General features: G+C 43.6%; 1 long non-coding RNA gene across 4 annotated transcripts; it reads left to right on the top strand.

Moving 5' to 3' along the window:
• The first annotated feature begins 24,426 nt into the window (after nt 1-24,426).
• On the top strand, nt 24,427-96,592 carry LOC142586948 (uncharacterized). 4 transcript variants are annotated; one of them, XR_012829313.1, is made up of 4 exons: nt 24,427-24,591; nt 31,117-31,229; nt 82,599-82,711; nt 96,517-96,592. It is a non-coding gene; the product is annotated as an uncharacterized LOC142586948 (long non-coding RNA). The 4 variants fall into 4 exon arrangements; XR_012829312.1 differs by having other exon boundaries at nt 96,514-96,592; XR_012829310.1 differs by lacking the exons at nt 24,427-24,591; nt 31,117-31,229 and adding an exon at nt 65,050-65,192.
• The last annotated feature ends 47,587 nt before the right edge of the window (nt 96,593-144,179 follow it).

Below are 144,179 nucleotides of genomic sequence, written 5' to 3'. Positions count from 1 at the left end.
TCTCTCATCCCCAAGATGAGGTCTTTGTAGCACTCGAGGAGCATGACGAAAGGCGCAACGAAGTTGAAACCATCGATGTAAATTCGGGTGGTGTATGTTCCTGTTGGTGCGATTTGCTGGTACCGGCACTTCTTATATGGGGCACTGTCCACGGCGCCTTCACTTTCCTAATGCAGTCGAGTAGCTCTTGCGGTATAAGCGAGAAGTCGGCGCCAGTGTTAACACGTGCGGTGACGAGATGTCCATCCACCAGAATGCTAAGATCAGCAGGGGAAAAGTCGTCGGCGTGAGGATTCGTTGTCGTCATGTCGTCTTCGTCGGCGTGAGTATACGTCGTCGTCGTGTTTTCTTTGTTAGGCGTTAGCAGTCGTCGTCGTTATATCGTCTTCGTCGGGGGCGTGCGGGGTATTTTTGAGTCTCGAAACAAGGCAACCTTCCCCCCCCGGAGGTCACTACCATTAGTTTCCCCGGTGTGGACTAGAGGAGCGACCACCACAGGCGACGTCAACGGTGAGAATCTGGCGCTTTGGGGAAGTGGAGCCCAGAGGTGAAGGGGACTGCCAGCGACGATGTGGTGAAGCTGCTTGGCGGGGTTACAGCTGATCACTGTTTGAGGCGCCACGGTCGCCGAAGTGCCGAGACGCGGCAGACGGTGATAGACCGGCTTCAGCATCTGCGTGGGGGCAGTAACGCGCCATGTGTCCTGGTTCACCGCAATGGAAGCAGAGGGGTCGACGATGCGCTGCGCGCCACATGTCGGTACGGTGAACTGGCGGTCATCGCACAGACTCCCGTTGCCACCGCGGCCCGGGTACGGGCCGTGGCTGAATTGGGGTTACTGGCGGGGGAGGGGGAGGACGTCGGACCATGTGGGCATAGGTCGGAGGACGGGTTGCCGGACATGGGGATGGTGAGGAGAAGGCTTGCTAACACTCCTGGCGCATGACTTCGGCAACAGAAACGACCCGCGACGCTCTTTACTGATTTGCATGTTGTTGGACTGGCGGTCGAAGTGGCGGCGACGTTGCTGAAGCGCCCGCTCGATTAGAGTCGCTTTCTTGATGAATTCGTCGACCGTTGTTGGCGGGTTTCGGAGAAGTCCGGCAGACACTGTTCCTTGATTGCCCGCATAAGATGACGCACTTTCTTTGTCTCGGTCATGTCCGCGGCAGCTCGGCGAAACAGACGGGCCATATCTTCCGCATAGAAGGCGACGGTTTCGTTGGGTTTCTGTACTTGAGCCTCAATAGGTTGTTGCGCGTAATCTCGCCGGTACGAGCTCGAGAATTCGTCTATGAGCTGACGACGAAAATTGCCCCACGTTTAGAAGCTCGCTTCCCGGTTAGCGTAACATGTACGAGCATTGTTTTCTAGTGCAAAATTAGCGTGCGGGAGTTTTTGTTGTTAGCCCCAGCCATTTACGAAAGCGACGGGCTCGTACTTGTCAAGGCAGCCCTCGGCATCTTCAAAGGCATCGCCGTAGAATATTTGGGGGACCCGAGGGTGTTCAAGTGTCACCTGGAAAATGCTAGCCGCCGTCTGTGAAGTAGGGAGATAGCCGATGATGTAGTCATGCTGGTGGGAGTCGCAACGGGAGGGAAGTCCGGGCTCAGGCAGAGCAGGCACACGCTGAAACAGCGCACTGGAGTCGTTACGAGAGATGGAGCTTCGAGGCAGGGTGTACGGCTCCGAATAGGGGTTGTACGCATCGGGTTGGGGTTCAAGCACCTCCGCCAGTGTCGCGACGTTAAAATAGGGGTTGTAGAGCAGTCGGCACAACAGCAGGTCTCCATTTTTATTATGAGCTCAACCGCGATTTCTTCATCACTGCCCTTTCACAAATACGGTTATGCGCATTTGTGCTCTCCTCTTATTCAACGGAGTACAGGCGCGGCAATATAAATTGTCGCAGGCGTTTTCTTCGCCCGGTCACAGCAATGAGATGGCCTTGACGCCATGCATGCTCTGCAGTCACCGGTTAAACTGTTAGTTTCACGACAGGTGACTACCTGGAAGACCTGCGTTCTACTTTGGACACCACTGTGACGGAAGATGTGACTGAGGAAGCCGGCGCGCTGTTACGGTTAACGTAAACAGGCCTGATAGATTCATTCAATACATTGCCGAAATATTGAAGGCAGTCTGCTACAGCCCTTTTCAGTGACCATAATACTTTTGAGTGCCTCTCGATGGCACCCTGGTTTGTGATAACCTGTTCTATAAGAAACGCATTATACTCGTCTCAAAGCTGCAAATAAATCAGCTCAGTAAATCACGGTCTATACAATTGTACCGGGAAACATCCGTTGTCACATTCTCGGTTCTGCTGCACCACTAGATAGAGCAATGTTTTCGATGCAGTTGTTTTGTACTGTTTGCTGTCTGTGTACTGTCTAAGTATTGTCTGTGCGACGGGCATTGTTCATCTTTAGAGTACGTGGGCTAGCCTTCTAGTTATCGTCTTTGTTTATTTAAGAAAGTGTAGGGTTTTATGTGCCAAAACCGCTTTCTGAATATGAGGCACGCCATAGTGGGGAACACCGGAAATTTCGACCCCCTGGGGTTCCTTATCGTGCAGCTAAATATAGGGACACGGGTATTTTCGCATTTAGCCCCCATCTAAATGCAGCTGGACTTATTTATTTATTTGAGGCTTATTGCTAAAATGAAAAGATAGAGCCCTGAACACGTTTTGGGTCTGTACTTCGATTTTGCATGTCGTCGATTTAGAACAGAAGCTCAAACGGCTTTGCGAAAACTGAACCGCCTTGTGGAAGCTTTCCTGCGCATATCTGCTTTCAGCAGCCAGCCCTATACCGACTATTATAACCTACTCATACGATATACTTAAATTATGTTTCCCTCGTTATAAATCATTAATTTTTAGGAAGCGAGGTTCATATTTTTTGTTATTATTTGATATTTGTTTTTGTGCATGGCGCCAAACGCTTGGCCATTCCCACCAATGTAAACGACAATAAGAAAGCAACAAGTCGTGAAAGCTGTACAAGTAATAGCTGTGACTGTTTTGAAGCAGGCGTTGTAGCTGGAAAACGGTCTTTTGAAATCAAATGCATAGTTTCGAGAAATTGTAGGCTAGGCAAACCAAGCTGTCTTCGCTACACAGATTTCTATTGAATACCAACAATAATCCCAAACTAGCTAGAACTTTTGACGTGTCTACTTGGTTACTTATTAGTACGCACCATGAGTATGCACACAATGAGAATTCACCTATTACCCTCCTCCTCCCCGAGCTATGACTCGAACTTGCAATTTCGCTCTGTTACCGGTGGCCTGGTTTCGACTTCGACTGGCAAAAATAACGGCAAACTGCGGATTCTAGCAGTTCTCTGGCACTAGCAGTACTGGAGCTATCTAGCGCTGTCTGCACAAAGCTAGCATTCTTCCATCTTCTTTTGTAAGTCTGCGCCGTTGGTCGCGCGGCACTTGCATAAGGTAATCATACTGCTAGCACGCCACGTGAGGCATTAGACAAGCTGCAGCACCTGCTTTAAGCTCAATGCTCTTGAGCATGCTCGGTATAATGCCAGTCATTCATTGGGAAGGTAGTTCAGCACCAAGGAAATACACATCTGCTATTAGAGACGGCAGTACTAAAAGCTCAATGCTACCAGCAAGTCAAGCGTGCATTTCCGCATACCGAAGACTGACTTTTACAGACAAGTTAAAGCATCAGTGCCTTACGGCTCAGGCAACCCTCAATAAACAGCTGTGGTTTGTGAACTAAAATGACACAGAACATGCCTTGCCGACTTGGAAGGAAACAGGGGATTCCAGCTAAAACTCCAAAGCCAGCAGCAACTGCATGACACGCTTCACGTGGCAGCAGGAGCTTCCCTTTTGAAGAATGACATGTAAGCAGCTGCCGTCCACATGCAAAGAATCATGAACTTTCACTATTCGTGACCATCGTCAAATTCCAGGAGGCAAGTTTAAACGCCTGCCAGTGGAACTGTTGTGTACACTGGTTCTAGAGGCATGGAGCATAATTTTTGATTACACTGTCATGAAAACCTTCAGGAGAACTGGCATTTGAAGCTCAACTGATGCCACTGAGCACCGCCTGTTACGGTACGACGCTACTCAAGTAGAGGCAACTGGAGAGCCAATCCGAATTTGGATTACTCAACTAGAAATTCTTATTAAAATGTGTGTTTCCAAGGTTCGAAAATAAGACTGGGCCTATTCTTGTGTGTTACACTTATGTTTGGTTCTTTGGTAGCTGGCTTTTCGCCACAATCGTAGTGTACCGTTCATTAGGCTGAACTACGTGGCGGTGGAAATTCACTGCAAGATTTACCCGGAATATAGGCCCACCCCCCAAATTTGCCTATTATGTGCAAGTATGGTAATTATAGAAGCAAACAAACTGATAACGAAATTTGGCACCATGTTACATTCTTGTAACACAAGAAGGCGAAAGCCTGCTGCAAACATGGTAATGCATTAAGTAACACAATCGGAGGCGTCAAACTTCTTGTAAGGCATAAGGAGCCACACTGCAAAGTAAACGTATAGCACTGTAGGTCCACCCCCTCAACGACACATCTGAGCCCATAATGCACTACCTGAAGCTTCGTTCGTTCTCTTTCCTTGTTTTTTTTATTTGTAGCGCACTTCTATGCTCTGATCAAATTCTTTTGCTTCTCAATTCATATTCACGCATTGCATCTTTCTTTGGTACTTTGGTACTTCATTAAATTTTAATTGCGGTGAAAGACGTGTGCTAATGCTTGTATATATTTACGTTAAGTCATTTGTTTCAACATATTCGGATGTCTTGTGTATGTTCACACGCAAGCAGCTTCAAGTGTGCATGTGTTCAAAATTGGTAAAAAGCGTATGCATTGAGTCGCTTTGCATTCTAGTCATAAATTTAGGTGGCAAGGGAAGACCACAATGATCTTTTTGATTTAATTCATATGTATAGGTTTTTTCAGATGTATTTACACTGTTAAGAGTGCTGTAGGTACTAGCCTATATCAGCAGCTTCGATGTAGTGGTGCCTTATGTACTGTAATAATGTTTTATGGGCACACATCTTTACTGTAAATAAAGGTACTTCAAATTGATCAGTCTCTCCTTTGCTTTTGTTTGTGAAAGTTATGAGCAGGCATCGGGGCATGCAAGTGTGAATAGCAAAGCAATTTCAATATATCAATAAAAATCCACTAGCCCAACGAAATGCCAATGATATTTCAATGGCCACTTCTGAAATCTCAATGCCATCTCAACTGGGCCGCAACGTACTTTTCAGTGCTGTGACAACAATAACTCAACAACAGGTTAACAGAACTACCACAATGTAAGTTTAATGCATTATCAATGTTAACCCAACAGCCATTCAACAAAATGAACACAACGAGCCGTCTAAGTGCCATGGAATTTCAATGGTAACTTAACAGTTATTCAACATTGAGACACCCAATGGTGTTCCAATAAATCTCAGTGGCCAATATTCAAGACCACTCAATAATCAGCCCAACAATTCTCCAAAAAAATTTCCACAATTTTTCAATGAAAAACTCAACATTGACCAATATTATTTCAATGTCTTCTCAATAATTTTTTTTGTACGGGAACTCTACCAGATGCGCCAGTATAGCACACGTAGTCTGGGACGTCTGTCGGTAGCGGTTGTTGTGAATCGCGTCCACACTTCAACCACACGCTAGCTTTCGCGATCTCCGGATTATCGCGACAGTCATTCCGCACTTTGCTTATATGCAATGTGAAGCAGGCGACACATTGTCCGCTCCCGCCAAATATATCGCGAAATGAAAACTCGTATAAAGCTGCACTCAAATGTCGCCTTAGGAAGTTTATTTATTGTTGGTAACGTTTTCACGCTGCTCCTGCGAGCAACCAATTATTGACCCATGCGTGGGGTTAGAAAAAGCGACTCAAAATTTTTACTCGAACATGTGACATGACTGACAATAAAAATTATGCGGATCCCAAGCTCTGTGGGAATGAATGTGCGCTAAGCATTTTGTGCAATAACCATTGACTGTCGATAATTAGTGGTGATGTTGACGGCGAATGTTTAACTTCTTTAGCGTTTAGTGCAACATGACAGCAGAAGCTGATGTTAGACTGTTCGCCTGCGTAGTACCGAGAACAAACAGAGGGAGGCATTTGCTTGGGGTGGTGTTGTGCGCCGTGCTTCTAAACTTCTAAGAAGCTTGAGTATATTCATTGACTAAAAGGACGCATCTCATCGTGACACAAGTAATTATATTTATTTGTTGAGCTGTTCGTGCGCGAGCCACAATCGCATTATGAGGCACGCCGTAGTGGCGGATTCCGTAATAATTTTGACACCGTTGTGCTCTTTCATGTATCTGTAAATGTAAGTTCACGAGCGTTCTTTCATTTGGCCCCTGCAGAAACGCATCTGCCGCTGTTAGGATCAAATCCACGGCCTCGAGCAATGTAATAGCCACAACGCCACCACGTCGGCAACATAAATGTTGACTGGACGTTGGGCCGTTTCCTCAGTGTTGCCTATACACCTTTAATGCTGCTCTGCTTCAGCATGCCCTGCGTAATAGGCTGCATGAAAAATGTGCGTGGTGTCTATTTTTTCAGAAACAGCAGGAACGTACCATACTATACCTTAATTTTTTTGCACCGTTTGCCCGCGACCTTCATCTTGTCTAAATTAGTAACATTATTTTCTTGTATGACCTGTTGTTATGCCCATTACTCGAAAATTTCCATCTGGCGAACTGCCGTTCTTTTGTTTACAGAACTTAACGCTTGCGTAAGAAGAATGCATTACATATGTTCAAATTTAGAAATTGTTTTCAAAATCTGGCAGTAGATCTCCCAAACACTGTCTCCAACGCCAAATAACTTACCATACATAGTCTGGAGAAAAAAATTTCGATGTATTCCTCTGAAATAATTATCAATATCCAGCGCAGGCATTGCACACCGCATTGCATATTCGCATTGCACATCTGACTAATTGTGCGTTTGACTCATGGATATGCCAATTTTTCTCGAAAACGGAGCGCCGCTCCGAATGCCAGCTATCGCTAAAAGCCTTAGCAAAGTCGCAATTTGATCAGAATCAAGTACAAGAAAAGCTCTTTTGCAATATACCCAAAACATCATCATTAAGTACGCGAATAGGCAGGCGTGCTGGTGGCCTATGCTTGCACCATTCTAACGTGTAAATCAGCAGTAGTTTCTTCCGTGTAGGGCACGACGGATTTCTTGTTATGCCATTTCACGTACGTAGCGGCCATGCCCGTCTGGAAGAGGGCCGAGCGAGACAAGCTAAATGCTATGATAAGGAGGGGGATCAAGAGCGCGCTCGGACTACCAAACTACACACGCACCGACCGACTCCTGCAGTTGGGTATTCATAATACCCTGGAAGAAATTGCAGAAGCACAAGAAAGGGCACAGATTCTCAGGCTCTCCGGCACCAGGGCAGGCAGACGACTCCTAACAGAGATGGGCGTCCCCCCGGCCACTGTCGAATACGCCTATCAGGACCTTCCGAAAGAGCAGAAAGAAAGCATCCTCATATCGCCTGCCCCACGCAATATGCATCCCCAGTGCAACGTAGAAAGAAGGAAGGCCAGGGCGGTGGTACTCCTACGCCGCGCGACAGAACTCCCTGGCGACAGCTGCTTCGTTGACGTGGTCCAGTATGGCAACAGCAACAATTTCACGGTAGTGTTGATCAACCATAGGGGTTCGACCGTTAACGCCGCTTCGGCACGAAGCACGTCGTCGCGTGCGGCCGAGCAAGTGGCCATTGCCTTGGCCCTCTTGGACGACAAAGATGCCCATATCTTCAGCGACTCCAGGGCAACCATCCGCGCCTTTAGCGTTGGCGCTGTGTGTAAGGAAGCCTGTAGCATCCTCGACGGCAAAAGCATCGCTACCCACACCCTCACGTGGTTCCCCGCTCACATGGGATCGATCGTGGGAGGCCCCACAAACCTCAACTAGCAGGCCCACTCCAAGGCGCGAGGTCTCGCTTTCCGCGACCATGGAGAACTCCAACGCCGGCCCTCAGTGGTGGAGAACAGAGATCAACCAACCACATACAATGAAACTGCGCAGCACTTTTATCTGGCCAGGAGAGACTTTCCCCTTCCACACAAGAAGTTAAATAGAGCGCAGGCATTGACCCTGAGATTATTGCAAACGTACTCGTATCCCAGCCCAGCTTTATTCCACAAGCTTTATCCCGACATATGCCACTGATTCTTGCAGGCACTGCAATGACATCGCTAGCCTAGACCATATGCTCTGGCGTTGGCCCTCATTACAAGGCAGCGAAGAAATTAATGAGGACAAGTGGCTCTCCGCTATCAAGAGCACCGATGCCGGGGCACAACTATGGGCTGTCCAGAGGGTCCACGATGCGGGGGTCGGGTATGGCCTGACTGTCCCAACGTGGGAGCGGCCCGCAGCGCACTGAGTCGCGTACCTAAGGACCTTCATTAAAGTTTTGCATCCATCCAACCACCCATTTGTTCCGTTCTTTGTGAAATGTATGAGCACCTTCTACAATTTCCTATCGGAAATAATGAAAATAATTTTATTGGTATGTTATAAAGCATGTGACAAATTTTCACATTTTAATTAAAGCACATTGTAACCTAGCAATCTCTAAATTCTTAGTTGTTGGTTTACTCAACAGCGCATAATTGAGGTAAGCATCCACCACACACAATGCAAACACGAGTACTCACGTACTTTTCAGGCTTCTTATCTGTAACAACAGCGCACATGGGTACATTGCACTATGATCACTGCTTTATGAAAATTGGGACACAGTGCCCGAAAAATAATAGCGCAACCTAGTACATAGGCAACATTCAAAAACTCAAAACACAATCGCTACGGCATGTAACGTAACTAAATGCTGTTGCTTTTGTCCATCGGTGCCAACTCGCTGGGCTATCGAACATAAAATAAATACTACAAAATCATAAAAATTGCCCTCCCCCTTTACACCTGCTTCGCCAACTTAGTGCGAGTTGCTTTACTGAAGCCGTCGCATCCTAAGTTTCTTGTACAGTACGTATCTGGGCTCTCACTTTTTTTGCTTGCAGTTTCCATTCTAGCAGCATGTAGTTAATCGGCACAACACAAGAGGGTGCGCAAGCTCAAATTATAGTGTTCACAAACAACATAAATACGCAGTCTCGGTGACACTTGCGAACCGTGATGACAGCGCCTGAACACATGAGTGCACATTGAATTAGCCATCACCAAATGTGCGCGACTACACATCAGACAACAAAAATGGGTGCGCATATGGCTGTTTCTTGAGTCACCTAAGTAATATTCTCCCAGCTCGATCTCGTACTGTAGTAAAGTAACAATTTGGAACTGTGAACGCTAAGAGGAAGACGTTATGTGAAGAAAAACATTAGGAGACTCCTAAGCGTCACCTTTAAGAATAGAACGCGACAGAATTAACGGGCCTCTGGCTGCTTTGCTTGTCGTCGCACATCAATTTCTTTATTACACGCAATTACTAGCTTCTCACTGCAAATACATTGTTAACTTTACACAATTACCTGCATTTCATCTTATCGCTATTTACTTTAGGCGTTTTAATTGGACATTTTACTATTACAATGTTTTTCTCCGATGCATCATTGCCTTGGACATCCTACGCCACTTTACAAAATTCTTTGTTCTATAAATTGTTTCGTTCGACATTCTGCCTCATCTTACTGAAGGCGCGATGTCTCTACACACTACAAAGTCTGTTGTTCGCTTATGTACGCATACAATGAGTCTTCAATCAGATTTATTTCTCGCACATTAACAAACATACTTTGTGGAAACATTTTATGTCACAAGAGCGAGCGAGCGCTCCAGCTGTAGTTAGCGCTGAAGTCTCCACCTCGCTCTGCCCACTACCGAGCGTAGCGATCAACGAGTCAACGCACGCCTCCTTCGAGGACACGTAAAGCTTGGCTCAGCCTTGTTACAGCTGTGCGGCCCTCAGCAGCGATGCCCACGCGGCGGGCTCCACTTTGCACATGGACGAACGATGACGTAAACGATAAGAGCGCCTCTCTTCACCTCCGCAAGAAGTGGAAACTTTCCACTCTTCCAGTTGCGCTAGGGGTAATGTCCGCACTTGGCGACCTTTTCCACGGCCGCTCCGCGACTTTGTACTTTTCGTCAGCTCTGTCTACCGAAGGTGTTAACGTCCTCAGAAAGAACACATATGCGAGTGACAATTCTATTCGAGGGTTTAGGCGTATATGTTATAGTTCTCCTACAATGACATCAAAAAATAGAAAGAAATTTTAGCCAGACATCATCAATCACGAATGATCAATCGATGCTGATCACGAATCAGTAATGACCAATTGAGCATTAGTGACAAATTATTACTGCTTCCATATTCTATACTGAATCACATCACACGATTTTCGGTATTCACAATCGCAATATATCTACCCTAATAAAGCAGCTAAACTCACACATAACCCCTGTAATTACCTTATCACCAAACCTTAATTCACCATATCAGGCAGCCGAACTGCAAGCTTCTCATGGATATATCACACATGCACACGCATCCAGTTCTGCAGGTTCAATGAGGTACCACAAGAATTTACTTCACCCTAATTTCATCATTTATCATAAGAATACGCGCAATTACCATTTATGCGGCTGTGCGTTGTTCTAAGCACGTTACCAAGTCAGAATTTCGGCGGGCGCTTGCGCTACGCATTTAACAGTTTTCTAAGATCCCTGACTGCTTCTGAAGATTCCTGTCAACTGCATCTTATGTGACCGTAATGGCTACCAGTAAGAGCTCGCCGCGAATTCTACTTAAGAAAGCGAGTTTTCTGGCAGACATGTGGCCTCTTTCGTGAGCCACAGATGCGCCGAGCTGAGCGCCATCTGCATGGTGTTGTTGCAAGGAACCGAGTGGGGCACGCCGCTCAATGAATGGTAGAAATGCTGAAAAAGGTGTTTGCGTTGATGTTTCCGCGTAACAGAATTCTGTTTTCTCGTATACTCAAAAAACTATAATTGCTATAATTTCCGTTGTTTGTATGTCGTACTTGACAATTTCGCTGAATCATTTTAATTTGAGAGACTCAATCAGGTCAGTAACACCTCTGCGCTACACGGAGGGCCTGCGTGGCATCCTATGAGTTGTTCTGAATGATTTTGTGCTCATGAGATGATCGGCACCGTATGGCGACGCCAGATTTTCCCTGATACGGAACCCTTAACACTCTTGCATAAAAGTCGAGCAGACGTGTGTCTCTAACGCAATAAAGCGTGATACATTTCCCCTAGGAATGCATAAGGCTCCATAGAAGACGAATGGGGTTGGGGTTGGCCAACCTGAAATTGGGAGTGAATCAACCCAATTTTGGCGCCAATATTCGGGTGCGCCAACCTCAATTTGGGTTTGAGAGGAGAGTGGGGCTGATGTTTGGGGGCAGTTGGGGTAGGCCAACCTGAAATTGTGAGTGTGCCAACTTGATTTTGGTAATAGGTCAACCTAAATTTCGCAGTTATAAGGAGGTTGGGAAGCCTCAATGTGGTTATTATATGAGAGTCCGCCTTCATAAATTTGGGGTGATATGTGTGTGGGCTGACCCAAATTTGGGGGTGGACAAACTATAAATTTTGGGTTCGGCCACAATAAATAAGGGGATCAGCCAACTTGATTTTTGGAGTGCGTCTATGAAAGTTTCGGAGTGAATTGGCGGCAGGCCATATTGAATTTGGGGATGATAGGGGGTGGGCCAATCTGCATGTGCGTTGGGAAAACCGCTAAACAAAAGCACGAACTAGACTCAACACAAGGAAAGAAAAGTATGAGGACTTTCCGCAGAGTGCCGTGGACCATGCAATGCATACTGTTCGTGTGTGCTCGAAAGCATGACTTAAGCCCTTTATTGAGCGGGCCGATTGCGGCAGCGGCCTTTGGCTTCAGGCGCGAGGCCGCCCGGGCTCGTGCTTCCCTAAACACATCATCATATACATTCACTAAACACGTGAAACACCTCTTTTCCAGCGCAAGCTGGCATATCGGTGGCTCAACAGCCACACATTTTCACGGCAACGTCATCGCACACTTCCGTGCGTGTTGGCTTCTTGCTCAACCGACAAATTGTGGACGAAAATGCCAGCGTGCGGTTAGCGTATCTTTTCACGGCATACAATATTGCCCACAATCTCGGAGACCATGGAGTTTTGTTTGGTTTTCTATTCCTCGCATAAAGGCGCCACCATGACTATGCAGAAGGCTAGGTGACTATTTATTTCCTGCTCAATTAAAAGGCTGGTCTATAAATTATCACCATCATCTTCAGCTTGCAACTCTTTGTCCATTGGATACTAGCCTTTAGTACGTGTTAGAATGTCGTCCGGCAACGTTCCAGAGCGTAAGATAATTGAAATGAGATGAACATGCAATCGAACGACACAAAAATGCTGGACCTGCACTGTACATTTTCTTTCTGCCTAGCTTCTCTGCACCCATTGTGTTTCTTCTTGCGCAACCAGAACAATAATTGCTCTGAATTCTAACTAACCCATCTCTCCGCCATAATTGCTGATGCAGCCAGGATACCTACAGCGCAACAAACGCATTTTGGCTTTGCATCATCGAGGATATCTGACGTAGCTCTAAACCCGAAAGATTACCTCCAGAATCGGCCAGTAGCGTGCCCAGCCCTATGTCGAGGGGTCATGAGGTCATTTAAGATGTTCCCAAATGTACCACCGGTGATACCGTGCTTTTTTGAATGAACTTTATGGATCAAAGAACGGGAACAAAACCCCTTCATGAAAGGCACCTGCTGCTTTGCCCTCTTCATTAACACCATCAAATGCATTCTTTAAGTATGACTAAGTAGTTCAGACAAAGTTAATACTTAATGATAGCAATTCACGCCGATTCGTTTTGCAATACTACTAGGCATTAATTTTCGCGCTAGCGTTTTCCGTCCATCGCCAAGTTGTACTACACAGGTGACCTAGAAGCTTCCCAGCTCCCTCACCTTGTGACGCCACACTTCAACGTGCGTTTGGCTTGTGCTGAACCAGCTAAATTGAACTGTGTGCAACAATACCATTTCTTGCGACCATAGCAAAATTGATAGATCATCGCGCATGTATGCTGAAGTACCCATGTTCGAAGCAAAATGTTGGACACAGTTCCGTAATGTGATAAGCATATTTTGGATGCTTTCCGCAATTTCTGGTATCCTTCTAAGTGTCGGCCTTGGTCTCAATCATTTCTCCCAGCTACCCAGCTAAGGTTGCTGGGTAGCCATAGGCTTATTGCTATATCATTGGGTTCCTGTGAAGAGGAAACCTGGCTCAAATCCAGCAATAGGACGGGCTTCGATGCCCCGTGTATATGACATTGGCTACGTGTCATACTTCAAAAAACTTCCTTGTCTCTCTTTTGGATCTTCGATACGTAGGGTGGGCTTGTGCCGCTCTTCAATGTACCTGCTTTACGCCTACGTGTCTCAATAGCTAGGTGCAATAATGTAACGGGTGTTCTCCAATAACCATATTTCATACCAAACTGGGTCACTGTGTATGTAGCACGGGATACTTTCCCCATACGGGTCACGTCTTGGCTCGGTTGTGGCACAACTAGATGGCACATTTTGGCCACAGCGAAAGGTGAAAGTGAAACAGGGCTGCATATATATCTCGTACATAACGCGTCGCTGTGGTAGCAATGCGGGGTAGTTATATATTGCATCAATTCTATTTGATTTATTGCCTAAATTTACCGTCAGTTGGAATCTGATGATTTTTTTTTCAGAGTGCGAAGGCCTCTAATCGGCTCGAACTTGGACAACGGCGGACCAACCGATACCGCCGAAACGGCACCGTCGTAGAAAAAGAAAGTTTTGCTGTAAAATGTTAATTCCTGACCAGGTTTACTAAGACAAAACGGCTCTCAAAGTGTAACTGAAGCACTTGGGAGGCATGATCTCATGTGTGGAGCCGCCTCATTATAATATATTAGGTTGTGAATAGAGTGCGCATGCCACAAATACAGTGTGAAGAACTTCTTAATGTGCGCGGGCCTCTTCAGCACGGCATCCACTGACCTAATGCCACTAATGGCACTTGTATTGAAAAGCGAATATTCGCGCAATTTGCAGGCTATGATGCATAGTTGCCAGTCAAGAGGCGCGAGTCTTTCGGAGTGCCCTTTTTTTCGCAACATGCAATTATCTCACCATTAAGATCGTGCGACACTCGAGGACATCGCAGTATTTAACGTAGATTCGCTTGTGCAACCAGCACTCACCCTGACATCAAGCGACGCTGTTTTCATTCTTGTTTATCAGATACCTAAGCCCAAGCGCGTACTTCAGAGCATGTGCTGTGAGTGTACTGTTACCCAGCTTTTTGCGCATATGGACGTCATCTAATAATAAGGCGCAACTACAAAATGGGCTCAACTAGTGAAACCCCTGGTAGATGGCAATGTTTTAAGGCCGCCTGTTTAGGCTGCGTTCTTAGGCATTCGCATTAATTTTTTCTTTCTTCTGTGACTGCACTAATTAAATTCGGTGGTTTTTACGTGAGGAGGCCCGCATTATATCAAGCTTGTCTCTTGTGATTGCTGTACACGTAGCTGAGAAGTTATAGAAGTCCGAGGACCCCCACGGGTTCCATGCACATAGTATGGTCGCAATTTATTAGTGTGAGGGTTGGCAGCCCCTCTGCTTCTTATATAGCTCAAGTGACTATGTGTGCCCGCCTAAAATCTTATGGGTCTGTTAGAAAACAAGCCTTGCGCTCTGTAGATAAAGCACGTCATAAAATATCTCCAATTTTCAGGCGAATCTTCCGAATTTTTCGAAATACAAACCCATAGAATAATGATTTTAGAATAACATTCAAAATCAGACTCAAAATCACAATCAGAATTTATTATTAGAAGTTGCGTCACATTACAAGCATTTAGTAAGAAGCAGGAGGTCCCATAATCACAGACTGTATCGGGACCTTTTGTATAAGAACAAGTATTATAGTTAACATCTCAAAGCAACAATAGCAAAATAGGAAGTATACAAGCAACAATAAAAGAATGGTTACAGAATAAAATAAAGAATTGAATAAAAATAATAACAAGGTTTAGCATATTTCATGGTAGCAGGAATAATTGTGCGGGAAGAAAATAACAGTTTATTTACAACAAACGCAAAAAAACTGAGAAAATAAATAAAGAGAACATTGACCAATTACTGTAATCCTTGTCGTTAATCTGTCAATCATGAATGCATTTTTGTTCTCTTTTAAACTGTGATAAAGATTATGAGTTTTTTATTATGAAAGAAAGAGTGTTCCATATTGATATGGAAGGGAATTCTGCAGTGTATTTACCTTATTTAGTGTGGATTCTTGGTAAAAGAAAATCCTTATTCAACGCAAATATGGCAGTACTATGATTCATAAAGTTAGACGGTGAAAATGTAATTGGTGGTAGCTCATTAATCGCAAATCTGTAGAAAAAAAAGTCCCTGGGTTCCATTCAGTGAGTCTAAAGAAGGTACAGGTGTCATTCACGTGTAGTAGAAAAGCATGGGCTGCAAGTAAATATTCTAATGGCTCAGATCCGAACTGTCTGGAGAGACGCAATATGAGTATTACAGGTGTTTCCCCAACATATTATGCCACAAGTAATGTGCGAGCGGACAAAATAATGGCAAAGTGAGAGCAATGTGATAGGTGTGAAGTTAGGGCGTGTTTTAATGGAGATGTGTATACCATAAGCTATTTTCTTTCTTATACGAGCAATATGATAATAATATTCCAAATTAAAATCAAGTAGAATACCAAGGAAAGATGAAGACGAATTTGGAGGAAGGCGGTGAGGACTAAAATTCATAGGTGGAATGGATGGTATAATTTCCTGATGTGAACAGAATACAAACAATTTAAACTTAGTAGCATTACTAGATAACATGTTAACATTACACCACCTTAGTATGTTATCTAAATCAGCATTTACCTTTTTAACAACAGATCAGATATCTTTATTAAAGGTGAATATAGTGGTGTCATCTGCGCACAGAATGCATTTTGTGGAAGAAAGACAGTTAGGTAAATCATTATTTTAAAATCAATTTTGTAATTGGACCCCGGACCCCGTCAAACTGCTCCAATGCAGCTTTTTGTCGCCGGTCTTTTTCTCTTGGGGAAATAAATGAATATTCAATCTTGATTATTATAAACCAAAGACACAAGTGGCACCAGGATGGTGCCCTAGGGCAAAGCAATGTTAGTAATTTGCTGTCTCGAATCATCATCATCATCATCATCATCATCATCATCAGCCTGGTTACGCCCACTGCAGGGCAAAGGCCTCTCCCATATTTCTCCAACAGCCACGGTCATGTACTAATTGTGGCCATGCCATCCCTGCAAACTTCTTAATTTCATCCGCCCACCTAACTATCTGCCGCCCCCTGCTACGCTTCCCTTCCCTTGGAATCCAGTCCGTAACCCTTAATGACCATCGGTTATCTTCCCTCCTCATTACATGTCCTGCCCATGCCCATTCCTTTTTCTTGATTTCAACTAAGATGTCATTAACTCGCGTTTGTTCCCTCACCCAATCTGCTCTTTTCTTATCCCTTAACGTTACACCTATCATTCTTCTTTCCTTAGCTCGTTGCGTCGTCCTCAATTTGAGTAGAACCCTTTTCGTAAGCCTCCAGGTTTCTGCACCGTAGGTGAGTACTGGTAAGATACAGCTATTATACACTTTTCTCTTGAGGGATAATGGCAACCTGCTGTTCATGATCTGAGAATGCCTGCCAAAGGCAGCCCAGCCCATTCTTATTCTTCTGATTATTTCCGTCTCACGATCCGGATCCGCTGTCACTACCTGCCCTAAGTAGTTGTATTCCCTTACGACTTCCAGTGCCTCTCTGCCTTTTGTAAATTGCTGTTCTCTTCCGAGACTGCTAAACATTAGTTTAGTTTTCTGCAGATTAATTTTTAGACCCACTCTTCTGCTTTGCCTCTCCAGGTCAGTGAGCATGCATTGCAGTTGGTCCCCTGAGTTACTAAGCAAGGCAATATCATCAACGAATCGGAAGTTACTAAGGTATTCTCCATTAACTTTTATCCCCATTTCTTCCCAATCCAGGTCTCTGTGTACCTCCTGTAAACACGCTGTGAATAGCATTGGAGAGATCGTATCTCCCTGCCTGACGCCTTTCTTTATTGGGATTTTGTTGCTTTCTTTATGGAGGACTATGGTGGCTGTGGAGCCGCTATAGATATCTTTCAGTATTTTTACATACGGCTCGTCTACACCCTGATTCGGTAATGCCTCCATGACTGCTGAGGTTTCGACAGAATCAAATGCTTTCTCGTAATCAATGAAAGCTATATATAAGGGTTGGTTATATTCCGCACATTTCTCTATCACCTGATTGGTAGTGTGAATATGATCTATTGTTGAGTAGCCTTTACGGAATCCTGCCTGGTCCTTTGCTTGGCAGAAGTCTAAGGTGTTCCTGATTCTATTTGCGATTACCTTAGTAAATATTTTCTGGCAATGGACAGTAAGCAGATCGGTCTATAATTTTTAATGTCTTTGGCATCCCCTTTGTTATGGATTGGGATTATGTTAGCGTTCTTCCAAGATTCCGGTACGCTCGACGTCATGAGGCATTGCGTATACAGGGTGGCCAGTTTCTCTAGAACAGTCTGACCACCATCCTTCAACAAATCTGCTGTTACCTGATCCTCCCCAGCTGCCTTCCCCCTTTGCATATCTCCCAAGGCTTTCTTTACTTCTTCTGGCGTTACCTGTGGGATTTCGAATTCCTCTAGACTATTTTCTCTTCCATTATCGCCGTGGGTGCCACTGGTACAGTATAAATCCCTATAGAACTCCTCAGCCACTTCAACTATCTCATCCATATTAGTAATGATATTGCCGGCTTTGTCTCTTAACGCATCCATCTGATTCTTGCCAATTCCTGGTTTCTTCATCACTGCTTTTAGGCTTCCTGCGTTCCTGAGAGCATAATCAATTGTATCCATATTATACTTCCTTAAGTCTGCTGTCTTACGCTTGTTGATTAACTTCGAAAGTTCTGCCAGTTCTATTCTAGCTGTAGGGTTAGAGGCTTTCTTACATTGGCGTTTCTTGATCAGATCTTTCGTCTCCTGCGATAGTTTACTGGTATCCTGCCTAACGGAGTTACCACCGACTTACATTGCACACTCCCTAATGATGCCCACAAGATTGTCATTCATTGCTTCAACACTAAGGTCCTCTTCCTGAGTTAAAGCCGAATACCTCTTCTGCAGCTTGATCTGGAATTCCTCTATTTTCCCTCTTACCGCTAACTCATTGATCGGCTTTTTATGTACCAGTTTCTTCCGTTCCCTTCTCAGGTCTAGGCTAATTCGAGTTCTTACTATCCTGTGGTCACTGCAGCGCACCTTGCCGAGCACGTCCACATCTTGTATGATGCCAGGGTTGGCGGAGAGTATGAAGTCTATTTCATTTCTAGTCTCGCCGTTCTGGCTCCTCCACGTCCACTTTCGGCTATCCCGCTTGCGGAAGAAGGTATTCATTATCCTCATATTATTCCGTTCCGCAAACTCTACTAATAACTCTCCCCTGCTATTCCTGGTGCCTATGCCATATTCCCCCACTGCCTTGTCTCCAGCCTGCTTCTTGCCTACCTTGGCAATAAAGTCGCCCATTAGTATAGTGTATTTAGTTTTCACTCTGCCCATCGCCGATTCCACGTCTTCATAGAATCTTTCGACTTCCTGGTCATCATGACTCGACGTAGGGGCGTAGACCTGTACAATCTTCATTTTGTACCTCTTATTAAGTTTCACAACAAGACCTGCGACCATCTCGTTAATGTTATAGAATTCTTGTATGTTACCAGCTATATTCTTGTTAATCAGGAATCCGACTCCTAGTTCTCTTCTATCCGCTAAGCCCCGGTAGCACAGGACGTGCCCGCTATTTAGCACTGTATATGCTTCTTTTGGCCTCCTAACTTCACTGAGCGCTATTAGATCCCATTTACTGCCCTCTAGTTCCTCCAATAGCACTGCTAGACTAGCCTCACTAGATAAGGTTCTAGCGTTAAACGTTGCCAGGTTCATATTCCAATGGCGGCCTGTCCGGAGCCAGGGATTCTTAGCAGCCTCTGCTGCGTCGCAGGCCTGACCGCCGCCGTGGTGTAGTTGCTTCACAGCTGCTGGGGACTGAGGGCCGGGGTTTGATTGTTTTGTTCATATAGGAGGTTGTGGCCAAGTACTGCACCAGGGTGGCCAATCCTGCTCTGGGTGAGGGAGTGCGTTACCGGTTCCGGTCACCGGGATTAGGCCACACTCCAGGCCTGTTTATGCAATTTTATCAACACGCGGACTTTTTTTTAAATCGGGTGGAAAATTGCTGGCACAGGGATTCGAACCACGGACCTCTTGCACGCGAGGCGGGTGTTCTACCTCTACGCCACCGCTACGCACTGGAAATAGAAACACTTAAACTCTGTTATATGGTAGCTTGTTATTAGTGAAACAACACGCCCACAAATGCGAATTAATTCAAGCTTACACAAAAGGATATTATGATTTAGGCTGTGAAATGCTTGCGTTAGATTGATAAAAAGTGAGGTGGTGAGAAATCCTTCGTTGAATAGTTTGTTTTTAGTTGGTAAGTAAGATGAATGAGTGCCAGCTCTGTACAGCATCCATTGGAGAAAACAAACTGGCATGAAGAGCGGATTTTAAATGTGGAAAGTTATTTCGTTAGCCTTTTTTCAATTTCTTTTTCAATAACTTTCCCAAAGAATGGCAGAATGCAAATAGGTATGTAGCTAACTAACAGTGAGCTATCGCCTTATTTTGAACTGGGATGATTTTGCCAAGCTTTAGTTCAGAATGAAATAAACCAGTCTTGAATAATAAACTGACAATGAATGAAAGCATATCTTAAAAAGGTGCACAATTAATTTAATGTTAGAAGGCAGGTAGAGTAGCATAGGTGGTTCAGGAAACTTCACTTACATATATATATTGTAGCAACACTTTTGTCAATATAACGGGCGTGCCTCAAACTTGATCTCCAGCAAAGCCCTTGAAAACCATCACTACAGCTGCTGAGCGGCGTATTCAATGCTTTATTGCTTGAGCATAATGGCAGTAATGGTAATTAACAGCAATGTTAATTTTCACAGCACGCCGCCCCTGGTCGTATCGCTGTTTCATTTTTCTCATGGTCACTCCACGTATTCGCGCTGCTCAGGGAGAGTACTAACTATGCGTTAACTACCCATAGCGGGGCGACAATGGCCGAGAAATCAGTGGCGACACTAGTTCTTTTATGTACAAAGAGCTTGTGACGTCACTGCCCACTTCGTAAGCTGCCTTCGCCGTGAAACGTATGTGCGGAGGGCTACGTACTTTGCATTGTTATCAGGAGCGCCTTTGCATCAATTGTGTGGACCTGATGCTTGTTTTGTACTTGTTTTTTATTGATAGGAATGCTGTTCTGCATGTTGTGTGAGTGATTCCGAAGAATGATACACATTTCGTTGTCACTTGCTGAGCGTTTGAAGCGTGTTTCACCTCTCGCATGGGTCGGTTCGTTTTGCCAATACCTAGGCGATCCGTTCACATCTTTTGCACGGACGATAACACGAAAAATGCTAACTAAGTCTAGCAGCTTTGCTCTAAAATGTCTGCGCGTGGCATTAAAGATATGCGACCGTATTTTCATAGGCACAAAAAACGAAATTCTTCGAAGCGGTCCTGAACCTGCATGGTCGTCAATGCGAGCAGCTATAGAGGCGCTGCTGTATTTTTTCTGCCCTCTGTATCACGGCAAGTCGCATTGGTGCATTGACATTCCTTATTTTCATGGCGCGCTATCACAGATTCTATGAGAGCGCCCACATAGAAGCCATCGCCGGCAACACATATGCCTGGTCACGGGATCGAATCCCGGCCACGGCGGCCGCATTTAGATGGGGGCGAAATGCGAAAACACCCGTGTGCTTACACATAGGTGCATGTTAAAGGACTCCACGTGGTCAAAACTTCCGGAGTCCTCCACTACGGCGTGCCTCATAATCAGAAAGTGATTTTGGCACGTAAAAACCCAAATATTATTATTACAACATATGCCAATGCCTATAATGTCTCACATCGGCGCTCATCGTTTCTTGCGCTGACGCTGCAGACGCGAAAAATTATTTAAGTAGGAACATCGATGCGAAAGCTTTGATATAACACTGAAACTAGGAAGCAGACGTGAAAGAAATGCTAGAAACTTTTTTTAATCAGGATAATGTCATATGAGTAAACATTCGGTTTCAAATATTTTTGCTGTACTAGAACAACAAATATAATTTTTTTCATTTGCAATTTATTACTTCATTCTTCGTGACCCCTATCAACCAGTGATTCTGGCGCAATACTTGGCAGCACTGGACAAATTAGATTTTATTTCATGCGGGATGTCGGTGCTCATTTGAACCCAGCGGCTTCATCCACGTTTCTTTATTGCGCGTTTATTTAAAGTGTAGCGTACGCTTCGCTTTAAATTTAGCGTGACCTAGCGCATGGCACTCATTGGTGAGTGGCATGAGTCCAGGTTTTTTTGTTAACCCGCAAGTTACTGCAGCGGCAACCGACGCGCTCAGTCTCGTTCGTGACGGTAAGTGCGATACGCTTCGCGAGGAAACATGACGCTATGTTCGTTCGCTCTCCGTAAGAAGTGTTTTCTTAATGATAATGGGGGCAAATGTCTTTTCTGATAACTGTTGAATATGGATACATGGTGTCGCACCGAATTGCGAATGATTTTGCAAAAACGACTGTGTGCTGCAGCCATAGTACTCTTCATCTATTGAAACATAGACCTTGTCTGTTAAATTATATTGGTCGCATTATTCTAGACGAATAGAAGTGAAGTTGCGTTTAAAATCTTTGAGGCACTGTCGCTTGTTTCCATCCTATTCGTTTACTTTCCTAAGGAACGTACAGGACAGATTGGCGTCCATAACATCCAAATTAGGTTCACATTAAAAGATACGCGACTCCTGTTGTTTAACGACATGCTGGCGCTTCGGCTGAGGTGAGTCCCAAGCTCGCGTCAGCCTCAAACATAAATAACTGCTGGCGTAGCGGTCGCAATGCCGGACGCTACAGAAATTCAAACATTCGCGCCTAGCAGCATAAAATCTTGACGTCACTGCCATTTACGGTTGTGACGTCACTTTAGATTTATTATTTTTTGTTTGTTGTTATTTGTCCACCCGAAACGTAGATGGGGACGGTTGCAACGAGATGCCATTTTCTTGACATGTAGCGTCTATGGAAGCTTCACTACCAGTTTACGTATACCTTACGCCGCGTTCAAGTTCCATTCTCAAGCTTCCGCTATCATTTTCTTTCTTCTGCGACAGCGTTATCGAATTCGGTGGTGTTTATGCCACTCGGTCCGCGTTATATTAAACTTGTTTTTTGCAACTCATTTACTTGTAGGTCCGTAGTTGTAGAAGATGTACCACATGGTGCTCGCACACTATCTGGTCATACTTTATTAGTGCGAGGATTGGCAGGCCCTCTGCTTCTAATCTAGCTCAAATGACTATGTGTGCACGGTTAGAATCTTAGGGGCTTCCTAGAAAACACTCCTTCGGCTAAGTAGAGAAACTGCATCATAATCAATGTTTGTTCGGTTGATAGGCGAATGGTCGGAATTATCGAAATACAAATCTGTAGTTTACCAGTTTTAGAATATAATAGAATGTTAGAATATGTGGCTCAGGAAACGTGGCTGAAATACACATAGTAAAAAGAATTTACTCGCCATACCGGCCCTGCCAAGTGCATGTCCAGCGAAGCCGGGGAAAACCACCAATATAGCTACTGAGGGGGCTGGGGGGGTGTATTCAATGGTTTATTGCTTTCTCGTAATGGCATTATTGATAATTTAGGGATTTCACAATTTAGTAATTCTAGTAAAGGAAGCTTCATCAAGGATACCTTACGAAAAATCTCGTATCTGTAAAATATCCCGCCGCCCATTTTATTCGCTCGTCATATTCTTTTATTACCAGCGTTTCCTCCTTAAATCCGCATTATTCCTTTTAAGGCTCCGTCGTCGTATTGCTAGCTTATCTTTATTTCAGAAATTCTTCCCCAACACTATGCGCACCACACCTTGTTTCCTACCACCTGCACGCATATCTCACCGCACGAGCCATCAGCTACAATTGCCCGTCCACGCTCACGCAGTGCCACGTTTGCAAATTCGTTTTTTTCTCCTCGCACAGCTGCAGACAGGAACGGCCTTCCTAACGAAATTGTATATAGTATTTATTATTCAGCAGCGCCGATACTCCTTGGAAACTGGAACCAGTGCTGCACTGACGCAACCAGTGCTGTTTGCAGTTCGGGCCAGCGAACTGCAGCGATAGCCAGCGCGTACGCAGCACAAACCAGTGCCGCCCAGCACCAAGACAGGGAAACCAGCGTCTCGCCCAGAGTTACCCAGCTCTTATTCAGCAGTCACTGGTATTTCTTTGACTCCCAGCGAGCGCAATCGTCCCCAGTGCCATCCAGTGTAAAAAAGCCGCTAGATTCACACAGGAAGGCAATGGAAGATGGCGGTTTTGCAGTTTCGATATGTATAAAAGAAATTGAGCATTTGCATCCTCAAGTGATTAGGTCCGGTATATTTATTATAAATGATCCAACCTTTACTAAATAAATGCAATTGTAGCCAAGGAGAAACAATTCGCCATTCCCACGAATTGATGTGGGGAGCTCGCGATCAGAGGGCTCCTTTAGGCGCGATCACTAATGCATTAACTCATTGTTTCTCAGCTAGAAACGTGGGTAACCCTGGCTCCTTGTAACTGACTTTATCGCCATTTTCATGAATTGATGTGGGGAGCTCGCGAGCAGAGGGCTCCTTTAACCACGATCAGTAATGCATTAACTCATTGTTTCTCAGCTAGCAACGTGGGTCCCCCCGGCGCCTTCGAACTGACTTTATGACAGGCTTTTTTCCTTTGTTTGTTCGACTTGCCTGACCTTTCAAAGTGTTAATTGATAGAAATGAAGTTCAATGATCTGGTGCTTTTTTTTATTTCCTTCATACTAACATATGTTTCGGAAAACTAGACCTATAGTCATTGCTACTCTTGACGTCGCGCACAAATGTTAACTTTGCTGACGTATTGAAGAACTAGGTCCTAAAACTTTTGCGGCTTATGAATAAAAGCAATAAGGACATGACACACGTTTCATACTGAGCTAGTTCGTAGCTACAAGCATAATAAATCATTATCTGAGGCATTGTGGCCTTCAATATTCTAATATTTCTGTAGTTTTGAGGCCTTGAGCTCGCATTGACGGCAAGAAAGGTCATTGTATATCAGTACGCATTTCCGATAGGTTAAACGTATGCAATTAAAAGGCTTCAATATGCACTATGAGCATTAAGCATGCACTTGTGGACGTGTGTGCAGCCAGCTGGGTTGGCGTTGGAGATCCTCTTGTTCACTACATGTGAGTGTTGTTTAGAACATACTGATTCTTTAAACGCAACATTTGGTAGATAACATATTTATTGTAATTCATAAGGAGAACTCAAACGGCGGACGATATTTCACAGACAAATCAAAATGCATTTATCCCATAGGTAAGTAAAATGACTTATTATATAGTTAACTATTTCAGGGCGCACATTTCAAGTGTAAATTGTAGCCGGAAGGTTGTTAAAGCATATCCACATGCTACCGCTTCTATGGATCACGCGAGTTTCGATATCATCATCATCACCATCATCAGCCTGGTTACGCCCACTGCAGGGCAAAGGCCTCTCCCATACTTCTCCAACTACCCCAGTCATGTACTAATTGTGGACAAGTTGTCTCTACAAACTTCATAACGTCATCCGCCCACCTAACTTTCTGCCGCCCCCTGCTACGCTTCCCTTCCCTTGGAATCCAGTCCGTAACCCTTAATGACCATCGGCTATCTTCCCTCCTCACTACATGTCTTGCCCAAGCCCTCCATTTCCTTTTCTTGATTTCAACTAAGACGTCATTACCTCGCGTTTGTTCCCTCACGAAATCTGCTCTTTTCTTATCCCTTAACGTTACACCCATCATTCTTTATTCCATAGCTTATTGCATTGTCCTCACTTTAAGTAGAACCCTTTTCGCAAGCCTCCAGGTGTCTGCCCCGTACGTGAGTACTGGTGAGACACAGCTGTTATACACTTTTCTCTTTAGGGATAATGGCAACCTGCTGTTCATGATCTGAGAATGCCTGTCAAAGGCACCCCAGACCATTGTTATTCATCTGATTATTTCAGTCTTATGATCCGGATCCGCAGTCACTACCTGTCCTAAGTACATGTATTCCCTTACCACTTCCAGTGCCTCACTACCTATTGTAAACTGCTGTTCTCTTCTGAGACTGTTAAACAATATTTTCGTTATCTGCAGATTAATTTTTAGGCCCGCCCTTCTGCTTTGCATCTCCAGATCAGTGAGCATGCATTGCAATTGGTCTCCTGAGTTACTAAGCAAGCCAATATCATCAGCGAATCGCAAATTACCAAAGTATTCTCCATCAAATTTTATCCCCAATTCTTCCCACTCCAGGTCTCTGAATATCTCCTGTAAACATACTGTGAATGCATTGGAGAGATCGTATCTCCCTGTCTGACGCCTTTCTTTATTGGGATTTTGTTGCTTTCTTTATGCAGGACTACGGTGGCTGTGGAGCAGCTATAGATATCTTTCAGTATTTTTACATAGGGCTCGGCTACACCCTGATTCCGTAATGCCTCCATGACTGCTGAGGTTTCCACTGAATCGAACGCTTTTTCGTTATCAATGAAAGCTGTATATGTAAAGGTTGATTATATTCCGCGCATTTCTCTATCACCTGATTGATAGTGTGAATATGGTCTATCGTTGAGTAGCTCTTACGGAATCCTGCCTGGTCTTTTGGTTGACGGAAGTCTAAGGTGTTCCTGATTCTATTTGCGATTACGTTAGTAAATACTTTGTAGGCAACGGACAGTAAGCTGATCAGCCTATAATTTTTCAAGTCTTTGGCGTCCCCTTTCTTATGGAGTAGGATTATGCTAGCGTTCTTCCAAGGTTCCGGTACGCTCGAAGTCGTGAAGCATTGCGCATACTGCGTGGCCAGTTTTTCTAGGACAACCTTCCCACCATCCCTCAACAAATCTGCTTTTGCCTGATCATTCCCAGCTCCCTTCTCCCTTTGCATAGCTCCAAAGTCTTTCTTTTTTTCGTCCGGTATTACTTCTGGGAATTGAAATTACTCTAGACTATTCTCTCTTTCATTATCGTCATGGGTGCCACTATTACTGTATAAATATCTATAGAACTCCTCAGCCATTTGAACTATCTCATCCACATTAGTATAGATATTGCCGGCTTTTTCGCTTAACACATACATGTGGTTCTTGCCTATTCCTAGTTTCTTCTTCATTGCTTTTAGGCGTCCGTCATTCATGAGAGCATGTTCAATTCTATCTATATTGTAGTTCCTTATGTCAGCTGCCTTACGCTTGTTGATTAAGTTTGAAATTTCTGCCATTTCTATTCTAGCTGTAGGGTTAGAGGCTTGGATACGTTGTCCTTTCTTGGTCAGATCTTTCGTCTCCTGCGATAGCTTACTGGTATCCTGTCTTACGGAGTTACCACCGACTTCTATTGTACACTCCTTAATGATGATGATAAGATTGTCGTTCATTGTTTCAACACTAAGGTCCTCTTCCTGAATTAAAGCCGAATACCTGTTCTGTAGCTTGATCCGGAATTCATCTAGTTTCTCTCTTACCGCTAATTCATTGATTGGCTTCTTACATGACAGTTCCTTCCATTCTCTCCTCAAGTCTAGGCTAATTCAAGTTCTTACCATCCTATGGTCACTGCAGCGCACCTTGCCGACCACGTCCACATTTTGCATGATGGCAGGGTTAGCGCAGATATAAGTGTCTACGATATATGTGCCATGAAACTTCTGGAAAATTTATTATTATTTCATTTACTGGTTTACCGAAGGCAATATTTATGAATTCTAGTGCAAAAGTAACTGCAGTGCCAATGTATTTCGTCGCACGATTTGGGAAAGAATATATCGAAGCACGCATGGTTCTTGGAAGTCATTTCGCGCTGGTATACTTTGCCAAGCCACCTGCTTCAATTTATAACGGCAATGTGTGGTATAAGGCAAGTAAATGAGCAGTTCTTTTGTAAAATAATTGTTAGTTACATTTGAATATCCTTCAACTTGTCCATCGAGAAATGTCAGACCCTTAAGTATTTTAGCTGAATAACTATCGTCAATGCTATTTTCCGCACACGACTTTGTGAATTCCGATATGATGAAATACGGTATATAACTAGCTTGGCCACATGTAAAGATACGGCATCGAGCAGCAAAGGGCCATGTTATGCGGAAAGGAACACGTACCTCTAACGACGTATATTTCGCTTTGTGAACTATGAAATAGTCATAATGATTTCAAGAACTGTTATCGACATCTTGATCCGGTGAGGACGAATTTCTAGGTATTCTATTTATCAATTTAATTCGCGCCGTGAGAACCTCGTCCAAGAAGCGATAAGGTCGCTCAATGCCTACGGATAAAAATTTGAACTGTTCTCAAAGCAAAGAGTGCAACTTATTCCATAGCTGAGCGGTGCTCCGTCTTGAATGATTGCCTTATGTCTGATGACAGTGCTAATTCCAGTGTTTATTCTGCAGTTAGATTAGTTTTGTATAACGATTATAACGATTATAACGATTTTTCGAGATAAACAACTGATCTGTGAGGCTTATTGCGAGCACAAACAAGCGTGCACAGATCGCGTTCGACCCTCCATCCGCCTCAACGAATCACAAACTGCAGCAATCCTGACTTAAATCTCATCAGTAGGTCTTATAGAGTTTGCCACTTTGAAGGCGCAGTGTCATGCTAAACATGTAGTGCAAGCTTGAGCACACTCATCAACAACAACCACCGAGCGTACACGTAGCATACAACGCGGAGCTCTCGTCCAAGCCAGCCTGCCGACTGTCGCTACGCGGAGCCACTCTACGCCGTGCACTGGCGCCTATGAGAGAAAAATGAAAAGAAAAAGATAAACGCCCGTGCATGACTACAAAATTTACGCCTTGACATCCCCGTCATCACTATCCCTTCAAGAAGTACCCGAGCAGCCACTCCTAAGTCATAACTGATTGACCCAGCCAGACAGGCTATTCTGTCAAAATATCTTGCTTCAATACAGAAAAGTTCGTTTTGTTCCTTTCAGCACTAGAGCGCTTGAGGTGCACTACTGCACTACCTCTGCTGTTCAATAAATACCACAAACTGCTAAAACTTTCTTGGTCACGGTCAGCTAACCTCTAAACCGACCACTCTTCGGCACCCGACGAAGTTCACGTTTTAATGGGAAATGCCTACCTTGATCAAAATTTTATGGCACTGAAACAGCACAGCCACGAACGACCGGAACAAGTGAGTTTAGCACGCAGAGAAAATTAGATGCAAGTACATGAGTATGTCTGTGACCGGATATGCTCACCAAAAAAAAAAAAACATTTCCGACGAGTGAACCTCACTTCTGCCTAATTGAGCAAGTGCTAACGACACATTGCCGGCAAATATGTCAGACCCGTTTGCAGAATTCGTGTGATTCTTACTTTATACAGTACGATTCTTAAAGTGCCACACGAATGCCGTATAGCCTTTTGCGCCTTTAACAGTACTATTAAAATAGCTCACTGCATTATCCTGTTAACCCTTCACTGTGTACATATTGCCAGGTCAATGCTAATTTTTCATCGCTCTGATTTCATTTTGCAGCCATATTTACTGCTTACTAAATCTTTCGGATGTTATATTTTCGAATATAGTTTGCTTTCTTCTTCTTTACTAGCTTTGACAGTTCAGCAACTTTTATCTGATCTCTTGATTTAGACACTTTCATGCATTGTTATTTTTGTATTAGCCATTTCATTACTTGCGAGAGTTTAGTCAAAGGTTGCCTTGGTACCCTACCTTCCACTCAAATTGAAACTTCTGGAACAAAGCTATTTGGGCTTTCTTTTATTACCTCTATGCTATCTTCATCCTCCTGTTTAAAAGCTACGGATCTCTTGCGAGCAGCAATCTGAATTTCTCTGCTGTTTCCCATACTGAGTGTAAGTTGGCCAGTTTCTTCTCATCTTGGTCTTTCGCTCTTAAAATTGATAGCAATCGTAAATGTCACTCACTCCACATTACTCCACTTTACCCTACCTGACAATTCTGCATTCTCAATTATAGAGGAATCAGCAGGGAGTATTAAATCAATTTAATTTCTTGTTTCTCTGTCAGGGTTTTTCCAGGTGTCTGTGCGGGTACTGCGCTTCCTCAAAAAATGTATTGATTTTTGCGTGTCTTTTCCTTACCGCAAATTCTGCCAACATGCCCAATCTAAATCTACTGCAATCGATGTTGTACTAGCCACTTCTTTGTTTCCAAGCCTGCCTTTTCCACTCTTACTGAATACAATTAGCGGATGACAATTCCTTACTGCGTTTGCAACTTTATTGTTGCTAGTTCACCATTTTATTAAACAGTTTCTTTTTCACCATCATGAGAGCCTAGGCCTTTCGGTCCCGACATGGGAGCGGCCGACTTCAGGCTAGAAAAAAGAGTGCCATCTGGACCACTTGAATAAAGTTTTTCATACCATACCATAGCATGACGGCATCTTTGAGCATATACATGCTACTCATACTAATACATTTTTACTAATTAGCCCAAATGTGACGGCTCTACCATCTCATCATTCAGTTTGGTTCATCCACGTTTCCCATTATGTACTTATGGATTACTAGTACTACCCGCAATTCTTCCTTACTTGGAAGACCTCTGAAGCAGGTACGTTAGCCGCTAACCTAGACTCTGCAAGCCTCACCAGTTCCTGTAACCTCATTTAGGGCCAATATTATCCCAGGCTATACGTGACAATTCCTCAAAGAGCCCTGCCAAATCAGGCTCACTCGAGAGTGTTAGCCTGTAATATGTTGCCAGTTACGGTTTCCAGAAGCCCCTCTAGTACACCACAAGTGCCCATTGTTTTAGTGGCGTATATCCACACATATATGCATCAAACGATATACACTTGAAAGTGTGAGCATTGAGGTAAATACAGGTACCTTTTAATTTCCCTGCGTTCAGTCTATTAAAGTCACGCATCTTTAGCCCATGGTGGATTTTTGTGCGTCAACCAGTGTTCCTAAAGTTTAAAGGCAGCAGCCTGTGAAATGCAAAGTGTCTTCATGCGGTCACGCAGCCACGATGAGAACGTGGGAAGGTCTACATTATGAACTTCACATGGAGGACGAAATGATCATAAGTAGCACCTTGTTTGGCATGGACGCAGCCAGTTTCGCAGCAGCCGTGTGGGCCAATAACGTAATTTAAGTTCCACCTAAGCAGCGAATGTGCGTGCAACCGCTTCGGTAATAACAGAACGCCCCTGTATTATAAAGAGAAAGCCGTTACACTCGAAGTTTTGGCATTAAAATGTTTTAGCAATTTGTTTGTTGGACACAATTTCAGCAAAAATTGATTGCCAGTCACAATGCACACTTACGAAACAAAAGATTTGCGAATGCAGCCTGCAAAATAAAGAAGTATAGTATCAACGTATATGTATCAGAACGACTTTCGCGGTCCCGGAAATCGTGGTAATGTTATAACATTACGATAACTCAGATATACAGTGTATGCAAGTTTTTAGGCGAGAAATACCGGATAAGCACCGTTTTTGCCATGTACACTTAGTGGGATGTCACACGGGTTTGCATCAGATATTGAAGCTATGAAGAAATTTCGCGAAGGAAATGACGCACGCAAAACACTAGGAGCACCTAGCAGAACAGACATAGTGGGATGTCGGATTTGTCGTGATTTTGGGGTCATCGAACAAACACACGTTTCACCGAAACGTTGATGCATTCAACATATGTTTGATATAAATTTATCCGCAGAAATTGTCTTTCACCAACCGCGCTGCCAGCAGTACTGCTGTTCTGGGCACTCTGATCATGGAGAGCGGCATTGGTGTAGAAGAACCGCTGAGGGGCTTCACCGCTTGTCTTCGGTAAGAAGGAGCTGTCTTTGTGCATGGTTAATTTTTAGTGCAGCCGCCAGAGGGTAGACGTTAAGCACGACCGCTCGGCGAAAACGCACAATGTGCGGCAGGAGAAATGCCCCAGAAGCGGCAAAGCTTGCTCAACCGTGGACTTAAGTTACATGCCATTGTAGAATAATGGATATCTCTACCTGCTGGTGATTCTTTGTTTGCTAACGATGAAATGAAAGAGTCCCTTCAATACAAAAGAAGCTGACAACTGCCAAATAAAAGATGTTGTCCAAATTGGCAACGCAGAATGAATTTGACAAGCCATCTCTCACTAAACACAATGCATGTCCACCGTATGTGGTGGAATTGGCTTCACCGAGTCGCTTTTGTGCATGAAAGAAGCCAATAATTTTATTTGTGCTCTAAGCAGTCCTTAAAACTGCAACCAATGACTTAACCACGGGATCGCACGTGGTCTCAACGATCATTTCATCTCAACTCAACGATCAGTGCGCTCGCACATTTTCATTTATGTCGCTGTAATTGCCTCTTGCAGGAACCTGTGGCTATCGAATCTTGACGTCCTTTTTTGCTGTATGCCATTCATTTGCTTCACTTGGATTGATACAGAATATTTCAGGCCTTTGTTATGCTGTTCGGCATGCGCGGGAACGGAACTAGAGCAAGTGTCTTCCGTCGCGCCGGTCAGTTGGACAACACTATCTCATGACAATGTCTTTGTAGCGGTGAAATCATCGCCAATGTAAATATACAGGCGGCTCTAAAGTGTTTGAGGACACTGCGCGAAGCGTGTGACTGTTGAAATAGCACAACGTAACGGATCGGTACAACTTCACAATCTATTTTTGATTATAATCAGTAATCACTTTTTTCTGTTGTCCTCCTACCTAAAAGTGAATAAGCATAGCACAACACAGTGCGGACACGTGTGGAGTTACCTGCCGTTCTGTATGGAAACGCCAATCTATCTCGATAATCTTTTACACTTTTCGCGCTGACATTTATTCCGGAAAGACACCCTGGTGTTTGTAATTTCTTATGACTGATTCGTCATGAAGCGTTTTGAAAAATTTATTATTAGCAGACTTTTCACTTTCTGTTTGTGTGTTTTACTGTCTATAATTTTTTCTTGCTGAGGAGATTTAAGTAAGCAAGGCCGTGATAACAGGTGGTGTAAAGTGGGATATTTCTTGGGAACGAAATCAAGGGTTCCGTGGTTCTCTTCTGCACTGCATGTTGTCATCGACACGGCAAGGACCGGATACCGCTGAGGTGCAATAGGTAAACTGTTTTTCTAAAGCCACGGGGACGGGACAATGGCCGCCAGAAACTTGTGTTTATCTGAGCTGAAGGAACGCTCCAAACCACCACAGTCAGGCATTGATAATGAGGGCCGTCGTCACTACATCCAGGCTAACCACTTCGCAAACGTTAGGTTCAAAGGCTTCTGCTGCTTTTGCTCCAACTCCATAATGAAAGGGGGATTGAGCGGAAACTTGTGTTATCTTAATGGGCAGCATTTGCAAGAAAAGGACGAAAGGATTGCCAGAAGGTTATGACACCCAGCGTATATTGAATACTGTAGAGATATGCAGCTCTTGAAAAGAAAACTGAAGATAACCTACAGGTAATGAACGACCCCGTAACTAGGCTGGTTTCAGAAGCAGCCCTGAAGTGGCAGGCAAGGCGTCAAAGCAAACCGTAGGTAAGCTCTCCCTAGTAACAACTTACCTAATAAAGAACAGAAAAAGCATGAAAGTATCCCGCTCAATATATCAGAGAGTATTCAGAAAACTGCGAAAACTGATCAACAAAAAGAAAGGGGATACTCGAAATTACAACGTAGGAAAGATTGAGAAAGTTTGATATCAGTGAGGAAAAAACTTGGCATAAGACAAGGCAACATGTGCGCACTGAAATATAAGCAGGGTAAGGTAATCGGCAATTTCGATCTTATATAGTAAAAACAGGGAAATTATTCCTCAATTACCTTCACAGAACGCAAAGCAGCCAAGCTACCTTCATTCGAAGTAGTAATAAACAGGATACAGAGCCTCCTTCTATACCTCGCGATGAAGTTAGAAAGTCCTTGCAAAGGTGCGACACAGGAAAAAAGCGGCAGAAGAAGATAGAATAACAGTCAGCTTAATAAAAAAATGGAGGAAATATTATGCTTCAAAACTTGCCGCCCTTTATACGCGATGCCTCACCAATTCAAGTGTACCAGAAAACTATAAGAAAGCCAATATTAATCTAATCCCTAAGAACGAAGACCTTAAAGAATTAACTTAAAGAATTAACTTAAAGAACACCCCCTAGCTTAATTTCACTCTTGCATAAAATATATACCCAGATATTTTCAACCAGAGAAGGAGCAACAATTCACTTCAATCAACCAAGAGAAAAAGCTCCATGACTTCAGGAAAAAATAATCTGTGGATCTCATCCTTGTAATCAATGACATAATCGAGAAACCTGCGGAGTGTAATCAGTTTCTCTGTAAGGCTCTCATAGATTATATGCGCGAATTCTAAATTTTCGTATCATCCTAATAACACTATGCTTTCCCACACTTAATCATATAAGTACCTTGGAGTTGTTCTTACAGAGAATCTTTCATGGGCCCCACACATCAGTTTTACATGCACCAAAGCATCACGTTCTCTTGGCCATCTACGACGGAATTTGCGAAATGCCTCGCCAAACATTCGAAAACTCGCTTTCCAAGCATTCATTTTGCCACAGTTAGAATTCGCCTCCCCAATTTGGTCCCCTCATCAAAATTACCTAATAAATATGACGGAAATGACACAAAACAGAGCTGCCCGTTTCATACCCCGTAACTAGAGTATAAACTCGAGCATTACACAAATTAAACTAGACCTACTGTTGCCGCCATTAGATATCCGCCCCAACATCGCGCTTCTGTGCTTATTCCACAAATATAATTACACTAATAAACGAACCCGGTTGCAACTACAAATACCCCACTCTTTTTCACGCAGATTACATAATCAGTTCAGTTTCATGCGCATACACGCTAAAGCAAATGCATTTAATTCATCGGCACTACCACGTGCCATCCGTCTCTGGAATGACCTCACTGATAACATAGCCTCCATATCTAATCCCGACACGTTCCGCTCTCAGTTACTCATGCTTTTCCCATTTAATACCGTTAACGAGTGATGTAGTGTATGTGATAAATAGTGTATGTTATCGTGCATTTTTTCCATGTTGTATATCATTTTCATGAACGGTATTCCTTGCTCTTAACAGTAACAGGTGTTCGTGTGCCTTCATATATTGCTTTGTATTCCTAGTGCCTTTAATATTGTGTAACACGGTAATCTTCTTATAGCACTGTTCCTGTTGGCATTTTTTACTTTTTATACATTTTACTGTTTAATATGCCCACCTTACTTTATGCCCTGCCATAGGGCCTGTAAGGTGCTTTTGAATGAATAAAAAATAATAACGCTTTTCATTCACTAGAGATACCCGCAATCATAGAGGCATTACGTAATCAAGCAGTGCAAAAGGCGTACATAATTATCTTCGAAAATATCTGCATAGATTCTACAGCTCATGCTACAGCTCATGTAGCAGCTCATACGGCTCATGTTCATAAACGCACAGAATTCAATTTCACGAAAAAAGTATGTGCAGCTAAGCACGCCACCATGAGGTACTACAATTTCCTACAAAAAAGGTGACGATAGAATATTATTACCTATTCTAATAACGAAGATGCGATTTTGTAAGTACCTCTCCATTACGTTGAGGATTTTTCCACTGATGTCCCTTTCAGATAAGCCGCGAAATATTTCACAAAATATAAATTATGGGCTTTTGCGTACCATTACCACATTTTTATTATCAGGCACGCCCAGCGGAGCACTCCGGAAATTTTGACGAGCTGGGGTTCATTAACGTGCACCTAAATCTAAGTACAAGGGTCTTTTCGCATTTCGCCCCCATCGAAATGCAGCCGCGGTAGCCGCGATTTGATCGCGCGACCTCGTGCTCAGCAGCCCAACGCCATAGCCATATTTTATACCACCTTGGGGTATCATAAACCTTTTTCACATCCTAAAATATGGAAAGAAAGAACTGTATGGGTATGAAAGCGTCCCGAATGTGTGCTTCAATGCAATCATGGTGATCTACCATCGATCGGCCTTCTCTAAACTGCACTCGCATGGATCGACAAGCTTCTTTGATTCAAGAAAGGGAAAAAGGCTGCCATTTATCTTGTTTTAAGCAGTTTGCATACACAACTTATTAGTGCTACGGGCCGGCTGCTTGTCTGTTAGGAGGGATCTTTAGCTTGTTTGGAGGCGGGGAATATTATCACCTCTTTTTATGTCAATGGGATGCGTCCGGTTGCCCATATAATGTCAGAAAGTGACAACAGTACCACCTGCGTGTCAAGGTGAAGATGTTTCACCATCATTTACATGTAAGTATCAGGTCCTCAAGCAGACTTCTCAGTCTAAGATTTAGCGAGTCTCATGACTAGCGTGGTCTGCTGTTGTGAGGGCTATGGTCTTCGTGAAGGCCTCGCCTCTAGAGGCGAAGCCTTCGAGCCTACGAACCAAGAGGTCGATGGTTCTTTCTTTAGGGATAGCGAATGAGAACTGACTACTTTCACCAAGAGTACTGGTGGCACTTTCATGGTGACACTCTTGGAGGGCCGGATAGATGCCAGAGTCTGGTGTGGTGATGTGCGCTTGCACACCGTATCAGCATACCTTGCGATATGAACATATAATACGCAATTTAGCTCTTCCCTCTTGAAAAAGACAACAGGATATTTCAGTCTGTTGTATTTTGGGACGTTGCTTCTGTTGTTTGTCGTACTCTCCCCTGTAGTGTTACGTCCTGTATGCAAAACTTCTGTAGTTCTTGATCAATATTGACACGTGTACTTATATTTAACGGCTGATCACGTTTCGCCGCCGAACAAATGCTATTGCACAGCGCTTGATGCGCCTGCATGTATCTGAAGTTTCTGAAAAGTTATCGATGCTTCTATCCGCTGTCTGTTCTCGCCGATCCTTGTGTTATCTGATTTCATCGCGTGACTCGAATGGTATAGAACTTTGTGGTAGGCATGTGGGTCCCAACGATTAGTCTCGAACATTCGATGACTGCTGTATAAAAGCCGACGCGCTTGACCCGCTCATCAGTTTTTTGACGATCGCCGACCATGTTCGCCGCTATCGTTATGCTATAAGTGTAGCCTGTTTTTGTGGGCACAAATTCGGCCAATAAAAGTTAGTTTTGTCTTTCCCAGTATTGCTACTGTGTTCTTCAACGTCACCACCACGTGACATCTGTTGGAGGAGCTTTTCGTTCATGTACGGGACGCCCTCAACAAGTCGTGATCCCAGCTCGGACCGCAAAGAGAACACCAACGTAGTCCCAGAACATCGAGCAAGCTGCCGTCTTTAACAGCTGCCCCCGGAGCACGGACTTCTACCTGAGATACGATGAAGATTGTGGCCAAGGCAACCACAATGGCATCCCCAGCATCCCCCGTCATGCTGCAGCAGCCCTGGGAGCCTCCGACGTTCCGCGGTTCAGCATTCGAGAACCCGGAAACCTGGCTTGAGACGTATGAGAGGGTCGCTGCATTTAACAGCTGGAACAGTGACGACAAACAGCGACATGTCTTCTTCGCATTGGAAGACGCTGCCAGAACGTGGTTCGTGAACCGAGAAGCCACCTCAACGACGTGGGACCTGTTCCGAAGCGGCTTCCCGCAGACCTTCAGAAGCGTCGTACGCCGAGAACGAGCCCAAGCACTACTAGAAACCAGAGTGCAGCTGCCTATTAAAACCGCCACGATCTTTACAGAAGAAATGAGCCGCCTATTCCGCCACGCCGACCCGAAAATGTCCGAGGAGAAGAAAGTCCGCTTACTGATGCGTGGTGTAAAGGAGGAAGTTTTCGCCGGAATGGCACGAAGCCCACCGAAGACCGTCGACGAGTTTCTTCGCGAGGCCACTAGCATCGAGAAGACACTGGAAATGCGGAACCGGCAATTCGACCGCCACACGAACTCGACAAACTACCCCCGAGTTGCGTCACTGGCCACCGACGACCTGCGTGAGACTATCCGAGCGGTCGTGCGGGAGGAACTACAGAAGCTGTTCCCTTCATCACAGCCTGAAGTAGCTTCTATTGCCGACGCCGTACGTGTGGAACTTCAGCAACAACTCGGAGTAGGCCCTGAATCGCCGCAGCCTCAGCCGCAAACGTAGACATACGCCGCCGTAGCCCGCCGTCACGTTCCCCTCCGTGCCCGCGGCAGGTCCCAGTGACGACACAGTTCCGTCGTCCCCACCACCTCCGCCGCCAGCACGCCAAGCCGTCGCCTCACGCGGCGTTCCAAGGCGGACTGACTTTGGCGCGCCCTCAACCACCGTCCACTTTGCTATCACTGTGGAGAAGCCGGGCACATCTACCGCCGATGTCCATACAGAGAGATGGGACTCCTATGGTTCGCTGTTAACGCGCCGCGACCACAGATAGGAGAAGGACCTCACGATATTGTCGACTTCCTCGCCGCCACTCAATGAAACCCTCGACGACCGTCCCGTTCACTGTCACCAGGCCTCTACCTGTCGCCGCAGCGCTGACCATACACCGGCCTAGCCCGGGGCCACTCTGCGAGCCCATATCTGGGAAACTAAAACCAACAACCGATGGAGGTGCGGTTGCCGTTCGTCGAACTGACGAAGATCCTACGCCGCCGACGAAGACGACGAAGAGACCATCACGACGACATAATAACGACACGCCGCCGTCCCGACGAAGTCAGGAAGCCAAGACTACACCAACGAAAGACGACGTGACGACGCAATGTTCCAACTTCAGTTCAACACGACGCAGCCGTGATCCGACGCCAAGAGCTAACTGCAACGCCCGACAAAGAACCACCGATCTCGACGTGCTTCTTGACGGCCACGGAGTCGCCGCCTTAGTCGACACAGGCGCCGATTACTCCGTCATGAGTGGACACATTGCCGCCCAGTTGAAGAAGTTAAATCTGCATGAGAAGGCCATGAAATTCGAACCGCTGGAGGACACCTCATTACGCCGACTGGAATCTGCACGGCAAGAATTACCGTTCATGACCGTACTAACCCTGCCGCCTTCGTAATCCTCCAACATTGTTTAGGAGACGTCATTCTCGGCATGGACTTCCTGAACCAACACGGCGCAATCATAGACCTGAGGTGAAAATCGATAACGCTGTCGGAAGATCAAGCGATACCGCCAGAGAGCTCTCGCACTCATTACGGCTTGAGTGTGGTCGAACATCAAGTGAGCATACCGCCGCGCTGCAGCATTATTATTTCCGTCGGCACCGAAACACCCGCTGACGTAGAAGGCATCATCAAGGGCGCCCAACATTTACTGCTCGACCGTCAAATTTGCGTCGCAAGAGGGATCGCTCGACTCCACAGAAGGAAAGCGGGAGTTATGCTAACCTACTTCAGCCAAGAGTTCAAGCACATCAGCAAGGGCACGACAATCGCGTACATCGAGAAATTGTGGAAACCGGTAATGCCTTTGTCCTCTAGGACTCTGCCGCATCTACTCCGATCAGCATAGTCCCCGAACCAGAGTTCGATGTAAATCCAAGTGTTCCAATGAGTAAGCAGCAACAGAGCAGAAGTCTTCTCCGACGATACAAAGACTGCTTTTTGACGTCATCGACGATTCGACAAACACCAGTTGCAGAGCATCGCATAATAACAGAAGAGTGCGCCCGACCACTCCGCCAGAGACCTTACCGAGTTTTGACGCGAGAACGTGAAGCTATTAGGCAACAAGTCGACGAAATGCGGTGCGACGACATCATCCAGCCGTCGAAAAGCCATTAGGAATCTCCTGTAGTCTTGGTGAAGAAAAAGGACGGAACCCTACGTTTCTGCGTCGATTATCATTGTCTGAACAAGATCACGTAGAAGGACGTATACCCCCTGCCCCGAATAGATGACCCATTGGATCGGCTCTGCAACGCTAAATACTTCTCGTCGATGGACCTCAAGTCTTGCTATTGGCAAATAGAAGTCGACGAAAGAGATCGCGAATACACCGCCTTCATCCCCCCAGATGGCCTCCACGAGTTCAAGGTTACGCCAGTCAGACTGTGCTCGGCGCCTGCAGCGTTCCAGCGCGTGATGGACAGGGTTTGAGGAGGATTGAAGTGGCAGACCTGTCTTGTATACTTGGACGACGTCGTCGTCTTCGCCGGGAATTTCGACGATCAACTTAGGTGGCTTGCAACAGTACTAGAGGCCATAAGGTCATTAGCACTTACTCTGAAGCCGGAAAAGTGCCGCTTCGCTTACGAGGAGCTTCTATTTTTAGGCCACGTCATCAGCGAATCTGGAGTCCGCACCGACCCGCAGAAGACAGCTGCCATCGCAAAGTTCCCGCAACCCATCGACAAGAAGGCAGTGCGTGGATTCCTTGGCATGTTTGTCTACTACAGGCGCTTTGTCAAGGACTTTTCACGCGTCGCGGAGCCGCTAACACGTCTAACCAAATATGATGTCGAGTTCAAGTGGGAAACCCCGCAGGCCGATGCATTTCAAGAACTCAAACGACGCATGCAGTCGCCGCCGGTACTTGAACACTTCGACGAGGACGCCGATACCGAAATCCACACTGACGCCAGTAGACTAGGCCTGGCTGCCGTCCAAGTCCAGAGGAAAGACGGACTTGAACGGGTGATATGTTATGCTAGCTGGTCGTTGTCAAAAGCGGAAGGCAATTATTCTACGACTGAAAAGGAATGCCTCTCATCATTTGGGCTACAGCAAAATTCCGCCCTTACCTATATGGGAGGCCATTCAAAGTTGTCAGCGACCATCATGCGTTGTGTTGGCTAGCTAAATTAAAGAACCCTTCAGGACGGCTCGCGCAGTGGAGCCTCAGACTACAAGAATACGAAATCAGTGTAACCTACAAGTCCGGACGAAAACACTCAGATGCCGATTGCCTATTACGCGCCCCCGTCGACCCACCGCCGCAAGATAACGAGGATGACGACACCTTCCTTGGAACAATAATCGCGGAAGACTTCGTTGAGCAGCAACGAGCGGACCCGGAGCTAAAAGGCCTCGTGAATTATTTGGAAGGGCACACCGACGCTGTCCCTAGGACATTTACGCGTGGATTGTCTTCGTTCAGGCTTCAAAACAACCTACTCGTGAAGAAGAACTTCTCACCAGTCCGCGCCAACTACCTTCTTGTTGTTCCGTCGGCGCTGCGTCCAGAAGTACTGCACGCCCTACATGGCGATCCGACAGCTGGGCACCTCGGTTTCTCCCGGACGCTATCGAGGATACAAGAACGGTATTACCGGCCTCGCCTAACTGCCGATGTCGCCCGTTACGTCAAGACATGTCGAGACTGTCAACGACGCAAGACACCAGCAACAAGGCCGGCGGGTTTACTACAGCCGATCAAGCCTCCTTAATGACCTTTTCAGCAGATCGGCATGGACTTGCTGGGACCGTTTCCGACATCAACTTCCGGAAATAAGTGGATCGTCATGGCGACGGACTATCTTACCCGCTTCGCTGAAACTAAAGCTATACCGACAGGCAGCGCAGCTGAAGTGGTAAAATTTTTAGTCCAGAACATCCGGCTGCGACATGGTGCTCCAGAAGTCCTCATCACCGACAGAGGAACTGCTTTTACAGCAGAGCTAAACCAAGCCATTCTGCAATACAGCCAGACAAGTCACAGGAGGAAAACTGCCTACCACCCGCAGACAAATGGTCTCACGGAGCGCCTGAACAAGACCCTCACCGACATGCTATCAATGTACGTCGACGTCGAACACAAGACCTGGGATGCCGTCCTGCCGTACGTAACGTTCGCTTACAACACGGAGGTGCAAGAAACAACACAGATCACGACGTTTAAGCTGGTTTACGGGAGGAAACCGATGACGACACTTGACGCTGTGCTGCCGCACGTCACTGACGAAGAGAATCTTGACATCGCTACCTATCTCAAGCGCGCCGAAGAAGCTCGACAGCTCGCCCGCCTACGGATCCAGAACCCGCTGCCTACCGACAGCCGACACTACTATCTCCGACGACGCTTTGTCGAGTACCAGCCCGGCGACCGTGCTTGGGTGTGGACCCCGATACGCCGACGAGGACTCAGTGAAAAACTACTGCGACGATATTTCGGACCCTACAAAGTCATCCGACATATTGGCGCACTGGACTATGAGGTCGTGCCAGACGGCATTTCGCACTCACAACGGCGCCGCGCACGATCTGAAGTGGTCCACGTGGTGCGCATTAAACCCTTTTATGGACGCTGACGAACTTCCTTATTTTTGTTGTGTTCTTTGCTACGAGTATTTTCTTTCTTAGTTTCGTTTATTTGCGGCATCGGGTCGATGCTTTTTAAGAGGGGGGGTATTGACACATGTACTTGTCTTTATCGGGGTACACGTTTCGCCGCCTAAGAAATGTTATCGCACAGCGCTCGACGCGACTGCATGTATTCGAAGTTTCTGGAAAGTTATCGATGCTTCTATCCGCTGTCTGGTGTCGCCGAACCTTGTGTTCCCTGATTTTATCGCGTGACTCGAACGGTGTAGAACTTTGTGGAAGGCATGCGGGTCCCAACGATTAGTCTCGAACATTCGATGACTGCTGTATAAAAGCCGACGCTCTTGACCCACTGATCAGATTTTCGACGATCGCCGACCGTGTTCGCCGCTATCGTTGTGCTATAAGTGTAGCCTGTTTTTGTGGGCACAGGTTCGCCCAATAAAAGTTAGTTTTGTCTTTCACAGTATTACTACTGTGTTCTTCAAAGTCACCACCATGTGACAATATTTAATTAAAAATTTACAGAGACATCTTTAACGCAATGTAAATTTGTTTAGAAAAAAAATATAAAAGAGAAAACTTCCCCGCTGGGGATTCGAACTTGCACCTGGATCTCGAGACGAGTATCTTACCACTGCACCGCTCCGAACTTGTGTTTCAAAATAGATTTTAGCTATATCAACAGAAAGAATCTCTGTCTGCGTTGACGTTTACAGTCGTTGTTGATGTTTAAGAGTCATGATGCGCTTTCACTCCACGGCGTCAACTGCCGCATCTCTAGAAGTGTAAAAGTGTTGTTGCCATCCACAAGTACATCGTGTAGTGTTAGAACATCAATCTTGCTGTATGGTATCGATAATAAATAAGAAATTCAGAAATAGACAACGGTGACCGGGGACACTGTAAGAATTGATACTGCTAAATTCGACAGTTGTCTCTCCCTCTCTACACATTGACGCCGACGACGACGCCGACGACGACGCGAAACCCAGGAACGGACGCCAAAGAGCTGCGCTCTAAAATAAAACTAAACCACATTAAGAAATGTATCAGTCCTTGGAAGTGTGTTGCTGATGTCCAAAGAAATGCTCCTGCGTCGATTGATTGCCGGAGGCTTTGAAAACGGTATCGGAAGGACACTGCGCCAATCGCACTACTTTGCTTGCATAAATTATGAACGGTCTCTCCATAAAAACTAAACTTGTGTGCTGTGAGTACTTCATCAAAATTAACCGCTGTTCACCTAATAAGTGCTGTAAAATATTATCACACACACTTCATGTTTCGTGAGCGCTGTCAATTTATTGTGGTAATGTGGAAATGTGGAATTCTATTAACTAATTCGTATGCGTTGCAAGTAGTTACGCACAGGCTTTCAAGCAAGGGAACGCCTTGCATAAATCGCAACGTTATATTACCGTATTTACGCGAACACAAAGGGAGATTGTTTTAGAGGTTTGTGAACTCGCAATGGGCCTGGCAGTTTATTGGAATTTATACCACAAATATGCAACGGCTTTCGTTTCATTTGTTTTTTACTGTCGCCTGCTCTCAGTACAATGTGATTATTTGCCGTTGACCTTGCCCAAAGTGCAAATAAAAAAATCGATTGCTTTCGTATCCCCGAATGTAGCTAGCGCCTTTGTTCTATAGTGAGGAGGGTGGACTTACGGCATATTAGAGGAATTGGAAAAATATATATAAATACGACAACAATCAAGCAGGAAGCCCAACAATATTTCCTGCACAATGTAGATTGCACTTCAGATTCTGTGTATACAACGTTTTCCACAGTTTCTACTCTGCTAAAAATGAATCTGCGAGCAACTGTAACGTCGCCAACGTTACACAGAAAAAACTTTATCACAGTCTCATAGTACCTCATACAGTTTTATCTATACGGCAGATTGCGTCTGCCTAACCGTGGTCAATTTTGGCTTGAGGACACAAGTGCCGCCATCGCGGATGTCTCCGGCCCAGCTTTGCTCATTCGAGGATCACGCAGTAGCATCTATTGCAGTCGACAAGAATTCTGCCGATCCTCCTCTGCCATCACAGTCGGCAACATGTACCATCGCCGACTTACAGAAAATGATTACACCCGACATGCCGTCCGAGCACGCTCAGGAGCTCTACCATGTTCTGTGTTCCTACCACGATACTTTTGACTTTAACGATCGTCATTTGGCTCAAACTACAGCTGTTAAACATCGCATTAATACCGACGATGCAACTCCTATTCTTCGCCGCCCGTATCGAGTGTCACCGGGTGAGCGTCAAGTTTTTCACGCAGAAGTTCGCAAAATGCTTGCCAAGGACATTATTGAACCGTCATGTAATCCATTGGCGTCACCCGCTGTACTGGTAAAAAAGAAGGATGGCTCATGGCGCTTTTGCGTGGATTACCGGCACCTTACCAGGGTTACCGAAAAGGACGTGTATCCCCTACCTCGGTTTGATAACGGGCTTGACTGCCTCTACGCTGCTCGCTACTTCTCCTCTATTGACGTTCGATCCAGCTTCTGGCAGATGGCCGTGGACGATCCGGATGACGAGAAGACTGCTTTTGTAACACCCGACGCTCTTTATCAATTCAAAGCGATGCCGTTCGGTCTCTGTAATGCTCTTGCCACTTTTGAACGCATGATGGACTCCCCTCTTCACGGTTTCAAATGGTCCACGTGCCTGTGCTACTTGGACGACGTTACAGTATTCTCCGCAACGTTCGCTACGCACCTCGAGCGCCTCTCAGCAGTCCTGTACGTTTTTCGCCTAGCAGGTCTGCAACTCAATGCATTGAAGTGCCAATTCCGCCGTCGCCAGATTACCGTTCTTGGGCATCTCGTTGACGCGAACGGAGTGCAACCGGACTTAGGAAAGATCCATGCTATTACGCACTTCCCTGTTCCGAAGTGTGTCAAGAATGTGCGAAGCCTTATCGGCCTTTGATCGTTCCTCCGCGCTTTCGGGAAAAATTTCGCGGCCATAGCACGACCGCTAACCGAGCTTTTGAAGAAGACGCCCCTTTCCAGTGGGGCGATAACGAGGCCTCAGCATTTTCGCATCTAATTAACCCTCTCACTACGCCTGCCGTTCTGGCCCATTTCGATCCTTCTGCGCCTACCGAAGTCCGTGCGTATGCTAGCGGTCACTGAATTGGCGCTGTACTGGCACAACGCCAGTGAAGCAAAGACCGTGTTATGGCTTACGTCAGCAGGCTCCTCTCACTCTGGGAGCGCAACTTTTCTATCATTGAGCGTGACTGTCTGGCCCTAGTTTGGGCGATTGCGATGTTCCGCCCATACTTATCTGAGCAACCCTTTTCCTTTGTCACAGACCATCACGCGCTTTGCTGGTTATGCTCACTGAAAGATCCTAAAGGAAGACTTTGGTGGCTGCGCCTTACGCCTGGAAGAATATTCGTATACTGTCACCTACAAATCTGGTTGACTACACATGGACGCTGACTGTCTGTCTAACCGGTAGACGAGCCTGATGACGCCGACAGTAGTACCGCCAACGAAATTTTCTCTGTCTCTGCCTTCGCTAACATCACTAATGAGCAGTACCGAGACCTATCGCTGTGAGCACTCATCGAGCGTCTGTGCTCTACGCCTACCGACGTATCCGTTCGCCGATATGTCCTTCAGGGCGGCATTATGTACCGGAGGAGCTTCCTCCCAGACGGATCTGATCTTCTTCTTGTCGTGACAAAACATCTATGACAGACTGTGCTCTTTGAGATGCATGATGCACCGAGTGCAAGACATCTTGGACTAACCGGCACGTACGACCACGTCCACAACCGCTACTATTGGCCTGGTCTCGCTCGCTTCATCCGACGCTATGTTGCTGCCTGTGATCCCGGCCAGCGTCGGAAAACGCCCCAGGTGCTACTGCCGGTCATTTCCAGCCGATCACCGTCCCTGAGGAACCGTTCTGTCTTGTTGGATTAGACCTTCTCGGTCCCTTCCACACGTCATCCTCTGGGAACAAATGGGTAGCCGTCGCAACTGATTACTCCACCCGATACGCTATCACGTGGGCTCTCCCTACCAGTTGCGCCACTGACGTCACGGACTTTCTTTTGCGTTACCTTATCTCACTTCATGGCGCCCCGCGACGACTGCTTGCTGACCGTGGTAGTAACTTCTTCTCGAAAGTTACCGCCGACATTGTGCGTTCCTGCTCCACTCAACACAAGCTCACTATCTCTTACCATCCTCAAAGCAATGGCCTGACAGAGCGGTTAAACCGTACTCTTACCGATATGCTGCCTAAGTACAATTCCAAGGATCATTATGACTGGCACATCGTCCTTTCTTACGTCACATTTGCGTATGATTATTCCCGGCACGACACCACCAAATTTTCTCCATTTTACCTACTGCACGGTCGCGAACCGACCTTTCCCCTATACACGGCACTTCCTCCTGCTGTGACGTCAACAAGCGAGTATAAGCGCGACGCCATCGCCATTGCCGACCATGCATGCCAGCTTGCCCGTGCTCGACTGACGGCCTCGCAAACTACTCAGCAGCGTCAGTACAGCAGCGTCAGTCAGAAGCTCCTTTCGCGATACACAGGGCCCTACCGTGTGCTGTGCCAGATTACGCCTGTGACGTACGAAATTGCTCCTGTAATTCAACCTCGTCCTCTACTCTGGCATCTAGTGATATCGTACACATCAGTAAACTGAAGGCCTACTACACTGCATCCGAGTCCGGCCTTTAGTCACTGCGGGACGGCGCTTTTGCCGCAGGGGGTAGTGCTACGTAACAGTATTTGCAATGACGAAGAGGCGAGCAGTGAGAACACGATGACGGCGATTGGAGGCTAGCGCGGGCTGTTACCTCTCGGCCAAGTGCGGCGTGTTCCCTTGTAAATATACTTGCATAACAAATTGATTAAAAATATTAAGACGGTTTAGCATATCTCATGTTATTAGGAAATAATGTGCGGGAAGAAAATAACAATTTACTACAACAAGAGGAAAAAAATGAGAGAATAAAAAAGAAAACAAAGACAAAATACTGTAATCCTTAATTGTCGTTAATCTGTCAATCATGAATGCATTTTAGTTCTCTTTTAAACTGTGATGAAGATCTTGAGTTTGTCGTTATGAGAGGAAGAGTGTTCCATATTGATATGGAAGGGAATTCTGCAGTGTGTTTACCATATTTAGTGCGAATTTTTGGTAAAAGAAAGAACTTATTGAACGCTAATGTGGTCGTACTATGAATGATTAGGTTAGTTGGCGAAAATGTGATTGATGGTAGCCGATTATTCGCAAATCTGCAGAAAACAAAAAACCTGGGTTGTATTTAGTGAGTCCAGAAAAGGTACAGGTGTCAGTCTCGTTTAGTAGTGAATTTGCATTAGAAAAGCATGGACTGCAAGTAATTACTCTTATGGCTCGGATCTGAAGTGTCTGCAGAGCTGAAATATGAGTATTACAGGTGCTTCCTCAACATATCGTGCCATAAGTAAAGTGAGAGCAACATGGTACGTGTGAAGTAAGGTCGTTTTTTTAATTAAGATGCATATACCATAAGCTGTCTTCTTTTTTATGTGAGCGATATGATAGCGATATTTCAAATTAGAATCAAGGAAAGATAATAGTAAAGATATATATGGACTTGGAGGAAGGCGGTGAGAACCAAAAGTTATAGTTGGAATGGGGGGTATGTTTCGCTGATGTGAAGGGAATAAAACACATTTGGTCTAAGTTGCATTAATAGCGAACATGTTACCATTACACCACCTTAGAATATTTTGTAAGTCAGCATTTAACTTATTAACGAGAGATAACATATTTTTATGAAAAGTGAATATATTGGTGTCATCTGCGTACAGAATGCATTCTGTGGAAGAAAGTTAGGTACATCGTTAATATAAGCCAAAAACAGAAGTTGCCCCAGGATAGATCACTGGGGCACACCAAGGTTAATAATTCGCTACAGAGAATAAGCATTGGAAATAGAAACAACTTGAACTCTGTTATATAAGTGGCTTTTTAGTAGTGACAGAGCAGGCCCAGAAATGACAATTGCTTCAAGCTTAGAGAAAATGATATTATGATTTATGCTATCAAATGCTTGCGTTAGATTGATAAAAGCTGAAGTGATGAGAAATCCTTCGTCGAATAATTTTTTTAGTAGGCGAGTAAAATGAATGAGTGCCAGCTCTATGGAATATCTATTGCGAAAACCAAACTGGCATTAAGAGCGCATATGAAATGTGGAAAGGTATTTCGTTAGCCTTATTTAAATTAGTTCCTCGGTAACTTTCCCGAAGAACAGTAGAATGCAAATAGGTCTGTAGTTAACTAATAGTGAGCTATCGCCTTTTCTTAGAACTGGGATAATTTGTCCAAGCTTTAGTTCAGAAGGAAATAAACCAGTCTCGAATAATAAATTGAAAGAGGATGAAATCATATCTGAAGAAAGGTGCACAATTAATTGAATTTTAGAAGGCATGTTTACTAGCAAATCTGGTTCAGGATACTTCGCTGAACAACATATAACGTAACAACGCTTTCGTCGATATAACAGGCGTGCAAATCTTTGTGTTCAGCAAAGCTGTTGAAAACCATCACAACAACTGCGGAGGGGGGTATTCAATGCCTTATTGTTTGAGCATAATGACAGTAATGGTAACTTGCAGTAATGTTACTTTTCACAGCACACCGGCCCTCGCCGTAATGCCGTTTCGTTTTTACCTTGGTCACTCCTCGTATTCGCGCTGCTCAGGGGGAGTACTAAATATCCGTTAACTACCCATTGCGGCGCCGCAACTACCGAGAAGTTAGTGGTGACGCTGGTTCTTTTACGGTGAAATTTCTAGTGACGTCACTGCCCACTTTGCAAGCTGCCGTCATCGTGGCAGCTTCCGCAACATTATTTTTTACCGGAAAACTTATATGGGTAGGGTTACGTGCTTCGCATTGTTATCAGGAGCGATTTGCATCAATTGTGTGGATCCGATGCTTGTTTTGTACATGTTATTTATTGATAGAAATGCTGTTCTGTATGTTCTAAGCGTGATTCCAAAGAATGCACACACATTTCGTTATCACTTGTTGAGCGTTTGAAGCGTGTTTCACCTCGGCCACGTGTTGGCCCGTTATTGCCACTACCTACGCAATCCGTGCACATATTTTCCACGGACGATAACACGAAAAATGATGACGAACTAAGGTTAGCAGCTTTGCTCTGAAATGTCTGCACGTGGCATTAAAAATATGCGACCATATTTTCACTCGCACAATAAACAAAATTCTTCGAAGCGGACTTGAACCTGCACGGACGTCAATGCGAGACGCCATAGAGGCGCTGCTATGTTTTCGAATAAACATTTGATTTTGCAACAAATGGTGGCTCTGCCTTTTGTAGCGCTGCATATCGCATTGGGCCATTGACATTTATTGAGTTCATGGCGTGCTTTCACAGAATGTGTGAGAACGCCCACATAGGAGCCATCGGCGACAACACATATGGCAATGTTTATAACGCCTCACATCGGCGCTCATCGCTTCTTGTGCTGACGCCGCAGACGCCAAAAGTGATTTTTCTAGGAACATCGATGCGAAAGCTGCGATATATAACACCGAAGCTAGGAAACAGACGCGAAAAAAAATGCTAGAAACGTTTTAAATCAGAATACTGTCATACGAGTAAACATTCCGCTTCAAATATTTTTGCTGAACAAAAGCAATAGAAACAATTTTTTTTTCATTAGCAATTTATTACTCCATTCTTCGTGATTCCTATCAACCAGTGATTCTGCCGCAATACTTGGCAGGACTGCGCAAAATAGCTATTATGTCGTTCGGGATGGCGGTGCTCAGTTAAGCGCAGTGGCTCCATCCGCGTTTCTTTATTGCGCGTTTCTTCAAAGTGTAGCGTATGCTTCGCTTTAAACTTTGCGTGACTTAGCGCACTGCATTCATTGCTGAATGGCGTCAGTGCAAGTTTTTCGTTAACTCGCAAGTTCATGCTGCGGCATCCGACGTGCTCTTTCTCGTCGTGACAAAAAGTGGGGAAGGCTCCGCGAAGAAACGTCGCGCTATGTTCGTTCACTCTCCGTAACAAAGGTTCCGGGTGTCGGAAGGGCCGCAAAATTTAGAAGTCGAATGTTTTTTTTTTAAATGATAATGCGGGCAAATGTTGTCTTTCCTGACAAATGTTGGATGTGGATACGTGGTGTCGCACCGAATTGCAAATGATTCTGTGAAAAGCTTTCGCATATGTCGCTATACATTACGACTGTGTGCTGCAGCCATAGTACTCCATCTATTGAGACATATGTCTTGTGTGGTCAGTTATATTGGTCGCATCATTCGAGACGAATAAAAGTGAAGTTTATTTCAATATCTCTGCGGCACTGACATTTATATACCACCTGTACACTTCTTTTCCTAAAGAACCTACAGGAGCAATTGTCGTGAATAACAGCCCAATTATGTTCATATTAACAGATACGCCACTCATATAGTTTACTGACATGCTGGTGCTTCGGCTGAGGTGAGTCTCAAGCTCGCATCAGCCTCAAACGAAAAATAACTGCTGGCGTAGCGGTCGCAATGCCGGACGCTACAGAATTTCAAACATTCGCGCCCACCGGTTTTTTCTCCTACGTATTACATGGCCCGCCCAGCTCCATTTATTATATTAAAGTGAATTAGAATATCGGCTATCCCCGTTTGCTCTCTGAGCCTCACCGCTCTCTTCCTAACTCTTGGCGTTACGCCTAACATATTGGTTTACATCGCTATTTGTGCGGTTCTTAACTTGTTTTTCACCTTTTTTGCTAACCTGCTTCTGCTCCATATCTTATTACTGGTTGAATGCTGTAACTGTACATTTTTTTAATATACTGTGCAACTAATCCTTATATAGGCGGAATTTTTTCGTCATTCTGGAGAGAAATGTATGTTCATCGAGCGCCATTCTAGGTACAGTTGGCGCGCGATTACTCATATTTCCTAATCATCATGACTGGAGGTTGCAGCGTAGGTTTGTGCTGCCTTTTTTTATTTCTCCTATGCAGCTGTATTACGACGACTGCTACCCTCTCAATGTTGCTGTAGAATACACGAATGCTTCCCGCTGTCTTTAAGATTTGGAAATCCTAACCGCATTCTCTCTTATCTTTAGGATCTCTGTAGATGAAGACATGGACCTTAGTCTTGTATAACCCTCACCAGCTGTTCTCCCCTCAAAAAGGCCAAAAAGGCCAGGCAATACCTTATAATTCAATAAAGAGCCCGCATTGGCGAGCCTCACTCGAGACGGAGAGCCTGTTAAACGTTGTCAGCTTTAGTTTCCAGCGGCTGCAGTTCCTGTTCCAGGGAGCTTCAGCACCCTTTGCCCCATCCAAGGTCTGGCCACGACCCTTATCAAGTGCTTTTTGGGCAGTAAATAAGCTACAATTCCATCTATACTCGCTATCGGAAGCTCAAAATGCTTCACTTAAAGACGTCTAATCACAGTGGCAGCTTTTCAGGGGCATCTCTCAGCAAGACTTCCACGGTAACCTGGGTCTCACGAACTTCAAACGCTTTTACTGTTTGAGAAATTTCTGACAGGACAGGGGTAGGAGGCCATTGCGAACATTCCGGCTACAGTTGCGCCATATAAAGGTCTCGCGATTCTTCTGAATAATCGCTTTGGAAACGAGACGATCTTAGAGCAGAGATACTTGGTGGGCCTCCAAACGTTAAAGCCAGTAAACTTTTCCACCGATATTCCGTTTTTACGGAATGTCTATGACCCTTTCCACATGAAAGCTGCAGGCCTCAAGGTACTTTCACGTCCCGTACTTCCTTACACGCCAGTGTGCGTAGAAGCATCCAGCATAAATAATTTCGTGCAACATCTTCCTGGAAAATAAGACGCAACCGGGTAAATAAAACAAACGCTATGCAAGCTGGATCTCCACAAACGGAATTACGTGACCTATTCGGTACGTGTGCCTGAAGGCAGATGTCCAAGAAAAATTGGAGGATGCTTAAGCTTCGCCTTCAAGTGTGGAACGCGATAGCGTTATCGCATCCGTTCGCACCGCCCACTCATTCGCTCGGCATGCTCTTGAGTCACACAAAGACAAAACGTGCGCCTGAGCAAGCGGAACGAACCAAAGAACTCGGTGTCTCGTAGGGAGAAACGATTTCGCGAGCCAAACGTCGTGATCGGCATGGACAGCCGGGCCGTGACGCGCCATGAAGGCGGACGCGATCGTGGGGCTGACGCCTCGATGGGATCGTCCTCTATCTCGCTTGGGAGCACCACGAAGACGCATGACTCCTCGTCAGCAGCACCGCACACACCGCAGGGACGGTTTCCCAACAGACGCGCTATGGCGCAGCGATCACGTCGGAGGCGTCCCGCAGCGGGCGCTGCACCTAGGAATCGCGCTGTGAACAGAAAGAGGAGCCGCGTAGCGTGGGCGAGTGGCGCGACACCTTTCGGGGCAGCGGCGTACATTGCAAGGATGGGGTCTTCTGTGTTTGCCGCAAGAGGTCTCTGCGTGCGCGCCAAGCGCAGAAAAAATGCAGCGGAAACACATTTCGCTACGCGTTTACCTGCGACCTCTGTCATTTACAGTCTCATAATTACCGATATACGCCGCAGTATAATTTTCTACGGCACGTTTCTAAGGCAATACCACATTAACTAGAGGGTCTTGAAGCATCGAACTCGTGGCTGTGTGGTAGCGTGTCCGTCTCACACTCCGGATACCCTGGTTCGTTTCCCACCCAGCCCATCTTGCAAAATGTTTTTATTTATGAATTGCCTTCCGCCATTTCTCGCTCATGGCCAACGCCATCGACGACACCGGCTTTTCTGCGACGCGAACTCCTTAACGCTATCGCGTTAAAGTAGTCGCTTCTTGGACACCTACGCTCCATGGCACGCAAGGAGACTTACCAGGTCTGCGGCACAACTCTCTACTTTCCGCCTCGGTCCTTCTTCACAAACTTCACAAAAAAGGTAACTGTGTTTTCACTCCTTACGGTACGCGAATCTGACAAACATTGCCATGCGCTATTAGCGCCACGATAGGAAGAGTCGCCCACTCAAAGCCCGTTCTAAGTGTGCTGTCTTTATGTGACTTGTTTGGCGTGTAATGGCAAATATGTAGCGATTGTTTGCAGCCCAGGATTTATCCTGAAGCAGTAAGTGCTTGCTTACAGTAGTCCCTCAAAGGAGTACTGATTGCGTTAGATAGAGAACAAGAGTCTACTGGAAATTTTCTGCACATGTTTGCTAACGAACAATAAAAAATACGTTAAGAAAAGTGCATTTGCCAACGGCAGCCGCAGAACCGCCCTTGCAGAAGGCATTTCTGAGAAACCGCAATCAAGGAGTGCGCACGCCTGAAATGCACGTCATAATATTTGGCGGGGACCAAAATGTTGGTGACATTGTTATTTTCACGTTGATAAGTTTATTCGAACAATCCAAGCACGATATCAAAGCCATAAAACTTTTTTTCTACTTTCGAAGAGCTGGAAAGCTCGCGGAACATCCACCATAGTAGATGTTGCTGGAAAATTTTTTTGTAAAAGAAAGATCACTTTCGGCATGGTGGTTACTCTTGCATTGAATAAAGGAGTAGCACAACACTTATGTGAATCATATAGTGAACCGGATGTGGAAGTTCTTTCTGTACAATTTTGTCTTGCAGGAGGAAGTTGAAAACTGAGTTGCCACCAATGCAAAGCTTCAATGAACATTCCCAGAATCATTAGCACGTGACGGACACATGTTTCCGCACACTACTATTCAAAACTATTTTCTTCTGATTGCTTTTGTTGCCAAAGAGATGTCTCGCAGTTTGCACCAATTCCGGCACAAGGATAGCGTTGGTATCTGTGATTCACCCACAGATAGTGACTATGAGAACGTACTGATTCAATGATTCCGCCAAGAAATCAAGTACCAGAAAGAGTGGTGTAGAGATGCAATCCTCCCCCCCCCCCCCCCCCTGGAAAAATCTAGCAAGTAGTAGAGTGTTTGCTGTGTAACAATTGCGCTGTATAATACGACACATTTGCCCATATTCTGAGCTGATGTAAGAGGTTGACGACATGGTGGTTAGGCACAGGGAAGCTGATGGACACGCTGAAAAACTCCTATCGAAAGCGATGTTCCAGAGAATTGTCACAATGTGCCACATCATTCCCTAAGAATCTTCTATCCCAAGGCGACTTAGAGCACAATTAGACGCCTAATGACAAGATGCAGCGTCACTGTATGAGCACCTGTAGAAAGGCCTGTAGAAAGGTAAAAATGACTATGAAATTTACGCTATAAATGCTTAGGCTTACAACACATAATGAGAAGGCAATCATACCGACAGACATTAGTGAGGAGCACAGAAACGCATAGGCCTTTTGCCTTTTGAACGTGCATAGACTTCAGGTGAACCTATATAAAAAGGTGCTCCACAATAATAAATAAAAAAATAAGAGTGTATTAGCAGCAGTGTACAAGGTCCAGTTATTGTTGCAAAGAAATGCATATTTGCCATATTGACATGGGTGGGGGGTGTGATGGTCAATAATAGAGTACCAAAACTGTGAACGAAGAAATTCACTAATTATTGGGCGAACATGTGCCCAGAAAAATAGGCTACACTCAAAGCACAGCGATTGCGGTGAACACTCTGCGAACGTTGAAATCTGATAAGGCTGTCTAGAGCGTCGACTTTTATACATGAGTCATTGAAGGTTCCAGAGTAATTACTGCTACCATTGTGTCTTCCAGAAACTTCTACAGAACTCAGGTTGCATATGAAAACAAATTACAGAAGCTTCGGTGACTGCAGACAGCAGACAGAACCAGCGATAATATTCGAGAAACTTCCGATATACGTGGGCACGTCCCGTGCTGAGGGATGCGTCAATATGGCTAGTTTTTTTATGTTAAACAGGATATTCGTTTAATTGTTTTTCTCTTTAATTGTACATGCTGTTTCAGCTAACTTGGGTCAAACCTTAAAAAATCATCACACCCCTCTTGAGCAACTGGTAGTATATCTTTTTCTATGAGCTTATAGGCACGTATTTGAGAATATTTGTTTACAAATTGTAGACCATTGACCTAAACGGAATATCTTCAGTGTAGAGCTAGTAGCGCCTATCCAGAAATATCTATTTAGTTTTCTTCCTATCACAATATCTACTGTGGCTTAACTTTTCCAAGAAGCAAGGAAGGCACGAGAGATATAATGAAGTTTTCATCTTACTATGCACTCATGGCCCTTAAATCGATGCTTTATCATGTTAAATATTATTTCAGAAATTTTCTGTTTCTATCAAAGTTCTATTAGCTGTTTAATTCAGTTGTGTTAATTAAACACTTAGGCTCATAGCAAGCCGGATTTCCTGCTGCTCAAACGGGCAGCGAAAAATGCTAGTTACTTGTATTCTCGTAACTCATTCGATGATGTTGAAAGTTTGTCCATACTTAGCTGAAACACCCTGTATATCAAATACATGTCCTAAAATTCACTTAAGTACGCCTTCAATATTTTACCTTTAAATATCATACCATCATACCAACAGAATTAACATTTCTGTTCTAAATTTAGTGTCATTTGGCTTGTATTTCCAAAAGCTTTACCTTGGCACAAAACTTCGAATTCAATTTAATCTCAAGAACAACGGCTGAAACATGATTTTTAATTTAGTTCAAGGCATAGATTTGAAATTTACCTTTGTTGCTTACTACCATGAGCTAATTTTCTTGGCTTTGCGCACTTTATTTACGGAAACAAATATGGTAATTGGTACGGAGTCGAACGTATACTGTATGGACCCCCGCGTCCTCAACTTTGGACAGGACTCTCTACTTATAGACGCTTGCTTTTCCCTGCTTTGTTCAGACACGATATATGTACGGAAATGGGTATTTTAGGTAGCACATGAACCCGTATAAGCTCGTATATACCTCGTACCTATGCGGAAAGTTTCCTCACTCTAAATTTCAGCTTCCAAGTTTGAATTTTCCAGCCTCCCCTCGGTGGAAAACTATACATCACTGCTGTTGGGAAGTAAACGTTAAGCGCTATTTTGCGCTATTTATCACTGTCACGATTTGCTGAAGCAGTGAATTTAGTGTTTCACGCTAATAAATGCTAAGACAGAGATGTACTTTATGATGAAAAATGGAGAAAGATTGGTGCCAGTCGTTAAAGTCTTGTCTCAAGGTTCGGGAGGAGAATACTCTGAGCGGCTATCTATGTTATGCAGGGTCTTTCAGTGAACAATTTCAACATTTTTTAAAGGTTGCCTGGGGCACATTGCTCAATTCTAGATTTTACAAACAAGTCTACTCGAAGCAGCGGACGCTACTTACAAAAAAAAAATGAAATGCTAAAGCGACTAGTTATCAAGAATTCACCAATTAACTTTCTAGCTACTTATCTTATGGCCCATATTGCAATTTACAAATTCCAGGGGGGGGGGGGGAATGTGCAACGCAGATTCACTTGGAACAAATCTCAGGAAGACCCCAGTTTCGGGACATATATTTCTGAACTTTGCGCAGAAATGCATTGGCGTTCAAGTTACTCGTGTGCTTCCGTGCATGAAAAGTTTTTTTAACAAGTTAACTCAAATCTCAAACTGGTGTCATATTGAAAATTCGTTGCCAGTGGATCCGCCTTGCGAACCCAACGGCTTGAATTGTAAACTTCAACTGAGGCCCTAATATTTTGTGTGAAAAATTTAATTTAATCAGTAAACTGGTATTTATTAGTCAATTTTGCATCTCAAATTTTTATGCAAGTATTGTCCGCAGCATCGAGTGGACCAGCTCATGCACTAGAATTGTGGTACCTGCCACAGGCAACTATTAAAGACTTTTGAAAGTGTTCGCCGAAACACCCTGTATAAATTGCCTCTTTGCGAAATCAAAATACTTCGTCTCCAACGTGGCAAAAAAGTTGCCCTGCGTAAAAGTAATGGCTTGATGCATAAAAGTCGAAGAAATTGTAAATAAATGCGGCACTGGCTCTTCTCAAAAAGTGTGCTTTTTATTTAAAATAAAGCACAAAGTATCACGCTTTATATGCAAGTGCATAAAGGCATTTCTGTTCTACATCCAAATTTCTTCCTGTGGACGCAGTATGGAATACAAGCAAGGCGCAACGATAAAAATAACGGTATTCGCACTCATTGTCTTGGTCTTCTGCAACTAGGTCCAGGTAAGTTTGCCTACAAAAGACTAAACATCCTTTGATATTTACCAAGCGCGTATGTATTAATGTATCAGATTCGCGTGGTGCTTTCCTTTTCATAGCCTTCTGTTCAACACGTTATTGATGCACAAATAGGATGAATATGGCACAGAGAAGTATAATTTGGCCGCGGGAAGTACAGATCTTCAATGAGCAACTGAGATTAAGAAGAAAACCGGTAGTCTGTTGGTGAATTTTGGGCGGCACTACTGGTCTTTGGGACAGAAAAGTAACTTTGTTCAAATAATTCCACCGGCATGGCACTTCCATGAGGTTTGCCTTCACCTATATAAAATTCTGGTAAATTTGTACTCTGGTGTCCCAAAAAATGGCAGTCTTTGGCAGTCCTGCGGAAGGCAAGTTCACGAAAAAAATTCTAGCTTCAACTGAATGGAGAAGCCCGGAGAGCGATAGTGACCTTTAGTCTTAAGCTACAAGTTGGGTCTAAAGACACTCGTAGCGAAATTTTCGCGCGATGCAACACACACAGCAACTGCTTCTGGGCCAAAGTAAATGGTAACACATTGGCCTGGGACCTATCCAAGGTCTCACAACACTGACGCCATCAGAGGAACTTACAGTGGCAATAGATCCGCTTCACCAACATGGCACCAATGTAAACAGTGTGCACACGATGAGACTGACAGGAAACTGTCATTAGTTCGAAGCACCGAAACAAACATGAGACAACACTAGTCTAAAACGTTCCGTCCGTTACACACTGATCATAGGATACACACAGTATCAGAGCAGACACGCTAGTTTTCTAACAGTACCCTTGCGCACAGTGATATCAGCATCCACTGTCCTAATAAGACTACATATTTTTGTAAGCAGCAAAATCCTTTATTTTTACACTTGAGAAAGGTTCTGTCAATTTTCTAAAAGTGGTCGTAGGCTTCTCGCGGCGCAGAACGTTTCTTGGGTGTTCTACGGAGCACAAGCGGAGAACAGAAATACACTTTTGCTATCGCGTTGCAGAATATGTTTACATGGTTATAACTACATGGTTACAACTAACTAATGAAGATGCTCATATCCATGATTTACCTTGCACAGTGGGATACGTTCGCTTTTTCCAAGGGTCTTAGGGTTGGCGAGGAGATAAGTATATGGATATATTAAAAAGAAGGAAGGATTTCATATTTCCCTGATGTAGGACATGAAACATGCCTTTCTGTCGCATACAGACCATAAATATACGCTGCAATCAGTGTGGAAAACATGGGTATAAAATTTAGCTCTCACCTTTCATGGCAATGTAAAGTAAATTACATTACTATCAATGCCAATCGGACGCTTGACTCTACGGAGAAACATTTCCGAAGCACCTTCCCCTCAAAACATGTCATTAACGTGCTTGCTCCTACCTTTTAATAGGCTTAAAGTCGCAGCGCACGTTTCAATCTTTCAGTCTGTGCATGCACAAGAAGTGTATCGTTTATGAAATCAGATTTAGATATTCCACCTCTTTTTTCACGAAGCAGCTATCTAGCTTAGTTGTATTTCATAACATCCATCTCAATTTGCAGAAGAAAAGAACATTATCCAGCTTTAAAGCCAGCAAACATATCGAACAGGTTTGATCACTGAAGCAAAAGCGCTCATATCTCCCATACAAGGTTATATTATGATTGTTTATTTCATTTAATTATGGAGTTATACGCGCCAAAACGTCTTTCTGATTATGCGGCATGCCGAAGGGGGGAATGTGGAAATTTAGAACACCAGGGGTTCTTTATCGTGCAACTAAATCTATGTACGCGGGTGTTTTCGCATTTCTCCCCCATTGAAATGCGGCTGCCGTGGCAAGGACTCGCTCCTGCGTCTTCGTGCATAGCAGCCCAAAACCATGGCCACTAAGCAACCACGGTGGGCCATGATCGTTTTATTACAAACACTTCGAACACGTTTATTCCCCAACTGATCACTGTAATTGCTTTTGAAGCTGTGGTTGTAGGTCAGTTATATTCTTAGCAGGTGCCTTGTTTTGTTCTTGTTCACTATGTACATTGTTCTACACTCGCTTCTGTAATGCTTTCGGGCTTCGAAGGTAATGAACTAAGTAAACAAACATGAAATAAATAAAACGAGAGATATTCCATAACGCACACTATATGCTAATCGACATTGACAAGTGCACCCATTTATCGTTATCATAGGGACTGCAGTTCACCCAACAACAAAGTTATCGCTTAGCTCAAGACGCGTCTGGTTGATTTGGAACTTACTCAAATGTTACAGCTGATTTTGTGTTTTGGTACGCTCTCACCGAAACTAGCATAATCAGATTTTCCGCATGACATCAATTTGGAGGTACTTTCTCGAAGGCATGCGTGAACCACCTAAAACCCTGGAACATTCAACGAGTGGTCTATATATAAAAAGCCGATGCGCTTGAGGCGCAGATCAGATTTTAACAATAACCAACTTTTCTCGCCGCTATTCTTGTGCTTGACCATAACAATTTTTTTTCTTAGCACAGGTTCGCCCAATAAAAGTCAGAGGATTCAGTTTTGCTGCTGTGTTCATCATCACTAAAACGTCACGTCAGCTGGAGGTGCTTTGAGTTCATGTACCAAACGCTCTGGACCTGGAGACATTTAACGATAGAACGTTATCTAGTGAGGCCAGTCTAACTGTGCTCTCGGGGCAATTAGCGGGCATTAAATGATATATAATAGGGGTCAGTGAGGTTATGAGGACAAATGAAGCATATACAGTGCTAAAAAGTGGGCACGTTCTGTGCTACTGGGCTTAGGGGAGAGACAAGAACTAGGAGTCGGATTCCTGATTAAGAAGGATACAGCTGGTAACATACATGAATTCTATAGCACTAACGAGAGGCTGGCCGGTCTTGTTGTGAAATAATAAGAGGTACAAACTGAATGTCGTACAGGTATACGCACCGACATCCAGTCATGATGACCAGCAAGTCGAGAACTTCTATGCAGACGTAGAATCAGCGATGGTTAAAGTCAAAAGAAAATGCACTATACTGTTGAGCGACTTCAATGGCAGGGTATACAAGAAGCAGGATGGAGACAAGTCAGTGGGGGCATATGGCATAGGTTCTAGGAATAGCAGGGAAGAGCTATTAGTAGAAGTTGCAGAATGGAATAATTTGTGAATATTGAATACCTTCTTCCACAAGCGGGATACACGAAAGTAGACGCGGAGGAGCCCGATTGACGAGACTAGAAATTAAATAGACGTCTTACTCCGCGTTAACCTTGGCATTATACAATATGTGGATGTGCTCGGAAAGGTGTGCTGTAGTGACCATAAGATGGTAAGATCTTGAATTGGTGTCTAGGGAATGGGAGAAAATGGTACATAAGATGCCGATAAATGAGTTAGCGGTAAGAGGTCAAACAGAGGAATTCCTGATCAAGCTACAGAACAGGTATCCCGTTATAACTCAGGAAGATGATCTTAGTGTTGAAGCAATGTACGACAATTTTATGGGCATCATTGGGGTTAGTGCAATAGAATTCGGTGGTAACTTCATTAGACAGGGTACCGGTAAGCTATCCCAGGAGACGAAATATCTGATTAACAAACGCTATTGTGTGAAAGCCTCTATCCCTACACCTAAAATAGAACTGGCAGAACTTCCAAGTTAATCAACAAGCGTAAGACAGCTTACATAAGTACGTATATTATGGATACAAATGAGCATGGTCTCAGGAACGGAGGAAGTCTAACAGCAGTGAAGAAGAAACTAGGAATAGGCAAAAATCAGATGTATCCGTTAAGTGACAAAGCCGGCAATATTATTGCTAATATTGATAAGATTGTTCAAGTGGCTGAGGAGTTCTATAGAGATTTATACAGTACCAGTGGCACCCACGACGATAATGGAAAAGGGAATCGTCTAGAGGAACTTGACATCCCACAAGTAACGCCGGAAAAAGTAAAGGAAGCATTGGGAGCTATGCAAAAAGTGAATGCAGCTAGGGAGGATCAGGTAACGGCAGATTTGTTGAGGAAAAGGTACTCTCTGATCATGAAGAGCAGGTTGCCATTATCACTCGAGACAAAAGTGTATAACAGCTGTGTCTTGCCATTGCTCATCTACGGGGCAGAAACATGGAGGCTTACGAAAGGGTTCTAGTTAAAATGAGGACGACGCAACGAGCTATGGAAAGAATGATGTGTGTAACGCTAAGGGGGATAAGAAGACAGCAGATTAGGTGAGGGAACAAACGCGAGTTAATAAAATCTTAGTTGAAATCAAGAAAAAAAATGGGGCATGGACAGGGCTTGCAATGAGGAGGGAAGATAACCGATGGTCATTAAGCGTTACGGACTCGATTCCAAGTATTTATTTTCTTGCTGTCGTAGCGCGACAGATTTCTGAACGCGCTACGACAGATTACGCGACAGATTGCGTGATACATGACGACAGATTACCCGCCGTGGTTGCTCAGTGGCTATGGTGTTGGGCTGCTGAGCACGAGGTCGCGGGATCGAATCCTGGCCACGGCGGCCGCATTTCGATGGGGGCGAAATGCGAAAACACCCGTGTGCTTAGATTTAGGTGCACGTTAAAGAACCCCAGGTGGTCGAAATTTCCGGAGTCCTCCACTACGGCGTGCCTCATAATCAGAAAGTGGTTTTGGCACGTAAAACCCCAAATATTATTATTATTATGACGACAGATTACGCCACGCCGTACGCCATCACTATAGCACTTCCAACAAGCTGCGCCACAGCTGTCGCCGTTTTTCTTTTGCGCGACGTGATTCTGCAGCATGAGGCCCTACAATTTCTCACTGACCGTGGTCGGACATTTCTTTCTAAAGTCGTCACCGACATCCTGCTGTCCTGATCAACCAAGCACAAGTTCCACAGACTAATCGTCTGACGGGGCGTCGGAATTGTACGGTAACATAAATGCTTGCAAAGTATGTCTCGTACGACCGTACTGATTGGGAGCTTGCCCTACCCTATGTCAATTTGCGTATAATTCTTCGCGTCACGGCACTTCCGGTCATTCGCCGTTATTTATGTTGTTCACTCCACGTATCCCTCCAACCCGCCGCAGCTGAGACCAGCGAGTATGCACTTGACGTCATCACCAGGGCAGCCCAAGCACGTGAATTTACCCGCGCTCACTTTCTGATCTCGCTAGAGAAGCTACGGTGCTTGAACGATCTCCAACACAGAGGCATCCACTTTTCGCCTGGACCTCTGGTATTCCTGTGGTCGCCGATGCGTCACGTTGTCCTGTAAGAAAAATCCTGTCTCGGTACACAGGCCCATATCGAGTGCGGCGTGCCATGACTCAAGTTACGTACGAAGTCGCCCCAGTCAGTACCAGTGCCGCATCTTCCCCGAATTACACTGAAGTTGTGCATGTCGCAGGCCTCAAAATATATTACTCTCCTGTTATCACCGATATTTAAACGCACCGGGACAGTGCTTCCGCCGCTGGTGATACTGTAACATGCATTTTGCGTGTTTTCTGTGGCCGATGCACGCAGACACCACGACGAAGACAATGAACGCTCTCTGACTCTCGAGGTGTCGGCTGAACAGGCTAGCGCTGCATTATGTTTTGTAAAAAAGTTTCGTAAATAGCCTCCGGTTCTTATTCCTTCGTTCGCGTAACAATATAGTAAGTGAAGAAGCCCGTGAAACTCGGCAAGTGAAGAAACCCGTGGCCCATTACTTTCTGCTAAAGAAGAAGTAACAATATTGAACTTTCACCATGCGACAACTCGCTGCGCCGCAAGATTGACTTATTTAGATTTGTGGGGCGGGGCCTCCGATATGACAAAACCCGAAGAAAAGAATGTTGCTCACAATCGAGGTCCTTATTTGGGCACCGAATGGGGCTACCGAAGAAATGTCGAAGAAAACATGGGACACCGTACTTGGTCTACAGGAAACCGCACGCATACTCCTCCGTATCATACATCGGCGAGACAAGACTTTCCAGAGAATGTGCGCTCAAGCGAACGCGTTGCCATCCGTCGACTCCTCACAGCGATCGCAACGACCAACCATTGGTTCTTTTTTGTCTGCTAGCCGGAAAGCGACTAAAACTCTGCCTGGCGAAAATCCACTCGGCCAGACAAAAACCAAAGCGCACTAAAGTGCACCGCGCAGTGGTTGGGGCAACACGAAAAGAATGCATGCGCTCTGGCTGGCTGTGGCAGCCCGCGGTTAGCGAGAAGAAGAAAATTCAAGCGACTCAATGTGTTGTCGCGAGTAAAAGTCAATTTAGAAAAATTAAATTAAAACGTAGTTACCTTTGCTGGCTTTAGTGTCTTGACATGGATGCTTTAGCGCAAGTGAAAAAACTGTTGATACACTTTTCTGTGACATGATGGCACAAATGAATCACCACAACGCTTCGACTTGTCGGACCTCGCTGCGGCCTTTGTCAACTTACGTGATAGTGTGTTGACTTGGCTTGTCGCTCGTATGGCCCGTTGTACGACGTTAGAAAAGTCAATGCACCTTTGGCGACCAATGTTTATAACAACGTTAAACCCACAAAGATGCGCAATTTCAAATCTAAAGTACAACTTTGGAAATGTCAATGCACCTTTCGCATCAACAGTTTATGAGAACGTTATACCCCTGAAGTTTCAGAATTCCAATCTTTACGTTCCGTAGATTCGGCGGCCTCCACGAGATGCCGCGAACAACCTTCTGGCCATCAAAACTACCTTCAAACTTTGTGCTTGGATGGGGCTCCTTGCGTTATGTGATTTGTGGTGCATGGGCGTTGAAGCGAAATCCAACCAGAGTTCGCAATGTTCGCGCTGAAAAAGACATTCTAGACAAAATCCAGAATGATTTACGGCGCTGGGGGTTGTTTTGGTCGTTGGCACATTACAGCTCGAAAAAATTTCAGGTGGGGGGGGGGGGTTGGTAGCTGAAGCCCCATAAGCCCCTCGCCCCCTCGCTGCGCCCCTGTCATCATGATATACAAGTCCGGTCGAAATCACTCTGACGCCGAGAACTTCAGCGGCGCTACTATTGACATGAGGCCTAAACACAGCGAGACGACGACTCTTTCATAGGCCCAATAAATGGGGATGACTTCGCCAAACTACAGTGAGATGGCGCTGAGCTATGAAACCTTGTAAACTTCTGGGAGCAGAATACCGACTCTGTGCGAAGGTTAGTTAGGCGAGGATTGCCCTCGTTCTCAAAGCAAAACTGCTCGCACATAAAGAAAAACCACCTCAGTCCATGCCGACTACCTTAATGCTGTGGCTCCACTACTGCGTCCAGAAGTAGCGCATGTCCTTCACGATGACCCTATGGACGGGCACTCGGGTTGTCCTGTATACCAACGAGGTTTGATGAAAAGCATTACTGGCCACGCCTGAACGCCGGCGCAACTCATTACGTCAAGACGTGACCAGGCGTAGTGGCTTAGCGGCAGTGGTTTTGCGGTGCTGAGCCCGAGGTCATAGAATCAAATCACGGCCAGGGTAGTCTCGACGGGGACGATTTGCAAAAACGCTCTTGTTTCTTGCATTGCGGGCACGTTAAAGATATCCTGTTGCCCAAAATTAATCCGGAGATCCCCACTATGGCCTCCGTGAAAATTAAATGACGGTTTTCGCGTGTAAAATCTTAGAATTCGATTGGGTCATGGCGGGACGAGACTGCTTCTGACGCTAGACACCACCGACAAGGCCAGTGGTATTACAGCAGCTGATCAGTCCTCTTTGCAAACCGTTTCAACAGATTTCGATAGATTTGTGGAACTCTTTCCAACGTTATGATTTGGAAACAAGTGCGACATCTTGGCCACCGACTGCCTTACACGCTACGCTGAAACAATAGGCCTGCCCGGGAATAGTGCAGCGGAAGTAGGGACAATCTTCGTCGAAAACAACCTGCTGCGACATCACGCACCTTGAGTCATCATTACTTATAAAAGAAATGTTTTTCCATGTTAACTTAATCCCTTCTATAATACCGGAGGACAACCGCCTACCACCGGCAGTATAATGATGCAATGGAACGCTTGAAAAAGACACTCGGCAACATGTTAGGGATATACGTTGCCGTCAATCACAACAGGTGGAATGCCAGTCTTCCATCCGTAACCTTCACTTACAAAACCGGCAGTAGGAGAAAAATAAAGATCAGGCCTCTCCAGCTGCTTTACAAAAGACACCTGAGGACGGCTTCCGTCGCCATGCTGCCGCCCGCCACCGACGAAGAAAATCTCAACGTCGCCGCCTATGTGCCGCGCAGAAGGAAGCTCGACAACTCACTCGGCTGCGCACAGAGAACCAGCAAAGGACGGACAGTCCACGCTAAAGTCTACGATAATCCAACGTGGAATACCAGTCAGGTAATTGTGTTTGTGTTTGTACTCCAATACGGCAGCGAAGGAATAGTGAGAAACTTTGGAGACGTTACCTTGGCGTCTAGGAAATTATCCGATATCTTGGCGCACATGAATATGAGGACCGGCCAGAAGGCCTTACGCAATGACAGCGGCGTGTCAGGCAAACCGAAGTAGTTCGTATTGTGCGCCTCAAGCGCTTCTGCCAGCGCTAACGAACTCTCGGACTTTGTTTCTTTCATCATTGGTTATTTTTTCTTTTGTGTATGTATTTATTTTCTTGCTCTCGTATTTTTATCATCGCACCGATGGTTTTCAAGAGGGAGAGAGGCGGTTAGCATGCTTCTTATTTACCACTTTCTCGGGGACTGCATTTCACCCACTAGCATAGGTGCGCCAGACGTACCTACATAATTTTGAGCTTAATGACTGGAACGTTATCGTTGATATTATTTGTTGTGTTTGTTCTCTTCTAATATTGTTCAAAGATATTGCATGCCTGACACGAATGATGTAATTGCTTCCGGAAGCTACGCGGCCACCAGCGATTTCCAAGAAACATTCAAGGAGGCGTGTATGAAAGCAGGCGCACTTGAGCAACAACTTTGTGAGCGGGTGAAATGCAGTGCCTCAGAAAACAATAAATATTCGCACATCTCAATTCCCTCGCTTAAAAAGCATCACCCCGATGCTGTAAACACGAGAACATACATAAAAGATGCGACCAACGTTGACATGTGCAGGCGCGCCTCGCGCTGAGTCAGCAGGAAAAATGCAACACCCAAAAATGGTAGATAACTACACGTGTCAGTAAAACAACTACTTGAGCCATCATCTTATAAGCTTTGGGGGCGCTTATAAGGACGACAAGCATGAATATATCCTGGATGTTCCAATTTTTCTTTCCAGCAGGTCTACACCTTCTTCGGAACATTACGGTGACCCGAAGGCACGCACAGCTAGAAATGACAATCACTTTCTTTGTGCCATATACCTATAACCTTTGTGTATCACATACTTTTTATTAGCATCGTAAGCAGAAGGGCAGCACTAGTATTTGCAAGCGCCAACGCCATTAATGCGCATGTAGATTTTTACCATTGAATAAATATGAAGTGCTGACCAACTGTACAACGTCATCATAGTCTCCTAACTAGCCTGATCAAGAACAAGGGTGTTATCTAGATTTTGTAAATCCAGTTATATCATATATATAAAGGGGGACTTCTACTGCGTGCTGGACGCGATGTTTTGTACATTTTTCTGTGATGAAAACCCCTTTATCCTGCAATGGCTGCTTCCTTCCCTGCTCGGTATATCTAGCATGCTTGTGAGCTTCATACTTCTTGTTACCACTGTTAACAGATGGCCAGCGCTGGTCGCCGATTTTAGTGCTTTGCTTGCACTAACATCATTAGCCAGAAGAAATTTTGTTTACAACTCCGTAATACTCAGGCCCACGTGATCTATATAACGTCATCACAATCTGCTCTTGAGCATGGCCAAGAACAAAATGTTTAATTGATATTGAAGTTCGAACACATCAAAGAAAAATGAAGGAATTCTTATTGTATGGCAGATGAACGAATATATATGAATAAAATTCTTCTTCCACCACTGACTGTATTGTGCTTCGATTCCGGATTTTTTACTAATTCTGGGGAAGGGGGAGGGTAAAAGCAGGTGTTAAATACAAAGAGACAAACAGTTGAGAAATCTGCTTATTTGCTGCGCTCAGCACGAAATTCAGAATTTTTCTCGTAAACAGTTGAGAAATCTGCTTATTTGCCGCGCTCAGCACGAAATTCAGAATCTTTCTCGTAAAAGAACGGTTGGGATGCGCAATAGCACCTTTATGACGTTAACGTACTTTAAAAATGCAACATACAAAAACGTATAATGACAAATAGAGCTATACGGAAATCATGTATTGAACAAATTAATAATACTTACCTTCGCAAACACCATTTATACGGTTAAAAAAAACAGATAAGGAGAAAACATCAAATATGGATGTATTGACCAATCCAATTTTTAGTACGTACTATGCACGCCAATTGCCAAAGGAATAAGATGATCTTAGTGCCCACGGAAATTACTCCCATGAGATAATATGTATTTTGTTAGCTATTAGTTTACGGAGTGCGCTATAAAATGCAATTTAAGAATTGCTTTTCTATGCAAGGCCTGTTGGGACGGTCGTTCTTGTTTCATAATGAAGAAAGGGTAAGGCGTGCAGTAACGGACACAAGAGACACGTTTATTGTCCCTTTTACTGTTTCACACCAGACCCTCTTGTAAATAAATATAGTTGTCGCGGTTTTTTATTTACTCATACTGCTGGCCCGTCAACCGTTACAGGGTGGGTCAAAGGCAGTACTTAAGCAAATAGGACAATACATGAATATTCCAATAATACATATACCACCAAAAAAACCAGTCAATAGCAGTATTTCAGCAATTATTACAGTATGAGAATAAAAAACAAATCAGTACCAGTATTTAAGCAATTATTACAGTACATGAATAACGCAGTACATGAATAGGCGAACATAATTGAACAAAAAAAGATACAAAAGCAAAATATTCTGCACATACTCCGATCAAAATCACGACCATAAATTACAGTGTTAACAAGCGACCTCATTCCCAGACACCCCCCACCAAAAAAAAAAGAAAAAAAGAAGCAGCGAGTGCGTATATGTGCGTGCATCCTTCAGTGTAGCTTTAAGTTTCTCTCAAATTCTTCTGCACTGATGCTTTCTTGCGTTAACGCCGGTTATTTATTCCATTCTTTAATGGTTCTTGGGAAGAAGGAAAATGCGTAAGCGTTAATGTGCATCTGAGTTACTTGGTGTTCAACCTTGTCGTGTTAATAAATACTGTTCACTATTGATGTCGAATGTGTTTTCATTGAGTAGAAAAGAGATCTTTAACCTGCGTGATATCATTTAGGCCATTCCGCCAGCCTTCTTCGAATCTACCGAACTTGAGCGAACATCTTCGCAAAGACCCAGCTACCATTAGCAATGTCGGTCAACAACAGGGCTGCCTTCTCTCTCTACTACATAACGGCCACGTACACGTATTCTACGGGCGGGATGGGATGCGATTGGCGATGAGGTCACAGAAAACGAAATAAGGTTTCGAATACTAAACGCCGGCTGGCACAAAATTTATAATATATAGGCTCGTTTTTGTTTAGGTGCTGAACAAACACGAGCCCAGATATTTAGTTTAAATGAAAAATAAATACTAGAATAATGTTATATGTACTGACGCATTGATCACGCAAATTGTGATTGTTCACTGGTTTTCTTACACATGCATTTAATATTGTATACAAAAGAGCTGACTTAGTGTATAAATCTTTTTAACGCCTTTTCAAAGAATGAGAAGGGTTATTGGTGCAAAAATTTACGAGGTTTTCTCAGAAATTAAGGAAGCTAATTGCACGGGAGCCTAAAGAGCACCGCTTTATCAATACGTTAGGCGTCAGAGGCGATATTACCAGTACTGGGAAAGTTCTTTTATGAAACAACTTCCAGCATAATTTCACAGACATCAACATCATCCTTGTACACGTGAAAAGAAATAAATTTGCATAGCGAAACAGCTGTCAAAGAGATGTGCGTTGCACAATAATTGATGGGCTGACGTCTTGCATGTAATGTCTCGTATCATTCCGAGTGCTCATGCATCTTTCCTAGGTACTAGGTAACAAATCATGCTCAGAGTTATGGAAAATTCTACTTTATTCTGGCTTTGAGGGTTCAGGAGGCGAGTCGGATGAAGTTTCTTCTCCGTGTAACCAGTATGGAAAAAAACCTGAGTATGGTTGCCCTGAGGGATATGGGGAACAGCAGGTACAACCAAGGCTATGCAATGTCGGAGAAAAGACCTGCCACTTTCCTGATAACACATATAGGCGAAAGGACAGTAAGTGCGTGCCATTTCAAGAATGCGATGGGCGAAAGAAATATCCTCCAAGGAAAGGGAAGGGATAGTGCATCATAGCAGTATTTATATGCGTGAAAAAAAATGTTTGGGGATATGATTTCATGTTACCGAGCCATGTGTATGTCCTATTACGAGAAGTCGACCATAATGAGAACTAAAGAGTAGATAGAACACCGATTACAGAAATACACAGTTTGACACTGATTACGGGACCCTGATTACGGCACGGTGGTTGGTGATTACCTGTTTTATAAGAAACGTATTATACTCCTCTGAAAGCTGCATATAAATCAGCTCAGTAAATCACGGTCTACGCAATTGTACGGTGAAACATCCGTTGTCCCATTCTCGGTTCTGCTGCACCACTAGATAGAGAGCAATGTTTTCTACGCAGTTGTATTGTACTGTTTGCTGTCTGCGTAATGTCTAAGTAAATTCTGCTACAGGCATTGTTCATATTTAGAGTACGTGGGCTAGCCTTCTAGTTATCGTCTTTGTGTGCGTATTACCTGGACTCATTTTAAAAAATGCAGGGTTTTACCTGCCAAAACCACGTTCTGATTATGAGGCACGCCATAGTGGGGACTCCGGAAATTTCCACCACCTGGCGTTCTTAAACGTGCACCTAAATATAAGGACACGGGTGTTTTAGCATTAAGCCCCCGATCGAAATGCAGCTGGACTTATTTATTTATTTGAGACTTATTGCTCACATGAAAACATAGAGCCCGGAACACGTTTTGGTTCGGTACTTGGATTTTGCATGTCGTCGAATTGGAACAGAAGCTTCAACGGCTTTGCGAAAACTGAACCGCCTTGTGGAAGCTTTCCTGCGCAATCTGCTTTCAGCAGCCAGCCCTATACCGACTATTATAACCTACTCATACAATATAGCTAAATTCGGTTTCCCTCTGAATAAATAATTAATTTTAAGGAAGCGAGCGTCATATTTTTTTTATTTCTTTTTGTGACTGGCGCCAAACGCTCGGCCTTTCCCACCAATGTAAACCACATTAAGAAAGCAACAAGTGGTGAAAGCTCTACAAGTAATAGCTGTGACTGTCTTGAAGCAGGCGTTGTAGCTGGAAAACGGTCTATTGAAATCAAATGCATATTTTCAAGAAAATGTAGGCTAAGCAAACCAAGCTGTCTTCGCTACACAGATTTGTATTGAATACCAGCAATAATCCCAAACTAGCTAGAACTTATGACGTGTCCACTTGGTTACTTAGTAGTACGCACCATGAGTATGCACACAATGAAAATTCACCTATTACCCTCCCCCCCCCCCCCGTGCTATCACTCGAACTTGCAAGTCAGCTCCGCTACCGGTGGCCTGGTTTGGACTTCGACTGACAACAATGATGGCAGACTGCGGATGCTAGCAGTTCTCTGGCACTAGCAGCACTGGAGCTATCTAGCGCTGTCTGCACAAAGCTAGCATTCTTCCGTCTTCTTTTTGTCAGTCTGGGCCGTTGGACGTGCGTCACTTGCATAAGGTAATCATACTGCTAGCACGCCACGTGAAGTGATAGACAAGCTGCAACACCTGCTTTAAGCTAAATGCTCTTAAGCATGCTCTGTATAATGGCAATCATTCATTGGGAAGGCATTTCAGCACCAACGAAATACACATCTGCTATTAGAGACGGCAGCACTAAAAGCTGAATGCTACCAGCAAGACAAGCGTTCATTTCCGCATACCCAAGACTGACTTTTACCCACAAGTTAAAGTATCAGTGCTTTACGGCTCAGAGAACGCTCAATAAACGGCTGTGCTTTGGGAACTGAAAGGACACAGAACATGCCTTGCCGACTCGTAAGGAAACAGGGGATTCCAGCTACAAACTCTAAAGCAAGCAGCAACTGCATGACACGCGTCACGTGGCAGTAGGGGCTTCCCTTTTGAAGAACGACATGTAAGCAGCTGCCGTCCCATGCAAAAAATCATGAACTTTCACTATTAGTGATCATCGTCTAATGCCAGGAGGCAAGTTTAAACACCTGCCAGTGGAACTGTTGTGTGCATTGGTCCTAGAGGCATGGAGCATAATTTTTGATTACACTGTCATCAAAACCTTCAGGAGAACTGGCATTTGAAGCTCAACTGATGCCACTGAGTACCACCTGTTACGGGACGACGCTACTCAAGTAGAGGCAACTGGAGAGCCAATCAGATTTCGGATTACTCAACTAGAAATTCTTATTAAAAAGGTGTGTTTTCAAGGTTCGAAAATAAGACTGGGCCTATTCTTGTGTGTTACACTTTTGTTTGATTCTTTGGTAGCTGGCTTGTCGCCACAATCGTAGTGTACCGTTCATTAGGCGGAACTACGTGGTGGTGGAAATTCACTGAAAGTTTTACTCTGAATTTAAGCCCACCCCCCAAATTTGCCTAATATGTTTAAGTATGTTTAATATAGAAGCAAACAAACTGATAACGAAATTTGGCACCATGTTACATTCTTGTAACACAAGAAGGAGTAAGCCTGCTGCAAACATGGTAATGCATTAAGTTACACAATCGGAGGCATCAAACTTCTTGTAAGGCATAAGGAGCCACATTGCAAAGTAAACGTAAGGCACTGTAGGTACACCCCCTCAACGACACATCTGAGCCCATAATGCACTACCTAAAGCTTTGTTCGTTCTCGTTCCCTGTTTTTTTTTTAATTTGTAGCACACTTCTATGCTCCGATCAAATTCTTTTGCTTCCTAATTCACATTCACGCATTGCATCTTTTCGTGCTTACGCGTGTATAATCCGATCCTGATGATGATATTTTGTCTCACTGGACTAGACACCGCTTTTTATGCGTATGAGCCACTGAAACGAACGACTCAAATCTGGCGCCTTAAGATACATAGTGTGTATGCTAGTTCCACACATTAGTATACGCCATTTGTTATTAACAGCTCTCTTCAGCTGTGATAAGAAAAATAAAACACTAGCACTTATCTCGCACCTCTTAGGCGCCCGTTCTTGCGGCTAGCGTCGGCGGGCTCGGCGTAACCGAGCGAACGAGTACGTCAAAAGACGAAAGCGAACGCGAAGCGCAGCTGTGAGTGAAATACGCAAGTAAAGCAGACAGCAGCGCGAAGCTGAACCACGAGGCGGACGGAGGAGGTGGATATGGCGAAAGGGTGATAAGGAAAACGTAGTGCGGCGACAACTCTACCAGATGCGCCAGAGTAGCACGCGTAGTCTGGGACGTCTGTCGGTAACGGCTGTTGTGAATCGCGTCCACACTTCAACCACGCAATAGCTTTCGCGATCTCCGGATTATCGCGACAGTCATTCCGCACTTTGCCTTGCTTACGCCAAATATATCGCGAAATGAAAACTCGTATAAAGCTGCACTCAAATCTCGCCTTAGGAAGTATCTTTATTGTCGGTAACGTTTTCACGCTGCTTCTGCGAGCAACCAATAATTGACCTATGCGTGGGGTTTGACAAAGCGACTCAAACTTTTTACTCGAACGTGCGACATGACTGACATTAAAAATTATGCGGATCCCAATCTCTGTGGGAATCAATGTAAGCTAAGCATTCTGTGCATTTTCCTTTCATTGTCGATAATTAGCAGTGATGTTGACGGCGAAAGTTTATCTTCTTTAGCGTTTAGTGCACCATGACAGCAGAAGCTGATTTTAAACTGTTCGCCTGCGTAGTAACCAGAACACACACAAGGAGGCATTTGCTTGGGGTGGTGTTGTGCGCCGTGCTTCTAAACTTTTAAGAAGCTTGAGTACATTCATTGACTCAAAGGAAGCATCTCATCGTGACACAAGTAATAACATTTAATTTATTTGTTGAGCTGTTCATGCCCAAGCCACAATCCCATTATGAGGCACGCCGTAGTGGCGGACTCCGTAATAATTTTGACACTGTGGTGCTCTTTAATGTATCTGTAAATGTAAGTTCACGAGCGTTCTTTCATTTGGTCCCTGCAGAAATGCAACTGCCGCTGTTAGGATCAAATCCACGGCCTCGATCAATGTAATAGCCACAAAGCCACCACGTCGGCAACATAAATGTTGACTGGACTTTTGACCGTTTCCTCAGTATCGCCTATGCACCTTTAATGCTGCTCTGCTTCAGTACGCCCTGCGTATTACGCTGCATGAAAAATGTGCGTGGTGTCTATTTTTTTTTCAGAAACAGCAGGAACGTAACATACTATACCTTAATTTTTACACCGTTTTTACACCGTTTTTACACCGTCATCTTGTCTATATTAGTCCTATTAATTTCTTGTATGACCTGTTGTTATGCCCATTACTCTAAAATTTCTATCTGGCGAACTATCGTTGTTTTGTTTAAAGAACTTAACGTTTGCGTAAAAAGAATGCATTACATATGTCCGAATTTAGAAATTATTTTCAAGAGCTTGCAGTAGATCTCCAAAACATTATCTCAACGCCGAATAACTTACCATAGCCTCGAGAAAAATTTTCGACGTTTTCCTCTCAAATAATTATCAATTGCCAGCGCAGGCATTGCACATCGCATTGCATACTGGCATTGCACATTTGAGTAATTGTGCGTTTGACTCATTGTTATCCCAATTTTTCTCGGAAACGGCGCTGCGCTCCGAATGCCAGCTATAGCTAAAAGCCATAGCCAAGTCGCAATTTGATTAGAATCAAGTACAAGAAAAGCTCTTTTGCAATATACCCAAAACATCTTCATTAAGTCCCCGAAATGGCAGGTGTGCTGGTGGCCTATGCTTGCACCACCCTAACGTTGAAACCAGCAGTAGTTTCATCCGTTCTTTGTGAAATGTATGAGCACCTTCTACAATGTCTAATCGGAAATAATGAAAATAATTTAATTGGTATGTTATAAAGCATGTGATAAATTTTCCCATTTCAATTCAAGCAAATTGTAACCTAGCAATCTCTAAATTCTTAGTTGTGGTTTTTCTCAACAGCGCATAATTGAGGTAAGCATCCACCACTCACTGCAAACGCGAGTACTCACGTGCTTACCTGGCTTCTTATTTGTAAGAACAGCGCACATGGGTACATTGCACTATGATCACTGCTTTGCGAAAATTGGGAGACAGTGCCCGAAAAATAATAGCGCAACCTAATACCTAGGCAACAGTCAACTCAAAACGCAATCACTACGTCATGTATCGTAACTAAATGCTGTTGCTTTTGTCCATCAGTGGCAGCTCGCTGGGCTATTGAACATAAAATGAATACTACACATTCTTAATATTTGCCCTGATTACACCTGCTTCGCCAACTTACTGCGGGTTCCCTTACTGCAGACGTCGCATCCTAAGTTCCCTGTACAGTACGTATCTGGGCTCTCACTTTTCTTGCTTGCAGTTTCCATTCTAGCAGCATATAGTTACTCGGCGCAACACAAGAGGGTGCGCAAGCTCAAATTACACAGTTCACAAACAACATGAATGTACAGTGTCGGTGACACTCGTGACCCGTGATGACAGCGCCTGAGCACAGGAGTACACATTGAATTAGCCATCACCACATCTGCGCAACCACACATCAGACAACAAAAATCGGTGCACAAATGGCTGTTGCTTGAGTCACCTAAGTAATATTCTCTCAGCTCGATGTCGTACTATAGCAAAGTAACAATTTGAAACTGCAAAAGCTAAGAGGAAGAAATTATGTGAAGAAAAACATTAGGAGACTCCTAAGCGTCACCTTTAAGAATAGAACGCGACAGAATTAACGGGCCCCTGGCTGCTTTGCTTGTCGTCGGACATCAATTTCTTTATTTCTCGCAATTACTTGCTTCTCACTGCAAATACATTATTAACTTTACACAATTACCTGGATTTCATCTTATCGCTATATACTTTATGCGTTTTAATTGGACATTTTCACTATTACAATGTTTTTCTCCGATGCATCATTGCCTTGGACATCCTACGCCACTTTACAAAATTCTTTGTTCTATACGTTGTTCCGTTCGATATTCTGCCTCATCTTACTGAAGGCGCGATGTCTCTATACACTACAAAGTATGTTGTTCGCTTATGTACGCATACTGTGAGTCTTCAAGCAGAATTATTTTTCGCACATTAACAAAAATACTTTGGGGAAACATTTTATGTCTCAAGAGTGAGCGAGTACTCCAGCTGTAGTTAGCGCTGAAGTCTCCGCGCCGCTCTGCCCACTACCGACTGAAGTAATCAACGAGTCAACGCACGCCTCCTTCGAGGACACGTACAGCTTGGCACAGCCTTGGTACAGCTGCACGGCCCTCAGCAACGATGCTCACGCAGCGGGCTCCACTTTGCTCATAAAGTAACTATGACGTAAACGATAACAGCGCCTCTCGTGACCTCCGCGAGAAGCAGAAACTTTCCACTCCTCCAGTTGCGCTAGGGGTAATGTCCGCACTTGGCGACCTATTGCACGGCCGCTCCGCCGCTTTGTAGTTTTCGTTAGCTCTGTCTACCGAAGGTGTTAACGTCCTCAGAAAGAACACATATGCGAGTGACAAGTGTTTTTGAGGGTTTAGGCTTATATTTTAAAGCTCCCTACAATGACATAAAAAATTGGAAAGCAATTTTAACCAGACATCAGCAATCACGAATGGTTAATCGATGCTGATCACGAATCAGTAATCACCAATTGAACAGTAGTGACAAATTATTACTGCTTTAATAATCTATTCTGACTCACATCAAACGATTTTCTGTATTCACAATCACAATATACCTAGCCTAATAAAGCAGCTAAACTCACACATAACACCTGTAATTACCTAATTACCAAACCATGATTCGCCATATCAGGCAGTCGAACTGCAAGCTTCGCATGGATATATCACTAACACCTAATTCACTTCTAACACTAATTCAATAATATAACACCTAACACTAATAATAACACGAAATAACACCTAACACCAATTCATTAACACCTTATTTTGCACGGACGCATGAATTCAAGTATTCTTTTTTCCCCGAACTATAACAGACTGCAATAACTCGTTGTTGCCTGTTTCAATTGATTGACTCATTGTATTACTGTTGTGATTACCACCTTACTTTATTGAATAATGCATTGTAATATTGTTATGTTTAACCACCCTGCTTGGACCTGTTTTAGGTCTGCAGTATGAAATAAATAAATAAATAAATAAATAAATTAATATGCACACGCATCCAGTCCTCTAGGTTGAATGAGGTACCGCAGGAATTTACTGCACTCTAATTTCGTCATTTATCATAAGCATACGCACAATTACCATTTATGCGGCTGTGCGTTGTTCTAAGTACGTTACCAAGTCAGAGCACAACCTGCTTCTTGGTATGTCACACATAAAAACACGTTAATTTGTTTAGGTATTAGTAACCACCCCGACACTCGCATTCAGTAAAGTCTATTTAGGCCATTCTTAATCTCTTAATCACCGTACACATAAGTACCATGCACTAGACACTACAATTATATAAACATTTTGCTAAGTCACTGGCCACAAGGTATTCATTAGAGGTAGCCCCCTCTAACATGCTTGAAACAACTTGCCTTAGTGACCGTTTCACATTCCGAAGTTCTGAAGGTCCTGCGTTCAATCTCCACGTCAGCCCCAATTTTCCTATAACATAATTTACTTTCCACTGGTTATAGGACCTTCCCTCAGAAATTAGGCGTAAACGCTAACTCTTTTCGACCTGTGAATAAATTCTATTATTCATTTGCATCAATTTGGAGATTTCGCTGACATTCAACGAACGGCCAACGCACAACCAACGCACAATCAACGCACGTCGCCGAATCGTATGCGTATCGGGGCCCATAGTCGATCTCCTTAAACGCACCAGGTGGAATGAAATGGCGTGTATGCCTCCTTTGGTCCTGCGTCAACAGCTCGCGTTTAACCATCGCACTCATTTAAAAAAAATTGTGCCCTCGTAACACCTCATTATTATTCAGCTAAGTTTTCCGTAAGTATCGCGGAGCCTGGTAACGAGCGCTCATGTCGCATGCTCACTAATGCAGACACCTGCATTAGTGAGCATGCAGGTGTCTGCAGGTGCAGGTAGTTCTTCTTCTTAGCTTTCGCAGTTTCAAGTTGTTACTTTGCTATAGTACGAGATCGAGCTGAGAGAATATTACTTACGTGACTCAAGCAACAGCCATATGTGCACCGATTTTTGTTGTCTGATGATGATGATGATGTCTGCACTAATGCAGACATCATCTTCAGCTTGCAACTCTTTGTCCATTAGATACTAGCCATTAGTACATGTTAGAATATCGCCCGGCAATGTTCCAGCGTGTAAGATAATTGAAATGAGATCAACAGGCAATCGAACGACACAAAAACGCTGGACCGGCTCTGCACATTTTCTTTCTGCCTATCTTCTCTGCACCCATTTTGTTTCTTCTTACGCAAGCGGAACATTAATTGCTCTGAATTCTAACTAGCCCATCTCTCCGCCATAATTGCTCATGCAGCCAAGATACCTGCAATGCAAGAAACGCATTTTGGCCTTGCATTATCCAAAATATCTGACGTAGCTCTAAACCGAAAGATTACCTCCAGAATCGCCCAGTAGCGTGCCCAGCCCTATGTCGTGGGGTCATGAGGTCATTTAAGATCTTCCCAAATGTACCACCGGTGATACCGTGCTTTTTTGAATGAACTTTATGGATCGAGGAACGGGAACAAAACCCCTTCATGAAAGGCACCTGCTGCTTAGCCCTCTTCATTAACGCCATCAAATGCATTCGTTAAGCATGACTAACCAGTTCAAACAAAGTTAATACTTAATGATAGCATTTCACGCCGGTTCGTTTTGCCATACTGCTAGGCATTAATTTTCGCGCTAGCGTTTTCCGTCCGTCGCCAAGTTGTACTACACAAGTGACCTAGAAACTTCCGAGCTCCATCACTTCGTGACGCCACACTTTAACGTGCTTTTGCTGAACCTAACGGGCTTTTGCTGAACCAGCTAGATGAAACTGTGTGCAACAATGCCATTTCTTGAGACCATATCCAAGTTGATAGATCATCCCGCATGTATGATGAAGTACCCATGTTCGAAGCAAAATGTTCGACACAGTTCCGTAATGTGATAAATGTTGTGTCGGCAGCGGCAGGCAAATGGGGGCCCCCGGCCAGCGAACGCGCGGCGAGCGCCGACGAAGTGAAGGAGACTCGGAGCTAACTGCTCCTGATGAAAACCGGAACGAAGACTCAGCCGGTTCGCGGCCGTTTATTACTAAATAGGACTTCACACGCCAGATGACACCTCCTGATTGGTCCCAGCTTGTCACATGACAGAAGGGGGGTGCGCCATCTAGCTAAACTACTACAAAACATAAATGTATGATAACACAAAGATCTGGCATGGGACAACACTATACTACAATAAGCATATTTTGGATACTTTCCGCACTTTCTGGTATCCTTCTAAGTGTCGGTCTTGGTAACAATCGTTTCTCCCAGCTACCCAGCTAAGGTTGCTGGGTGGCCATAGGCTTATTGCTCTATCATTGGGTTCCTCTGAAGAGGAAACCCGGCTCGAAACCAGCAATGGGACAGGGACACACTTCGCTGCCCTGTGTATTTGACATTGGCTACGTGTCATACTTCAACAAACCTCGTTGTCTCTATTTTGGGTCTTTGATACGTAGCGTGGGCTTGTGCCGCTCTTCCATGTCTCTCTTTTACGCCTACGTGTGTCACTAGCTAGGTGCCATAAGGTAACGGGCGTTGTCCAATAACAATAATTCATACAAAACTGGGTCACCGTGTATGTGGCACGGGATATCTTCCCCATACGGGTCACGTCTTCGCTCTGCGGTGGCATAATTTGATGGCACATTTTGGCCACAGCGAAATGTGAAATTGAAAAAGGGCTGCACATATATCTCGTAAATGACGCGTAGCTGTGTTAGCAATGCGGGGTAGTCATGGATTACATCAATTCGATTCGATTTATTGCCTACATTCACCGTCAGTTAGGATCTGCTGATTTTTTTTTCAGAGTGCGAAGGCCTCTACTCGTCCCGATCTTGGACCCCGACGGACCAACCGATACCGCCGAAACGCCACCATCGTAGAAAAAGTTTCGCTGTAAAATGTTAATTCCTGACCAAGTTTACTAAGAGAAAACGGCTCTCAAAATGTACCTGAAACACTTGGGAGGCGTGATCTCATGTGTGGAGCCGCCTCGTTATAATTTATTAGGTTTTTACAGCACGGAATCCACTAAGCTAATGCCACTAATGGCACTTGTATTGAAATAAGAATATTCGCGCAATTAGCACGCTATGATGCATAGTTGCCAGTCAAGAGGCGCGAGGCTTGCGGAGTGCCCTTTTTTTCGCAGCATGCACTTATCTCACCATTAAGATTGTGCGCCACTAGAGGACATTGCAGTATTTAACGTAGATTCGCTTGTGCAACCAGCACGTGCCCTGACATCAAGCAACGCTGTTTTCATTCTTGTTTATGAGATACCTAAGCCCAAGCCCGTATTTCAGAGCATGTGCTGTGAGAGTACTGTTACCCAGCTTTTTGCGCATGTGGGCATAACCTAATAATATGGCGTAACTCCAAAATGGACTCAACTAGTGAAACCGCTGGTAGATAGCGTCGCAATTGTTTAAGGCCGCCTGTTTAGGCTGCGTTCTCGGCATTCGCAATAATTTTTTCTTTCTTCTGCGAGTGTATTAGTTGAATTCGGTGGTTTCTACGTCAGGAGGCCCGCATTATATCAAGGTTGTCTCTTGTAATTGCTTTACACGTAGCTGCGTCGTTGTAGAAGTCCGAGGACCCCCACGTGTTCCTTGCACATAGTATAGTCACTATTTATTAGTATCAGGGTTGGCAGCCCCTCTGCTTCTTATATAGCTAAAGTGACTATGTCTGCCCGCCTAAAATACTATGGGTTTGTTAGAAAACAAGCCTTGGGGCTCGGGAGATCAAGCACGTCATGAAATATCTCCAATTGTCAGGCAAATCTTCCGAATGTTTCGAAATACAAACCCACAGATTAATGATTTTGGAATAACATTCAAAACTAGAATCACAATCATAATTTATTATTAGAAGTTGCGTGCCATTATAAGTATTTAGTATGAAGCAGGAGGTCCCATAATCACACACTGTATCGGGACCTTTTGTACAAGAACAAGTATTGTAGTTAACATCTCAAAGCAACAATAGCAAATTAGGAAGTATACAAGCAACAATAGCAAATTAGGAAGTATACAAGCAACAATAAAGGAATGGTTACAGAACAAAACAAAGAATTGAATAAATATACCAACAAGGTTTAGCATATATCATTATAGCAGGAAAAATTGTGCGGGAAGAAAATAACAAAAGTTTAATTACAACAAAAGGAAAAAAATGATAAAATAAAAAGGAAAACAAGGACCAAATACTGTAATCCTTGTCGTTAAGCTGACAGTCATGAATGCATTTTTCTTCTCTTTTAAACTGTGATAAAGATTATGAGTTTTTCATTATGAAAGAAAGAGTGTTTCATATTGATATGGAAGGGAATTCTACAGTGTATTTACCATATTTAGTGTGGATTCTTGGTAAAGGAAAACCCTTATTCAACACAAAAATGGCGGTACTATGATTCATCAAGTTAGATGGTGAAATATATTTGGCGGTAGCTCATTATTTGCAAATCCGTATAAAAAAAATCCCTGGGTTCCATTTAGTGAGTCCAGAAAAGGTACAGGTGCCATTCACGTGTAGTATTGAATTTGCGTTAGAAAAGCATGGACTGCAAGTAATTATTCTTATGGCTCAGATCTGAACTGTCTGGTGAGACGCAATATGGGTATTACAGGTGTTTCCCCAACATATTATGCCATAAGTAATTTGAGAGCGGACAAACGAATGGCAAAGTGAGAGCAATGTGATAGGTGTGAAGTTAGGGCGTGTTTTAATGGAGACGTGTATACCATAAGCTATTTTCTTTCTTATACGAGCAATATGATATTAATATTCCAAATTAAAATCAAGTAGAATATCAGGGAAAGATGAACACGAATTTGGAGGAAGGCTGTGAGGACTAAAATTCATAGGTGGAATGGATGGTATAATTTCCTGATGTGAATAGAGTACAAACAATTTAGACTTAGTACCATTACTAGATAGCATGTTAACATTACACCACCTGAGTATATTATCTAAATCAGCATTTAACTTATTAAGCAGAGATGAGATATCTTTATTAAAGGTAAATATAGTGATGTCATCTGCGCGCAGAATGCATTTTGTGGAAGAAAGACAGTTAGGTAAATCATTATTTCTAAATCAATTTTGTAAATGGACCCCGGACCCCGTCAAGCTGCTCCAAGGCAGCTTTTTGTCGTCGGCCTTTCTTTCTTGCGGAAATAAGTGAATCTTGAATCTTGAATTACTATAAACCAAAGACACAAATGGCACCAGGATGGTGCCCTAGGGCAAAGCAATGTTAGTAATTGGCTGTCTCGAATAAGCATCGGAAATAGAAATACTTGAACTCTGTTATATGGTAGCTTGTTATTAGTGAAACAGCACGCCCACAAATGCCAATTGCTTCAAGCTTACACAAAAGGGTATTACGATTTAGGCTATCAAATGTTTGCGTTAGACTGATAAAAACTGGGGTGGTGAGAAATCCTTCGTTGAATAATTTTTTTTTTAGTTGGTGAGTAAGATGAATGAGTGCCAGCTCTGTGGAGTATCCATTGGGAAAAACAAACTGGCATGAAGAGCGGATTTTAAATGTGGAAAGGCATTTCGTTAGCCTTTTTTCAATTTATTTTTCAATACCTTTCCCAAAGAATGGCCGAATGCAAATAGGTATGTGGTTAATTAACAGTGAGATATCGCCTTATTTTGAACTGGGATGATTTTGCCAAGCTTTAGTTCAGAATGAAATAAAGCAGTCTTGAATGATAAATTGACAATGAATGAAAGCATATCTGAAAAAGGTGCGCAATCAATTTAATGTTAGAAGGCAGGTACATTAGCATAGGTGGTTCAGGAAACTTCACTGACATATAGATATTGTAACAACACTTTTGTCGATACAACGGGCATGCATAACTTGATGTCCAGCATAGCTAAATTAAGTAGTATCAACGTATATGTATCAGAATGACTTTCGTGGTCCCGGTAATCGTGATAATGTTATAACATTACGATCACTCAGATACACAGTGTATGCAAGTTTTTAGGCGAGAAATACCGGATAAGCGCTGTTTTTGCCATGCACACTTAGTGGGAGATCACACGTATATGGATGAGATATTCAAGCTAGAAAGACATTTCGCGAAGCAAATGAAGGGCACAAGACACTAGGAACACCTAGCAGAACAAACATAGTGGGATGTCGCGTTCGTCGTGATTTTGGCGAGATCGAATGAACACATGTTTCACCAAAACGTTGAAGCATTCAACATATGTTTGATATCACTTTCTGTGCATAAATGTTTCCGCAGAAATTGTCTTTCATCAACCGCGCTGCCAGCAGTACTGTTGTTCTGGGTACTCTGACCATGGCGAGCGGCATCGGTGTAGAAGAACCGCTGAGGGGCTTCACCTCTTGTCTCCGGTAAGAAGGAGCTGTCCTTGTGCTTGGTTAACATTTAGTGCAGCCGCCAGAGGGTAGACGTTAAGCACGACCGCTCGCCGAAAACGCACAAGGTGCGGCAGGCGAAATGCCCCAGAAGCGGCATAGCTGGCTCAACAGAGGGCTTAAGTTATATGCCGATGTAGAATAATGGATATCTCTACCTACTGGCCATTCTTTGTTTGCTAACGATGAAGTGAAACAGTGCCTTCAATACAAAAGAAGCTGGCAACTGCCAAATAAATTATGTTGTCCAAATTGGCAACGCAGAATGAATTTGACAAGCCGCCTCTTACTAAACACAATGCATGTCCACCGTATGTGGTGGAATTGACTTCACCGAGTTGCTTTTGTGCATGAAAGAAGCGAATAATTATATTTGTGCTCTAAGCAGTCTTTAAAACTGCAACCAACGACTCAACCACGCTATCGCACGGGGTCTCATCGATCATTTGCAAGTGCGCTCGCATGTTTTCATTTATGTCGCAGTAATTTCATCTTGCAGGAAGTAGTGACACCTGTGGCTATCGAATCTTGATGTCCGTTTTTTTTTTGCTGTATGCCATTCATTTGCTTCACTTGGATTGATGTAGAATAATTCAGGCCTTTGTTATGCTGTTCGGCATGCGCGGGACCGGAACTAGAGCAAGTGTCTTCCGTTGCACCCGTCGAATGCACAACACTATCTCATGACAATGTCTTTGTAGCGGTGAAATCATCGCTAATGTAAATATAGAGGCGGCTCTAAAGTGTTCTAGGACACTACGCGAAGCGTGTGACTGTTGTGATAGCACAACGTAACGGATCGGTACAACTTCACTATCTATATTTGATTATACTCAGTAATCACTTTTTTCTTTTGTCCTCCTACCTAAATGTGAATAAGCATACCACAACAAAGTGCGACACTTGTGGACTTACCTGCCGTTCTGTATGGAAAAGCCCATCTATCTCGATATTTTTTTTACACTTTTCGCGCTGAAATTTGTTCCGGAAAGTCATCGTGGTGTTAGTAATTTCTTATGACTGATTCGTCTTGACGCCTTTTGAAAAATTTAATATTAGCAGTTCTTTCTCTTTCTTTTTATGTGTTTTACGGTCCATTATTTTTTGTTGTTGACGAGATTTCAGTAAGCAAGGCCGTGATAACAGGTGGTGTAAAGTGGGATATTTCTTGGGAACGAAATCAAGGGTTCCGTGGTTCTCTTCTGCACTGCATGTTGTCATCGACACGGCAAGGACAGCATACCGCTAAGGTGCAAGTGGTAAAATGTTTTTCCTAAAGCCACGGGGACGGGACAATGGCCGCCAGAAACTTGTGCTTATTTGAGCTGAAGGAATGCTCCAAACAACCATAGTCAGGCAATGATAAGGAGGACCGTCGTCGCTACATCCAGGCTAGCCACTTGATAAACGTTAGGTTGAAAGGCTTCTGCTGCTTTTGCTCCAACTGCCTAATGAAAGTGCGATATAGCGGAAGCTTGTGTTACTTTAATGGGCAGCATTTGCAAGAAAAGGATGAAAGGATTTCCAGAAGGTTATAGCACTCAGCATATATTGAATAGTGCAGAGATATGCCGCTTTTGAAAAGAAAGCTGAAAATGACCTACAGGTAATGAACGAACCCGTAACTAGGCTGCTTTAAGAAGCAGCCCTGAAGTGGCAGGTAAGGCGCCAAGGCTAACGGTTGGTAAGCTCTCCCTAGTAACAACTTACCTAATAAGTAACAACTTACCTAAGCGACAAAGCATGAAAGTGTTCCACTCAATATATTGGAGAGTATTCAGAAAACTGCGAAAACTGATCAACAAGCTGAAAGGGGATACTCGAAATTACAACGTAGGAAAGATTGAGAAAGCTTGATATCAGTGAGATAAAAACTTGGCATAAGACAAGGCAACACGTGCGCACTAAAGTATAAGCAGGGTAAGGTAATCTGCAATTTCGATCTTATGTAGTATAAACAGGGAAATTATTCCTCACTTACCTTCACAGTACGCAAAGCAGCCAAGCTACCTTCATTCGAAGTAGTAATTAACAGGATATAGAGCCTCCTTCTATACCTCGCGATGAAGTTAGAAAGTCCTTGCAAAGGTGTGACACTGGAAGAAAGGGGCAGGAGAAGATAGAATAACAGTCCGCCTAATAAAAAAAATGGTGGAAATATTATGCTTCAAAACTTGCCGCCCTTTATGCGCGATGCCTCACGAATTCAAGTGTACCAGAGAACTATAAGAAAGCCAACATTAATCTAATCCCTAAGAACGAAGACCTTAAAGAAATAACTTAAAGAACACCCCCTAGCTTAATTTCACTCTTGCATAAAATATTTACCAAGATATTTTCCACTAGAGAAGGAGCAACGATTCACTTCAGTCAACCAAGGGACAAGCTCCACGGCTTCAGGAAGAAACAAGCTCCACGGCTTCATCCTTGTAAGCAATGACATAATCGAGAAACCTGCGGAGTGTAATCAGTTTTCGCTGTAAGGCTCTCATAGATTATAAGAACGCTTTTCATTCACTAGAGATACCCGCAATCATAGAGGCATTACGTAATCAAGGAGTGCAAAAGGCGTACATATTTATCTTCCAAAATATCTGCATAGATTCTACAGCTACCTTGAAAGAAATGTAGAAACTTGCCCATAAAGGGGACGAAATTTATCCAATGATAAGAACTGTAACCTTAGCATAAGTATTCAGTCTATTAGATGGGGGCGGGGGGGGCAAGGCTTGGGAGGGAGGATCAACAGCCAATATATAGTGAGTTTTGGTTTGCAGATGACATTGGCTTGTTCGGCAACACTTGCGATAAATTACAAGTGATTGGGGACCTTAACCGATAAATTGTAAGAGTCGGGTTGAAGATTACATGCAGAAGACGATGATAATGTTCAATAGTCTGGCGAGGAAGTAGCCTCACAGGATCGCCAGTTACTCCATAGAGCCTGTGAAGAAATAATTTGCCTACGTCAAGTAATCACATCTTAAATAGGAAATTTAGAGAGCAATTAAAATGCACTGCGCTGCATTCGGCAAACATCGCGAGGTCCTGACTGGAAGCTTAGCACTATCATCGAAAAGGTGTACAATCAATGAATTCTACCGACGCTAACATATGGTGCAGAAATTTAGTTCCTGACAAATAAGCTCGAGAGCAAGGACCGCGAAAATAGCGATGGAAGGAAGAATGTTAGGCGTAGGAACGTTAAGAGAGAGAAAGAGAGCGATGTGGATGACATAATAAATGGGAGTAGTCAATAGTATAACTGATATTAGGAGAAAGAAAATGATGCTTGGCAGGCGATGTAAGGCGTAGGATGTATAGCCGGAGAGTCAATGAAGCTGCAGAATGGGTGCCACCAAAGGGGAAGCGCTGTTTAGGATTGCACGAAAGTAGGCGTGGTGAAGAAATTACGAAATTTGCAGGTGCAAGTACGGATCAGCTATCGAAAGACAAGGCTAATGACAGATCGTAGCGAGAGGCGAGCATTCTGAAGTGGGCTCAAAAATAGTATTTTATTATTATTATTATTATTATTATTATTATTATTATTATTATTATTATTATTATTATTATTATTATTATTATTATTATTATTATTATTATTATTATTATTATTATTATTATTATTATTATTTGAAGAAAACCGCTCGAAGTACTAAGATTGATGCTTCTGACAGATTGAAGAATATCTATTTTTATAGGCGAGGAATATTGATTTGGTATTTCGTTTTCGGTTTAATATATTGATCATCAGATCAGGTAAAGGTAGTAGCACCTATTCTCACTGTTGCTCTTCCGCTAACGTGGTAAGGCGGAGGCGAGACTGCCAAATGTAAAATCACAGCCGTGTTTTCCGTTGGGCCCTCGGCATCATGTAAGGTATTGCTTGATGTGAATAATGTCCTTGGTTGAAAGACATTAGACACTTCATTTTTACACTGAGTTTTGTATCTTGAGGTAAGACCTCAAGTCACTGACAATACTGTGACGTCAAGGTCAGTAGGAATGGTAGCTTTCGTCATGCATCAATAATTATCTATGGGAATCACGCTCACAGAAAAAAAAAATGTTTGAATTTTTGCATGTAACTGTTCTTCCTGCGCTGACATGCAGCAACCGCGGTTGAAAACCCGAGTGCGCAGTCGTATCGTGAAGCTATAGAGACTACCTCCTGGCTATCGGAAGTATAACTGGTTCGTAAAATATACGTATTAAATAAATAATGCGCAGTCCTGCTGTCACTTGCCGTTATTGTTGTACAGTAGTATCGCTTAATGTTTGCAAAAGAAAAAAAAATCCCTCGACAATAGTACCGTACGTTTTGACAATGTACATACAGAACAGACAGAGTCAACGATAAGATTCGCGTAAATTTTTAATGATGCATGTAAGTGTTGCGCTGGGCAATAACATTCAACATTTGCTGGCTGGTGAGAAAGCGGTCACCAGGAAAAGTTGAACAGCTATACCTGCCATTACATTTGCCTCTGGTTCCATGCGTTCCAGCTCCTTGTCATCTGAAGCATTTGTGACAGAAAGGTGAGCAGTCCCATTCTGAGCAGAGCAAAAGATAACAACGAAGGGCGAAGCAACTGATGCCAGAACAACTTAAGCTTCGTTTCCGTTGGCTTGCGTTTTAGCGCTTGAGCTAAAACAAATATTTCTAAGAGGGAATAACCAATTCCCCTGAATTTCCCTCCGCCAACTAGGAAGATTTCTAGGCGCTTATGTCGTGCCATGCTGCAACCGGGCTAGGGCGTCTCCTTGGCGTGCAAAGCTGGCGCACGCCGGCGTGCTCATTACCACTGCCTCAACAGCAGAAGTACTACTCCTGCCTGCATCTGCAGCGTTTGGACCCACTTTTTCATTATAGAAAGGTTATGCCAACCCAACCGCTGAGGAAATTTGGTAGTCGTTATCGACAAGAAATATGTATAATTTCTCATGTGTGTAGAAAACAATAGAAAATTCGGCACCGTAGAAAAATTATTTGCGTCGAATGTACCACTGCTAATTTTAACAAACTAATTCGTTGTTGCATGTATATTAGTTTTTAAGAGAGACATCCTTATTAAACTAGAAGGAAGATGTGGAAAAAAGAAATTACGTTGGTGACTTGAAAACGAAACCACAAGTGACTGATGTTGTTCCTAGGACTTGTTCAGCAGTGACTAGGAACAAGTGAACTATAGAAATTAGTATGTGCTGTAGCAAACACACTAAGAACTTTGCAGCTTTTTTTAAGCTCTTATGCGAGACACATCTGCCGATCATCCCGGTATTTATTTGGCTTCCTTTTCCTTCTAACCTATCTAGACAACACTTCAGGTGGTTGACCCCAGCCCGCACCAGAAGACGAAAAAGGCGCCACAGATGAGCTTCAGCGTCTACAAACAAACGACAGTGGTCCATTAAACTACAAATTAATAAATAATGTATAGGGTTTCGCCTGCCAAAGCGACTTTCTCATTATTAGGTATGCCTTAGCAGAACTCCGGAAATTTCGACCACTCATTAACATACAGATAAAAAACTAGACGGTTGTTTTCTCATTCCGCCCCCATCGAAATGCGGCCGCCGTCGCGAAGGTTCAATACCGCGTCCTCTTGCTCAGCAGCCTAACGCCATAGCCACTCACGGCGGGTAGTGGTATCTTAAAACGTCCTTCAGGTGGACAAGCTCGTGATCGGGGAGATTTGATTATTGCGAGTGGGACTACGTCCTCACGACCATTACACAAAGAGGCGAAGAGGTAATCTTAAAGCTTGACGACTGGAAAGTTACTATTATAGTGAGGTTCAAGTGTACGACATGCCTCGTCAATAAGGGTTTGCCGTTTGCGATATTGATCGCAGGTAATCGTCACATGGGTTCGTGGGGGTGGAAGTTGGCGAATGACGAATATTTGCGTGTAAGTCGGCAGAAGCTGGTCGAAATAAGCTTGATCAGTAACAGGTGGTATGGGAGTGGCGGCGATGACATCAACCGGCAAGCGGATTTTGTAGCCGTAAACTGTGTTGACTAAACAACTATAGTCGTAAGGTATATAGAAGGCAAAACAACACCATTGGCCGTTGTAAAACGCTATTGTCAGCGCGACGCTGAGCGCTTTCATAAGCTGGTGCATCCTCTCGAAAATGGCGTTCGATGCGAGGCGATAAGCAGTCTTGAGAGTGCGGACACAACCTGGAAAGAATGGTAAGGCGCATACACACTAGCGGGAAAACAGGCGGACGGCACGCCGCCGGCGGCAGAACGCAGCTGCAGTAGAGTGGCAGCACCAATTGGCGCCGAGCACTGCGACAGTCGCGTGAGAGCATAAAAAGCTCACCTCCTCTCGTCCTATTCGTGTAGGTGCGAGATGTCGTGCGCTTTTTCCTTCGCCTGCTGACAAATCTGCTCTTTCTTTACATGCTTCGTCATTCTTTTTTAACGCGAGCAATGTCTTATGAAGATAACGATGTCTCTGCCACTGATAACAATCATGTTGGTGTGCTCGCTTTCGTTGCGGTGTCGCCGCGTTCAAAATAAAGCGTAATGAGGTACAGGGGCGGAATCTTATAACGGTTCAGAAAACGAAGTATTCTCTTCGCCGTTTACGTAACTTAATTATCCAAGTGTCTAAATAATCCAAGTAATCTTGCGACTTGCAGTCTCTTACATTTTTCTTGTGACATGCGTGTAACCATCTTGGCACCAGTTCAGAGCTGTATTATTGCCCAAAATGTTCGACGAAATATGTGTGTGTTGTTCATCCCGAAAAGTACTGTACATCAGTAAAACACGTTGTGGGGCTAGTTGGTTCATAGCTTTCGATAGAATAAGCGCCAAAATTGATGGCACACAAGAAGAAATACAGACAGGACAAGCGCCTTGTCCTGTCTGTTTTTCTTCTTGTGTGCCATCAATTTTGGCGCTTATTCTATCGAAAGTACTGTACATACCATGAAAATATCTTGTTTACAAGCACTTCCCTTCTCCCGGCCTTTACTTCCTGCATTTTAAGATCGCGAATACACTGGCTACTGTTCATTTCCAGAACTTGGCTACAACCGACGGGATAGTATGCTACGAATATACAGAGGTGACCCCAGCATTGGCTCTCAAAGAGACCATGCTGGACGTTCGCAGAACTCCTTCTACTCGCACACAAGACAAATGCGTGGGTGCAAAGCCCGTTTTCAGTCCATCAGAAAACAGAATATTTGAGTTACAAGTTACTGGCGTTGTATCTCCTTGGCGTTATCGTGTACGTGTTCTGCAGGCGCAAGCAATAGACTCCCGTATGATCACTATTGGCAATTGATCGTCGCGTTTTCGACAAGCGTGAGTACCGAAAGAAACCCTAAATTGTTTCAGGGTCATCAAAATTGTCACTAACGTGTCGCAGTAATATTAAGTATGCGCCAAACTAACTTTGTCACCATGGCCGAGCTGTTTTTTTGCTGCGTCACGTTAGGCGCGGCGAGCGTGAATCATACGCAACAAAAAAGCACCGAAAACAATTTTCAAGTGTATTTGGCGTCAGAGAAAGCACCGCGAACTTGTCTTGTCAGTGCATTAAAGCGCTAAACTTAACTGCGCACCAGGGCTGAGCTCTTTCTCGCTAACCGCCTGACAGCGCCACGTGCGCCCACTGCATTTCAAGACTATCACAAGTAACCAAATTCGTTACAATAATGTTTGGGATAAGAGAAAGCGCCAAAACTTGTCGCAGAAAGATTCAGTACACGCGAAACTGCGTCACAGCGTCCAGGTACACTAGCGTGGCCAAAAACTGCCGACATAAGGTAAAATAATATTGGAGCTCATAGAAAGTGTCGAAAGATCTCCCAATATGAGTTATTAATTCAAAAAACCTACCCTGACCTAGGCCACCTGTTAACTGCGTCACAAGTCTAGCCTAGGTGCCGTGCCGTAAGCCTGATTGCTTGAAATAAGGCTTACGGCACGGCTTACGGCAGCTTCAGGCTTAAGACTGTCGAGCAAAATTTCTCACGTTGCAGTAGTCTAATAGTGCAGTTGTGCCATGTCGAAGTTCAGAAGGAACGCAAGAATTCGCCAGGAGCCCACCGAAGCAGTCTAAATGCAAATATAGAAAAACAGGCAGGTGGGTCGGCGAACAGGCCAACGCTCAGATGCACAGCTGGTCTTGCGCGCTTCGGTGGTGTGTCTCACGACGGACGCATGCATCTGGCTCGTCATTCGCCTATTCTTCTGTCGCTAGGCAATGGAAGTAAGCCACGAAGTTTAACTTATACGCAGATGTTTTACTTTTGCCGGGAAAGAATAAAAAAATGAAGCGATTTCTGTTAACCTCATTTCACATTGTCTGTTTTTTTCGATGCTCGCAGCATCAAATGGTCGGCGGTAATACTAGCGTGAAGTATTTCCTCTCACCAGTTTTCGCCGAGTGTCCCGTCTTGTTTAATTCCGATCTTTATGTTACACTACAAATTTTCTCTGCGTGGTTGCTAACGAACAATAAAAAATACATTACCATTTAACCAACTAATTTACCAATGGTAGCCACAGAGCCGTCCTTGCAGAAAGCATTTCTGAGAAACTGAGTCGTCAAGGAGCGCGCACCCCTGAAATACATGTCATGGCATTTTGCGGTCTGAGTGGTGCGCCAAAAAGCGGCTGGCATTGTTAATGTCACGTTGATGACTTTATTCGAACATATTCGAAGAGCAGCAAAAAGCTTACGGAACATCCGCCAAAGCACATGTTTCCGCAGAAATTGTTTTACAAAAACAAGGCCATTTTTGCCATGGTAGCGACTCTTGTATTGAATGTAGGAGTAGCTCAACACTTATATGAGCCATATAGTGAACCGGGTGTCAAGATTCTTCCAGAACAATTTTTTTCTTGCTCGAGGAAGGTGAAGACCGAGTTGACAGCAACACAAAGGTTCTATAGACGTTCCGAGTATGAATAGCATGTGACGAACACATATTTCCGCGTGCTGTTACTCAAGAATGTGTTCTTCGGACTGCTTTCGTTGCCAGAAAGATATGTCTCAAGCTGCAACAATTTCAGCATAATATTAGCATTGGTATCTATGATTCACCAACAAGTGGTGACTAAAAGAACGAACTGATTCAATGGTTCCACGAAGACCTCAAGTACCAGAACGAGCGGTTTGGAGATGCCATTCCTTAAAAGTCCATTTGCTAAAATCTTTCACGCAGCGGAGTGCTTGCTGTGTGGCGATTGCGCTGAAACCCAACGACGGCGCATTCGCCCATATTCTGAGCTGATGTAAGAGGTTGACGACATAGTGGTTAGACACAGGGAAGCTGATGGATACGGCAAAAGGCTCCCGTCGACAGCGATGTTCCACAGAAGTCGCACTATATGACACATCTTGCCCTATGAATCTTCCATCCCAAGACGACTGAGCGCACAATTCGACGGTGGATGACATGGTATAGCGTCAACGAATGAGTACCTATAGAAAGGCCCGACGATCATCAACGACATATGAAAAATGCCTACCAAATTTACGCTATAAATGCTTAGGCTTACGAGACATGTTTAGAAGGCAATGATACAGATAGGCATTCGTGAGGAGCGCAGAAACGCTTAGTCCTTTTGCGTTTTGAACGTGCAGTGACTTCAGGTGAAGCTTTGTATAAATCTGCTTCACAATAGCAAATAATTTACTAAGACTGTATATGCTGCCGTGTACAAGGATCAGGCATTGTAGGAAAGAAAGGCATATCTGTCATATTGCTACGTGGGAGTGCTGGTCAAGAACATAGTAAAAAACGGTGAAAGGCGAAAGCCACTCATTACAGGGCGAACATGTGCCCGGAAAGACAGGCTACATTAAAAGCACAACGACTGTGGCGAACACAGTCAGCGACCGTCGAAATTTGATAAGGTGGCCTAGAGTGTCAGCTTTTATGCATGTCATTGAAGGTTGCAGAGTAATTGCTGTTGGTCTTGGCTCTTCCATAAAGTTCTACACAACTGCGACAACGTCGCCCACGAGGCCATACTGAACTCATTGAGGCTGTAGGAGTTAGTGGCCGCATCCATCAATGGATTTGGGACTATTTGACTGAGAGGTGCCTTTTCTCACAGAGTCAAAACGGCCCAAATTGAGGACATTACATCTGCCGTGGTGTGCCACAGGTCGGAGGGTTGAGCCCTATTTTGTTGAACTTCATCCTGGTACGACTAGCAGTGCGCTTACCGTAGACAGTTCATGTCTCAATATACGTTGACGACATTTGTATCGGGGCCTCTGAGTTGACTCGCTTTAGATGCGAGCCAGGCTTCAGCGGGTGGCCTCCATGATGGCGTCTTATCTCCGAGAACAAGGCCTCAGGGTGTCTATTGAAAAGGGCGCATTGGTTGGCGTTACGTGCAAGCAAATGTCATTGTATCCTGCTTCAATCAATGGTGAAGTTGTATCCTATGTTAAGATGCATCGCTTTTTCGGTGTCATCATTGACCGGAACCTCTCGTGGAGCCCTCGCTGCGTCTATCTAAAGGAGAAGTTAGTTGCCATTGCTCAGGTCTTCAAATTTCTGTGCGGGGAAAGCTGGGGTACACCAGTCTTGCCACGTACATGCGAGACCAAATTTCGCGCTTTGGAGAGCATACAAGGTCAAGCCCTGTGTACGTGTTTAGGGCTTCCTCGGTGCACCTCAACAGCAGCAACAATTGCCATCGCGGAAGACCATATTATTCAGACATATGTAGCGGTCGACTATCTCAGAGCGCATATTGGCCATCTGTCAAGGGTCCCCGACCATCATTTGTCCTCCCTACCAGCCAGGAAGCCTCAAGCGAGCTTTTCAAGAGTCAAGTGCGCTCATCAAGGGTACATACCGTCATCTTTTACGCCGGCGGCGAAGCCTTCATCTCCCTTGTGGTGCTGGTGATATCCTCAAGTGAATCTTGCTGTTCCTGGAATTAAAAAAGAACAATAATTCATTGCTGGCTATAAAGCAAATTACGCTCCAATTGCTGCACCGGGCGTATCATGGACACATACATATATATACCAATGGTTCAACCTCTCCTAACAGCTCAACTGCCGCATTCGTCGTTCGACCTAAGGTCGTTACAGTTAATTGAAATTGTCACTCCTGGTACACCAACGTCGAGAGAATTTGAAGCTATCCAAGCCGCTATGACGTACGTCACCAAAAAGCCAACAGAGAAATGGGTCGTATTTTGTGATTCTAGGGCAGCTCCTCACAGTATAAAGTCTGCATTGTGTCACATAACTTACGGCCAGATGATATCTCACACCAGGAAAGTGCTCCGCCATGCTATGGAATGAGGGTAAAACATTATATTTCAATGGTTTCCTGTTCAAAGTAGCATCGTCCGCAACAAACTTGCCGACAAGGCTGCCCGACGTTTCCTCGATGATACCCAGAGACGTTTCCTCGATGATACCCAAGCTTTAGCGAGGTAGGACGCTGCCACGGAACTTCGCCGACGTACATGCACAAAGTCACAAGATCTGTGGAGGTCAAGTGCCTTCAGTTGCCGATTACATAAGCTTGACCCCACGCTACCGCTACAACTGCCATCTGGCCTTTCCCGCGGGCAAACAACCTTGCTGTGCCGCTTGTGACGCATATTCCTATCGTTTGGGAATGACCCAGAGCCCGATGTGCGACGGCTGTGGGAGCGAGGAAACCATAGAGCACCTATTGTGTTGCTGCCGTCGATACGACCTAAAACGCCTCTGTGTTCGGGCAACTTCACATGGACTAGACTCAAGAGCGTTCACCGAGTCAAAGATACTCGGAGCATGGCCACACCCGCCACTGACACGAAAAGCGAATCGTGCACTAGTACAATACTTGAAGTGCACCGGCTTAAGATACCGTTTATAGTGTCTGTGTGCATAGTGTCCCTACCACATGCATTCAGGGCTTATTTTCTCCCTTTTCCCTCTTTCTGTTCCCCTTTTCTACACCCCCAGGGTAGGGAAGAAAACCGGGTGCTCTTCTGGTCCACCTCCCTGCATTTCCTGCCCTGGCTTTCTCTCTCTCTCTCTCTCTCTCTCTCTACACACAACTTGGGTCTCACATGGAAACAGCTTACACAAGCTTCGGTGACAGCAGATAGCCGATAGAACCATCGATAATATTCGAGAAACTTCCGATGCACGCGGGCACGTCCTGCGCGCTGAGAGATAACATTTGTTGAACGAAGAATTGCTGTCACCTGTGGAAGACAGACGCAGGCGTGTCAATATGGCAAGATTTTTTTTATATTAAACGGGATATTGGTCTCATTGTTTTTCTTTTTGTTTCGACATGGTGTTTCAGCTGACTTGGGCCAAACCTTAAAAAAATCATCGTTGCCCTCTTGAGCAACTGATCGTATGTTTTTTTTACAATGAGCGTATAGCCATATATTTAACAGCAATTGTTTCCCAAATTACAGAGGAATGACCTAAACGCTATATCTTGAGTGTACAGCTTGTAGAGCCTATCCAGAAATATCTATTTAATTTCTTTCCACCGTGATATCTTCTCTGCATTAAATTTACCGAGGTGAAAGTTAGGCATGGGAGATTTAATGCACACTTGGCGATTAAATCGATGCTTTATCGTCTTAAATGTTCCTTCGGAAATATTGTGTTTATATCAATGCGTTCTAGTTGTTTTATTCGGTGTTGATAATTAAACAATTATGTTCATAGCTAAAATGATTTCCTGTTGCTCAAACGGGCAGCACACAATGCTGAGGTACTTGCTCTCTCGTAACTCGTTCGAGGATTTTTGAACGTTTTCGCAGACTTCGCCGAAAAGCCCTTTATGTTCAATACAAGTACTAAAATGCCCTTCAGTACCTCTCTAATATTTTACATTTCAGTATTAAGTCATCATCCCAAAGGATTAGAACTTTCTCTTCTAAATTTAGTGTAGTGTGGCTTGTATTTCTAATAGAGTTACTTTCGCATGAAAGTTGGAATTCAATTTAATCTCAATAACAATAGCGGAAACACGAATTTCAATTTAGTTGAAGCCGCCCATTTCAAGTTCATATTCTTCGCTTGCGACCATGCGGTGATTTTCTAGGCTTAGGGCACTTTATTTAGGCCAAACAATTATGGTAATTGGTAAGGAGTCTGTAGTATATTGTGTGGCCCTCTGGGGCACCGGCGTTGGTCAGGAGGCGCTAACCATCGACGATTGCTTTACCCTACTTTATTCAAGCAAGACATATGCATGGAAATGGGCATTGCAGGAAGCAGATCAACTCGTACGAGTTCTGCAGAAAGCCAGTGCCCAGTAGGACAAGAAACTGTCAAACCATGCCTCATTATCTCTGCGGAAAGTTTCCTCACTCTTTATCACCGCGTCCGATTTCGAAAACCTTAGCCATCCCTCGGCCAAAACAATACCTCGGTGCTGTTGGTAACTGAACTATGAACACAGCTTTTGCACTGTTCATCACCTTCCAAATTTGCTTGAACAGCGAATTTGGTGTTGCGCGACAATAAATGCTAAAAGAGAGGAGTACTACTCAACGTAAGGGAAGGTAATCTTCTTAGCGGCGATCTATATTACGTTAATTGCCGTTACGAAACCAAAATGCTTTGTGTCTAGCACGCAATAAAATGTATTTAATGGCTCTATACATAAAAGCTGAGGCAGCAATGAATAAAGTGGCAGTTGCTTTTCTCAAGATATGTGACTTTTATTCAAAATAATGCACGAAGTATCATGCTATAATTGCAAGTGAATAAAGGCATTTCTGTTCTACATATAAATTTCTTTCTTTGGACGCAGTAGAAAGTACAAGCAAGGCGCAGCTATAAAATTAACGGTGTTCATAATCATCGTCTTGGTCCTCTGCGACGACGTCCAGGTAAGTTGGCTGACTCAGGAGTAACATTATTAATCAAGGAGTGCCTCAGGGCTCAATTTTAGGTCCACTATTATTTTCTATTTATATAAATGATTTACCTGACTGCCTTAATTATACCCTGCCTTTATTATACGCCGACGATACGACTGTTGCCCTCTCGGATAAATCATTACTTTCGCTAACTTTGAACCTTAACAGTGATCTGTCAAAAATTACTGAATGGTGAAACGCCAATTTTCTAGTTATAAACCCTGTGAAAACGCAATTCATGTTATTTCAGTCATCACAGAGACATTTACCTTGCTCTCCGACCATAACTCTGAATGGGCATGACATTCCTGCCTCCACTTGTGTTTCTTTTCTCGGCATCAAATTAGCTCCTCACCTAAAGTTTACTAACCACATTGCACACATCAAACAAAAAAACAGCATTTCGGATTAGAGCACTAATCAAATCACGTGCATTATTTTCCAGAAAGGCGTTATTATCGTTATACTTCGCTTTCATTCATATCATATCATTTATGGTATCGCTTCTTGGGGTCAAAGTTATCATTGTCATCTTTCCCCTATTCAGCACATTCAAAATCAGGCTACCGCATTAAAACGCGAAGCCATTTTTTCACTAACGCCTCTTCAGAACTACGTACAAACAGCATTATTCAAGTTACTGATTTGTTTAACTATGATTTAGCGATTTTATTTTTCAAATTACTAACTCAATAAGTTTCTTACAACTTTGTCAGTTCTGATCTCCTTTTTAATCCCAATAACACAAGGTGTGCAGCACAAGGAAATTTCTTGTTGCTTTTATGTCATACTAATTACGGAAAGAGGGCTCCCTCTTTGTGCGCGCTTAAACTTTGAAACAGTCTTCCATATTCCATTAAGTTGTCAACTACCTTATACTCTTTCAAATATGAACTCAAGAAATATTTGCTCTCTGAATAATTTCCTACAATAGTATTTTGCTATTTAGAAGCTGTGGAATTACCATTATTTGTGCATCTTTCCTCTCCCTTTTGTCTTTTATATGTGTCGTCACTCAGTTTCTAGGTTATATTGGGATTATTTCATAATTTGTTTCTCTGCTCTGTATTCCGCTTTATTTTTTATATAACTTCTAATCCAAGGGTCCCGGTGCAGTCCCTGTCTTTGGGACCCTTGTCTGTATACCATTTTTTGTAACAAATTGTTATGAACGAAAAATAAACTGAAACTGAACTGAAACATCCTTTAATATTTAGCAACTGCTTATTTATGAATGTATCAGATTCCTGTAATGATTTCCTTTTTGTAGCCTTCAGTCCAACAAGTTATAGGCGAAAGAATATAATAACTATGACCCAGACAAGTATAAATTGGCCACGGGAAGTGCATATTTCCATTGAGCAATTGAGAATAAAGAAAAAAACCGGTAGCCTGTAGGTGAAGTTGGGGCGACGCTACTCGTCCTTGGGACAGAAAAGTACCTTTCTCCAAATATTTCTCCCAGCATGGTGCTACCGTGAGTTTTACGTGCGCCTTATTAAACATACCGTAGTTGTGTACTGCGTTGTCCCCCCAAAAATGGCAAGCTTCCGCGGTTCTGCTGAAAGTAAGTTCACGAAAAACTGACTGGAGAAGCGCGGAGAGCGATAGTGACGTTTAGTTTTAAGCTACAAGTGGGCTTTAAAGACGCCGGCCGCGACATTTTCACGCTATGCAGCATGCACGTCTACTGCTTCTGGGGCAAAGAAAACAATAAGACGTTGGCCTGCGACCTATCAAAGGTCTCACAACACTGGCGCCATCAGAGTCACTTACAGCGGCATTGCCATGAAGACGAAGGCTAGCGTCAAGACTGTGTCACCTATAGAAAACCGAAAGACGAGACGTAACAATAACGGGATAATGAGACGCCGTCAATTATCCGCTACATAAAGAACCATTGATCTCGACATGCTTCTTCTCGGCACCCAGCTGCCGCTTTAGTTGATACAGGAGCCAACTACTTCGTCATCAGTGCATCCTTCGTCGCCAAGGTAAAGAAAGTCAAAACAAACTGCGTACAAAGGCCTTCAGTGCTAGACATCTTGAGGACCCCTGACAACGCCTACTGGAACCTGAACGGCTAGGGATACAGCGTGTAACCAGACATTGCTCATGGGATGTAATCCTTGAAATCAACTTCCTCAGCCAACGCGGTGCATTCATTGGCTTAAGATACAAGTAGATGACGCTGTCACCGAGCGAAGCGATACTACCTGATCGGAATCTCCGACCAGAGTTCTCGACACCACCTGATCAGAGGCCGTGGCATGAACGCGGCCAAAGTTCAGGATACTATTCTACCTCGCGGCAACATGGCGATTTCTGTGGCAACGGAAGACATGGGAAACATGGAAGGCGTATTTTAGGGTGACCACCAACTGCTGCTCGACCATGAAATCGGCGTCAGAGGGGGAAGCGTGAAATTGCTTGTAGTAAAAGCAAAGATAATGCTAATAAAGTTCAATGCTGAATTGAAACACCTGAACGAGGAAGATATGCATATATGCTGCGACAATCAACGATACGTTGATCCTCCCAGATTCAGCTGAACTAACCAGGATGGGCTTTGTTATTGAACCACCCTTTGATACTAATCCGAGTCTTGCAAGGCATTATAAAGCACAGTTGACAGGTCTCCTCCAGGAATACAAGTACTGTTTCTTGTCGTTATCAAGGATTCGACAAATATTAGCACCGAAGCGTCACTTAATAACTGAAGAACGCACTCGATCATTTCGAAGTTTGAGGCGAGCTCTCGAAACTAAGAAAACAAGCCGACAACGAGCCGTCATCGAGCTGTCGAAAAACCCACAGGCGGCGCCTGTAGCGTTTGTGAAGATAAAAGGCGGAACTCTGCATTTACCTGTCGATGATCATGGGCGGGACAAAGTCACAAAAAAGGTCCTATACACCCCCCGCCCCCCGTCCCATCGCACCCAAGGATTTACGACGCTTGGGCCCTGTTCTGCAAGGTAAATTATTTATATTTGATGGACGAAGACGGGTGGCTGGCGAATCCGAGCCGACGAGAGTGATAGAGAGAAGACCGCCTTACCACGCTAGTCTTTCCTCGTCAGCTGCAAATTTTAACCATGTACTGGCCGCAGTATTCACCGGCTTGGAATGCCAGACCTGGTCCACCTGATAATGTTATCGTTTTCGCCTAAAAACTGACCTTCTATTCACGCGCCTTGCGACAATACTAGAGGTGATCCTGTCATACGGACTGATCCTGAAACTCCTGAAATGCCGTTTTTCTTGCGTAAAACTTGTGTTACTGGTTCACGTCCCATGCACATCTGGAGTCCTTCCTGATTCTCAAAAAAAAAGAACTGCAAATGTAAAGTTTGCGCGACTGTCGACAAGAACTCAGTGTGGAAGTTTCTTCGTTTGTGCACTAACTATTTGTGCTTTGTCAAGTTCTTTTGGTATCACTGTGCCTCTCACTCCTCAAACGAAATCCGATTTCGAATTGAGGTGGGAAACAATGCAAGTCTAGGCATTCTGAGAATTTATACGACGGCTGCCGTCACCACTAGTTACCGCCGATGTCGAGGAAAATGCCTTAACTGAAATTCACAGCTGTGCAAGCAAGTATACCTCGACGCTGAACTTGTCCAGACGAAACATGGAATTGAAAGCGTCGTATTTGCAGTAGTTAGTAGCTGTCGAAAGCGGACTCCAATCATTGAACGACGGAAAATGAATGTCTTTCCATATTTTAGACTAGTACAAAATTTCGACGTTCTTTAAAGGGCAGATCATTAAATGTCGTAGGTGACCATGACGCTGTATGTTGGTTAGTTAATATCATGGACACTTCAGGACGCCTCTCACGGTGGAGCAACCGAGTGCAAGAATTCGGCATCACCGTGATATGCAAGTCGAAAACACTCAGGTCTACAGGTCGAAAACGCTCTGATGCCGAGTGCCTTAGCCGCGCTACTATTGATATGAGGCTTCAACACGGCCAGACGACGACTCTTTCATAGGGTCAATAAATGCGAATGACTTCGCCAAACAACAGGTAGATGACGCTGAGCTATGAAAGTTTAATTAAGGGTTCGACGAAAGTTCGTCTAGTCAGCCACGGAAATGAAGGAATTGCGGTTTTAGAAATCGTCGTCACTTATATAGCCAGCACGCGACGTAATGAACGTGTGTAAATGGCAGGCATAGTCCGTGGTGTCCGGTTCATTGTTACTGGCATCAATTGAATGATTAGAGATTCTAGCAGCCGTCGGGATGACACGTTCTTTTCTTTGGCGACAACAGTGGCATTGTCCCATTCAATCTTGTGATTATGTTCATGCGCATGCTCGGCAATGGCGTTCATCGTGTGGCTTTTATTTCTTACATCACGTATATGATCCTTAAAGCGTCTGGAGAACTTCCCTGCTTCACCAATATATACTCTGTGGAAATCAGCGCATGGTATCTTATACACAACTCCTGGGAATGATTCAACAGGTAACCTGTCTTTCACATTCATGAGCTGGTTCCGGAGCCTGCTTGTCGGGATGTGGGCAATGCGCAAATCGTATTTCGAAAATACGCGCGACAGTGCCTCGCTGATTCCTTGGACGTAATGGATGGCTGCACGTGCACGGATTGTCGTGTTGTTCTCCGAGCTTGGCTCTAATATCCGCTTCTCGGTCCTGCATATGAAACGACTAGGGTAGCCGTTGCGGGTTAGTTCACGGTGGATCGCCCGTAATTCCTTTTTTAGTGCATCGTCGCCTGATCAGACGTGTACGGCGCGTGTTATCAGGGACGACACTACGGATGTCTTGTGGCCGACAGGGTGACAAGAATGAAACTTAAGATAACGACCTGCGTGTGTAGGCTTCCTGTATACCGAGAAGGCGAGAGCGCCCCCATCCCGACGAACCAGTACATCCAAGAAAGGCAACGAGTTGTCCCTCTCGTGTTCCACAGTGAATTGTATGTGCGAATTTTGGGCGTTCAGGCAGTCCAGGAAGCGTAGGGTGTCTTGTTTCTTCAAAATACAGAAACAGTCATCCACGTAGCGGTAAAAAACTTTAGGTGCCGGGTTGAATGTGGCCAGCACTTTCCCATCCAAGGCTTCCATTACTAGATTGGCCGTGGTTACCGATATTGACGCTCCCATTGCCGTGCCATGCGTTTGCTGATAAAGGCTGCCACCATAAGAAAAATACGTGTTGTTTAGACAAAACCGCAGCAGCTCGCTGAGTTCGGGGACGTCGAAGGGCGTGCGACCAGGAAGACCACTGTCTGCTTCTAGGGATCCGTTGCATGTGGCTACTACCAAATCCACTGGGATACTAGTGAAAAGCGATGTGACGTCGAACGAGACCAAGGCGTCATCTTAACTCAAAGTGATGTCCTTTATCTTTGCTACAAATCCGGATGAGTTTTCGACGTGCGTCGAGGTCTTACCGGCAAGACGGCTCAATACCTGGTGAAGGTAGCCCGATAGTCGGTAGAGCGCTGATCTGGTGAAGTCGACGATAGGATGAAGTGGGACGTCATGCTTGTGGACTTTTGGCAGGCCGTAGATTGCAGGGGCTGATCCATTCGTGCAGAGGAAACGGTGATAGAGACCCACGTGGTGCGGAGGGACCAACTTGAACAGCCTGTCCAGCAATGTTTGGAGTTTGGTTCGTAGTCTGCTTGTAGGGTCATAAGCCAGAGGAGCGTACGTATGATGGTCTTCGAGAAAGACCAACATCTTGTTGTGGTAGTCGCTCTTATCTAGCAGGACCGTAGCGTTGCGTTTGTCGGAGGGTAGAATGGCAATGCTATTGTTATTCAATGGCTTGCTTCTCCTTTACCGATGAATGCGTTCTTGCACCATGCCTCCGCATCCCGGAAGTACACCAATGGCACGGGTGCGGGCTTCTTCTGCACTTCTTCTTGAAGTGCAAGAAGAAGCCCATTTAGACGTTAACATTTGTAAACAAGTGGGTCATCGTGGCCACCGGCTACCTTACGCGCTCCGCTGAAATAACAACCCTGCTCGGCTCTAGTGCTGCGGACGTAGAGAAATTCTTCGTCGAGAACAACCTGCTGCGACATCATGCGCGAGTCATCGTTACTTATAAAAGAAAGGCTTTTCCAGCTGAAGGTAATATATTCGAAAGTATAGCCGGAGAAGTCTCCGGAGGATAACCGCCTACCACGCGGAGACTCATGCTCCAATGGAACGCTTGAACAAGACACTCGTCGACATGTTCGCGATGTACGTTGCCGCCAATCGCAAGACGCGGAATGAAATTCTTCCATGCGTAACCTTCGCTTACAACAGGGCAGTAGGAAAAATACAGATCACGCTGCTCCAGTCGCTTTACAGAACACACCTCACGACAACTCTCGTCGCCATGCTACCGACAGTCACCGAGGAAGAAAATCTCCACGTCGCCGCCCATGTGCCACGCAGTGCAGAAGGCCGACAAGATGCCCGCCTGCGCACAAAGAACCAGTGAAGGACGGACAGTCCACGCTAGTCTTTGATAACCCAACATGGAATAACACTCAGGTATCTATCTATCTAGCCAGGTATTTAACTATCTTTGCGTTTGGACTCCGATACGCCGACGAAGACATAGTAAGAAACTTTGGAAACGTCATCTCTGACCCTAAAAAGTTATTCGATATCTTGGAGCACATGAATATGAGGACCTGCCAAAAGGCATTAGGCAGTCACAGGCGCGTCACTGGCAACCTCAAGTAGTTCGTGCTGTGCGCCTCAAGCGATTCTACCAGCGTTAACGAACTCTTGGACATTGTTTCTTTCATCAACTGTGTTTTCTCTTTAGTGTATGTGCTTTAGTTTCTTGCTCTCGTTTGTTTAACATCGCAACGATGCGTTTCAAGCGTTTCAAGAGGGCGAGAGGTGGTTAACATTCCTCTTATTTACCACTATCTCGTGGCCTGCAACTCACTCGCCAGGGAAATTATCGCTCTGTGCCAGACGCAACTTCATCATTTGGAGCCTAATGACTGGAATTTTATCGTTGATTAAATTTTTGTGCTTTGATTGTTCTCTCCTAATCTTTTTTAAATAGATTACAAGCCCTACACGAATGGCATAGTTGTTCCCAAAAGCCACGCGGGTACCAGCGATTACTCTGTCTCTTTCGCGGAGGCGTGTACGAAAGCAGGCGCACTTGAGCAATAACTTTGTTAGCGGGTGAAATGCAGTTGCCTAGAAAACATTAAATAAGTGCTCTTCTCTATGCCACCGCTTAAATCTCATCACCCCGATGCTGTGAAGTCGAGAACATATACAAAAGATACAACCAAAGGTAACATACCAATAAGTTTAAAATCATGCAGGCGGGCCTTGGACTGAGTCCGTGGGAGAAATGCGACACCCATAAAATGCTAAATAACTACACATGTCAGAAAAATTTTTACTTGAACAATGTTCTTATAAACTTTGGGAGCACTCATAAGGAAGACAAGCATCAATATACCCTGTATGTTGCAGGTTTTTTTCTCTCAGGTCTAACAACTTCTTCGGAGCCTTATTATGGGCCCAAGACGGGCCTAGCTAAAAATGGCGGTCACTTTCTTTGTACCATACACTTATAAGCTTTGAGCTTCGCATACTTTTTATTACCATTGTAAACAGGAACGCAGCACTGTATTTACAAGCGCTAACGCCGTTAACGAGCAGGTAGATTTTTACCACTGGGTAATTATGAAGGACTGGCCAACTGTACAACGTCATCATAGTCTGCTAGCTAGCCTGATCAAAAACAAAGGTGTGATCTAGATTTTGTAAATTCAGTTCCGTCAAATAATTAGGAGGTGCTTCTACTGCGTGCTAGACATGTTTTCTTAAGCACTTTTCTGTGCTGGAAACCCTCTACCCTGCAATGGCCTCTACCTTCCCTACTCGATATACCTAAGAAGCTTGTGAGCTTCATATTTTTCATAACAACTGTAAACAGGTGCACAGCGCTGGTCGCTGATTGTAGTGCTTCGTTTGTGCTAACATGACTAGCCAGTAGGAATTTTTTTAAAAACTCGGTAATAATCAAGCCCAGGTGATCTATATAATGCCATCACAGTATGCACTTTAGCGTGGTCAAGAACAAAAATGAATAATTTATTTTGTAAGTTCGGTAACGACAAGTAAAAGCGAGGGATTTCCTATTGTATGACAGGGGACCCAAAAATTAAAATAAAATTTTCATTCTACCACTGGCAGTATTGTGTTTTGATTCAGGATTTTTTCTACTTGGGAAGGTGGAGGGTAAAAACTGGTGTTAATTACCAAGAGACAAACCGTTGAGAAATCTGCTTGTTTGCCGCGTTCTGCACGAAATTCACAATTTTCCTCGTAAAACAACGATTGGGATGCGCAATACCACTTTTGTGAGGGAAGCGTACTTAAGAAAGATAACTTGCAAAAATGTATAGTGACAAATAGAGCTACTCGGAAATCATGTATTCAACACATACATAAAATTTACCTTGATAAGCACTATTGATACCACATAAAGAAACCGCATAAAGAAAAAGCAACAAATATGGGTGTATTAAGCAATGGAACGTTTAGTTCACTCTCTACACACCATTTGCCAAAGGCATAAGACAATCGTACAGCCCACAGAAATCACTCCAAAGAGCTGATATGCATTTTCCTAGCTATTTCTTTAGTGGAGATAATATGGAATTTGAGAATTTATTTTTTTATGCGAGACGTGTTTTGACGGTCGTTCTTGTTTCATAATGCAAAAAAGGGTAAGGCGTGCAGACACGGACAAAAGAGACACGTTTCTTGTCCTCGTTTACTGTTTCCCGCCAGACCCTCTTTCAAACAAATAGTTGTGATACCACTTAGGCCCTTCCGCCAGCCTTCCTCGAACCTACCGAACTTGAGCGAGCATGTTCGCAAAGTCCCAGCTACCATTAGCTATGTCGGACAATTATAGGGCTGCCTTCACTCTCTGCTACGTTGCGGCCACGTACATGCGATTTCCGTGGGCGTGCCGGAGGGGACGCGATTCATGATTGTCGCGCTCATGTCAACGCGGCTGCAGAAAACGAAATAAAGCTTCGGTTATACTACACGCCGTCTAGCAAGAAATTTATAATATATAGGTCATTTCTTTGTTTATGTGTTCAACAAATAGGAGCCTATATATTTAGTTAAAAAATACTTGATAATGTTATATGTACCGACGTACTGATCACGCAAATTGGGATTGTTCACTTTTTTTTGTAACACCTGCATTTGTTATCTATACCAAAGAGCTGGCTTCAGGTAGAAATCTAGTTTAACTCCTTTTCAAAGGATGTGAAGTGTTATGGGTGCGCAAATTGGCGCAGTTTTCTCAAGAACGAAGGCCGCTAAATACACGGTAGGCGAAAGAGTACCGTTTTAGCAATATGTTAGGTGACAGAGGCGATATCTTTAGGGCTCGCACACTTCTTTTATAAAACATAATGTCACCGACATCAACAAAACTTAACACTATCCTTGTACGCTATGAAAAGAAATAATTTTGCATAGCAAAACGGCCGTCAAAGAGATATGCGTGCCACATTAATTGATGCGATGACGTCTTGTATGTAATGTCTCGTATCATTCCTATTGCTCTTCCATCTTTTATGGCTAGCTAATCAACAAAACTGCTCAGAGTTATGTAATATTCCGCTTTATTCTGGCTTTCAGTGTTCAGGATGCGAAACCTATGAAGTTTCGTCTCCATGCAGCCAGTCCGGAAAAAAGCCTGAGTTTGGTTGCCCTGAAGGACCAGGGGTACGACAGGTGCAACCAAGGCCATGCAATGCTGGAGAAAACACCTGCCACTGCCCTGATGGCAAATATAGGCGAAAGGACGGGCGTTGCGTCGAGGCTGTAAACTGCGATGGATCAAAGTGGACGCCTGAAAGGAAAGGGGGAAGATAGCGCATCATATTAGTATTTCTTTGCGTGCTAAAATGATTGCGGATGTGATTACATGTTACGGAACCATGTGCATGTCTTAGCACTATAAGTGGACAATAATGGGAACTAAGTGCAAAGAAAACACACATTACAGAAATGCACAGTTTGGCACTGATTACCGGGTGTGTGGTGTGTTTTTGTATTGAACAATGATACATTAACATCTAAGAAAAAGACTACTCGTAATCTTATAGAAATGTCAGCCGAACCTATTTATTACTCAGTCGAGTCATGTGCCTTGCTGCTACAAGTATTTTTTTTTTATTTGAGGATACTTCCTGCATAATGCAGATTACTCTCTGATGTCTGACAGCTTATGGTACTGCGGCGACATGCCGAAATCTCGTCAGACCTAGAAACATTTTATTGTCAAAAAAGTGTTATTGGAGAACTGGAGAATAACTAAACTACCAGCGAATATAACACCTTACATGGCAAATATTTGTAGGAAAAATTGCAGGAACGTTGTGCTTCACCTTGAGGAGATGAATGCGATAGAAAGCAGAGATCTGTGACTACTTCCTACGCCTCCCAGCAACCGTAGCTTGTGTAACCATAATGTTTTTGCTGGAAACGCGGGTGCATTTCGTGTTGCCGCCTGGGTCGCTTTCTTTCCCACCTGGGTGGTTTCGCTAGGTACCGAGCGGCGTGCACTGCTCCTAATAAAACAGATATAAAGAAAACACTGGAAAATTTGCTTGTGTTTGGCTTTCTTTATAACATAAATATGCTGTATTAATTTATTTATTTATTTCAACTGGCTGCAGAGCCCGAATGCATAATTGCAAGCGGGGATTACACAATGTACATTAGCTTTACAAAATACAGTACTGGTCAACCAGAAATAACACAGCAATAGAAAAGTTCATGCCGCTATAAGCTCAGAAGAAATGCTCTGAACGATGCTTCAGTGCGACAATCAGCAAGTCCCTGCGGTAGCTGATTCCACTGTGACATTGTATGTGTAAAAAACGAATACTTGAAGACGTTTGTTATAAAAATAAGTTTTTTTTTTATTTTTGAAGAGTGGTGACTTCTGTGAGATAAGAAACGAGGATTTAAAAGTAAGTTTGTTTATCTATTTTAAACATACCAAATTAACTTTTGAAAAGCATTTTTAATCGCTTGTTTTGTCTGCGTGTGGCTAATAATTCCCACCTCAAGTTATCCTTAAGTGCAGTAATACTACAAGTAAAGTCATAGTTGTTACAGAAACAACGGGCTGCGCGGTTTTGTACATGCTCGAGCATATTAGACAGATACATAGTTGGTGGGTCCCAGGCCATACAGGCATACTATAATATGGGTCTTGTGTTCAAAAAGTATAGTATTTCTTTAATTTTCGGAGGAGCTAACAGGAAGTTGCGTTTAACAAAATTTAGCATTTTACAGGCTATCGCTGTAACATATTCAACGTGCTTAGTCGAACCAAGTTGAAATAAACACTAAGATACTCAGTTACTCACGATAGCTGGACATTGTCTAATATATAATGAAACAGACATGGTTTTTGTTTAGTTGTGAAGGAGACGTATAGACACTTACTGGGCTCCAAAGACATTTGCCACCTAACACACCAGCGTGTTATACAGACCAAATTAGTGACTCATGAACGAACGTCTCATGGACAACATTCTTAAAGGCCTCTTATGGCACACGTGTCTTTGCTTTCTGGACGACGTTGTAGTCTTTTCGAAGGACTTTGGCTCCCATCTGACCAACCTCGCAAATGTCCTGACTTGCCTTTCACACGCTGCGCAGCAGCCTAACTTGTAGAAGTGCCACCTTGCCACCTGCTGGCTTGCCATCCTGTACCATGTTGTCAGCAAGGATGGTATTCTTCCCAACCCTGCAAAGCTTGGCGCCGTCGCCGAGTTCCCCAGCGTCTGTGCTGAATCGACGGTGATCCACTGTTGCTTTATTGGGCAGTGTTTCTACTTTTGGCAATTCGTGCGTAATTTCGCGTCCGTAACAGCAACCTTAACGAAACAGCTTGCCAACAGTCAAGACATCTCGGCATGGTCTACTGCGTGGGAACGTGCGTTCGCCACATTACGCAATCTTTTCACATTCCCATATAAACTACGCCACTTTGACCGGGCCGCTCCTACCGAAATTCACACGGAGGCTAGTGAAGTGGACCTCGGTGCCCTTCTTGCCGCCTTCGTCGTCGCTTACGCTTGCAGCACTCTGAGCAAAGCAGAAATGAACTATTCTGTCACCAAAAAAGAATGTCTTGGAATCGTTTGGACAATAACCAAATGTGGATTTTATACGTATATGGCCGTCCATTTTACGTCATGACTGATCTCCATGCCCTGTGCTCGTTGTCATTAAAAGACCCATCTGGCCGCCTTGCTCGTTGGATACTTCGTCTACACGGCTGTGACATCTGTTTTCTTCTACCGGTCAGGCGGTAAGCATTCGGATGCCAACGCTATTTTTTGCTCACCACTGCCCAATGGGCATGGTACTCTGTCTCCAGCCACGATTCCTCTTCTCTTACATTAGCCACATGCCCACAGAGCAACGCCGTTACGTACTTTATTAAACTTGATAATACGAAAAAGAAGGCACTACTGATACAAGGCATACACAGTTGTACTTCTTGTGGCTTCGCAATGAAATTTATGGAGGGCTTCATAACGCATTGCTCGTTTATGTGCTCATGGAAACGCTCGGTTTAGGAGTTTGAGAACGCAAATTATCTTGTGGTAGGAATGGTTGCTGCTTCTTGGTTGTAGTCGTGTCGCAAAATTGGTAAGTGCAAAGCCATGCCGTAACACTTCAGAAGCGGTTCGTCAACATAAAATAAAATGAAGCGTACTCCTAAACGGTCTCAAGCATCTTTGCTAACATTCCAGTAGATGTGTTTAAAAGTACTTGAAGACGTTCAGCAATCGTGACAGCCGACGCAGCCTTTCCCAAGAGCGAGATATTTCGCAAGTGCCGGTTGTTTTCGAGAAAGGTCTCGCGTTCGCAGCAAGCCGGCGTCGTAGCATATGTCACTTGTAGCATTCTTTTGAAGGGTGCAGCATTTTCACACAATACAATTTTTTTATATAAGTACGTGTATATGTACAGTAAATTTTTATATACGTGCATGCACGGTTGTTATTGCTGTTCAAAAAAAATTAAAAACATAATTATTCTCAGGAGTGAAATCGGGAACAGAATCGCGCAAGAATGGATATCCTGATGATAGCCATAGTAAACCTTGCTTCAATATCAATGTCATACAAAGTTTATGTAATGGATTGTGGATATATGACACTGCAGATAGAAAATTACACGTTACGCGATAATATTTGAGTTTAGCTTCGTTTACTGCGCCGCAAGCAAACGCCGTTAGTATGAAGATCGAACTTAATTCGAAGCCTGTACTTCCCAACATTGCCATGTGGATTGAGGCAACGGTCAGGAGAACCCCTATAGACACTAGCGCCATATTTCCCTCTAGGGTATTTGTTTAGAAACTCTATGCTAGTTTGGCACCACCACCTTTCTCCTGCAGATTTTCTTTGTACTTAGCTAACCAGATGGGTCAAAGATGGCAGATGGAAAAAGAGTCAACACCTTCAAATATAGAACTTGCTGAAGCTCAATGCAATTGATTGTGAATCTTTTCCGTTATCATTTATCAAAAAAAAAACGAGAAATAAGTATATTCTATTACCTTTATATGGACACCTTTCTCCCACCGAGAATTAGCAGTAAAAAAGGAGCTTATGAAGGCTTGAATATTGGCCAGGATGACTTGGCATATATATGATAATGATTTAGAACGTTTTTTGTGAAGGTAGTGGCAGTAGAGTGAATAATCAAAGAGATTATATATAGACTAAAAGGCATATTTCATTCCACTGCCAGAATTGAAAATCATCCCAAATAATTCTAGTGTTTGATAGTCTATGCGCATCGAGCGGCAGTGCTTGTTGTTGCTGGCTTCTTGCTGACATCAATCTTATGCTCCATAGTTCACCTGTTTAAATTCCCTGTTTCTCCCGTGCAAGCAAATTTACATTAATCATAGGAAACCTCGTAGATGATTTCCAGATACTTGCTGATGAGATTAGAGGGCGACATGCACCCCAGGCTTAGATATGCATTGAGGAGCCTCATATCTTGTAAATGTTAGAAATACTCCCGCTAAGCAAGTTCTTTGTGTCATATAGAGGGGGATTTGCAAATACCAGTTTGCCTAAATTGGGAAAACCGCCAATTTAAAATATCTCAAACGATATCGCTGACAATGCACACACATTCCAAATGAAATAAATACAAATAAATATAGCACCCAATGCAAGAGTCATTGGCATGATGCCATTCTTTCAGTGAATAAAATCTGTCTTGAGTTGTAAATCTGGAATCCTTTATAATTCAGACTACTAAATACCTCATCAGGATTGCGACGTGAAATATACATCTTGTATTTATCACAGCACATAATACCTTATAATGATCCAGAAATCCGTCTGTCTGCTGATCGCAGCATCTGACACTAACAATTTTTAGAACAAATGTGAGACAGAAGGCACATAACACTTAGGGTGGTGCTATTCGCTTTGATTGTTTGCGAATGGAGCAAATAGTGTACAAGTTATGGCCCTATATGTCATTACCTTTAAACAAGAAAAAGTTAATGGGTTTGCGTTTTGCAAAATTCCATGGAGGTTTTCACTCTATGCAATTTAAATTACAAACATTCACAACTAATACTACAAGCATTGTCCACAGCTTTAGGCTGTACAGGAACACTACATAGAACACCTTCTTTACCTCGTCAAGACACAGGTGGTGATTCAGGTTCTCCAAAGGTTTTTCATTGTACAGGATGGCACAGCGCGCTTCACTGATTTGCAGAATATTGCATTCCAATTGTATCATATGAGATACATTCATTAGAGAGCTTTACCTTCCCCTATATGTATTACAGCTGTGTACTGGTAAACGGGCAGCAGCTTGTAGTGCTTGCGGAAAAACAATTGTAGCTGCCATATTATATGTAGGTACTAGGGCACAGACATCGGCAACAGCAATAGTTAGGGTACGCTAGTTTCCTCTACACTGGAGTGTGCATCCTTCAACAGAAAGTAGGTTTTTTCCTCTTCCTCCTCTACCAGATTGGAATTTGAAATGGGGTGCAATTTGTAGGGTATATAATGAATACATTGTTGCGCCAAAAAGGAAATTAAAGACTTGGGAAGGAAGAGTACGAAACGGCAGATTGAGCGCTTATGCAAGAGTAGGGTATAGTCTTGCATAAACTTCATAAGCATTTCTCCTTGTCTGTGACACATGTCATTGTTGGTATGACTTTAAAAATAGGGTGCCTGTTTACAGCATCCGTAGGGGACAGTCTGTGAATCTTTAACGATGAGTAAGGATAATGAATTTTCGAGTAATTTCTTGTAATTTTTAACAAATTAAGCAGTCTTTGCGTTCCACTGTGGTGTTTTTAAAACTCTAATGTTGTGACAAGGTTTGACTGCAGGATGTCATATTGTGTGAGAAGCGCACTGAAAAGCGCAATACCAGCTCATCAGCAACGTTCTGCTGCAGATATTGTAATGAGCTTTCGTATGAATTGGTCACTATGTCACAAACCGGCTGCAGCTTTGTTAGTTGGAATGTAGAAGTATTGTAAAGCACATTTCATGTTATAACAATAGGAATTGTGTCATCTTATCCCCTAACTTTCCTCACCTGACGCCTGTGTTATAATAGCATGGTTGACACCATGAGAGCCAGTGGTGTATAACTCTTTGTATAGTGGTGTGGGGGGTGCACAGTAACTTCAGCAACTTTTCTCAGTATTTCGGAATGCTGTTTTTTTTCACTCACTGTTACCAAGCTTCACTTTGGTTGTGCCAACAAGTACAATTTACTTCGCTAGCGGTACTGCCAAGATATATAATATGCAGGCATCTCTGTTGTAAAAAAGACCAGCTAATGGTTTGCCAGGAGCTAACGTCCTTTAAGACCATTAAATTTTGAGCTTACACCTGTGAAAATTACTGTTGAATGAAAGCCCGCTCAAGAGAACTGCCCATGATATTTTCTTTCATTATAATAATGCAGAAGCGTTGAAAAGCATTTGAACTTACACTTGTTTAAAAAATGACCCATTTCCTTGTTCAACTAAGAAAAAGGTTCCACAGGAAGACAGAAGCTTGAAGCCGTCAACACCAGCATGAATATAGACAGCGATCAACATTGTGAAATTTTTTACCTGGTTATCATATTGTCCATCCCATTCTTTCCCACATCCTGTTCTTTACTGTTTTATGGTCATACCCAGTTTAATTTTAATGTCCTCATTTTTTATTTTTGGTAAATATCTTTTTCTTCATCGGCTTTAACCAAAATTTGTATTCATAATGTGCCTTCATTTACCATTTACGCTGATCCTAACCAGATGCATCTTGATACAAAATTTATTTTCCTTAATTCTTCATTGCCTTTTTCCAAATGTGCAAACTGTTTATCCAAATACTTATTTTCACTTCTGGCAATATAAATTCTGCTGGATTTGTGACTGCTTACATGTATACATCGTTTTTTCTTTTGACACCCCTACTCTTTGCAGGAACTGACAGCATTGTACATACCCGCTAAATCGCATTCACCACAGAAAAGCATATAATTCCTACGTTTATTTTAACACCTTGGCATCTCTTTACGTAATATATGCATCAGCTTCTTCTCCACCAATGAGGCTAGGGGCCAGTGTGGTGTGCACAAAAGAAGTACTGCCAAGGAAAACATTTGCTAAACTGATGACAAGCACCTATGTCGAAATGTCGGCAACAGCAACATCCCTTGTTCCAACAATGTTGGTCTCCGTGCATGTTTTTCTTAAAACAGAAGTTGCTGCTTTGTTTTGTTCTGTGATTCTCCTGTCTAGCCGCTTTCTTTAGGAGGGAAATTCTCGAACACTGTTTGTTTCTCCTAAAAGCAGCAAGTTTATCCTTGCAAGGCGTTTTGGGTCAAGAGCAACTTTCACCAGGAAAATGTGCAAGACATGCGATTGAAGAAAATAATGTTGCTTCTGTGATCCATGAACTTGAGGACTGAAATTTTTCAAGTTTTTGTATATACGCTATGCAATGCATTCATATCAAAAAGTGCAAAGTCAGCAAAGTACAAAGTGCAAATGTCTGCAGCCATGTCAGTGTGTTGACGAGACAATGTTCTAAATGGCGACCTGCTGCTTCCGCTATGAGCTACCTTCATGACAGTTGCATTAAAGGAGATGTTCTACCTTAGACAAAAGTACCCTGTAAGCGCGAGTGCTGACCAAATTGCATCTCTGTATTGAAGACCGCTGGAAACATAAGGTGACGTAACAACAATCCGAGCGCAGATGTTAGCGCGGCTGATCCCAGCAAATAGCGCACCAATAAAAATCGATCGACTATCGCGCGTCACGGTCAATTTTGTCCCCAATGGTACATTATACAAACAATGGATACGCTCTGCAAGATGAAATACGGGAAACACCTGTACTTTAATGGATGTAGTACAGATTCAGCACAGAGTCTTTTGTTTTATGAATACGGGAAGCACCAGTTTTTTTATGGTTATTGCACAGATTCAGCATAGAGAGTCTACAGTTTTGTAGATACAAAAGCACTCGTATGTTGAATTACGGTCTCACCGTTACAGCTGTCCTTTGTGCGGAAATGACCGCTATTTATTTGCGGAAGAACATTCGGTCACAGATTACCAGCAGATTTACTGGCAAAATGGCAAAATTTTTTTACAGTGCATTGCAACGTAACAATTTGAACCTTCGAACGCTAAGAGCAAGAACGTATGTGAAGAAAAAATTGACAGACTTCTAAGCTTCACCTTTAAAAATAGAACTCGACGACATTAAAGGCTCCTGATTGGTTCACATGCTCTCGTTCCTGCTTGTCGTCGCACATTATTTCTTTATTTCACTCAAGTAATTGCTTCTCACTGCAATGAGACTGTTAGCTTTACACAATTATTTCCATTTCATGTTATTGCTATTTACTTTCCGTGTTTTAATTTAAATTTTTCACTTTTACAATGTTTTGCGCAGATGCGTCATTGCCTTGGACATCCTACGCCACTTTACACAATTCTTTGTTGCACACATTCGTCTGTTCGACTTTATATGTGATCATACTGACGACGCGATCTCTCCACAGACTACAGAGTATGTTGTTCGCTTATGTACGCATAATTTGTGTCTTCAAGTAGAGTTATTTATTGCACATGAACACACTCGTACTTTGGGGAAACATTTATGAGACATCCGTCACAGGAGTTTTAAAAGCGAGCCAGCGCTTCAGGTGTACCTTGCGCTGACGTGTCTACCCCGCACTGCCCACTACCGACTGCTACGGTCAACGAATCAACGCACGCCTCCTTCGAGGACAGGTACAGCTTGGCACAGCCTTGGAACAGCTGCGCGGCCCTCGTTAGCGAGGGCCACGCGACGGGCTTCACTTTGCTCATAAAGGAACTATGACGTAAACGATAACAGCGTCTTGCGACCTCAGCGAGAAGCAGAAACATTCCACTCCTTCAGTTGCGCTAGCGGTAATGTGCGCACTTGGCGACCTATTCGACGGCCTCTCCGCGACTTTGTAGTTTCCGTCAGCTCTGTCTACTGAAGGTGTTCACGTCCTCAGAAAAAACACATATGCGAGTGACGAAGACATCGCGTGAATCACACGTCAAAGTAAAGTGAACGTACTGCCTAACATTCCGACAGGCTATTAGAGGGTTTTGCTTTGTATTTTAACGTGCCCCTACAATGACATCAAAAATTGGAAATCGCTTTTAGCCACACATCACCGACCACAAGTGAGCAATCGCTGTTGATCACGAACCACTAATGACCAATTGAAAATCCGTCACTAATCACTAATTACTGATCCAGTAACCTATACTGAATCATACCACACAATATTCGGTATTCACAATCATATAATTTCTAATCCAATGAAGGAGCTAAACTCACACATAATGCCTATGATTAACTTACTAATTACCACAGACACTGAATAAAAATATCAGACAGTCGAACTGCAAGCTTCTCATGGATATATGACACATGCACATGCATCCAGTCCTCTAGGTTCAACGAGGTACCACAGGAATATACTTCACTCTAACTACCTCATTTTTCATTAGCATATGCACAGTTACCATTTACGCGGCTGTACGTTGTTCTAAGCACGTTACCAAGTGAGAACATAATCTGCTTATCTGTATGTCACACTTACACATGCGTTAATTTGTTTAAGTATTATCAACAACCCCCCGGAAACTCATATTCACTTCACTTAATTCTTAATCACAGTTCAATCATTCTTAATCATTCTTAATCATTCCTAATCATTTTATTCGCCATTCTTAATCAACGTACTCAAAATGACCATGCACTCAACGATACAATTATATTACACATTTGACTAAGTGACAGACCACAAGGCATTCACGACGGCCCCCTCTAACATGTTTGAAACAACGTGCCTTCGTGGAGGCTTCGCATTCCGAAGTCCAGAAGGTCCCGGGTTTATTTTCCATGTAAGCCCCAATTTTCCTTTCAGATGAATTACTTTCCATTGGTTACAGGAACTTGCCTCACAAATTGGGCGTCAAGGCTAACTTTTTTTACCGGTGATTACATTTTATTATTCCTTTATATTCATTTGTAGTTTTCGCTCACATCGAACCGACGGCCAGCGAGCGGTCAACGCACGATCAACGTACGATAAACGCCGCCGTCGCCGCATTGTATGCGTAACGGGGCTTTTAGTGGATTTCCTTAACGCACCAGGAGGATTGAAATGGCGCAGATGCCTCCTTTGCTCGGGCGTCAACAACTCGCGTTTGAGTGAAGGACTTTCGCCTGTTTACAACAGAGAAAAAGCAGAAGCTAAAGGCCATGTGGCCTGAGAAGATCTTCATCTCCGACAATAATTCGGCACGCAGGCCGTACGCAGTAAGATGTATCATGCAGACATACCGAAATCAACTGGAGTGTCGCGAGACGGAATAATAAGAAATATAAGAAATATAATCAGAATAATGAGTAATATAACTAACCAACAGGATACTCAAGGTACGATAAATTTTGTTTCAGACCAACTAAAGCCTGAAAACAAAAGGAATAAGACAAACTCAATATTGTTCGGAATGAGAAACACTTTTTTATGATTTATTCGAAGATTCCCTAATGTCATCTTAAAAAATACGTAGGAGATTTAGTAACAAATGTTCCTGGTAACTGACTAGTTGTTTTCCGTAATTGGTTCATATTTTTGGTGTTCTCATGTTACGTTGTCGAAGGCTGTAATGCGGATTGATGGGTACATACAATATGTACTGTGATTTGTTTTGTTTAATGTATTGCAGTGACTTGTAATTATACACCTGGTTTGCCTTTACTATGAAATGTTTCATAAAAGATGATGTGGCTCTAATGTTTTGTACTAGGCCATAATATATCTCGATTGCACGTAAGACTCTTTATTGCAGCACTATCAAGTTATTATATCTTTTGCGAAGTTTTGCCCCAAAGTCATGTGAAGTAGGTTAATTTAGAATAAAGGGTGCATAGTACAATGAACTTTTCAACTATGGAGGAACCAGAGTACTCAGTCTGTATAGGCAACCAACAGTTCTGCCTAGTTCCATGGCATGTTTGTCGATATGCGTGTTCTAGGCCAAATCCTCTTGGAACTACGCTTCGAGAAATGTTTGACACTTTACCTGGTCTATCAGCCTATCTTCAAAACGAATGGCCGCATTGCAGTTGCGTGGTTTATAAGTAGGTGCAAATATTATATCTTTGTTTTGGAAGAATTGGTTTATAGCTTATTCAAAGCTGACCGCCATCTGCATGGTGGTGTTGCAAGGAACCGAGTGGGGCACGGCGCTCAATGAATGGTAGAAATGCTGGAAAGTGTGTTTGCGTTGGAGTTTCCGCGTAACAGATTTCTGTTTTCTCGTATACTGAAATTACAGGCCGACGCTATCATGTCCGTAGTTTGTACGTCGTCCTCGAAATTTTGCTGACGCATTTTAATTTGAGAGAATCAATCAGGCCAGTAACACGTCTGCGCTAAACGGAGGGCCTGCGTGATATTGTATTAGTTGTTCTTAATGATTTTGTGCTCACAAGATGGCGAAAACCACATGGCGACGGCGGATTTTCTCTCATACGGAGCCCTTAACACTCTCCCGTAAAAGTCGAGCAGACTTGTGTCTGTTACGCAATAAAGCGTGATACCTTTCCCATAGGAATGCATAAGGCTTCTTAGAAAAAGAATGGCAGTGAATCAATACAATTTTGGCGCCGATATTGGGGTGCGCTAAACCAAATTTGGGGGCGAGAGGGGAGTGGGGCTGATGTGTGGGGGGCAGTTGAGGTAGGCCCACCTGAAATTGGGAGTGTGCCAACTTGATTTTGGTGACTAGCTCATCCTTAACTTCACAGCTATAAAGAGGTTGGGAAGCCTCAATTTGGAGTGTTTCGTGGGAGTGTGCCTTCATTAATTTGGGATGATATGTGGGTGGGCTGACCTAAATTTGGGGTTGGACCAACTAAAAATTTGGGGTCGGCCAACAAAAATTGGGGGGTTGGCTAACTTGATTTTTGGAGTGGGTCAATGAATGTTTGGGAGAGAATTGGTGGCAGGCCATCCTGAATATTAGGGGTGATAGGGGGTGAATCAATATAAATGTGCGCTGGGAGAACCGGTAAAGAAAAGCACGCACTAGACTCAACACAAGGAAAGAAATGTATGAGGACTTTGCACAGAGTGCCGTGGACCATGCGATGCGTAATGTTCGTGTGTGCTCGAAAGCATGATTTAAGTTCTTTATTGAGCGGCTCCGAGTGCGGCAGCGGCCTTTGGCTTCAGGCGCGAGGCCACCCGGGCTCGCGCTTCCCTGAGCATATAATCATATACATTCACTAAACACTTGACACACATCTTTTCCAGCGTAACCTGGCTATTGGTGGCTATACAGTAGCACAGCTTCACGGCAACATCATCGCACGCTTCGTTGCGTGTTATCTTCTTGCTCAAGCGACAAAATGTGGACAAAAATGTCAGCGTGCGGAAAGCGTACCTTTTTGTGGCATACAAGATTGCCCGTAATCTTGGAGACCGTGAAGTTTTGTTTCGTTTTCTATTCCTCGCAAAACGTCGTCACCATGGGTATGCAGAAGGTTAGGTGACTATTAATTTCCTTCTCATTTAAAAGGCATGTCAAAATTCATCAACATCACCTTCAGGTTGCAGCTGTTTGTATATTGGATACTAGCCTTTAGTGCATGTTGCAATATCGTCCGGCAATGTTCCAGCGCGTGAGATAATTAAAATGAGGTGAACAGGCACAAGAACGACAGAAAAACGCTGGACCTGCAAGGTACCTTATCTTTCTAGCTATCTTCTCTGCACCCGTTTACTTTCTTATTACGGAACTGGAGCACTTATTTCTCTGAACTCTAACTAGCCCATCTCTCTGCCATAATTGGTCAAGCAGCCAAGATACCTCTAGGTATTTTGGCTTTGCATTATCTAAGATATCTGACGTAGCTCTAAACCGGAAAGATTACTTCCAGAATCGGCCAGTAGCGTACGCAGCCCTGTCTCGTGGGGTCATGAGGTCATTTAATATCTTCCCAAATGTACCACCGGTGATACCGTTCTTTTTTAATGAACTTCATGGTTCGAAGAACGCGAACAAAAACCCCTTCATGAAAGGCACCTGCTGCTTTGCCCTCTTCACTAGCACCATCAAATGCATTCGTTAAGTAAGACTAACTAGTTCAAACAACCTTACTAATTAATGAGAGCATTTCACGCCGGTTAGCTTTGCAATACTGGTAGGCAGTAGTTTTCACGCTAGCGTTTTCAGTCCACCGCCAAGTGCTACTACACAGGTGACCTAGAACCCTCCGAGCTCCATCATCTCGTGATCCCACATTTCAACGTGCCTATGGCTTTTCTCAATCTGGCAAGATTGAATTATGTGCAACAATGCCAATTCTTGCGACCGTATCGAAATTGGTAGATCATCGCGCTTCTATGGTGAACAACGCATGTTCGAAGCCAAATGTTGGACTCAATTCCGTAATGTGATAAGCATAATGTGGATATTTTCCGTAATTTCTGGTAACGTTATAACTTTTGGTCTTGGTCTGAATCAGTTCTCCCGCCAGTTATGGTTGCTGGTTAGCCGATAGCCTTATTGCTATATCATTGAGCTTCTGTGAAGAGGAAACCCGGCTCAAAACCAACAATGGGACAGACTTTGCCGCCTGCGTACATGACGTTAGCGATGTGTCATATTTCAAGGAATTTCGTTGGGTATATTTTGGGTTTTCGATACGTAGGATGGGCTTGTGCCGCTCTTCAATTTACCTCTTTTACGCTATGTGTGTCACTAGCTAGGTGCCATAAGGCAACGGGCGTTATCCAATAACCATATTTCATTCCAAACTATTCACTGTGTATGTAGCACGTGGATATGTTCCCCAAACGAGTCACGTCTTGGCTCTGCGGTGGCACAATTAGATGGCACATTTTGGCCGCAGCCAAAGGTGAAAGTGAAACAGGGCTGCATATATATCTCTTGCATGACGCGTACCTGTGATAGCAATGCGGTGTAGTTATATATTGCATCAATTCTATTTGACTTGATGCCTACATTTACCGTCAACTGGGATCTGCTGATTTTTTTCAGAGTGCGTCGGCCACTACTCGGCCCGAACGTGGACCCCGAAGGACCAACCGATACTGCCGAAACGCCAGCATCGCAGAATGAGAAGTTTCGCGTTAAAAGGCTGATTCCTGAGCATGTTTATTGAGACAACACTACTCTCAAAATGGAACTGAAACACTTGTAAGGCGTTATCTCATATGTGGAGTCGCCTCGCTAGATTTTATCAGGTTTTGAATAGACTGCAAATGTCTCAAATGCAGTGTGAAGAGCCTCTTAATTTGCGTTGCCCTATACAACGCCGAATGCCCTAAGCTAATGCCACTAATGGCACTTGTATTAAAAAGAGAATATTCGCGCAATTTGCAGGCAATCTTGCGCAGTTGCCTGTCAGAAGGCGCCAGCCTTGCGGAGTGCCCTTCATTTCACAACATGCAATAATCTCACCATTAAGATCGTGTGACACTAGAGGACATCGCAGTATTTAACGTAGATTTGCTTGTGCAACCAGCACGCGCCCTGGCAGCGAGCAAGGCTGTTCTCATTCTTGTCTATGAGATACCTAACCCAAAGGCGGACGTCAGAACATGTGCTGTGAGAGTACTGCGCCGCAGCTTTTATGTGCATGTGGGCATCATCTAAAAATAAGGCGTAACTACAAAATCGGCTCAAATATTGAAACCGCTGGTAGATAGCGTCGCAATGCTTTAAGGCCGCCTATTTAGGCTGTGTTCTCAGGAATTCGCAATAATTTTTTTCTTCTGCGAGTGTATTAGTTGAATTCGGTGGTTTTTACGTCAGGAGGCCCGCATTATATGAAGGTTTTCTCTTGTAATTGCTTTACACGTAACTGCGTAGTTGTAGAAGTGCGAGGACCCCCACGTGGTCCTTGCACATAGTATTGTCACTATTTATTAGTGTGAGGGTTGGCAGCCTCCCTGATTTGTATAGCTCAAATGTGTGCCCCGCTAAAATCTTAGGGGTTGGTTAGAAAACAAGCCTTGGTTGGGCTTTGGTGACAAAGCACGTCATAAGGTATCTCCAATTGTCAGGCGAGTATTCTGAATTTTTCGAAATACAAGCACAGAGGTTAATGATCTTAGAATAACATTCAAATCAGAATCAGAATCACAATGAGAATTTATTATTAGAAGCGGCGTCACATTACAAGTATTTAGTATGAAGCAGGAGGTCCCATAATCACAGACTGTATCGGGACCTCCTTTACAAGAACAGTTATTATAGTTAACATCTCAAAGCAACAATAGCAAAAATTGGGAAGTATACGAGCAACATTAAAAGAACGGCTGCAGGACAAAATGAAGAATTGAATAAAAATATTACGAAGGTTTAGCATATCTCATGTTATTAGGAAATAATGTGCCGGAAGAAAAGAACAATTTACTACAACAAAAAGAAAAATGAGAAAATAAAAAAGAAAACAATGACCAAATACTGTAATCCTTGTCGTTAATCTGTCAATCATGAACGCATTTTAGTTCTCTTTTAAACTGTGATGAAGATCTTGAGTTTGTCATTATAAAAGGAAGAGTGTTCCATATTGATATGGAAGGGAATTCTACAGTGTGTTTACCATATTTAGTGCTGATTTTCGGTAAAAGAAAAATACTTATTGAACGCTAATGTGGTGGTACTATGAATGAACAGGTTAGATGGTGAAAATGGGATTGATGGTAGCCTATTATTCGCAAATCTGCAGAAAACAAAAAACCTGCGTTGTATTTAGTGAGTCCAGAAAAGTTACAGGTCACATTACAAGTATTTAGCATGAAGCAGGAGGTCCCATACTAAATACTTGTAATGTGACCTGTAACTGTTTCGTGTAGAAGTGAATTTGCATTAGAAAAGCATGGACTGCAAGTAATTACTCTTATGGCTCGGATCTGAAGTGTCTGCTGAGACGCAATATGAGTATTACAGGTGTTTCCGCAACATATCGTGCCATAAGTAATGTGAGAGTGGACAAAATATTGGTAAAGTGAGAGTAACGTGGTACGTGTGAAAGTAAGGACGTTTTTTTTTAAATTAAGATGCATATACCGTAAGCTATCTTCTTTTTTATCTGAGCGATATGATAGTGATATTTGAAATTACGATCAAGTAGAACAACAAGGAAAGATAAATATTGACTTGGAGGAAGATGGTGAGAACCATAAGTGATAGTTGTAATGGATGGTATGTTTCCCTGATGTCAAGAGAATAAAACAAATTTGGTCTAAGCTGCATTTATAGAGAACATATTAACATTACACCACCTTAGAATATTTTGTAACTCAGCATTTACCTTATTAACGAGAGATAACAGATATTTGTGAAAGGTGAATATAGTGGTGTCATCTGCGTACAGAATGAATTCTGTGGAAGAAAGACAGTTAGGTAAATCGTTAATGTCAACCAAAAACAGAAGTGGCCCCAGGATAGATAACTGGGGCACACCAATGTTAGTAATTCGCTGCCGAGAATAAGCATTGGAAATAGAAACAACTTGAACTCTGTTATATAAGTGGCTTTTTAATAGTGACAGAGCAGGCCCAGAAATGACAATTGCTTCAAGCTTAGAGAAAATGGTATTATGATTTATGCTATCAAATGCTTGCGTTAGATTGATAAATGCTGAAGCGATGAGAAATCCTTCGCCGAATATTTCTTTTTTTTTAGTTGGTGAGTAAAATGAATGAGTGCCAGCTCTGTGGAATATCCATTGGGAAAACCAAACTGGCATGAAGAGCGCATATGAAATGTGGAAAGGTATTTCGTTAGCCTTATTTCAATTAGTTCCTCAGTAACTTTCCCAAAGAATAGGAGAATGCAAATAGGTTTGAGGTTTATTTTTTGTTTATTTTGGGCAACATAAATACAAGGTTTGCCTGCAAGGTAAGGCAAAAGGAGGGCGTAATCCTCCTGACTAAGGCCTTTACCTCGCTGGAGCAGCCCAAGTAGCAGTCAACTGATAACAAAGTACAACTAATATGACAGAAAACTTCTAAACTATTTACAGCAATATTTTAAACACAATGAAATGTATAAACCGTTTGCCAAATAGCAAGTAACTGAATAAATACAGCACAAGCAAAATAAGAACATTATTTTATTAACAAAAATTATACATTCAGAATAGAACATTAATAACATTACTATTGATATTAAACAAAGAAACTTTATTAAAATTCGTTAAACACACAGTGATCAGAAAATATTATGTTTTGTATTGCATGTTTAAATTTGTGAATTGTTCGAGATTTTATAGCTTCGTCAACAATGTGAGGGTACTTATTACATAAAGAAATGGTTTCATATTCGATCGTTTGCGTGCCATATTTTGTCCTTGGTTTCTTTATTATTATTGATGTGTGACGTAGGTTGTATCCCGTGTCTCTACTCAGGTAAAGAGTTGAAAATTGTTCCCTGCTGCTGGAGATCTGCTTAAATAGCCGTATACAGATCTTTGTTTTGTAAGAGTCTCTAATGTTAGGAATGTTGTAGCGCATCATTAGTATAGAAGATCCTATGTATTGTTTTGAGAAGTTCAGCAACCGGACAGCTCGCCGTTGCAAAACTGCCAATTTTTCTATACCTGTTTTATTACCGTTTCCCCATACTAAGAGGTAGTAGCTAAGATGCGAGTGCACAAACGAAAAGTACAATTGTATGAGAAGCCCGAGAGGCACAATGCATTGGATCTGTTGTAGCAAGCCGACAGATCATGCAACCTAAGTGCGTACCTTATTTATGTGTTGTGTCCAGCTTAGGTTTTTGTGAAATGCAACACCCAGAAACGAATGGCTTGAGACATGTTCAAGTTGCGATCCAGAATAAAAAAGCTTTACGTCGTAATCTGTTTGCTTATTCTTGGTATAAAAACTGTGAATTCCGTTTTTTTGCATTAAATCAAGTTTATTTACATAGAGCCACTCGCTAAGTTCTTGTAACCAATGGGTTGCGGTAACTTCTAGTTCGTGAAGGTCTGCTCCGGAAAAAAAGACATTAGTGTCATCAGCATACAGTATGATTTCCTCTGTCAATGGAATGTTAGTTAGGTCATTTATGTAAAAAATAAATAATAATGGCCCTAAAATGGAGCCTTGTGGTACCCCATATTTAATCATGCTCTTTTCAGAATTGTAACCCTTCAAGGAAGTGTACTGAAATGTAGATTAAAGGTAGCTATGCATAAGTTCTAATGCTATGCCTCTAATGCCATAATCTTGGAGTTTCTCTAGTAATATAATATGTTTAATGCTATCAAAAGCCTTGCGAAAGTCTAGGAATATACCAATGGTAAAGTTTCTTTCTTCGATGTTATTTATTATTGTATCTCAGACTTTTAATAATGCCATTTCGGTCGATTTATTCCTCTGAAAAGCATACTGCTTCTCCGAGATAACGCCTTTATCCAGAAAAAAACTATTTAGACGCTTATATATAATACGTTCAGCCACTTTGCAAAATACCGGCAATGCCGAAATTGGTCTATAGGTCTGTAGTTAATTAATATTGAGCTATCGCCTTTTCTTAGAACTGGGATAATTTTGCCAAGCTTTAGTTCAGAAGGAAATAAACCAGTCTCGAATTATAAATTGACAGAGAATGAAAGCATATCTGAAGAAAGGTGCACAATTAATTGAATTTTAGAAGGCATGTATATTAGCAAATGTGGTTCAGGATACTTCGCTGAACAACAGATAACGTAACAACGCTTTTGTCGATTTAACAGGCGCGCAAAACTTGATGTTCCGCAAAGCTCTTGAAAACCATCACTACGACTGCTGAGGGGGTATTTAATGCTGTATTGCTTGAGCATAATGGCAGTAATGGTAATTTACAGTAATGTTACTTTTCACAACACGCCGCCCCTGGTCGTAATGCCGTTTCGTTCTTACCTTGTTCACTCCTCGCATTCGCGCTGCTCAGGGGTAGTACTAAACTACCGAGAAATTAGTGGTGACGCTGGTTCTTTTACGGTGAAATAGCTAGTGACGTCACTGCCCACTTCGCAAGCTGCCGTCGTCGTGGCAGCTTCCGCAACATTTATCTTTACCAGAAAATTTATGTGGGTAGGGCTACGTGCTTCGCATTGTTATCAGGAGCGATTTGCATCAATTGTGTGGATCCGATGCTTGCTTTGTACTTGTTATTTATTGATAGGAATGCTGTTCTGTATGTTCTAAGCGTGATTCCAAAGAATGCACACACAATTCGTTATCACTTGCTGAGCGTTTGAAGCGTGTTTCACCTCGGCCACGTGTTGGCCCGTTATTGCCACTACCTACACGATCCGTGCACATATTTTCCACGGACGATAACACGAAAAATGCTGACGAACTAAGGTTAGCAGCTTTGCTCTAAAATGTCTGCACGTGGCATTAAAAATATGCGACCATATTTTCTCTCGTACAAAAAACAAAATTCTTTGAAGCGGACTTGAACAAGCACGGACGTCAATGCGAGCCGCCATAGAGGCGCTGCTGTGTTTTTGAATAAACATTTGATTTTCCAACAAATGGTGGCTCTGCCTTTTGTAGCGCTGCATATCGCATTGGGCCATTGACATTTCTTGCTTTCACAGATTCTGTGAGATCGCCCACATAGTAGACATCAGCGACAACACATATAGCAATGTTTATAACGCCTCACATCGGCGCTCATCGCTTCTTGTGCTGATGCTGCAGACGCAAAAAGGGATATAATGAGGAACATCGATGCGAAAGCTTTGATATATAGCACCGAAGCTAGGAAACAGACGCGAAAAAATGCTAGAAACTTTTAAAATCAAAATACTGTCATACGACTTAACGTTCCGCTTCAACTATTTTTGCTGAACAAAAACAATAGAAGCAATTTTTTTCATTACAAATTGATTACTTAATTCTTCGTGATTCCTATCAACCAGTGATTCTGGCGCAATAGTTGGCAGGACTTGGCAAACGCAGTGGTTCCATCCGCGTTTCTTTATTGCGCGTGTCTTCAAAGTGTAGCGTATGCTTCGCTTTAAATTTTGCGTGACTTAGCGCACTGCATTCATTGGTGAATGGCGTGAGTGCAAGTTTTTTGTTAACTCGCAAGTTCATGCTGCGGCATCCGACGCGCTCTGTCTCGTCGTGACAAAAAGTGCGGAAGGCTCCGCGAAGAAACGTCGCGCTATGTTCGCTCACTCTCCGTCACAAAGGCTCCGAGTGTCGGAAGGGCCGCAAAATTAGCTAGTCAAATGTTTTTTTTTAATGATAATGTGGGAAAATGTTGTCTGTCCTGACAACTGTTGGATGTGGATGCATGGCGTCGCACCGAATTGCGAATGATTCTGTGAAAAGCTTTCGCATATGTTTCTATACATTACGACTGTGTGCTGCAGCTATTGTCCTTTTCATCTATTGAAACATATGTCTTGTGTGGTCAGTTATATTGGTCGCATCATTCCAGACGAATAAAAGTGAAGTTTGTTTTATAATCTGCGGCACTGACATTTATTTACAACCTATACACTTATTTTCCTAAAGAACCTACAAGAGCAATTGTCGTGAATAGCAGCATAATTATGTTCATAATAATAGATACGCCACTCATATAGTTTACTGACATGCTGGTGCTTCGGCTGAGGTGAGTCTCAAGCTCGCATCAGCCTCAAACGAAAAATAACTGCTGGCGTAGCGGTCGCAATGCCGGACGCTACAGAATTTGAAACATCCGCGCCGAGCAGCATAAAATCTTGACGGCACTACCATTTCCGATAGTGACGTCACTTTATATTGATTATTTTTTGTTTGCTCTTAGTTCTCCACCCGTAACGTAGGTGGTGACGGTTGCAACGAGCCGGCATTTTCGTGACATGTAGGCATCTAAGGAAGCTTCGCTACCAGTTTACATATACCTTCCTGCGTGTTCGGGCTCCGTTCTCAAGTTTCTGCATTGATTTTTTTTCTTATGCGAGTGCTAAAGCGGAATTCCGTGGTGTTTATGGCACTGGGCCTGCATTATATCAAGGTTATTTCTTTGTAATTGATTTACTTCTAGTTGCGTAGTTGTAGAAGATGTACTACGTGGTCGTCGCACACCATCTGGGCATATTTTATTGGTGTGAGGATTGGCAGGCCCTCTGCTTCTAATCTAGCTCAAATGACTATGTGGGCTCGGTTAGAATCTTAGGGGTTTCCTAGAAAACACTCCTTCGGCTAAGTACAGAAACTGTATCATAATCAAAGTATGACTTTTACTCTTCATACCGGCCCTACAAAACTGCATCTCCAACGAAGCTATGGAACACCACCACTACAACAGCTGAGGGGCGTATTCAATTGTTTATTGCTTTAGCGTAATGGCAGTAATTCATAATATAGTAATTCGGTAATTTACAAATTACATTAAAGGAATCCTCATCAAGCATACCTTATTATTGAACTCACATCAGTACAAAATCTCGCCGCTCGTTCGCTTCACCCGTCATATTCCTTTACTGTTAGCACTTCCTCCTTAAAAAATTATCTGCCTGCTCCCCCTTATCGCTCCGTCGTCGCATTGCCAGCCTATCTTTATTTCACAAATTCTTTCATAGCCCTATGAGCCTCGCACCTTATGTTCTTCCCCCTACAGGCATATCTCACCGCTCCAGCCATCAGCTACAGGTTGCCCGTCTACGTTTACGCACTGCCACGTTTGCGATTTCTTTTCTTTTTTCCTCGCACAGCTGCAGACAGGCACGGCGTTCCTAACGGCAATTCTGCAAGCGTGCGCCCTTCGCAATGCGTTGAAAATGTAATAAACTTACTGTTATTATTTTTATTCTTGCCACCCCTTATGTAACACCCCATTTATAGGGGCCATTAGGGTAAGAGAATGAAATAAAATGAAAGGAAGTTTTCACACCACGCCGCCGCTGATTGCATCACCGCTTCTTTTTCCCTTTGCAGCTCCTCCTACTTGCGCTGCTCCGCAGGAGTCCTAACTATGCGTTAGCTACGCATAGTGGCGCTGCAACAAGAGCCAAATCAGTGGCGACGATGGATCTTTGATGTAGCAAAGGCTCTGACGACACTCATTAAGCCGCACTCTGCAGTCGCCATAGCAACTTCCGAAACAGTCATCTTTACCGCAAAACGTATGTGGGGAGCGTTACGTGCTTCGAATTGTTATCAGGAGCGCATTTGCCTCAATAGTGTGGTTCCGATGCTTGTTCTGTACGAGTATTTTTTTTAAGTAATGTTTTGTGTATGTTGTGTGCGTGTTTCCAAATATTGCACGCACATTTCATTTTATCTTCCTTAGCGTTTGAAGCATGTTTCACGGCTGCCACGTGTAGGCCCGTTTTGCCAATACTTTGGCGATCAGTCCACATTCTTCCGCAGACGGCGACATGAACAATGCTAAGAAACTAAGGTTAGCAGCTTCGCTCTGAAAGGTCTTCACGTGCCATTAGAAATATGTCACCATATCGTCATACGCACAGAAAACGACATTTTTCGAAGCGGACTCCGCCTGCACGGACGTCAAAGGGAGCTGCCATTAAGGAACCCCCCCCCCCTCCGCGCTGCGCTTTATGAAGAAAAACAATTGATTCTTGAAGAAACGGTAGCTGTGCACTGCGTAGCATTGGCTGTCGCATTGGGACATTGATACTTTATCTACTTAAGTCGCGCTATCGCAGAATGTGTGATAGCGCCCACGCAGACAGTGTTGTGTTGCTGGTTCATGTGATGGAGAAGACAAGTTTCCACGGGGTCCAGGGACGTTTACTGCCACATGCTCCTTGGTACGTGGCTGGTCGAGATAAGCCAGCATGCAGGTTGCGGCACGCGCCTTTTATTCGTTTCGCGTGCTTGCGCATTACCGACCTGTACAGAAGCTGCTGCGCTATGCCGGACCCAACACCGCTACCCTTTTATATTTGCTTATTTATCCAGCTAAACTCCAACTTGATATCTATCCTGTGGTCGAAGGTCTCTATCCGGGTAACGGCTAGCACGCACCGCCTAAATCTCTTGCGAAGCGGCTGAGCCACTGGGTCGACCGCTGGTGGAAACACCAGGAACTAGTGCCCCTATTGGTCAAATGCCTCGCGGTATGGATCTGTTTGCTGCGCGAACATCTAGTCCTTGTCTAGACGCCAGGTGAAACTGTCAAAGAGACAAAGGGAAAAAGACAAAGGGCCGGACTGCTCTACAACAACACCGGGGACCCAATTTTGTCTTCTGCGATTATTGCGAGGCATCACTCGGTCACTGAATGTTATATCACATCGCGACCTGGCCGATCCACGGCTTGCTTGTGCCGATCATACGCAACCCTTGCTCCCACCCCTGGCTTAACATCGAGTCAATTTCGCAGCCGCCATCCTAGGAAGAAATTAACTGGTGTCTTATTTGCTGTCACATGCTGATGGGAGTTGATAAATGTAAGAAAAAGGTTTTTGAAGCCTCAGATCTAATGTGTCCGCTCCGTTATATTTATGAAGAGCGTCTTAAAGTGTCTGCATAAAATGCTCTGCAAGCCCATTTCAGCTTGGATGAAATGGTTCTGTAAGCACGCGACGACAGCACAATTCATTCACAAGAAACTGGAACTCTTCGGAACTGAACTGCAGGTTGTTATCAGTGACAACGGTTTCTCGGAAACCAAACTGCGCGAACACCTCTCTCCGTCTGTCAGCTGTAGCATCCGCCGTAGTCGGCCGCAAACCAAACACTTGAGGGAACATATTCGGCGCGTCTACAACTGCAAGAAGCATGGCGTGCAATAAGAGGCCAGCCATATCTTTATGTACGCGCTGCCACCCTGCTTTTGGCAAAGACCAAGGATGCAGGGGCGCTTTGCACGTCTCGCAACGTTGTTTTGGCAACTTACGCATGCCTTGATACGATGCTTGTGGTCCACCTCCATGGACGGCCACCACACGTAGCTCCGCGCCACTTGCTTTCGCTGCATGATGGCTTGGTGCACTTCGTGGAGTTCGTCCAGGAGCAAGTCGCGTAACTTTTCCGGCACAATCACTAACTGTGAGCTCACTGTATCTGTTAAAAGAAAGTCTTCAAATCATTTTCAGTCACAGACGACGGCGACACCGCGCTTACGAATCCGATCACTTTACAAAGCAACTGATCGCGAGCTGTCATGGCTTGAAACTGGCATCGACTGCCACCGCAATAAATATAAACTTTCGTCTCTTTCTTGTGTTTCGTAGTTCACAATTGACAGTGGTAGGAGCGCACAGAACTCAGCTTCAGCGTTCTCGCTTGATCTTTCGATCATAAGCAGATACCGGCAAGCTGACAATGTAATAGACCAGAGCTTCAGACGTGCTGCTGCGATGGTCGGAATGCCGGTTGTCGCGCCGAAGATTTTTTGAAGCGGTTTATGGTGGGTGCCTAACGTAACCGAACGACCGTAAAAGTAGAATTGAAACTCCTTGACACCAAATAATTTTGCAAGGACTTCTTTCTCAAGCGGGCTCTTTTTCCTTTCGTCATCGGTGAACGTATGCGATGCGAAAGCGATTGGCTTTGTGCTGCCATCCTCCAGAAGGTGAAAAAGAATGGCGCCTAAACCACAGTGCAATGAGTTTCATGATAGCTGCATTGGTTTGCTCGGTTCGTAATGTGCCAAAGGTTGCGGGGAGCTTAGCAAGCTCTTCGTCTGGCGTCTTTGAATCGCAGCCACGGTGGCTGCATTCCATGGGGGTGAATTACGAAAACATATGTGTACTGATATTTAGGTGCACGTCAATCAACCGCGCGTGGTCCAAATTTCTGCAATATTTCACTATGGCGTGCCTCATAATGAGATCGTGGTTTCGGTACGTAAAACTCCAAGCCTTAATTTTAAAGCTCTTTCTCATGGTCAGCACTTCTAGACGATACTCATTCTCAGCACTACCGGGCGTGTTTTTTTGTCGCAACCTGGAAAATAGTTGCGCCACTGTTGCTATGTAAGGAAGGAACTTGCGGTACGACTTGGGGACTCCCAGGAACGACTGGAGCTGCTGCCTGTCGATAGGGGATGGAGCCTTGAGGATTACATCAACCTTCTCCGATGTTACCCTGATGCCTTTGTGCTGATTCAGTGTTCTAAGTACCTTTGTTCCTGTTGGAAAAAGGAATGCTTCTTTTTTGTGACGTGGACACCTCTTTCAAGAAGTCTTTTTAACACAGCTTTCCCAGAGATGAAATTCTCTTCGTTAGTTGAGGTCATTTTAACACAGCTCCCATATTGATGAAATACTCTTCGCTAGTTTTACCATTCACCAAAATATCGTCTAAGTAGCAGCAAACCCTGTGTAAGCCCTTCAGCTAGGCATCAATTATTCTATAGAAAAGGCCAAGTGCGGAAGAAATTCCAAAAAAAGATACCATTAACCGCAAATAACCATTTCTGCGTATTCAACTTGAAGCATTGTTTTGAAGACTCCGATATGACCACTTGTTGATAGGCCCAGTTCATCTTCGAGAAAAGCCTACCTCCCTACAAGGATGTGAACAGGTCGTCCACTTTCAGTGCAGGGTAGCGGTCGAAATCAAAGCATGCCTTAACCGTGGTCCTGTAGTCACCGCAAATCCGCGTCCTTCCATCTTGTTCTATTACGAGTAGCGCAGACGTAGCATATTCTGATGTCGTAACCGGCAATATAATTCAAACTTGCCTCATTTCAGCCAATTCAGCGTCAAAAGGCGTCAAGCTTCTTTTTAACGCTATGAGTAGTAATGTCTGAACTTGGGATGTTCAGGTTCCAGATCTTCGCCTCCTGCAGCCGGACGGCGTGAAGCCACTCCCAGTCCAGTAGAGGTGGTCTACGATGCAGAGCGGAAGACTTGCAAAATGGTCGCTGTGCCGCACTTCGACCGAAAAGACCCCCTGGGGTCGTGCCAGTGCTCCTGTGTGATTAAGTAATGCAACTGTAGGAGGCTCCAGTACAGCCGAATGAAAGAGCAGACAAAACTGCGTCATTGGCATTACGGAAACCGCGGTCCCCTGTGTAGCTCCATTTTCCCCAAACCGCCGTCAATGGTCACCTATGCGGTGACAGGATTGAGTTGAATTGCCGACATGCCGGTTAGACTGAGGGTCAAACCTTTCCGCGATACAACCGCCAGCATCATCACATTATTTTTCGCCTGGTTTTTCTTAGAAAAATCTCACAACCACATCGGCAGGCTCTCTAGATATGCCCTTGCTTTTTTCAATTGAAACCAGTTGCGTTCAATCGGGAGCACGCTTCACGCCTATGGTTTGGGAAACCACAGGGAAAGCAGCTTTTGCATGTTTTCTGCGACTCAGCTTGCACCTTGTGCACACCGTCAATTGTGGCGTCACTGCCACCTGCCTCAGCAGAACTCTTCTTAGCCGCTGACTGTGCACTGTGTCGTAGAAGGAAGATCCGCTGCCAGCGTGGGCCATTGTCGCAGCTCGTCAAGATGCAGCCATCGTCCATCCGCACGCGTCCGTATCAAGAAATAGTACGCCATGTGAGCGCACGTGAAGGTGTGGATAACTTGCCATGTCAAGTTCAAGTTCAAGTTCTTTATTTGCATAATAATCAGGTTACAAATGGGGATTATACATACATACAGAGGGAGGTCCCATAGTCAATAGACTGTACAGGGGACCTCCCATTACAAATGAGTAGGATATATGAATACAAAGCAGCTATATGCAAAGACAAAAGACACCATGTTAAGTTAGTCACTAGCTTACGCAGTAAAATATTTAACGAAACAAAGCACTTATTAATATAATGATAACGATCAAATTGTTATATTGAGTGCAAAAATTTACGAAGTTTTGATTTGAATGTGTAAAAATGAGAGAATATCCTAATATGACACGGTAATGAGTTCCAAAGTAATGTGGCTGAAAAGTTAGTAGTAAATTTACCATAATTAGTTCTAGGTTTTGGTAGTAAATAGCTGTTGGTAGAAGCGAAACGGGTAGACGTGGAAAATGGATACTGGCTGGTAGTATTTATAGGGAACGGGAGCTTTCCGTTAACAGATTTATAAACAAGTATTCCAAGTGAGTATTTATTTAGTTTCTGTAACGATAAAATGCCGTTAGATCTGAGCAATGGAGATGCTTCCGATGTGTAGCTGCTACGTGTAATGATGCGAATTGCTTGATTTTGGGTATGCTGTAGTGGAGATAAATGTGTAGAATACGTGTTTCCCCATGATGATATGCAATAGTTAATATGCGTGTGAATAAAAGCGTAGTAGAGGGAGATGAGTGTCTTCATATTAAAGAAATTTCGAACTTTAATTAATATTCTAATTCCATATGCTGCCTTCTTTGTTAAGGATAAAACATGCTCGTCAAATTTTAGGTGTTTATCGAATATGACGCCAAGAAACAGTGCACTATCAGTAGGATAAAGTACACCGGAGGCAAAGGTTAGCGATGGATACACTGAGATATGTTTTTGTTTAGCTGAGAAGATGACGAAGTTAGATTTGGCAGTATTAATGTGTAGTTTGTTAAGTTGGCACCAAGTTATAGTATTTGCCGCGTCGTGATTAAGCTTACACATCAGTGAATCAAGACTTTTGTCTGAGGAGAAGATGGTAGTGTCGTCAGCGTAAAGGATACAGTCAGAGGACTTTAGGTCAAGACCCAGATGCAGTTTTCGTTTCCCGGAGCCACATATCCGGCAGACATGGTAGATGGGCTTATTCCCCGCAGCAAAAACTCACTCTCGTATGAGAAGTACAAGGTTGTCTGTATTCAATAGTATGCTTAGAAGAGCCACAACACAGATTTTTGTTTGCGATTGGTATTTTAAGTTACAAAAAGTTCTAACTGAATCGCCAACCCAGGACGCTGCATGGGCTGTTAAGAACACTAAAACCAAAGCTGAAATTTCCAGGTACCTACCCTTTGTTAGACTTATTGATTCCTGAGCCCAGACGGGATGACATCGTATATATGAACTCAGCCGATACGCTAGGCCTAAGCTTCGGTGGAAAGGGCAGATCTCGGCGCTGGTACCGGCCAATGCTAAAATGTGTGTACTTGAGCCTCAAAGCATTTCGCCTAATATCTTTTAGTTCAGTAAGAAAATTGGAAGCGGATGAATCGACTACGCTTTGTTGTCCGTGCGACAATATCTATCGGCGCTAGCCTCGAGCTCAGCGGCTCGAACGCGTGTGAACCACTTCTGGATTTCGTGTCGACTCCACAACACTGCGGCAACTGCGACAACTCGCAGTCAACGGGTTATGTTCAAATTATAAAACAAGCGACCCATCCTCGGCGTTTGCGTGTTTTCGGGGAAGAATGTAGCTATCCGCCTTGGGGAAAAAAAGGAAAGGGATCTTAATTGTAACATATGCATGGGCAAACAGGGTATCCCGCTCACCTATATTCCGAGCTCTGACACGAAATCGTATTTTCTGAACGCTATGCGGTAGTGTTATTTAGGACAAGAGACTAGTATCCGGCGATCAAATTGCGTAACGCATTTATTATACAGCAGCGCCGATACTACTTGCGTACTGGAACCAGTGCTGCACTAACGCAACCAGCGCTATTTCCAGTTCGAGCCAGTGAACTGCAGCGAGAACCAGTGCGTTCACAGCAAAAACCAGTGTGCCCCAGCGTCATGGCAGTGAGACCAGCGTCTCGTCCAGAGCTACCCAGCACTTATTCAACGTAGTCACTGGTGTACCGGCTACTCCCAGCGAGGCAGTGTAAAAAAAAACACACTGCATCCACACTGGAAGGCACTGGAAGATGCCGGTATTTGCAGTTGGGATATGTATAGCAGAAATTGAGAATTCGCTTCCTCAAGTGATTAGGTCCTGAAAATTTATTATAAATGTTCCAGCCCTTACTAAATTAATGCACTTGTAGCCAACAAAAAATATTTCGCTATTCCCATGGAATAATGTGTAGAGCTCGCGAACAGAGGGCTCCTTTAAGCACGGTGACTAACGCATGAACTCATTGTTTCTCAGCTAGCAACGTGGGTCAGTGGCTCCATCGAACTGACTTCAAGGAAGGCTTTCTTTCTTTGTTTGTTCGACTTCCCTGATCTTTTTAAGTGTTACTCGATAGAAATAAAGTTCAACGATCAAGTGTTTTTTTTTAAATTTCATTTGACACTACAAGTTGTTTCCGAACGGTACACCTATATTCATTATCACATTCTTGACGTCGTGGCAAAAAGGTAACGTTGCTGACGTTTTGTAGAAATAGGTCCTAAAAAATTTTGTGGCTCAGGTATAAAAGCAATAAGACTATGACACACATTTCATACCGAGCAAGCTCTTGTAGCTACAAGCATTATGATAAAGATATCTGAGCCATTGTGGCATTCGATATTCTAATATTTCTGTAATTCCGAGGTCTTGAGCTGTGTATTTACCGCCAGAAAGATAATTTTATATCAGTACGCAATTACGGATGCGTTAAAAGTGCGCGAATAAAAGGCATAAAAATTCACTACTAGCATTACGAACGCACTTGCAGACCTGCCTACAGCCAGCTGGGTTGGCGTTGGACATCGTGTTGTTCACCACATGTGAGTGTTTAGACCATACTTACTCTTTAAAAGGAGCATTTGGTAGATAACTTAATTATTTTATTTCATAAAGAGAGCTCAAAGGGTCGACAAGATTTGCAAGAGAAATCGTAATACATAGTTCCCTAGTTGACGAAAAATAAGTAATTATCTATTCAACTAATTATTACGGGGCACACATTTTAATTGTGAATTGTAGCCTGAGAGTTCGTAAGGCATATGCACATGCTACCTCTGCTATGGATCACACGGGTTTCGAGATACGTGCCATGAAACTTCTGGAAAATTTATTGTACTTTCTTTTATTGGTTTGACGCACACAATATTTATGAATTCTAGCACAACACGACTGCAGTTCCCATGTATTTCGTCGCACAGTTTTGGAAAGAATACGTTGAAAGACGCATGGTTATTGGAAACCAGTTCACGCTGATATACCTTGCCAGGTGACCTGCTCCAATTTGTAACGGCAATGTGCGCTGCGAGGCCAGTGAATGAACAATTCTTTAGTAAAATAATTGTTGGTTGCTGTTTGATATCCTTAAGCTTGACCATCAAGAAATGTCAGCCCGTTAAGTATTTTACCTGAACAACTGTCGTCAATGGTATCTTCCACGTGACTTTTAGAATTCCGATATGTTGAAAAACGGCATATAACTAGTTTTGCCCCACGTCACCATAGGGCATCGAGCACCAAAGTGCCATGTTACGCGACCGGGAACACGTACCAATAACCACGTATATTTCACTTTCTGTACTGTTAAGAAGTCATAATGCTCTTAAAAACGGTTATAGATTTTCTCATCGGGTGAGGAGGAAGTGCTAGTTATTCTATTTACCTATTTTATTCGCTTCGCGAGAAGCGAAAAGGGGATAACATTTTGAACTCTTCTCAAAGGAAACAGCGCAACTTGTTGCATAGCAAAGCTATGCTCCCTCTTGAATGATTGTATTATGTCTGGTTACAGTGCTAATTACAGTGCTAATTACAGAGCTAATTCTGCAGTAAGATTACTTTCGTATAACGAATTTTCGGAATACACGACTGACCTGCGCTGATTATTTTATGCACAAACACGCGCGCACAGGTCGCGCTGCATCCTCCATCCACCTTAACACCATCAGAAACTGCAGCAATGCCGACTTAAATCTCTTGAGTAGTCTCAGAGTGTTTCCCACTTAGATGATGCCACATCATCCTGCACAGACACTGAAAGCACGAGCACAATCACCAACAACAACCACCGACCGTACGCGCGACATACAACGCGGAGCTCTCGTTCAAGCCAGCCTGCCCACTGTCGCTAGAGTGCCTACGCCGTGCACCGGCTTCCATGAAACAAAAACGAAACGAAAAAAAAAGACGCCAGTGCATGACTACAAAAGTTACGCCTAGACATGCCCTTCGTAACTCCAACCTCAAGAAGGAGCCAAGCTGCTGTTGATACATGTGAAAAATATACCTATTTCTTGGAGGGAGCCACTCGAATTTCCTAACTAATTAAGCTAACCAGACAGGCAATTCTGTGAAAACGTTAAGCTTCAGTACCGAAACGTTTGTTTAGTTCCTTTCGGCACTAAAGCGTTTGAGAAGAACTACCGTCTGCTGTTCAATAACTACCAAAAACGTCGAAAAGTTGCTCCATCATGGTCAGATCCCTCTTAAGCACGCCACGAAGCTCACCTTTCAGTGGTAAATGCCTTCCTTGATCAAAAATTATGGTGCTAAAGTTGCACAGCCACGCACGACCGGAACCAGTGAGTTTATCACGCAGAGTGGGTTCGGTGCAAGCGTGTCTGTGGCAGAATAGGCTGAAAAAAAAAAACAGTTCCGACAAGTGCACCTCGCTTCTGCCGAATTGAGAAAGAGCTAACGACGCATTTCGGGCAAATATATCAGAGTTATTTCCAGAAACCATTAGATTTTTTCTTTATACAACAAGATTCACAACGTGCCACATGAAAGCCGTACTGCCTTTTTCCCCTTTTACAAGACAACTAAAATTCTTCATGGCATTATCCTGTTAACCCTTCACTGTATATACATCCTGCCCGGTCAATGCTAAGTTTTTATCGCACTGATTTTATTCAGCGGCCATATTTACTCCTTTGTTTGCTCAATGTTTTTGTAACTCAAATTAACAATTTGTAACTCAATGTTTGCGACGTTACAATTTCGAATATAGTTTGCTTTCGTTTCTTTATTAGCTTTGACAGTTCAACAAATTTTATATGATCTCTTAACTTAGACACTTTCATGCTTTCTCATTTCTTTATTAGCCTCTTTATTACCTGCGGGAGCATACTTGCAGGTTGCTTTGGATACCCTAACTTCTACTGCAATCGCAACTTCTAAAACAGGCCTATTAAGGGTTTTATTCATTACCTTTATGTTATTTCATCTTTCTTCTCAAAAGCTACAAAGCTTTTGCGACCAACAAAGTCAATTTCTCTACTGTTTGCCTTACTGAGTGCCGGTTGGCCAGTTTCTACTAGACTAATCTTCGTCTTTCCCTCTTGAAATTGAGAGCAATCGTAAGCATCACTCGCACCACAATACTGCACTTTATTCTACCTCGCAATTCTACAGTCTTAACTGTGCTAGCCATCAGCGGAGAGAATGAAATCAATTTAATTTTTTGTTTCTCTGTTGGGGCTTGTCCAGGTGCCCGTGTGGTTACTGAAGAATGTATTCATTTTTCCGTGTCCACTCCTTTCCGCAAATTCTACAAACATCCGCACTCTAAATATACTACAATCAATGTCGCAGTTGCCATTTCTTTCTTTCCCAGCCTGCCTTTTCCCGTCTTACTGCATTGAATTGGCCGATGACAATTGCTTATTGCGTTCGCACCTTTGTTGTAGCTATTTCACCATTTTAATAAAATGGTTTATTTTTTCACCATCATGAGAGCTTAGGGCTTTCGGTCCCGATATGGGAGCGGCCGACATCGGCCTAGAAAAATAGTGCAACCTGGAGGGCTTGAATAAAGTTATTCATACCATACCATACCATGACGGCATGTTTTAGCATATATTGGCTACTCCTACTAATATATTTATACTAATTAGCTTAAATGTGACTGCTGTACCATCTCATTATTCCTTTAGGCTCATCAATGTTTCCCCTTATGTATTTATGAATTAGTAGTACTACCCGCTATTCTTACTTACTTGGAAGACCTCTGAAGCAGGTAACTTGGCCGCAAATCTGCACTCTGCAAGCCTCACCAGTTCCTGTAACCTCATTAAGGCGAATAATATTCCCGGCCATGCCCGATAATTCCTCAGAGTCCTGCTAAGTCAGGCTCACTCAAGAATGTTAGCCTGTAAAATGTTGCCAGTTACGATTTCCAGAAACACCTCTAGTACACCACAAGCGCCCGTTGTTTTGTGGCATATATATATATATATGTGTGTGTTTTTGGCGACTTTAATTTTCCATTGATCGACTGGAATAACCTATCATCCTCTTGTCATACATCAATGGAGTTCATTTCTTTAATGTTAGATTTCAATTTATTCCAAATAATTGCCCAGCCCACCCGTGGCACTAACATATTAGATTTAGTTTTCACTAACACACCTGAAACAATTGGTGAAGTTGTTTGCTTAGACGGTTTGAGTGATCACAAGCTACTACAACTTACTCTTAACATTCCCTTGAAATATACAGGCGTCTCAAACAAAACCATTCGTGATTACAACAGGGGAGACTATGGCAATATTAACAAAGAACTTGATACTTTTCTTTCTGGCACCTTTTTAGCTTCGTTTTCTGCTCGGTCAGTCAACGAAAACTGGCTTCTGTTTAAAGAAAAGCTGTGTGCTTTAGTGGAAACGTATATCCCCCAAATAAGAATAACAGGCGATAGACAGAACCCTTGGTTCACCAAGCACCTTCGACGGCTCAGAAACCAGAAGAAAAGGCTATACGCAACTGCAAAGCGTACAAACTCACCCGTGGTATGGGATAAATATAGCTCATTTTTGAAAGTTTAGTGTTCATCTTTAAAAGAGGCTAAAGAAAAGTACTTCTCTCAAGATCTACCTTCACTACTTAAAAACAACCCCCGAAAATTCTGGCAGGTGATTTCACCCAATAGTGGCTCACATCACATTTCACTAAGTGATGGGAATCAAGCTCCAATCAGTGACAACGAATGCCCAGTCGTCTTTAATGAATTTTTTTCATCCATATTCACAGTAGAAGACCATTCTAATCTACCGGAAGTCACTGATCTAGATTACCAGTACATGCAATCCATCGAAATAACAGAGGATGGTATCACAGGTCTCATAAATAACCTTAAGTTGACTACTTCTTCGGGTGTCGATAATATTAACTCAAAAATTTTAAAGAATACAGTCACGTTATCTAGCAAATTTTTATGCAATATTTTCCGCCAGTCGTTGTCATCAGGCCAGCTTCCCTTAGACTGGAAAATTGCAAAAGTGATACCAGTCCACAAAAATGGTAGCAAGAATTCCCCAGAAAACTATCGGCCGATATCATTGACAAGTATTTGCTGCAAAATGCTTGAACATATCATTGCATCTCACATATATCATCATTTGGAATCAAATAATTTTTTCTTTATTAACCAGCATGGGTTTAGGAAAGGCTTGTCATGTGAGACGCAGTTACTAGATTTCACTACAGACTTGCATTTTAACATGGACCATAATCTTCAAACAGATTGCTTTTTTCTCGACTTCTCCAAAGCCTTCGACCGTGTGGCTCACTGAAGTTTAATTTCCAAATTATCCGTTCTCAAATTAGACTGCTTAACGCTCTCCTGCATTCGTAACTTCCTAACAAATCGTCAGCAATTTACAGTCGTTAATAATTTTACGTCACCCCTTGCATATGTCAGTTCCGGTGTACCGCAGGCTAGCGTACTAGGACCCTTGCTTTTTCTTATTTATATCAATGATCTGCCCAATAACATCTCAACCTGCATGCGTGTTTTCGCCGATGATTGTATATTATATCGACCAATTCGCAGCCTTGATGACCATCACATTCTTCAAGAGGACCTTCATCTCGTTACCAAATGGTGTGAAGACTGGCAAATGAAACTTAACTCATCTAAATGCCAACTAATGACATTCACGCGAAAAACATCAACTCATAGGTTTTCCTATTATATGAACTCAAATATAATATCTCAGGCATCAACATATAAATATCTAGGCGTAAATCCTACACCCAGCCTTTCCTGGGCCTCTCACATTGCAACTATATGCGCAAACGCTTCCAAATCTCTTGGGTATATTCGCCGCAACTTGCGTAATAGCCCGTCTAACATCCGTAAATTAGCATTCGTATCATTTGTACGCCCTCAGCTCGAGTTCGCGTCCCCTATATGGTCTCCCTACCATGAATACCTAATCCACATGATAGAAGCCATCCAAAACCGAGGTAGTCGATTTATTTCCCGAAATTACAGCTACCAGTGAAGCATTCCTCAAATAAAACTAGACCTTTCCCTTCAATCACTGAGTCGCCGACGTGACATAGCACTCCTGTCCTTGCTCCATAGATATGTTCACCAAATCAAGCCACCAAACTTGCCACTGGAACGCGCGTCTTGCACATCACGACGACTTTATAATGATTTAAGTCTCACTCGCATTTATGGCAACACTAACGCATTTAACTTCTCGGCTTTACCACGAGCGATTCGGTTATGGAATTCGCTTCCTAATAGCACTGTCGCTCAAATGAGCAATGATAAATTTAGACAACTACTGAACCTACAGTCTTCATCATAACAAATATCTTCATCTGTACATATGTCATGTCATATAATACGTGACTTTCTTTTTCTTGTTATTGTGGTTTCAATTTTGTTTGCTTTATGTACTCGCGCTATGTACGGTTTTTTGCGCAAGTGTTACATCGCCTTTTATGTTAGGGTGAAATGTACTTTTCATTCCTTTCCCGATAACTCTTTGTATTGATTTAGCGTTTTTAACACTGTTTTGGAAGCATGTGATCATTACAAACATTTTTGAATCTCACATTTTTTAGCGCTCATATATCTGTTTTCTCTTGTCATTTGTTCAATGACGCCCCCCTTACTCAATGCTTCCGTTGGGGCCTGTAAGGTACCTTGAAATAAAAAATATATATATATATATATATATATATATATATATATATATATATATATATATGCAGCAAACGATACACACTTGAAAGTGTGAACATTGAGGTAAATACCGGTACCCTTTTTTGTTTCGCTGCACTGAATCTATTAAAGTCACGCATATTTACGCTATTGTTGATAAGTGTGCGTAAATCAAAGTTTCAATAGTTTAAAGGCAGAAGCATGTGAAATACAGTGTCCTGATGCCGTCATGCAGCCACAGTCAGAACGACAGAAAGTCTACATTAGGAACATCACATGGAAGAGGAAATGATCAGAAGTAGCACCTTGTTTGCGTGGAAGCTGGCAGCCTGGGAGCAGCCATGTTGGCCAGTAACGTAATATAAGTTCCACCTAAGTATCGAATGAGCGTGCAACCGCTTCGGTAATAAAATAATGCCGCTGTATTATAAAGATAAAGCCATTACACCAGAAGTTTTCGTATTAAAATTTTTAGCCACTTTTTTTGTTGGGCACAATGTCAGCGAAAAGCGATCGCCAGTCGCAATGCACACTTACGAAACAATAGATTTGTGAATGTAGCCTGCAAATGAACAAGTATATTATCAACGTATTCGCATAAGAACGGGTATAGCGGTCCCGGTAACCATGATGTCATAACATAGCGGTCACTCAGATTTACCACCTATCCAAGTTTTTATGCGAGAGATACCGGATAAGTGCCGCGTTTCTGCATGTAAAATTAGTATGAGACCTCCACACGCATACGGATGAGATATTGAAGCAATAAAGAAATTTCACGATGCAAATGATGTGCACAAAACATTGGAGGCACCTTGCAGAACAGACACGGGGGGATGTCACGTTTTTCATGATTTTCGGGCGATCAAATAAACACGTGTTTGACCGAAACGTTGAAGCATTCAACATGCGTTTGACACGACTTTCTGTGGATAAACTTCGCCGCAGAAATGGTCTTTTACCGACCGCGCTACCAGGAGTACTGCTGCTCTTGGCACTCTGACCATTGAAAGCGGCATCTGAGTAGAAAAAGCGCTGAGGGGCATCACCTCCTGTCTTCGGTAAGAAGTAGCTGTCTTTTTTAAAAATACTTTTTAGTAAATAAAGGAAGACCTAAGGCAGAAGACACGATCTCTCCAATGATATTCACAGCGTGTTTAGACGAAGTATTCAGAGACCTGAATTGGGAAGAATTGGGGATAAATGTTAATGGACTATACCATAGTAACTTGCAATCCGCTGATAATATTGCCTTGCTTAGTAACTCAGGGTTTCAATTACAATGCATGCTCACTGACCTGGAGAGGCAAAGCAGAAGGGTGAGTTTAAAAATTAATGTGCAGAAAACTAAAATAATGTTTAACAGTCTCGGAAGAGAACAGCAGTTTGCGATAGGTAGCGAGGCACTGGAAGTGGTAAGGGAATACATCTACTTAGGGCAGGTAGCAACCGCAGATCAGGATGTTGAGACTGAAATAATCGGAAGAATAAGAATGGGCTGGGGTGCGTTTTGCAGGCATTCTCAGATCGTTAACAGGAGGTTCCCATTATCCCTCAAGAGAAAAGTGTATAACAGCTTTGTCTTACCAGTTCTACAGTACGGGCAGAAACCTGTAGGATTACGAAAAGGGTTCTACCTAACTTGAGGACGACGTGACGAGCTATGGAAAGAAGAATGATAGGTGTATAGTTAAGGGATAAGAAAAGAGCAGATTGGGTGAAGGAACAAACGCGAGTTAATGACATCTTAGTTGAAATCATGAATAAGAAATGGGCATGGCATGGACATATAATGAGGAGGGAAGATAACCGATGGTCATTAAGGGTTACGGACTGGATTCCAAGGGAAGGGAAGCGTAGCAGGGGACGGCAGAAATTTTGGTGGGTGGATGAGATTAAGAAGTTTCCAGCGACAACATGGCCAAAATTAGTACATGCCCGTGGTAGTTGGAAAAGTATGGGAGAGGCCTTTGCCCTGGAGTGGGCGTAACGAGGCTAATGATGATAAAGATGACTTTTTAGTGCAGCCGCCAGAGGGTAGAGTTTAAGCACAGCCGCTCGGTGAAAACCCTCAATGTGCGGCAAGCCAAATGCGTTGGATGGCATAGCTGGCTCAATGGAGGGCTTAAGCCATACGACAACGTAGCATAGTGGATAGCTCTGCGTGTTCGGCATTGTTTGTTTGCTAATGCTCAAATATAAGAGCACCTTCAATACAAAAGAAGCTGGCAACTGCCA

Source organism: Dermacentor variabilis, chromosome 7 (genome assembly GCF_050947875.1).
Source record: "Dermacentor variabilis isolate Ectoservices chromosome 7, ASM5094787v1, whole genome shotgun sequence".
Classification (NCBI taxonomy): Eukaryota; Metazoa; Arthropoda; class Arachnida; order Ixodida; family Ixodidae; genus Dermacentor; species Dermacentor variabilis.
This window is presented reverse-complemented; position numbering and strand designations above follow the sequence as displayed.